This window comes from Cervus canadensis, chromosome X (assembly GCF_019320065.1).
Source record: "Cervus canadensis isolate Bull #8, Minnesota chromosome X, ASM1932006v1, whole genome shotgun sequence".
Lineage (NCBI taxonomy): Eukaryota > Metazoa > Chordata > Mammalia > Artiodactyla > Cervidae > Cervus > Cervus canadensis.
Window position 1 is genome coordinate 37886685 of NC_057419.1, and position 123691 is coordinate 38010375.

The 123691-nt window shown below is 41.9% G+C and overlaps 5 protein-coding genes, 2 non-coding genes and 1 pseudogene across 25 annotated transcripts; 3 read left to right on the forward strand and 5 right to left on the reverse strand.

Moving 5' to 3' along the window:
* Window positions 1-2002: 2002 nt before the first annotated feature.
* ZMYM3 (zinc finger MYM-type containing 3) lies at window positions 2003-17422 on the reverse strand. Of its 7 annotated transcripts, none has more exons than XM_043458222.1 (25): window positions 17313-17422; window positions 14832-15517; window positions 13830-13873; window positions 13436-13508; window positions 12702-12996; window positions 12290-12467; window positions 11716-11934; window positions 11276-11426; window positions 10937-11052; window positions 10685-10771; window positions 10407-10557; window positions 10022-10194; window positions 9656-9821; window positions 8875-8972; window positions 8629-8794; window positions 8242-8354; window positions 7924-8098; window positions 7593-7739; window positions 7031-7134; window positions 6387-6555; window positions 5960-6111; window positions 5266-5380; window positions 4476-4730; window positions 3584-3701; window positions 2003-3473 (listed from the first exon to the last, which is right to left on the reverse strand). In XM_043458222.1, the coding sequence occupies exons 2-25, from the start codon at window positions 15496-15498 to the stop codon at window positions 3281-3283; spliced, it is 4125 nt and encodes a 1374-aa protein (XP_043314157.1). In that variant the 5' UTR covers window positions 15499-15517; window positions 17313-17422; the 3' UTR covers window positions 2003-3280. The 7 variants fall into 7 exon arrangements, with proteins under 7 accessions (XP_043314157.1, XP_043314156.1, XP_043314161.1 ...); XM_043458221.1 differs by lacking the exon at window positions 17313-17422 and adding an exon at window positions 16895-16950; XM_043458226.1 differs by lacking the exon at window positions 17313-17422 and adding an exon at window positions 16714-16884 and having other exon boundaries at window positions 13436-13502.
* Window positions 17080-43900, forward strand: NONO (non-POU domain containing octamer binding). Of its 3 annotated transcripts, none has more exons than XM_043458255.1 (11): window positions 17080-17238; window positions 36183-36342; window positions 37337-37530; window positions 38777-39078; window positions 39859-39954; window positions 40153-40349; window positions 40686-40770; window positions 41202-41304; window positions 41817-41856; window positions 42083-42192; window positions 42876-43900. In XM_043458255.1, exons 2-11 carry the CDS (start codon window positions 36192-36194, stop codon window positions 43008-43010), a joined length of 1413 nt encoding a protein of 470 aa, XP_043314190.1. In that variant the 5' UTR covers window positions 17080-17238; window positions 36183-36191; the 3' UTR covers window positions 43011-43900. The 3 variants fall into 3 exon arrangements, with proteins under 3 accessions (XP_043314190.1, XP_043314188.1, XP_043314189.1); XM_043458253.1 differs by lacking the exon at window positions 17080-17238 and adding an exon at window positions 30886-31144; XM_043458254.1 differs by lacking the exon at window positions 17080-17238 and adding an exon at window positions 31002-31144 and having other exon boundaries at window positions 36172-36342.
* Window positions 43901-44190: 290 nt separating this feature from the next.
* Window positions 44191-83726, forward strand: ITGB1BP2 (integrin subunit beta 1 binding protein 2). Of its 8 annotated transcripts, none has more exons than XR_006267439.1 (13): window positions 44191-44590; window positions 44829-44878; window positions 44967-45023; window positions 45101-45246; window positions 45943-46037; window positions 46145-46203; window positions 46341-46411; window positions 46525-46624; window positions 46875-46988; window positions 47225-47287; window positions 53213-53251; window positions 83104-83219; window positions 83456-83726. XR_006267439.1 is itself a non-coding variant. In XM_043458267.1 (13 exons), exons 1-12 carry the CDS (start codon window positions 44527-44529, stop codon window positions 56606-56608), a joined length of 891 nt encoding a protein of 296 aa, XP_043314202.1. In that variant the 5' UTR covers window positions 44191-44526; the 3' UTR covers window positions 56609-56632; window positions 83456-83555. The 8 variants fall into 8 exon arrangements, 7 of the variants coding, with proteins under 7 accessions (XP_043314202.1, XP_043314200.1, XP_043314201.1 ...); XM_043458267.1 differs by lacking the exon at window positions 83104-83219 and adding an exon at window positions 56576-56632 and having other exon boundaries at window positions 83456-83555; XM_043458265.1 differs by lacking the exon at window positions 83104-83219.
* On the reverse strand, window positions 60865-63140 carry LOC122434650 (calcium-binding and coiled-coil domain-containing protein 2-like). The gene has a single exon (XM_043458256.1). The coding sequence runs from the start codon at window positions 63066-63068 to the stop codon at window positions 61716-61718; it is 1353 nt and encodes a 450-aa protein (XP_043314191.1). The 5' UTR covers window positions 63069-63140; the 3' UTR covers window positions 60865-61715.
* Window positions 83727-83834: 108 nt separating the features above from the next.
* Window positions 83835-83937, reverse strand: LOC122436140. The gene has a single exon (XR_006267908.1). It is a non-coding gene; the product is annotated as a U6 spliceosomal RNA (small nuclear RNA).
* Window positions 83938-85965: 2028 nt separating this feature from the next.
* Window positions 85966-86093, reverse strand: LOC122436203. The gene has a single exon (XR_006267960.1). It is a non-coding gene; the product is annotated as a small nucleolar RNA SNORA40 (small nucleolar RNA).
* A 3423-nt stretch (window positions 86094-89516) lies between these two features.
* Window positions 89517-89959, reverse strand: LOC122434661 (annotated as a pseudogene).
* A 16044-nt stretch (window positions 89960-106003) lies between these two features.
* On the forward strand, window positions 106004-114952 carry LOC122434658 (rho-related GTP-binding protein RhoG-like). 4 transcript variants are annotated; one of them, XM_043458285.1, is made up of 4 exons: window positions 106019-106153; window positions 106827-107053; window positions 110977-111077; window positions 111261-114952. In XM_043458285.1, the coding sequence occupies exons 3-4, from the start codon at window positions 111066-111068 to the stop codon at window positions 111849-111851; spliced, it is 603 nt and encodes a 200-aa protein (XP_043314220.1). In that variant the 5' UTR covers window positions 106019-106153; window positions 106827-107053; window positions 110977-111065; the 3' UTR covers window positions 111852-114952. The 4 variants fall into 4 exon arrangements, with proteins under 4 accessions (XP_043314219.1, XP_043314220.1, XP_043314221.1 ...); XM_043458286.1 differs by having other exon boundaries at window positions 106827-106922; XM_043458284.1 differs by lacking the exon at window positions 110977-111077 and having other exon boundaries at window positions 106004-106153; window positions 106827-106922.
* The last annotated feature ends 8739 nt before the right edge of the window (window positions 114953-123691 follow it).

Below are 123691 nucleotides of genomic sequence, written 5' to 3' on the forward strand. Positions count from 1 at the left end.
TCATAGAAGCAGAGTAAAATGGTAGTTTGCAGGGGCTAGGGTGTGGGGGAAAATTGAGAGATGTTGGCCAAAGGGTATATACTTCCAGTTCTAATATGAGTAAGTTCTGAGGATCTAATGTGTAGCATGGTGACTATAGTTAACAACACTGTATTATATACTAAAGAGTTACTATGAGAGATCTTAAAACTTCTCAGCACACATACACAAAAAAATGGTAAATAAATGACAGAAGTGTTGGCTAATGCAATGGTGGTAATCATTTTGCAATATACAAGTGTACCAAATCAACACTGTATACCTCAAACTTATGCAGTATTATATGTCAATTATATCTCAACAAAGCTAGAACAAAGTAAGACACTTTATCGCTCTTTTAAGCCTCAGACCCACATTTCCAACTGCCTAGTATATATAGTAGCATCTAGCATCATTATTGCTCTTTCATACCATTTTATCATCTGACCTTTGCAATAATTCTGTGAGCAAGTCAGGGCATTTTTAGGGGAGACTCAAAAGGTAGGCTTGCCCAAGTTTTAGTGGCGGAACTATGATTAAAACTCAAGTTTGGGTATTTTCTTTTATGCCATGTTGCACAGCCCACCACATGGATGTGTCAATGGAGTCTCAAACCAAATGTGATCAAAACCTCAACTTGTTACCAACCTCCTCCTACCCTAACTCCCCTGAAAAAAACCAACCAACCCCCAAGATAAAACAACAAAACCCTGCCTCTGTTTCCCAACTTGGTTAAAGGAGTGTCACTTTCACTGTTTCAGTCATCTTGGAGCCTGTGGAGGCCTGCTGGGAACAAGACTTCTAAAAGGACAAACATGTCTGGAAGGCTGTGATCCAAGGCCATTTTTTTTTTGCTTGCTATAAGCAGGGTGTCTGGAACCAGAAGGAGCACACAGCCCTTCTTAAAATTGAAAGTTTTTATGCTCAAGATGAAATCGAACTATATGTAGGCAAGAGATGTACTTACGTGTTGAAAGCAAAGAATAACAGCAACTCCTGGTGAAAAACCTAACAAAACCAGAGCAATCCGGGGAAATGTAATTCATCCTAATGAACAGCAGCAGGGCTTGTCAAATTCTGAAGCAAACTTCATGCCAAGGCCATTGGACACAGAATCTGTGTGAAGCTGTATTAAGTAAATAAAAGTGTGGATTTGTTCTGTTTTTAAAAAAAAGATGTCTCACTTTTCCAGTCATCAAGGCTAGAAACCTGAGTTTCATGCTTGATTCTTCCCTCTCTTCCATAGCCTACAGACTTGACCTTCAAAATGTCTGAAACTCATCTTGAATTCATCCTCTTTTTCTTCTCTGTCCCCATTGAGGCTCATAGAATTTTAGCTACAATCCTTTCACTGATGTCCTGGCCTTCTGATCTACCCCACCCCCGACCCTCCATATTGTCCTGGAGATCTCCTCCCTAAAGCAACACATCTGATCCCCTCACCCCCTCATTGGAAATCACAGCCTTTGATTGTGCTGGTCCCCAACCCCTCCTACTTACTGAGACCCGGCTCACCTGCCACCTCCCTCAGTGAGCTTGCACACAACCCCCCTGTAAACCTGAAATGAGTTCCTTATTCCTCTGCTCTCCCATAGCGCTAGGTATTGTATTTCATTCTGCTAGTTTCACAGCTAACTGTTCACTGTTCTCTCTCCCCTCTAGCCTGGGAACCTGCTGGGGATAGGATCCCAGTCTAGTTCATCTGTCTTCTCTGAAATGTATAATCTGAAACCAGGTCCTTAAACATAGTAGGTCCTTAATAGATAGCTGCTGCATAAATCTTTCTCTTGAGTGTTTGTAAACTTGTTATAACAAGGACCATATTCCTAGTGGATTCATTCAGTGAGATGGATAAACGTGATTCTCAGCCTGCAGTGGGACACCTCACTTTACACCTTGAGAGATCTGAAGTGGTCCAGCATTGCTCCACTATATCCTTCACCCCTCAAAACACTGCTCTCCCTCCCCAAGAGAAGGCAAAAGACAACTTTAACTCTTTATTTGAAACAAACAATTCCAGAGACAGAAGGTTAGTTGTGACAACAGCTTCTCACTACAACACAAGGTGGGCATGGCTCACTGAAGGGACAGGCCAGGTGCCTCAGAACAATATATACAATTTAAACAGTGGCTAAACTGGTGACAGTTATAAAAACACAAAAAGGAGGCTGGGGAACAGCAAAGCCAACAGGGAAAGAACTAGGTACCCCCTTTGCTGGACGCTAAGAGTTTTCTGCAACTACAGAGGCAAGATGGGGAAGAGAAAAGATGGAGGCAGTGGGGGCAGGACCCATGCCCACAGTTCTTCACCTATCCTTTGACCACAGATCCCATCCTGCATGACTCAGGGCCCCCACAGGCTTGGCCTGGTTCTTACAATGGGGGAAGAACAAGAGTGGGGAACCCAGCCCCAGCCCAAGTCAGAAGGTGGTTTTTGCCTTCAGAACTCTGTCCACTGAACTAAAGGGAGGCAGTTACAGAAAGCCGCTAAGCATGTTGACACCATGGCTCATGCCAACCTAAGATGGCAGAGAGAGACAAACACATAAACCAAGGGGACAGGCATCTTCTCCCCATACTTATGAGTCATTCTCTGCCTTTGAAGGAAAAAAATCATTTAGAAGATTTTTTAAATTGCAGCACCAAGGGTTGGTGCTTGCTGGGGTGGGGAAGAGGAACCAGGTAGTGAGGGGCTTCCAACCACCAATTACCTTGTGGGAGGGAAGAGTGCCTAAGCTCTGTGTTTTAGGTAAATGGTCTCCTCATTACTTTCATAGTTTCTTTCGTATCTTTCATACAAGACCCTTTAGTTTGTGCTCAGGGAAGAGTAGAGAAGTGAGTGGGCACAAGGTTGAGAAGGCAGCTGGGTTCTTCCCTTGGCAAAACCTAGGAACAAGGGCCTTGACCTATGTGGGATGGGTCAGGAAACCCAAAGCCAACAGGATCACCAGAGCTATGAACACTTTATTTACTCAGAGTTTGGCCCCAGGAGTTTACTCTGAAACATGAAGAAAATGGCCTAGCTGGTTTTTGCCCATCACTGGGAGTCTCTCAGTACAGAGGACTGGGGCCTTATGGTCGTCAAGTGGTTTGGGAGAAGGTAAAAGCCAGGGATTCCTAGGGAAGGCAGGGAATGGATGAGTAGAAAAGGGCAGTCAGGGCCCTTCAGAATGAGTAGCATCGGTTCCTGGGCCTGTCGCCCTGTGGGACGTGGCCGTGGGACAGACGTCATGTGGAAGATGGATACGGGAAGCATGTGGGCTCAGTCCAGGTCTTCCTCCCCAGGACGACCCAGCTCCTCATAAATCTCACGCACAGCCAGAATGCGATTGAGCATGCTCTCCAACATGCTGCGGTCCATGGGGATCACAGAATACCAGAGAGGTGACTCAGCGATGCAGGACCGCTCAGGTTGCAGGTAGAACACATCGTTGCGAGTCCGGAGGCTTTCAGGACTGCAATGGTGGGGTGGGAGGGGGCGCAGGTGGACAGAGATCAGTAACTGGGAGAAGTAGAGCCTGTGGGTCCCCAGGCTAATGCCATTTCTGCAAACCTGCCAACTCACCATTTTGAGAGATAGAATTCATAGAACTTGACGGGGCAGCGGAGGGGATTCATGCGGTTCTCACGCTGCTCTAAGATGGGGGCTTCGTCATCTCTCTTCCGTTTCCCAGGACCTGTGTCTGTGGAGGAGGCAAATGACCTGGACTCATTAAAAGTGCAGTCTCAATGAAGGATCTCCAAGAGCACAGTCCAGGGCACAGGTTGAAGGCCTCAGGACACAAAATGGTCTCATGGAGAAATAAAGGCACAAGAGTCAGTCAGTCTCTCTGCACCAACTCAACATTCTGCAGCGTGCTACTCTGAAGAGCGCCTTGGTTCTCACTGTTAGATACTCTCTATCATCTTCCCAAAGTTGATTTCCTAAAGAGGTGATCTCAGAAGTCAAATGGACAAACTGACAAAACAGACCCTACTGTAAAATTGGGGCTGCTTTCTGGGACAAACAGCGATGGCCCCAGCACCCCATACATTAGTCCTGATAGAGTCTCAGGTCCAAAAGGGACCTTGGGAACTGATCTCAGGGCCAGAATAGAAATCAAGGTACTGTGGCAGTTACGCCCAGCAGCAGAGCCATGGAAAGCCTGTCATTCACTCTTGTCAACTCCCCCTTCAGCCAAACACACCCAGCAGCTTCCCACCTGTTCACCACACCTCCTAAAAAGTAAATTGCCCTGAAATGAGGAAAGGCAGGAAACAGGCAACTGGGTGACCTATATGCAACAATCACTTCCCACCAGATTGAAGGACTGGCTGTTGTTCCTTTTTTCTGGAAACTCAGGAATGGAAGGATAGAGAAGCTAGAGATAATGAAGAAGGCCAACCTGGTGGCATGGTGGGGCAGGGAAGGGGAAAGCAGAGGGGGAGGAAAAGCAAAGGAGGGGGTAGCATCATACCTCGCCCTTTCCTCTGGCGGACAGGAGCATAGTAGCGAATGCTCACCACCTTGGTGGTGCCCCGAGGGGTGGTACACTTGCGGGACTGCCGCACCACATTGGTGAAGGAGAGCTGCATGTGTTCCTCTGCTGTCTGAAGCCCAAAAAACTTAGTGTTGAAGAACATGAGGGTGTTGAGAAGGACAAAGGGGGAGTAGACCCCCAGCTGCTTACACTCCCAGAGGTGCTCTTCCTCTACTCGGGAGAACACCGTATCTGCAAAGGCAAGGGGGAGAGGCTGTCAGGAGGAACTGGCTACCCACACCTATCCCCTTTGCTCCCACACATTCCACTCACAAGCACTGAGCACACCAGACTTGTTTGGTCACTAAAGGACCACCACATGTAAAACCCTGACACCTTGCTATACTGCACAGGAGGACTGGATTTGTTTGTTGACTTTTGGTGGGGTTTGGGGGGAATTTTTTTTTCATAGTTTCCACCTGCATTAGGAGCTTCACTCACGTAAACCTTCAGGAGTCCAACTTCTTTCTTTCTCCACTTACCACTCAAACCCTGGTCACTTTTTGGTCCCAGAGATAGCTCTTCAGACCTAAGTCTTGATCCCCTCCTCATGTTCAAGGACAGGGGCTCTGATTCCCTTAGCTCTAAATCCCAAGGAACCCAACTACACGCTCCTGTACTCAGGCCCTTTTGTGAAGAGTGGCAGACCTAAGAGTCCAGGGCTCGGAGTGGTACACTGGGAGAACAGAGCAAAGGGCAGAGGGGTTGCCAAGTCCCTGGCCCTTACTGTTAGGGAGGAGCGTGGGCTGCCAGGTACTCAGAGACTTGTTGAGTTCTTGAACAAAAGTTAGGTAGTAAAGGTCCGTGAAAATGTTCACCATTCGGTTATTTTCCAATAGGTACTGGAAAAAGAAAAACAGACACACATACAGCTAGACTCTGGGCCCTAGAGGAAAGACAATGATGCCAAAGGCCTCAGGTATGGCAACCTTGACAGTTAGGAGACCATAGGAAACAGTTGCTGGATTAAGTGATCCAGAGTGGTTTTCCCCAGGTAAACCTACAGCTCTCAGGTGCTGAGGCCCTGCTGGAGAAGAAAGTTTGGAACAGGTGTATCACAGCTGCTTCTTCACAACCCCAGACCCCCTTGTCAGCTAAGGCACATTTGACTTTTCCCCATGGAAACCAAACATTACCCCACCATTCAGGAGACCTCGATCTGCCCATCCCTCCCCTCCGAACATGGGTTTGAGGACGACAAAGCAACCCAGACAGCAATGAATATTGCTTCTTGGTCAACAGTCCTGGAATGCAGCTTTGATTTTGGAAGAGCATTGTCATTTCTTGTCCTGTCTGGAGTAGAAGATGCCTGCTCAAGGCAGGAGATGAGGTAAGGAACAGGAAGTGGGACAGAATCATTTCAGGTAGAACCCTGCCTACTGTGTTGAGTGATGACAAGTGAGGCAGCATGTTAGTGGTACCTGTTGGATGCCAAGACACAGATAGTAGATGCTATCAGGTTCATATCGTTCACCATTGGGTCGAGTGATTTCTCTCACAAACTGGGCCAAACCGTAGTTGAGTTCAGCAGCTGAACAGGCCAGAATATCCTCCTTGATACGCATAGGTTTGGCTGCAGAGATACACAGTGGAGGTGGCTGGCATTAAGACAGTTCCACATGGAGAATTTCCCTTAGCTCCATCATTAACCCCTTCATCCCTTAGTCACATCCAGCTCCAGAACAAATCCAACAATCACACAAAGAGCCTTCAGCCTTGAAACCTAGATGGCAGCTCCCCTTATTCTGCAACTCCTCCACATCTGCACAGGATGCCCTATGGACACCTTCAGCTGAATCACAGCCCTGCTCCCTCTCCCCTTCCCCTCCTCCTCCCCTGGTTACTTACGGCCAAAGCGCAGCTCATCACCCTTGCTAGTTTCTCCATTGGCATATTTTGACTGCACCCAGCACTTCCAAGCATTGACACCATAGGAATAGTTGAGTCCAGTACAACTAGGCTGGCTGCTCATGGAGTCCCGGGAACAGCTCTCTGAAAGCACCAGCCGCTTTTGACCCTGGAGAGGAAGAGAAAGGAGTGGGTAGCAGAGGTAAGGCCAGGAGCATTGTGGAAACAAGTCAGGACAGTGTTCACCACCAGGGCGGGGTGGGACCAATGTAAGAACACAGCAAGCTTCCACAGCACAGGACTCCAGGAACAGCTCTGATGAGCTCTGATGAACTGGGGAGAAACTAGAGTTTGGCTGTACCTTAATGCACACAGTCCCTGGAGAATGGAAAGGCAACCCTCTCCAGTATTCTTGCCTGGAGAATTCTATGGACAGAGGAGCCTGGTGGGCTATAGTCCAAGGTGTTGCAAAGAGTCGGACATGATTGAGTGACTAACACAACACAATGTGCACACTGGTAGAGAAAGGAGGCTAGGGAAGGGGAAACTAAGGCTTCTGATTTGGCTATGAAAGCCCCACCCCCACCCCACTGCCCTTTGTGCCTCTATCCCTCTTCTGTGGATATAGCAGCTCCAGTCCTCACCTTCCTCATGGTTCGGGGAAGGTCTTGTTCAGTAGACACGTCCTCAGGCCCTACCAGGCCACAATCAAAGAGGAAGTCCACACTGGGGTTAATGTCCAAAGGATCTAGAGGGGAAAGGAAGAAGAAATCGATTTTTTTTTTTTTTAGAAATCAATTTTTTAAGACCTAAACCCTGTAGTCCTCCCACCTCACTCCCACTACTTGTCCACTTGACTTGAGATGAGCCTCCCAGACATCTTCATTGTAGTCACAGGACAAAGCTATACACAAAGAACATGCTCACAGGCACGTACACACAAAATTCACAACACTGGGAACATTCCTAACACTACTGAATTATAAACTTAAACATGGTTAAGTTGGTAAATTTTATGTGTTTTATAACAACTACAAAAAGAAAAAAAAAACAAGACTCAAGTGTAGAAAACTGTCCTGGTATCTCTGGCACTGCTCTCTGTGAGAGTCTTCTGTTTAGGGTCATTCTTGGGGTCACAAGCAACACTTCTTTCCTGATGGTGCACATGCTACTATATGCAGTGGGCACGCCCTGAATCCTACTCACTCTTGGGGAAGTCTGCCTCCAAGTCTTGTCCAGGCTCATCCAACACATTGGCCATCTTGACGGCCATGGCCAGGACATCATCCCGAGCTGGCCCAAACAGGTCACAGTCTTCCAGAAGTCCCTCCGCACTCTGGTTGCTCACAAGATCTGGGTGGCAGGGAGGTTGGCTCAGCCTCTGCAGCTCCTCCTTGGCGCCCCCAAAAGGCTTTCAGGGGCTGATCCCAACCGTTCCCCCATTCCACCAGGCAATAAGATCACCATTCTCCACCCCCTTAGACAGACACAGACTGGTAGCACCCTGTCTCCCTCACCACCGCTACCCATGGCATACCACAAAGGTCAGATGAGGCCTTGTCCAACTCCTCGGCCTCTGCGATCATCTCTGCCATAGCCAGGATATCAGCCTCCAAGGGGTTAGACGGGATCTTCACCTTCAGCTCCTCAATGGTCTCCACAATCTTGTCTGTGCTCTCCAAGGTAGTGGGCAGGAACATGGGCACAGGCACCTGGAGGCATGAAGCCCAACTAAATGCCAAGAACCACACTAGCACATGAGATGGACAGCTAGCGAGAGGGAGGGAGTCGGGGTGGTGGCCTCCAGCCTGGAAAGGTGAAAGAGGCCCCCAGCAGGAAGGGCAGGAACACTCACCGGGATAGGCATTGTGAAAGGCACCGGCACTTTCTGGCAGTACAGATGCATAGGCACTGGCACAAAGATGGGCACTGGGATGGGCAGCACGATCACCTGTGGCTTCCACTCTTCTGTTGACAAGAAAAGGGTCTTCTCAGAGACCTTGACAGATGGGTCACATCCACCCCAGGACCTGATACTTGTTCATCACGCCCAAAAGCTCTAACATGTGCTCAGTATCACAAAGCTGCCCTTGAAACAAATGTTGACAGATGACCCTGGGATTCCAGGACAATATGCAGGACACTTCAGCCATCTAAGAAACTCCCTTGTCCAGCTCCCAGGCACAGGAGGAGGCCTAAGACCATGAAATACAACCTGTGGCGCCTTGGTACCCTTGCTCACCTGTCTGACTCCCTTTGGACTTCATCTCCACCTTGCAGGAGACCCCCCGATTCTGCATCAGTGGTTTACACATGGCAGCTTTGTTTTTGCGGGGTGCTGCTGGGGGTGGAGGCGGTGGTGGTGGAGGAGTGGGAGCAGCAGGGGCTGGTCGGGTCTTCACAGGGATCTGCAAACACAAAGGAACATGAGTACCACTGCTACGGTAACCCCTTGGAGACCATCTTCCCCCTTGGCTCTTGCCTTGACCTTGCCCAGATTTCCATTTTCCTCGAGGGTCTTTATGGTGTTGCTGTTCTCCACTTTGGTTTGAGCGGGTGTCTGGGGCTTTGCCTCAGAAGACTGACCTGTAGATCAAAACAAATGAATGCTCTCATCTGAGGCACTAGCTCTCTGTTTTCCTCACTCCTGCTCCAGGAGGGCTTTGTTAAGAGAATACCGAATGTGAACAGTAAGTCTAGAATTTTCCCTCCACTCCATCCCAGCTCTAATCTTTTCTAGGTCCCAGCAATAGTGGCCAAAAAGATTCTTTGCTCCTGGCTGCCAAGAAGGATTAAAAACATTGCTTCCCCAAAAACCCATAATTTGAGACCTTCCATTAAATGGCCATCAGGAGTTTAGTACCCCTGGAGTGTGGAGGGGCCATGGTGATATTCTAGAAATGACAATAGTCTTCATTCTCCCTAAAGGTGTTTATGTTGAGCTTGTGTTGACACTGCCTTCTCTCTGAAAATTAACCACAACCCCCATATGCCCCACTCTACCATGGCAGGTACCCATTCCTTACAATACATCCCTTATAGAAAATCAGTAGGATCTAACTCTCAGAACCCTTTTTTTAAAGCTCTCAGAACCTTTAAATGAGACTCCTCTAGTACCTGCACAGTTCAGAAGCTAAAAAACAGCACAGGAACAGGAGCTCTGGCCAGGGATGAGGTAAAAGCAGGAGAGGAAGAAGAAAGGTGCTGGGCCCAGGGTCAGAGGAGTCCAGGCCAGTTCTAACAGACTGTGCCCCCTGCCCAGGACTCACTGTTCAGGAGGCTTTCAGGCCCACTCTGGGTATCCAGGTTGGGTTGGTTCTGCTGGCTGTAGAAGCGCAGCAGACACTGTTGGTTGCAGAAATGACGGATCTGCCCACGCCAGTGGATGGTCTCCAGCAGCTTCCCCTGGCGCTTACAGGCATGGCACCGGGCAGCCTGAGGGTGTTGACAGGGTGGTCAGACCTGCCTCCCTAAAATGCGCTGGGTCCTTTGCCCTGGGATAAGCCATGCCACTCTATGGAAGCTGGGCTAGTCGGAACCCCCTCCCTGGACATGAACCCACAGCCTGATGGTGGCACAACAGCCCGTACTCCTTGCTGCCCTTTCCCTCCTTTGTGACATGCAGCGCCCCTTACCTTGCAGTACCACAGCAGGTACTTGCTCTTACAGTCCTCGCTGCAGAAGTCCCAGGTGCTGCCATCCAGCTGCTCGGTGACTCCGCGCTGGCAGGTCTGGGAGCAATAAGTACAAGTGATACAGCATAATCCCAGCTTCTTAGTGAAGTCCTGTTTGTATAGCAGCACACAGCCTGGAAAGGGGGCAACAGAGAAGAGTCCAGAGACATGAGATCTCCTTGTGGCCATGAGACCCAACTTTCTCAAGGCAGTGCACCTGAAACGTCAAACAGCCTCCAGAGTGTCCTGAGCAGAACGGACCACCCTGCAAGCCTGCCTTACTTAATCTGCCATTCTTCTCAGCTGCAAGGTACAGGACTCTCCGGCCCTTCCCCCGACTCCTTACCTTCGCTGCAGAAGCTCTTCTCCACCCCACTGAATCGGAGCTTCTCATGCAGGAGTTTCTCCTGCCGGCAATGCTCACACTGGGACACCACACCCCGGAGGCGCTTGAAGTCCTCACAGCAATCACGACAGCAGAACTGGAACACCTGGTCCTAGGATGGGGCACGGGGTGGGGGAACAGGGCTGTGACATCTGGACCCAGCGAGAGCCAAGTGAAAGGACCCCTTCAGACAGACATCCGGTCATGTAGCAAAATATGGGTGGGGGTGGGGATCTTACCTGCCAGTCCAAGACCTCAGGCTTGCCACTGAAGAGGCTGTGGCAGTAGTGACAGCTCAGGTGAATGCCCCCCTCAGGGCTCGTGCGCTGGAGGGAAGGAAGACAAATAAGGGAGGGGCAAGATGTGTGCAGTGGGCTGGTGGAGGGAGGGGAAGTCAGGCTTGCTCTTTGCTCTGCCCAGGCCTACCTACCCCAGATCTCATACCCTTTCTATTGCCACACCCATTATCCCTCGTCCAGGGTCTGGAGTACCTGGAACTTGGTCCAGCAGCTGGGGCTGCAGAATTGGTAGACTGTGCGATCAACCTTGTTGTAGTAACAGGGGTCAGAGAGGCTGCGGCGGCAGAAGCTGCAGGGTCGGGGAGGGCCTGGGGCACAGAGAGAAAAGGAGAGAGAAAGAAGGAGAGAAAGAGAGAAAGAGAGAGAGAACACATAGCAGGTGTAAGGCAGTGCAGAGAGAGATGGAATGGGAAATCCACGGGAGTGTGGTTGGGGCCGAAGTTGGGCAGCAGGGGTTACTATAGAAGAAGGGAGTATGGGAGGTAGAAGGAAGGCCAGCAGGGGTCTCAGAGAAGAGGGCTTTGCACCTACCAGTGAGCCCTGCCTGCTTCACTTTGTAAGAAGTGGTACAGCACAGGGAACAGAACAAGCTGGTCTTGCCATTACGGTCCACATGGGATAGCATCTCAAAGTTCTTACACAGGGTCTTGCACCAGACACATGGGTACACCCGTGTGTTTTTCTGTGAGGATGGGGAAGGAGAGGCTGAGGCTGGATTTGTCCCTTCACTTTTATTTTTTAAATTTTTAAAACATGAGATATTTCAGGCATACAAAAAGTATAGATGATGAGATAACAAACACCTGTGTGTCCACCAGCCAGCTTCAAAAATAAAACATAACAGATACAATTGAAACCCCCTTTATTTGTTTTATTTCTCCCAGCCCTCGACCCGTCAGGCACCTTTATTTCTCACCCAAGAACCGCACCCCCTTCCACAGCCCTCTAATGCACTACTCCCTCGGCCCCACCTTCTTGTATGCCCCCAAGCAGGTTGTGTTGCAGAACCGCTTTTGTTGGCCCTCGTGGAAGAGGAGCTCGGGGCCAGGGCTCCCAGTCTTGGTGTAGATGTAAGCCCCGCACTGGTCACAACAGTTGGTTTTCAGTCCCTTGTTGGCCCGGAATTTGGAGAAGCAAGAATCGCTGCAGAGCCGGTGCACCACGCTGCCATTGCTGACCTCATGCAGGACCTGCCACACACACACACACACACACCCTGAGCTGGGGCCTGGCCACCACCACCCACCCTGGTGCAAGGATGGCCCGCCCCACCTCACCCTAGACCTTTACAGCAGACAGCGGGCCCAGGGACCCCCCAACCTGCACATCAGGATGTCGACTTGATGCTGAGGTCTTGGGAGGCAAGGACGGCCAGCCGCACACAATCCTGGAGAAGCTCTAGCCTTGAATCCACTCCCTCACGATGGCTGCTCCCCCCTCCCCACATCCCTCATCCACAGGGCCTGGCCCCTGCAGCCCCAGGATTGCAGGGGCGGCTCAGGGCTGGCCAGGCTCTGCAAGTCAGCCCCCATCCAGCTTCCTCACCTCTCCAGTCTTCTGGCATATGCTGCAGCGAGTGGCATCAGCAGGATCCCCAGACTGGGGGATTGGGCGCTGCTGCTGGGCCTCATACAGGGAGAGACAGACGGATGTGCAGAACTCATGGAAGGAGCCTCCCGAACCAGTCTGCGCCACAACTGAGTCCTTGGTGTTCCAGATCTCCCTGGAGGTGGGGACAGGTTTGTACATTTAGTTGATACCACCCCCTCACTTCATGAGCCTCCACCTTACTCCTCTGGGATCAATGACCACAGAATCAAAAACATTCTCAGACACCCTTTCTATTAGTGAATTGCCTCTATCCCGTATGGTACTAGGGTCTTGCCAACAGAATCTCTCTCACCCTTTACTCCCAGCCTGATCCCTGCTCTCCCCACAGCCCCGGACTCTCACGTACTTCTTGCAGAAGGTGCAGGTCTTTTTGCCAGAGGGTTTCTTGGAGAAAGTGGTGAGACAGGATGAAGAGCAGAAGAGCTGCGGCAGCCCCTTGCGCTGGTAGGCCGTCTGGCCCTTCTGCAGCGGTGTCCGGCAGTGGGCACACGTCATCTTGGTGCCTACTGAAGAGCGCCCGGCCCTCTGTGCCACGCTTGAGCGTAGAGACATGCGAGGAGAGCGCCGGGGCCGGAATGGCACGAAGTCCTCATCGTTGGGGTCATCTACCATAGCATCAGAATCCTCATCTGACACTGGAACTGAGCGGGGGTGGGGTGGGGGGGTGCATGGGGAGAAAAGGCTAAGGGACCAGGCCTCCAGCCATCACCTGACCTGCAGGTAGTTGAGCTGATCCTGGGATTCCCCAATCCCTATGGTTCTTGGCTTTCCACTCTGCCCCTATTACACTGGAATCTCAAGCTACTGGGTGTCACCATCCCTTAATTACTCTGTAACGTCCTAGGAAGGGGAAGGTAGGGATCCAAGTGAGAAGATTCGGGGACAGGGATGGCAGAGCTGAAACAGGAAACTCCATTCTCACTGCTCTTGTTTTCAATTTCCCCCACTGCCCTGGGTTCCCATGCCAATCCAGGGCAGAGACAGGTGCTTCACATTCTGCATGGTGCGCAGCACCACAGGAGCTGGGAGATCCATGCCGGCTACATCCCACCCGGTCACACTTCTTCAAGCCCTACTCACTGCTCTCAGTGGAATCCACAACCTCAGGTTTTGGAGGCTCTACTCTTCTAACGCGCTCGCTTCTCTTCTGCACCTTGGAAACATGGGGAGGGAGGAAAGCTGACACCAGGGGCAGGCTAAAGGGCCAGCTGCACTAGTACAGGGTTTGGGGGGGTGTACAAAGATGGGAGGGGGAAGAGAGAGTAGGGACCCTGGACCCAGCCCTTAGGAGGAGGGGAGAAAAGGAGGCTGGACTTTCTCCTTAAGAAGCAATAGACACAAGTGCTCCCTCCCTCCTCCTAACTCTCCTCACACACACTCTCCACAGAACAACATCTGGGAGGGAAAATGAAGGGTCTGCCCTTCCCAGAGCTATAGGGGGAACCAGACTCCTTCCAGTCCCCTCCCCCCTCACCCTCTCAGGCGGCTTCTCACTCGCCTTCCCAGTCAGGCCATCTCCTGCAAAGGAAGCAGAAAGCAGCCTAATTCTTGAGCCTGCCCTCACCACCCCCTCCCTGGCTCAACCCCCGCCTCCATTCCTGGGGAAGAACTTACTCAAAACTGAAAGGGAAAACTCGCGTGCCTGTGGCTTCTTGAGGCCCCTCTCAGGGTTACCTCGAGCTATGCACTAAGTGGGGGGGGGGGGGGCTGCAGCTATTCTCCATGAAGAAACAATCCTACCTTCCCACCAGCTTTCTATCCCAATGGTTGGGAGTTAAGGAAATACAGGTAACATCCCTTTCAAGAATTTATAGTTTATCAACAAAAACAAATGCAACCACCCAAAGGTAGCAAGGGGAAAAGGAAGCAATAATGTATGGGGAGGTTCCCCTGGACTCAGGTAGTTATATAAGCCCTAAGACCCTGGTCACAACCTGGGAGAGGCACAGTGCTAGGTAGAACTGGGAAGAAATGTGAGCCTCTCAAGTCTCTGACTATCAGAGACACAATCCTAGGCCCTGCATGTCTACCATTCCTCTGAAAGCACTCTGCACTTGGCTCCAGAACCTAGCATCATTCATCAAACCCAGAAACCCCACTCTCATCTAGAACAAAACAGAAAGATCTTAGAACCAAGAAGCCTGGTGTCCTCCCCAAGTCCTGAAGTAAGGAGGACCCTGGTACCAAAAGACCACTGGGAGAAGAAAAAGGGACTCTCTCCCACAAAATCCAGTCTTCTCAACCCACCCCCTGAAACCTTGCCCCTATTTTTCCTCCAGAGCCACTGAGCTCCCCCTTCCCTACTTTCCTTCATCTTCTTCACCACACCCCTATTCCTCCTTTCCAAACCCCTAACTCCTCCATACACATCCCTACTCTTATGTCTCCACCCTCCACCCCCACTTCTTCCTCCAAACACACAGCCACCTCCTTACCATCCCCCAGCCTTGATTTTCCAGCTGATCAGGCAACCTACCTGGCAAGGAAGGGTGTGCAGGGGGGCTAGGGCTCCCAGGTTTGGTCTGAGAACTGTTGATTCCATCCCCCAGAGTCTCTCCCACTGAAGGGCTGGGGGGGCCATTTGGGCTCTGTGGTTGCCCTTGGGGAAGCTCCTCCTCCTGCCCAGGGGAGCCCCTTCTCCCTGTAGCTATGGAGGTGGTCTCCTCTTCTTCAATATGTGGGGATTGCAGAGTTATTGGAGAATCTGGAGCCAAAGGCTCTAGTAGCCCCTCAGGTGAAGAGGGATTTGCCCCAGACCCTGGGTCAGGTGGCACGACCTCAGGGGTCCTGCCCCCTGGTCCAGGGTCTAGGGTCTGATCGCTTGCATCCCATGCAAGGGTTCCCTCAGGACCATGGTCCACCTCTGGGGGAGAGGGGGCTTTATAGAGCAGCCCCCCCAGCCCCAGCAGCTCAGTGGCTCCATCCAGGACTCCAGGGTCTTTTTCCAGGCCAGCAGGGGTATCAAGCAGGTCCAGGGCTCCCGAGGATGGAGAAGGGCCAGGGGGGGCCCATCCTCGAGTTGGGGCAGTCTGAGATTCCAGTAGATCCTCTCCAAATTCCATGTCTACTGGAAGGTCTCCAGCCAAGGGCTTCTCTGGCAGGGTCAATGGGTCAAACGGACTGGGGAAATCACTGGGATCCATGAGGATGACTGGATATGGGCTGTAGATTAAGGGTAGAAAAGGGGGCAGAAGAGGTGGTCTTCGCCAGAATTCCTTCTTATATAGGCTCTGGGACACACCCCACCATCCACTTGGATTTCTCTTGAACCGCCCCCACCACTATCGACAAGCATTACCACAGGTTTTAGTGCGAATGACCACTCCTCCCCCCCAGCACAGCGCCCCCTGTGGGAAGAAGCGTTCCCCGCCTTGGCCCTGTACCCCCACCCTCCAGGCGCTCCACCCGCCCGCCTAGCCCCCGCCACCCCACTGCAACTCCCAGTTCCCCTCCCCCTTCACCTTTCACTCCCCCCCCAACTCCGGCTGAACGCCCCCTTAGAGTCTCCCAGGGCCGTAGCCACCAGGAGCCTTTCCCGCCCCCGCGGTCTCAGTTTCTATCTCCCCCCGCCTCTCTCTTAGAGCCCCCCAGTTCCCCAGTCTTTACCCACCCTGTCTGGCCCCACCCCCCCTCCCCGCGTTACATAGTCGTCCCTCAGCCCTCTCCTCGCCCCCCCAAACTGCCCTTCTTAACCCCTCCCCCCCAGTTACCTTTCAGGGTCGCCCACTTCCTCAAGCCCAGTCCCCCTTTCCTATTGCTCCCCTGGTCCTTCTTCTCCTGTTGCCCACCCCCCACCGCAGGCATTTACAGGAAGACATTTTGGAGCTACGGTCTCTCTTCAGACCCCCCTCCCGGCTACTGCGAGCTCCTGCCTGCAGGTTCGGTTCGGCTTAGTCAGGCCCGACCCCTACCTGCGGCAGGGTTAGTGTAACCGTTACAAGCCTAGAACTGCAGTCAGCGACGGCCCCGCGCTCCTTCTCCACCTCCCTCCCTAGCAGCCGGGACAGGGGTCGCGGCCCCTTTAAATGGCAGCGCCGCTCACGGAGCCCAGCGCTATGCACCAGGCGGGCGGGCGGCGTCAGCAACCAACCCCATTGGCTGGCTCAAGGAGGGGGCTCGCGAGACAGCGCCGGCCCCCGGCGCGAGACTCCCAGCCCAACGGACGCCTGGAAATTGCGGAGTGGAACGTCGGCACTGGAGATGGAGTTTGAGCCCCCGCCCGGGGCCCCGTTAGTTGAGGAAAAGCTAGCCTCCCGAGCTTGGAAGCCCGCCCCTGGGGAAGGAGGCACCCCCTTTTCCACCAAAGGGCCGAGTACACTAACCCACAAAAAACAAATCTACGCACCTGCTTCCCTTACCTGGCTCAAGAGTCTGGCCCCTCGTCAACACCCGTGCCCGCCCTACCTCCTGGAGCCCACTCTACCCGTGATCCCCTCCTCTCATTCAAATGGTTCCCGGTCCCCTCCCCCTCCTCGTGTCGCTCTCCGCTTCCCACTCGTGTTCAACCCCCCGGCGTCCGCCCCCCTCAACAGTCCCTACCTACGCCATGCAGCAGGCGCCTGCCAAGATTACCCTCCCCCCAACCCCACCTCTCCGGAGCCCGCCCCCTGGGCGAATGTTGGGGTAATGAGTGACAGCGGAGGGTGGGGGGAGGCAGGGACCCAGCCCTCACGTGCCCCTCCTCCTCTTGTCTGCAGCCTCGGGCCCTCCTAACCATTTTGAGACTCAGAGTTGTGGGGTGTCTTAAGCCTGGTCTCCAGCCACCCAGGGCGGGTTAAATGGCTCTGGCTCAGTGACAACGCCTATGCAGTAACCGTTACTGCCTGGTGACCCCAAAACCAGGTCCTGCAAAGACACTCCCCCACTCCTTCCACGGTCTTAGGGTAAGTTCTGGGATCTTCTCCCTGAGTCTTCCCCCAAGAGCCCCCTGAGTTATCTCTTCAGTAGTTTTCCTCACCGAGGCCGACAGATTTTCTTCCTCCTTTCTCTCTGTTTCTCCCTCCTTTCTGTCCTTGTCCCTCACCCCCCACCCCCACCGCGCGCACTCTCTCCCCCAGTCTCTTTTTTGTCTCTGTCTCTCTGTCTCTCTTAGGCACGAGCACGCACGCGCGCGCACACACACACACACAACACACACTCGCACACACACACACACACACACACACACACACACACAACACACACACACACACACACACACACACAACACACACTCCCCCTCCTGGAAGGTCCTTAGCATGTGGGTGTGGCTGGGGTTGAAGCTAGAGAAGTAGAGTAGGGGGAGGGGGTATTAGCACTAGGCCTACAGGCTTTAAAAAAAAAATGCGTGCCAGGATCCATTCCCAGCCCTCATTAGAGTTAGAGCACTTTACAATCCCCGCTCTCCACTTCCCCTCTCCGACCTCTAAGGGCTGGAGAGTATTTAGTATTCTGAGATACTAGAAGAGGCTCGGGCTGGAAGGGAGTCCCGACACATTTTTAGGTTTGGTGTCCAGTTCCTGCTCTGGCCTGCCTCTTTTCTCTGGGCCTTTCTTCCTTCCCACACTAAGCCTCTCCTAGCCTTGTAGTCCTCCGGAGTCTTATCCAGCCTTGCCGCATTCACTTTTTCAGAAACCTTATCCTTCCTGGCTCCCCTCATGGCCTTGAGGTTATCTTTGCTCTCTCCTATACACAGAGATAAAAGCAAGAATTTTCCCCTTTAGCTTTCCCAAACCCAGCTTTCTGTTTATCTTAACCAGTATACTGTGTAACCATCTCTCACTTTCTTCTTATTTCTCTGTCCCTGTATCTCCTTTTTGCTTTTCAGTTTGTTCCATCTCAGTTGGGCCACCTTGTTCTTTTGTATCGCCAGCCCTTCTCAACACATGCTTGGATCTTTGGCTGCTCTGGTTGTGATCCTTGTGCCTGGTTTCAAGTTGAGAGGAGACAATCTAAAGGGGGTTGATGGTGTATTCAGAGGTATTGTGTGTGGGTTCTGGAGACAGACCAGAACTCTAATCTCAACTCTGCCTTCTTTTTAGCCAGTTGCCTTTGGATACATCACTTGTTAAGTCAGTAGGTCTTATTTTTCTCATCTTTAAAACAGAGATAAGAAAACCATCCAAATCTACAATAGGGGACTGCTCAAATCAACTTTGGTTATATTCATACAATAAATGTAATCATTAACAAACACATTTTTGAAAAAACTAATGATGTGGAGCACAGAGGATTTTTAAGGCAGTGAAACTATTCTGCATGATTCTGTAATGGTGAATACATGTTTGTGACATGTTAGAACTCATAGAATGTACAACAAAAGTGAATTCTTACCTGAAGTGTGGGTTTTGAATGATATTAATGTGTCATCTTCTGCCACCCTTTTCTCCTTTTGCCTTTAATCTTTCCCAACATCAGGGTCTTTTCCAATGGGTGGCAGAGGATGAATGGTTAGATAGCATCACCGACTCAATGGACATGAACTTGATCAAACTCTAGGAGATAGTAGAGGACAGGAAAGCCTGGTGTGCTGCAGTTGATGGGGTGGCAAAGAGTTGGACACGACTTAGGAACTGAACAACAATAAATGCCTCAGTGTAGGTTCATCAGTTGCAACAGATGTACCACGCTGGTGGGGGATGTTGATAGTTAAGGGAGGCTGTGGAGCTGGGAGGCAGGGAGTATATGGGAACTCTGTACTTTAAGCTCTATTTTGCTGTAAACCTAAAACTACTCTAAAAATAGTCTATTAAAAAAAACAAATGACACATGAGAACACTTCTGATATTACATTTTTTACAAAAGGAGTTAAAATGTGATGCTAACTTTGTAGAAAAATTCTATATATAGGTGTGCTTAGAAAATTACTGCAAAGGGGTTCCCTGATGGCTCAGTGTTAAAGAATATGCCTGCCAATGCAGGAGCCACGGGTTCAATCCCTGATCCAAGAAGATCCCACCTGTTGCGGACCAACTAAGTCCTAAGCCCTAAGCCCGTGGGCCACAGCTGTTGAGCCTGTGCTCTAGAGCCCAGGAGCTGCAGCTACTGAGGCTTAAGTGCTGTAGAGCCCATGCTCTGCAACAACCAAAGCCACCAGAATGAGAAGTCCGAGCACTGCAACTAGAGAGTAGCCCCTGCTTGCCACAACTGGAGAAAAGCCCGAGCAGCAATGAAGACCCAGCCCAGCCAAAAATAAATAAATAAATACAATTATATAAAAAAGAAAATGACTGGAAAGAAATAGTGAATTTAATGATACCTCATATAGCAATGTTACTAAGATTAAGTGAGATGTACACTTGCCTGACATATAGCAGGTGTTTAATAGATACTTGTTATTATTATAAGAGGAATAGAGCTGATTTCATGAATGATTTGGGACTTCACACCCTGGAGCCTTCATGTTGTTAAAAAATATATATATATATATATATGTATATATACTTCTCTTTGAGTAAGCGAAGAGTGCCCATATTTAATAGGTTTGAGTATGTATTAGCCACAGATGAAAGGCTCTAACATAGAATGAGCTGATGGGGGACAATGGAGCAAGTGTTGAGTAAGACTGTGGCCTGCAATTCAACACTCATTTCAGCCTTGTTACAGTTATGGCATAGTACTGAGTTCTATTGCTTGTTATTCACCATTTATAAAGCACTCCTAAAGTTCTGATAAACACCATGACAGGTAAAAACTCAGTCCCTGTCTTCATGAGAGTTCTTTCATTTTAGTTATATATATACTTTTCTGATTATAAAAATATAAATGTTCACTGTAAAAATATTGAAAAGCATAGAAAGTTTGAAGAAGAAAGCAATGATCACTTTTATCCTACCCATCATACCTGGAGATACAATGACTCTTTTTGATGTATATCCTTCCAGTCCTTTGTTTTCTTTTTGCATATATATTTTTTCAAAGTAGGAATTATCTTGTACAGTGTGTTCTACAACATACTTGTAATAGCTGTAGATTATTCCATCATTTGCATGTGCCATGTTTTACTTAACTAACTACTGCTGGATGTCAAGCTTTTATTATTTTTTCATGACAGGCAAGGCTGCATATAACTTGAATACACAAATGGTGATACTTCCCTGGTGGCTCAGCTGGTAAAGAATCTGCCTGCAATTCGGGAGACCTGGGTTCTATCCCAGGTTGGGAAGATCCCCTGGAGAAGGGAATAGCTACCCACTCCAGTATTCTGGCCTGGAGAATTCCATGGACTGTTGCATGGGGTCGCAAAGAGTCAGACACGACTAAGCAACTTTCACTTTCACTTGGCAGCCATTTGATTAGAGTGATGTTCAGTCTTTAGAACTGACTCTGGAAACATATGGATTTTTATATAATGTTCTATACCATTCTAAAGTACCCTTGGGCTTCCCTGGTGGTGCAGACAGCAAAGAATCCGCCTGCAATGCAGAAGATGAGAGTTCAATTCCTGGGTTAGGAAGATCCCCTGGAGAAGGAAATAGAAACCCACTCCAGTATTCTTGCCTGGAGAATCCCATGGACAGAGAAGCCTGGTGGGCTACAATCCATGGGGTCGCAAAGAATCAGATATGACTGAGTGACTAAGCGCGTGCACATACACACATACACAAAGTACCCTGGAATGAAGAAAAGGAAATATGCATTTAGGTAGACAATGGGGAAATGCTAGACTGTGAGCTCCTCAACAATTGGGGCTGGTTCTTACTCATCTCTATCTCCAATCTCTAGCATAGTCCCTGGTATGTTTATTGGATGAATTGCTGGACAAATGAGTTCCAGAGAAAGGGGGGGAAGCCTCAGTGAACTCAAATTGCAGTAACATTTCTATAATATAAGGTTAATAAGGAAAGAAATAAGAGTGAAATAAGAGGGGAGAAAAGGCAGACAGTCAAAGATAAGGAATCTTCATCTTCTTTAAAAAGAAAAGTACTACTCAGCCATAAAAAAGAATGAAGTAATGCCGTTTGTAGCACCATGGATGGACCTGAAGATTATCATACTAAGTGAAGTAAGTTAGAAAAAGGCAAATACCATGTGATACCACTTATATGTTGAATCTAAAATATGATGCAAATGAACCTATGCAAACTCATAGACATAAAGAACAGACTTGTGGTTGCCAAGGGGAGAGAGCTGGAGAAGGGATGGAGTGGGAGTTTTGGGGTTAGTGGATACAAACTATTATAAACAACAAGGTCATACATATTGTATAGCACAGAGAACTATATTAAATATCCTGTGATAAACCATCATGGAAAAGAACATAAAAAATAGTGTATATTTATGTATAACTGAATCACTTTGCTGTAAGCAGAAATCAACACAAATTGTAAATCAACTATACTTCAATTTTAAAAAGTAAGCAGAGTCAATAACATTGCTTCATTGAAAATTAAGAAAAAAATATTGAGAGCAAAATTCTTTTTGTATTGTTAAGAAACTTTAAAAACACAAAATAAAATTATTTGAAGATTTTAGAAAAAGAAGAAGAATGAGAGAAATGTAGCAAAAGAGCACCTATTCCTCCTAATCAGAAAGTCCAATGGTGGCAGTCTGACTTAGTGTAAATTTGACTATACTCTTTTAAAATATTAATTAATTAATTAATTTTATATGTGGCTGCATTGGGTCTTCATTGCTGGGAGCAGGCTTTCTCTAGTTGCACCGAGTGTGGGCCACTCTCTAGTTGTGGTATGTGGGCTTCTCTTTGCAGTGACTTCTCTTGTTGCAGAGCATGGGCTCTGGAGCTTGAAGGCTTAATTGCCCCACAGCATGTCGTATCTTCCCAGACCAAGGATCAAACCCCTGTCCCCTGTATTGGCAGACAGATTCTTAACCACTGGACCATCAGGGAAGTCATACACTCCACTCTTTAACATTCACTCTGACCTGTCCAAACATCTCTCCCAGGTTAGGAAGCAACATGTCCTAATTTACTCCACAGAGGGTCAGCTGAATTTATAAGACACACACCCTCGGGTCTATATGGGTCCCAAGATCTCTACAGGACTTTCTGCTATGGTGCTGTCCCTTGAGAAATCAACTTAGGTTAATATTACTTCTTTGGGTCCAACTTATACTTTTTTTACAATAAGAGCTTTATTGAGATGGAATTTGTATACTATACAATTTGGCCATTTAAAATGTACAACTTAATGGATTTTAGTATATTCAGGGATATGTGCAACCATTAATAATCAGTCAATTTTACATTTTCATCATTTTAAAAAGAAATCTTATATCCTTTAGCTATCTTCCCCCATCTCTCCATTTCCCAAAGCCTTATCCAAGCACTGTTCTACTTTTTTTCTCCATAGACTCCCCTATTCTGAACATTTCATGTAAATGGAATCATATAAATATGTGGGCTTTTGTGACTGGCTTTTTTCACTTAGCATAATGGTTTCAAGATTCATCCATGTTGTAGCATGTATCAGAACTTCATTACTTTTTTATGACTGAATAATATTCCGTTGGATGGATATATCATATTTGTTTAACTGTTCATCAGTTGATGTACCTTTTGGCTATTATTAATAACGCTGCTATAAACATTCATTTTTACAAGCTTTTGTGTGAATAAATGTTTTCAGTTCTCTCAGGTAGAGTGCCATTTCTGGATCATATGGTAACTTTATGCTTAATTGTTTGAGGAACTGCCAAACTATCTTCCAAAGTAGCGGAACTATTTTATATTCTCAGCAGCAGAGTTCCAGTTTCTCTGCATTCTTGCTAACTCTTGTTATCTGATTAATCAAAGTTCATTTATTTAGATCTTCTTTAATTTCTTCCAACAATGTTTTGTAGCTTTTGAAGTATAAATTTTGCACTTCTTTGGTTAAATTTGTTCCCAGGCATTTTATTCTTTTTCATATTATTGTAAATAGGATTGTTTCTTATTTTCATTTTCAAATTGTTCATTGCAAGTGTATAGAAATACATTTGACATTTGATCTTGTATCCTGCAACCCTGCTGAACTTGTTTATTATTTTAATCATTTTTTAGTGGATTCCGTATGATTCTCTGTATATAAGATCATGTCATCTCCAAGTAGAGAAAGTTTTACTTTTTCCTTTCCATTTTGTATACCTTTTATTTCTTTTTCTTGCCAATTATCCTGGCTAGAACCTCTAGTACAATGTTGAATACAGGTGGCGTCCACTTATAGTTCTTAAGACAGAGTCTTGTAGACTTTTTGATAGCAGCCATTCTGACCGGCCTGAGATGGTCCCTCACTGTGTTTTTTTTTTTTTTTTTAAGTTTTATTTATTTATTTATTTTCTTTACAATATTGTATTGGTTTTGCCATACATTGACATGAATCCACCATGGGTGTACATGTGTTCCCCATCCTGAACCCCCCTCCCACCTCCCTCCCCATCCCATCCCTCTGGGTCATCCCAGTGCACCAGCCCCGAGCACCCTGTCTCATGCATCGAACCTGGACTGGCGATTCGTTTCACATATGATAACTTACATGTTTCAGTGCCATTCTCCCATATCATCCCCCCCTTGCCCTCTCCTACAGAGTCCAAAAGACTGTTCTATACATCTGTGTCTCTTTTGCTGTCTCGCATACAGGGTTATCATTACCATCTTTCTAAATTTCATATATATGCATTAGTATACTGTATTGGTGTTTTTATTTCTGGCTTACTTCACTCTGTATGATAGGCTCCAGTTTCACCCACCTCATTAGAACTGATTCAAATGTATTCTTTTTAATGGCTGAGTAATATTCCATTGTGTATATGTACCACAGCTTTCTTATCCATTCATCTGCTGATGGACATCTAGGTTGTTTCCATGTCCTGGCTATTGTAAACAGTGCTGTGATGAACATTGGGGTACACGTGTCTCTTTCAATTCTGGTGTCCTCGGTGTGTATGCCCAGCAGCAGGATTGCTGGGTCATATGGCAGTTCTATTTCCAGGTTTTTAAGGAATCTCCACACTGTTCTCCATAGTGGCTGTGCTAGTTTGCATTCCCACCGACAGTGTAAGAGGATTCCCTTTTCTCCACACCCTCTCCAGCATTTATTGCTTGTAGACTTTTGGATAGCACCCATTCTGACTGGTGTGAAATGGTACCTCATTGTGGTTTTGATTTACATTTATCTGATAATGAGTGATGTTGAGCATGTTTTATGTGTTTGTTAGCCATCTGTATGTCTTCTTTGGAGAAATGCCTGTTTAGTTCTTTGGCCCACTTTTTGATTGGGTCATTTATTTTTCTGGAATTGAGCTGCAGGAGCTGCTTGTATATTTTTGAGATTAATTCTTTGTCAGTTGCTTCGTTTGCTATTATTTTCTTCCATTCTGAAGGCCGTCTTTTCACCTTGCTTATAGTTTCCTTCATTGTGCAAAAACTTTTAAGTTTAACTAGGTCCCATTTGTTTATTTTTGCTTTTATTTCCATTGCTCTGGGAGGTGGGTCATAGAGGATCCTGCTCTGATTTACGTCAGAGAGTGTTTTGCCTATGTTTTCCTCTAGGAGTTTTATAGTTTCTAGTCTTACATTTAGATCTTTAATCCATTTTGAGTTTATTTTTGTGTATGGTGTTAGAAAGTGTTCTAGTTTCATTCTTTTACAAGTGGTTGACCAGTTTTCCCAGCACCACTTGTTGAAGAACTTGTCTTTTCTCCGTTGTATATTCTTGTCTCCTTTGTCAAAGATAAGGTGTCTATAGGATTTATCTTTGGGCTTTCCATTTTGTTCCATTGATCTGTATTCCTGTCTTTGTGCCAGTACCATACTCTCTTGATGACTGTTGCTTTGTAGTATAGCCTGAAGTCAGGCAGGTTGATTCCTCGAGTTCCATTCTTCTTTCTCAAGATTGCTTTGGCTATTAGGGTTTTTTTTTTTTTTTTGTATTTCCATACACATTGTGAAATTATTTGTTCTAGTTCTCTGAAAAATACCGTTGATTGCTTGATAGGGATTGCATTGAATCTATAGATTACTTTGGGTAGTATACTCATTTTCACTATACTGATTCTTGGAAAAAGGAACCCTCTTACACTGTTGGTGGGAATGCAAACTAGTACAGCCACTATGGAGAACAGTGTGGAGATTCCTTAAAAACCTGGAAATAGAACTGCCATATGACCCAGCAATCCCACTACAGGGCATACACACTGAGGAAACCAGATCTGAAAGAGACACGTGTACCCCAATGTTCATCACAGCACTGTTTACAATAGCCAGGACATGGAAGCAATCTAGGTGTCCATCAGCAGATGAATGGATAAGAAAGCTGTGGTACATATACACAATGGAATATTACTCAGCCATTAAAAAGAATTCATTTGAATCAGTTCTAATGAGATGGATGAAACTGGAGCCTATTATACAGAGTGAAGTTAAGTCAGAAAGAAAAACACCAGTACAGTATATTAACGCATATATGTGGAATTTAGAAAGATGGTAATGATGACCCTACATGCAAGACAGCAAAAGAGACACAGATGTAAAGAACAGTCTTTTGGACTCTGTGGGAGAAGGCGAGGGTGGGATGATTTGAGATTATAGCATTGAAACATGTATATTACCATATGTGAAATAGATCACCAGTCCAGGTTCGATGCATGAGACAGGGTGCTCGGGGCTGGTGCACTGGGATGACCTTGAGGGATGGGATGGGGAGGGAGGTGGGAGGGAGGGTCAGGATGGGGGACACATGTACACCCATGGCTGAGTCATGTGAATGTATGGCAAAAACCACCACAATATTGTAAAGTAATTAGCCTTCAATTAAAAAAAAAAGACAGAATCTTGCACACTGGACCATTCACTTTTTTCTTTTTGCCTGCACCATGTGGCATGTGGGATCTTAGTTTCTTGATCAGGGATGGAACCCATGGCTCCTGAATTGGAAGTGGAATCTTAACCACTGGACTGCCAGGGAAGTACCACCTTTTTTTTTTTTTTAAATTGATGTTACCTGTTTATTTAGTTACTTGGTAATTTGTGGAGGACAGATCATCCTTAGTACTGAAAAACCCTATATTACTATGTTCGGTGTGCGTGCTAAGTTGCTTCAGGTGTGTCCAACTCTGTGCAACTCCACTAGGACTGTAGCCCACCTCGCTCCTCTATCCATGGGATTCTCCAGGCAAGAATACTGGAGTGGGTTGCCATGCCCTCCTCCAGGGGGTCTTCCTGACCCAGGGATCGAACACGTGCCTCGTGCATCTCCTGCATTGGCTGGCGGGTTCTTTACCACTAGCGCCATTATTATGTTCAGTACCTTGAAAATATTCAAGTATTATGTGATTGATAATGATAATTAGGAAAAAATGGACTTCTCAGAGCCTTGCTTTGACCCTTTTCCTCTGTTGCTTTGTTGGCTCTTCTCATTTTAAATTCACCTTGACCAAAACTGCACTCATTGACTTTCCCTCTGCTTCCCCTGGTTCCTCTCCTGGTTAGTGGCACAACCAGACAATCAGGCACCCAAACCAGAAACCTGCAAATCATTCTAGTCTTCTACTCCTTACCTTCTTAATTGATTACATTTCCTTGATCCTACCTTCTAATTGTTTAGATTTGGTTTCCTCTTCTCTATCCCTACAAACACTTCGTTCAGTCCTTCCCCATCTTTCACCTGGAATTATGATTGTATTCTAGCTGGTGTTCTGATCTCCTAGCTTGTCTCTCCCAATCTTTACTACACACTGTTGCCAGAGTGACTGTGGTAGCTGAATAATGCCCCCCAAATATATCCATGTCCTAATTCATGGAGCCTGTGTATATTACCTTATTTGGCAAAAAAGTAGGACTTTGCAGATGTGATTAAGTTAAGGATCTTAAGATGAAGAGTATTCCAGGTGATCCCTAAATGTAATGACAAGTGTGCTTATATGAGAGAGGCAGAGGAAGATTTGACATATAAAGAAGAAGAAAAGGCCCTGTGACCAGGGAGGGAGAAATTGGAGCCATGCAGCCACAAACCAAGGAATACCAACAGCCACCAGAAGCTGGATGAGACAAGAAACACTCCTAGAGCTTCCTGAGTGATCCTGGCCCTGCTGGCACCTTGATTTCATCCCACTTATACTGATTCCAGACTGCTGGATTCCAGAACTGTGAGAGAATAAATTCCTGTTAAGTCACCAAGTTTGTGGTAATTTTTTACAGCAACCTCAGTACATTAATACAGTAATCTTTCTGAAGTTCAGACCTATCATATATGGAAAAAATTATTGTCTTTGTCTCTCAGTCTCTTTGTCTCTCTCTGTCTCTGTCTCTCTCTATATGTGTGTGTGTGCATGTATCTGTGATAGCCTGGAAGAAAATCTACCAAAATGCTAACAGTTGTTTCTTTTTCAAAATTATTTATTTATGGTTGTGCTGGATCTTTGTTGCTGTGTGTGGGCTTTTCTCTAGTTGCGGTGAATGGGGCTACTCTTTGTTTTGGTGTGCTGGCTACTCATTGCGGTGGCCTCTCTTGGCACAGGCTCTAGGTGCACGGGCTTCAGTAGTTGCAGCAGGTGGGCTCAATAGTTGTGCATGTGGTCTCTAGGGTGCATGGGTTTCAGAAGTTGTGGTGCATGGGCTTAGTTGCTCCGTGGCATGTGGGATCTTCCCAGACCAGGGATCGAACCCGTGTCCCCTGCATTGGCATGTGGATTCTTATCCACTGTACCACCAGGGAAGTCCAACAGCTGTTTCTGCATAGTGAATTTTGATGATGTTTATGTGTGTGTGTTTAGTCGCTTCAGTTGTGTCCAATTCTTTGTGACCCCATAGACTGTAGCCTGCCAGGCTCCTCTGTCCATGGGATTCTCCAGGCAAGAATACTGGAATGGGTTGCTATTTCCTTCTCCAGGGGATCTTCCCGACTCCGGGATTGAACCTGTGTCTCTTAGGTCTTCTGCATTGGTGGGCAGGTTCTTTACCACTAGCACCACCTGGGAGGCCCATGGATGGTGTTTATATTTATGTGTATTTTTGAATGTTTCCTTCAATAAGCATTTATTACTTTTAAAATAAGAATAAAGACATGTTATTTTTACAAAACCCTTAAATCTCTCCATCACCTACAGATTAAAGTAAAAAATTCTAAGCACGGCACAGGCTCTTAATTATTTGTCTTCCCTGGTGGCTGAGACGGTAAAGAGTCTGCCTGCAATGCAGGAGACCTGGGTTTGATCCCTGGGTCGGGAAGATCCCCTGGAGAAGGGAATGGCTACCCACTCCAGTATTCTTGCCTGGAAAATCCCATGGACAGAGGAGCCTGGTGGGCTGCAGTCCATGGGGTCACAAAGAGTCAGACATGACTGAGCTCCATCATCTACAGATTCAAGTAAAAAATTCTAAGTATGGCACAGGCCCTTAATTATTTAGCCTATATCCATCTCTTCAGTCGAATTTCCAATCATTCAGTCTCCCCACTTCTCTTCAGTCATGACAAATTACTTAAAACATAGGTCATTCTGTCTCTGAACCTTTGTACACTGGTGTCTCTGACGTCAACCTCTTAGTTAAGACAATTCAAAGGTGCTCTTTTCTGAGAAGCCATTCCTGATCCACTCAAGTAGAGCTGTGTTACCTTTACCTTTTCAGTTCAGTTCAATCGCTCAGTCCTGTCTGACTCTTTGTGACCTTTACCTTTAGCATGATACTGTTATTTCATTTGCCTACAGTATTGTTTACATTAACATTTCTCTGCTTATGTTGTGATTGCCTTAAGAAGATACACAAAAGTACAAGTTTTCTTTTGTTATTTTATTTGGTTTTCCAATGGTGTAAACAGCTATCGTAATTAACAAAGTTTGTTAAAATGTTATTGAATCCATAGCTTTTTTTAACTTTGTTTTTCACTCAACATATACTAAAAACAGTCATGCCAGAGTCTGTAAAATATTTGATGTTAAAAGTTCTTATAGATCTTTATGCATTTATATGGAAAGATAGCTAAAGTATTTTTAAAATGAGAAAGCCATAGCTCAGAAAAGTATATGTAGCTTAATCCTTCATGTATAAAAAGGTAGAAACTTTTCTCTTTGACCAGGACAGTATAAATATAGAAAATAGAAATGTAAGAATGCAGTCATAATTGTAACCACTGGGATGAACAGGAGAGACTTTTCTATTTTCACTCCTGGGTATTTGTTTTCGTTTTCTGTAAGCAGGAAAAATGCCTTTTTCAGGGTAGAGGTATTAATTCGTTTTTCATTATAAAGGTGTTGCCTGCATGCCAAGTTCCTTTAGTCATGTCCAACGTTTTTCAACCCTGTGGACCATAGCCCACCAGGCTCTTCTGTCCATGGCATTCTCTAGGCAAGAATACTGGAGTGGGTTTGCCATGCCTTCCTCCAGGGGATCTTCCCAACCCAGGGGTCGAAGCCCAGTCTCTTGTGTCTCCTGCATTGGCAGGTGGGTTCTTTACCACTAGCGCCACCCGGGAAGCCCAGTAGAGGTATTATTTATTCTCAAAAAGTTTGGTAATTATTGGTATTGATATGTCCAATATGGTAGCCACTAGCCGTGTGTGACTACTTGAATTTTAGCTAATTAAAATGAAGTGGAATTAACAATTCAGTTCCTCACACACACTCCTATTTCAAGTTCTCAATGACCACATATGGCCAGTAGGTACTCCCATATTGAATAGAGCAGAAATAGAACATTTCTGTCATTGCAGAAGGTTCTAGATAATGCAGATTTAGATCACTGTGTCCCCACATAAGGTGGCGCCAGTGGGAACCCCTGAAACCCTGAGTGTGAGTTAGTGGAATTAACTACAAAGACCTATCAGGTGAGCAGTTGTAGTCCTTGATTAGCCACAGGGCTAGCTAGGCATTATTGAAAAATGAAGGTGATTACCTAATTGGCATCCTTTGGAATACAGAAATCCGTCTGATCTGGAGGCCTAAAATGTATCCATGGCAATGATGACACCTGTTGATTCTCTCTGTAAAGCACGGTAACAATAATGATGTTTGGACTGCTGGGTTCCCTGGTTACCATGGAAATAAGAGTGCTGGTTACAATTCTGTGTAATTACGCAGAGACTGAAGTATCGATCTCCCCTCCTCTCCTCAATCTCTTTCTTTAACCATAACCATAGTGATGACTGTTTCAGCTGGGCTGCATGAGTCCACCTGGCAGCAGGAGAAGCAACTAGAAAATCTGATTAAGTAAGAAGTGTCAGAGTGTAAGTTTTAATGAGGAAGTGTGAAAAAAGAAACATGGCGGGGCATTTTTTCAGTAGAAAAAAGCTAGATCTACTACACTGAATACAATGACATTGTTACTCTAGCTGTTTGCACAGGCGCAGTGCAGGAATTCTCAGAGCACGCCTACGCGCCCATTATCTCCCCTTCTCTTTCCCTCTCTTTCCACTTTCCTCTCTCTCTCTCTCTCTCCCTTTTTCCCCTTCTCCTCTGCCCCTCCCATCACTTGGTCTTTTGGTCTTTCCATTACTTAGTTGACGTCTCTCCTTCCGACCCTCCACTCCCTACCCGTTTATCCCCCTCCCCCCTTCCTTTTCCGCCTCTAGCGGACGCAACTTGCGCAAGCGCACTGGGTACAAAGCCTCGCTCTTTGTCCCCATCTGTCGTTCACACGAACTCCAGTCTTTCACATTCAGTAGCCAATAAGATCGAAGAAATGGTGGAAAACCGATTCCACCTCTGGAGATAAATGTTGATTGGCATGTCAGACAACCAATAGGGAACGCCACTTTGTACCCCTTGGGAGGCACCGATCTCCGCCGTCTCGTTTCCGGCGGTCGCGCGCTCTTTTCTCGGGACGGTAAAGGCCGTGTAGCGTCGCCGTTACTCTGAGGAGAAAACAGTCGGTAGAGGGTGAGTATGGGGTCGACTTAGTTCTTGTTCGAGAGAAGGGTAGGATTTCTAGCGACAATCGGTGAAGGAAGAGATGAGGGCGAGGCTGCGTTTGGAGGAAGGTGGGCCGTTCGTTCCGCGGCCCCTTGAGGCCTTGCCTCGGCGGCCACACGGTCTTATCCCACCCGCGGGGGCCCATCGCTCTCCCTTGGTCTCGCCTTCTGCTTTAACCTGGTTCCCGTTTCCCTTCCCTTGTCGTTTTTTTGTGCAACACATCTTGGAAGCTGAATCTTGTCAGTAAGTTCCCCAGTCGTTGAGCCGCCCTGGGCCTGAGGGTGTGGGGTCTATTATCCGAGAGCCCTGAAGTCGCGGCTGCAGGAGGAGGCGCTTTGTCGGGCGCTCCTCCTCTCGACCTCGTGAGGCCGTTAGTTCCGGAGGAGAAAGGGGGCCCCCTCCCCTACCCCAGCTCTGCTTCTTTGTCAGAACTCTCAGCTGGGAAGTTCATCTGCTAGTCCAGCCCTTGCTATTTTCCTAGGCAGGTTCTTGAAGATTTTTTTTGTCCTGTTGCCTGTCTACTCGATCTATTTATGACATCACTTTTTTAAAATGAAAATGAATTTTATGGCTTTCCTATCGGGTATTTTACATTTGGAAAAACTATTGTCGTAAGCTGCCGCTTTGTGTTCTTAACAGAAGTCGAGGTTAAAGAGGACTGGGAGGCACTTTGTTATCTCCAAAGTTGAGGTAGGGGTAGGGTTGTCAGAGAAAATACAGGACACCCCGTTAGATTTGAATTTTACGTAAACAACAATTTTTTTACTATACGTGGAATGGGACACTAAAAATCATTTATTTTTCAAAATCTGAAATTCAGATTTAATTGTAATGTGTTTTTATTTGATACATCTGGCCACTCTAATTGGGGGGTGGGGTCCTGGCTAGATTTATATTGTGTCTTTGTCTATGTTCCTTGTTACTAAATGAAAGGTCCTAAGAGATTTTTAGAAAAGGACCTTACCTTGCCAGTGCCTGCTGCAGCTTTCAGGCTGGTCCACATCCAGGCAGCCATCTCCATCTGGCAGATTTTTACCAGATTTCCCCCTACACAGTTTCCACTTAAAAGTTGGTCCTTTTCCTGAAAATTAAGGGGACATTTTATTTAGGTTACAGATATGTGGTGTAGTGTGTGGTCTTAAACAACATTTGTGCAGTTGTGTTGCAAATAGCCCCAGTTTTTCTAACAGCATTATGTATTTGCTCTCAAGAAAGTCCATCAGGGTTAGTCTTTGGGGCAAATAAGTAGACATAACTCCTTACTGTTGATCTTTATGATTTATTCCCTTCTCAGAGGCCCCAGTGGCTAGGGGCAGTGAATTTATTACCCAAATATCTGCACATATTTCCAAATTATATTGATGGTCATCATCAGAAGTACATTAAAGGGACAAATGCTTACTGAATACTTGCTACTTTGTGGGCACTGTTTTAGGTGATTTATACAGTATTATTTTGTGTTCACTGTTGAATGCCTTCTTGGGAAATAAACTGAAGGGAAAGAGTATAAAGATTGGCATTATGGAGACATTTACTCGACACAAAGGTAGGCAGTTTGGTTGTAAAAATAATTTTTGCTAGACTCCAGAAGAGCAAGGGAAGAATGTAATTGATGACATTTGTCTAACTGGAGCACCACATATGTAGAAATAGGGGTGGTGATTGCCAGCAGGAACAAGTAGCTGTTATGTCCATTATCTGGTTTGGTCAAAATAACCAGCCCTGTGAGATAGATGTTACCCCCATCTTACAGGTGAGGAAACTAAGACTCAGAGGTTAGGTGACATTTTAGTAAGTGTTTTGAATTCTAAAGTCTAAAATCAAGGTGAGTTCGATTACTCAGTTTGTACCATAGCAGTGAACATGAGCTTTAGAGTTCAACAGACCTGAGTTTTACTCCATGCTTCATCACATTTGTGTGACCTTGGATGTGCATCAGTTTTCTTATTCAGAAGATAGTTACGAGTATTAAATGAGATAATATAGTCTTAGCACAGTGTCTGACATTCAGTGATCAGTAAATATCTGGTATTAACATCTTAACTACCACATTACACTTTCTAAAATAAAAAATAACTTCCGTTGAAGTAATTCTGAATAGTTTAAAACATCCCTATGATCAAAGAGATAATTTCTACTAAGAAATTGTAAAATGGCCTTTTTGAATGGAGTGGTGAGGTTTGGTTAGGATGTAAATATAGAGTTTTTAATAATTCAGTTTTGAGTGGATCTCTGTAAGGATTTCTATTAACATATAGCATTGTGGGTTCCTGAATGGGATGCAAGGTATTGAGGCTGGGGCCACTGACTCTTAAAGGCCGGAGATTAAAAAAAAGGGAGAGACTCTTTGGATTCTAGCCAGAGGTAAGAAGAAATAGTTGGAGAAATGGCTGTGAAAATAATTCAAGTTTCTGCTATAGGCTTTTGGGGTCAGGAACACGGGTGTTTAATATGTAGGACTCATATGGGAAAACGTCTGATGCTAATGCCCACCTTACTTATCCCCAGCTCTATTTTTATGTTTTAATTTCTTGTATGTTTAAATTCTCTCTCTTTTTTTAAGGTATCAAATTTGCTCTGAAACTGCTGCACGTATTCACAGTATTTAAAATCGTTAAACTGTAAACTGTGTGGCAAGAGTCACAAAGGCATTTAATAAGAATTTATCCTACGGAGATTATTTATTGCAGCATTATAATAGGAAAAAGCTGAAAACAGCCTAAATGTCTCATACGGAGTAGTTTAGTAAATTAGTGTACATCCAGCTGGACTTTATGTAACCGTTAAAAATTATAATTAAGTTGACACTAGGAATGAGAAAAGGGTGAATATAAAACAGTGCATTTATGGTTGCAGTTTTGAAATGACAGTGTATGTTTTTAAAGGTAAAGAAATGAAAATGGAAATTGGGGAGGAATGTCTGCTCATGGAAGTGCCCCAAGACTTAGCTGAGAGCATTGGTTTGTAATAGTGACAAATTACAAGTAACCTAAGTGTCCCGGCACTATAAGGGCTTGGTTGACAGCAGAATACAGAGTCCATTAATAAATGTAGAAGATTTAGTGACATGGAGTATACCATTTAGAGTACATACAAATATGTAAATCAGTGACTGAAAGGGTATATCAAATTGCCAACAGTGACTTTTTCAGTGGTCAGTCTTTGGGTTTTTGTTTTATTAAGTTTTCTATGTTAAAGATGTAGTTTGTACTTTACTAATGAAAAAGAAAAGACTGATGAAATTATATAAATGAGAACTCAAGTTTTGGCTTGAATGTCAAATTTCTAGTGAAGCTAAACTCACAACTCTATTTAAAATTGCAGATCTTCCCCTTCCACTTCCCCCCCCACTCAACTTTTATTTTCTCCTAGCACTAAACCTCTTAAGTATTACATAATTTAATTATTATGTGTATTTTCTCTCACTGGAAGGTTATCACTGCTGAAGGCAAGACTTCATTGATTCATCCCAGGCACCTAGAATAGTGTCTAACAAATAAGCATTTGGTGAATATTTGGTGAATTAATGTAAAAAATTAGTCAAAAAGAAAAAGTCATTTTTATCATTTTGTTACCAGAAAGCCAGTTACAGTGAATATTTCATGAATGTAGTTTTTAAATCTTAAAATTATATTCTTAGAGTAAATTATTAGAAGTAGAATTCCTGAGCTAAGGAATATGAACATCTTGATACCTCATGTTACCTGTTGTCTTATAAAAGAACTTTATACAGAACTTAACTGCATTGATATTTTCAGTTTTGGTAGGATATGATAGAAAAAATATATCAGTGTTAAGAAAGTTTTATACACATAAGTGTCTTGTATATTCCTCATCCAGAATCAACAGTTAGCAAGCCTTTGTCACATTTTTTTAATCTGAGGAATATAATTTATTCTAAGGGAATCATATGATGTTAATAATACAGTTTTCAGGGAAAAGATCATTTTCTGCATCTTTCTTTCAGTTAAATCTGGCTGGAGGGTCTTGTGTTTAGGGTAAAAGATTCAGGATTGATTTTTGCCCTTTAATTTACTGGAAAACTGCCTTTGGATAAGGGAGATGGCCCTCAGCTGATCCATTAGGAAATTTCCATCTTAAAACCCTCAACTTTTGTATTCAGCCTGGATTATACCAGGAATTTTCATTTTAATCTTATGGGTTTTTTGGCCATGCTGTGGCTTACAGGATCTCAATTCCCCAGTCACGGATTGAATCCCAGCCACATCAGTGGCTTGGAATCCTAACCACTAGGCAACCAGGGAACTTCCTTATGTTGGTTTTTAAATGACAAAATTTAAGATTTTATGATTGTATATGTTTGTATTTGATGCTTTTATTACTTTGATAGTCATTTATTTTTCTGTTGTGATTAAATAATAACAATATATGCTAGTACAGAACTAGTATTTTCACATGTTTATTCATCTTCATAGCTACCTTGAGAGGTAAGTGTTTTTATTATTCCTTTTATAACAACTTAAGAAACTGGTTCAAAAGTAATTTACTAGTAAGTGTTAGGACCATGTTTCAAATGTAAGTATGTCTAAGTCTATACAGCTCATACTTTTCCTGCTGTTCATTCCACAGTATCAACTGTAGGCTAGGGCTGCAAGGTGCCAGAGAAGAACAAGACTTACTAGTCCTTGAGATAATGAGAATCTATTTCAATCATTGTATTTTTAAAGTGTGCTTTAATATTATGATAGGGCCATTTTTTAGGGAGTAGATTATTTTGGGAAAGTCACTTCAATGCATATAGTTATTGAACTGGAAGGTTCCTCAAGTCATTCTATTGCAAGCTGTTCTTATTTAGTACTTGTCTAGTTTCTGTGTGCAATATAACTGCTAGTGCTGGTGGTTTTAGATGCTTGAATTGTACTCCTTCACCATACCTGTTTGAAATAGTACCATAGGTGATTAATTGGCATGTAAGTCACCAGGAAACTAGTGACTGAGTATGTTCTTAGCACTGAATGTGTCTGACATTCCAGTTTATTTTTAGGGTACAAAGATGCAGAGCAATAAAACTTTTAACTTGGAGAAACAAAACCACACTCCAAGGAAGCATCATCAACATCACCATCAGCAGCACCACCAGCAGCAACAGCAGCAGCCACCACCTCCGCCAATGCCTGCAAATGGGCAGCAAGCCAGCAGCCAGAGTAAGTACATGCTAGGTAATGAAGTAGAAATAGGTTTTCTTTTGGGAATAGTTTCTTGATTTTTAGATTAGACTCTTGGGATTATAAAGGAATGGGCTTTTGTGGCACACCTTTGTTGTTCTTTTCCCTATTTACCTCAATACTTAGGATAGAAAAAGGCTGATGCTCTGAAATAAGGAGCAGATATGTAGGATAGCAGTTGAATACAGGTTGCTTCGCTGCATTGGCACATCGTTTTGCTAAACAGATGACTGCATGTTTTACCTGAGAGCTTGGTTCTTACTATGGTAATCATTGTATGACTAGTAGGTAGAGAAAATATAAAGAAGATTTTTAAGACTTAATGGAGAAGAAATCTGATACTGAGTATTATACTTTTAGCCTGGGGCCTCTGCCTCCCTAGTTTTAATCAGGGTAAAAGATCTTTAAAGGTATGTTCTCATCCATTCAGCTAACTTTGAGCACCTCTTGTATGCGTCTAAAAGTACAAACAACCTCATCTTCCTTATTTCCAAAAATTCCTACAAAGAATACTCTTTCCTAACTAATTTCTTTTTATTACATTACCCCAAGCCTGAAAGAATGAGAACTGTTAAGGTTATGAAGATTGATGTGGGATTGGGAAATGGGACAGGTGGGTTTTTTTTTTTGTAATTATATTTTAAATGTAAAAATCCAATCACTCCTTGACTTGCTTGGTTTTCTCTTTGACAGTAGCTCTTGTATTGTCTTTCTGTCTCTGAGTTAGTCTAGGTTGGCTCCTGGACCATAGTAGAGCTGTTGAGAAGTCCTCCCTCCTTCCCTCCACCCCCAGATCTCTGCATACTGCTTTCACATTCTAAGTGATAAGTGGTTAGTGGATAGATTCCATTGGGAAATGGTGTTGACTTCTCTACAGCAATTATGTTTCTTATCTAGCAGCAGTTGTAACTCTTTGAGGATATGACTGTAAATCTCTCCCCAATCTTTTAAGTGACTATGTTTCTTCTCTCAGATGAAGGCTTGACTATTGACCTGAAGAATTTTAGGAAACCAGGAGAGAAGACCTTCACCCAGCGTAGCCGGCTCTTTGTGGGCAATCTTCCTCCTGACATCACTGAGGAGGAAATGAGGAAACTGTTTGAGAAATATGGGAAGGCAGGCGAAGTCTTCATTCATAAGGATAAGGGCTTTGGCTTTATCCGCTTGGTAAGCAGCTGTGGTCTTTTAGAGTATGCTCTAAAAAGTGGTGAAGCTGGGAAATGATGGATATGGAAAATTAGGCAATAGAAATAATTCTCAGATGATGATTGTAAAAGCTTATAGTTGGTAGAACAGGACAAAATGCAGATTTTATTTTTCTTGATAGGTTTTTGTTTCAAGACAACATAGGTTTATTTGCCTAGGACTCTGGGGCTTAAGTATCCCCTTTGGAACTTTTTTTAATTGGGAAATTTCAAGCATATAGAAGTGGAGAGACTAGTACAGTGAACCTGCACATACTTGTTACCCAGCTTCAATAACTATCAAGTCATAGTTAATCTTGTTTTTTCTGTACCTTTCCCATTACTGTCCCCTGGAAATACTTTTAGTAAGTTAAGATTTTTCCCTGAAAAAATGGAAAAAGACTTTTGGTAATGATGAAGATTTATATAATTTATTTCCAAAGCCCTTATGCATGTATTATCTCACTTAAGAGTCTTCAAAACCTTGAGGGGACAGTTTTATATCTATTTTTTTTGTATCTACTTTGAAAGAAAAATTTTAATTGCTAAAATCCACATAATATAACATTTATCATAACCATTTTTAAGTGTAGATGTCTGATTTGATTTAGGAAATGTGTTTAAGTGCATGGGGGAAACCTTTTTGGGCATTATCTATCTCCATAAATGAGGAACATAATGTGCTAGTGAGATCTACCACTAACTCAAAACTATATGGGCAAGTCATTTTTTCTGGGGTTCAGGTTCCTCTTTAAGAATGTGGAGGGGAGGGTCCCTTGATAGGTGTGTGGTTCTAAAGAGGCTTCTTCAAGGGTGTAGTGATTCTGATTACTCTGGTACATAACTAGCTAAAACTAAAATAATTCTGACTTCTGTATTGTAAGGGTAGGTTTTATGCTGGTCGTTGTCCAGATTTAACACTTAAAAGAATAGCCTGTGATACTGATGACCATGTAAGTGATATTAACTCTAGAATTTCCAATTGATTTATTACAAGGCCATCAGAGCAATTAGGTTAACCAAAGAATTATCTGAAACACACGAATCTGTTCTTCCAGTTCTGTCCATTTTTTTTGTATGCTTGTTGCCAAGGGTTTTAGGGGTTTTGGTTTTTTGGGGTTTTTTTTTGGAGACACAGAGGTATTGAGCTATGGTACTTTAGACTCTTGATGGCTGTGTAGGTGGTCATTGTTCAGCTGTTGAGTTATTCTGACTTCTCTGCTTCCTAGGAAACACGAACCCTAGCGGAGATTGCCAAAGTAGAACTCGACAACATGCCACTCCGTGGAAAGCAGCTGCGTGTGCGCTTTGCCTGCCATAGTGCATCCCTTACAGTCCGAAACCTTCCTCAGTATGTGTCCAATGAACTGCTGGAGGAAGCCTTTTCTGTGTTCGGCCAGGTGGAGAGGGCTGTAGTCATTGTGGATGATCGAGGCAGGCCCTCAGGAAAGGGCATTGTTGAATTCTCAGGGAAGCCAGCTGCTCGGAAAGCTCTGGACAGATGCAGTGAAGGCTCCTTCCTGCTAACCACGTGAGTGAGGGGTCATTTTCAGAAACATACCTTAAATGCTACTTCCTTCTGTGGTCTGGGGAGTCAGCCTCTAAGAACCATGTTCTTGTGTTCATTTAGAAGACTTTAGATACAATCCAGCTCTCTGGTAGGGTTTTCAGTGTAATCTTAAATTAATGGAAATGGTATGAGGATTAAAAGTACACATTTTCAGTAAGTTGTCATTTAGTCAGTGTTAAATCTCCCCTTACTTTGAAGTTTTAGAACTCGTAAATTGTTTTGTGCATGCAACATCTCTCTTAGTATTTATTCCAAGTCATTATCTTGAGTTCTGAGTTTGCTTGCTCAGTCAGTTGTATCTGACATTTTTGTGAACTCATAGACCGTAGCCCACCAGGCTCCCCTGTCTGTGTAATTTCCCAGGCAAGAATACTGGAGTGGGCTGCTGTTTCCTTTCCAGGGGATCTTCCCGACCCAGGGCTCAAGCCTGTGGCCCCTGCAGCATCTCTAGCATTGCAGGCAAATGATGGCTGCAATGGGGCAGCCCCGCACTTAAGTACTCTACCTACTTAAAGGCTGTGTTCAGAGATCTGAACCCTGACCCCATCCTGTCAACCCCATATTCCGCATAGTTCCGTTTATAGGACTTGGTTACTTGGGACTAGGTGTAAAAGCACCTTCAGAAGTATGTTTAATTGTTTAGTGCTGACCATTAATTATTTCATTGTGCCACTGACTTATGTAGAGAGGGAAGCCTAATGAAGGTTATAATTTGACTAACACTGAGTGTTGTTCTTCCAGATTTCCTCGACCTGTGACTGTGGAGCCCATGGACCAGTTAGATGATGAAGAGGGACTCCCAGAGAAGCTGGTTATAAAGAACCAGCAATTTCACAAGTATGTGATCCTGATAGATTTCCTGTTAGTTGTTTGCCTATTTATTCTTAAGGAAGCTTGTAATGGGCTGTGTAAAAGAGGCAAGTCTTTGCTGTATGTGTTCAGTGGCAGCCCTTGTCTTGGCCCTTGGGAGGAATGTAGTGTTTAGTTGGGAGAATCTTGGACAGAGTTTTAGTAACCCAGAAATCTTGTCAATAGAGAGCGAGAACAGCCACCCAGATTTGCACAGCCTGGGTCTTTTGAGTATGAGTATGCCATGCGCTGGAAGGCACTTATTGAGATGGAAAAGCAGCAGCAGGACCAAGTGGACCGAAACATCAAGGAAGCTCGTGAGAAGCTGGAGATGGAGATGGAGGCTGCTCGCCATGAGCACCAGGTCATGCTAATGAGGCAGGGTGAGTATCTACCTAAGTCTTAAAACTAGAAGGACAAAATAACTTCAGGAGTTTCTTTGTATCAGTCAGTAGAGAAAGGCCTAAACTTCAACTTTTATTCTCTGAAATATTTTGTTGATCTTGGTAGGCAAATGAGCTTGGAGATGTGGCAGAGGATACTGGATTCTGTGGAGAAGGAATTAATAGGTTTGACTTCATTTTTGGAATCTGGATACCTCGGATGGCCACTCAGGGATTAAATATCCCCTTTGCTTTCTGGATCTTTATTTGTGGAAAATCAATGGGCCTATATGAGGAGGGTGGAGAATACTCTGAATCAGTCTGTTGTTTTTCTAGATTTGATGAGGCGTCAAGAAGAACTTCGGAGGATGGAAGAGCTGCACAATCAAGAAGTGCAAAAACGAAAGCAGCTGGAGCTCAGGTAACTTTTTTTTTCCTCTAACCCTTTTTCTCCAATAACTCTAGAAGGTAATGTCTCACTCCTGCTTCTTACCACCATGCTACCTCATGCGTTTGTAAATATGTTGGCAAATATTTCCTGGCTGCTTCTCAAGTTCTCCCTTTAGGTAGATGTTCTGACTGCCCGTGGTTCTGTGAATTCTTGGGACTGCACTAAAGAGGAAAGCAGCTGAGTGACTGCTCTCAGGAGGCTGGCTCCTTTGGGAAAGAACTTTTTCCCCTAAAGGACACATCTGGGTTGTTTTAGGGCTGGGCCCACTTAACAGTTTCCTGGAGAGCTAAGGTAGTTTTCAGTGGGCTCTTGGATCTCCTTGGCTGAGTCCCCTATTAAGATAGATAATCTGTTCAAGTTCTGGAATGCCTGTGCTTAAATATCTTGGTGACTCTGTGTAGGCAGGAGGAGGAGCGCAGGCGCCGTGAGGAAGAGATGCGGCGGCAACAAGAAGAAATGATGCGACGGCAGCAGGAAGGATTCAAGGGAACCTTCCCTGATGCGGTATATCTCTCATGTGCCCATGATACGACAAACTCAGCAGTAGGATTAGAAAACACAATAGGCTATGACCAATTTTTCCATTCTGTGACACTTTTAGAAAGAAGCAGTCATAGGAAGGAAAGGTAAGGTTTGAAGAGGAGCTCTTTTTGCCTCACAGGCAGTTTAGGATGAAAAGCTGGGGCTGGTGTATGCTATTTAATCTCAGTGACTGCAGGATCAGATAGATTCAGTCCTGTAGCAGCCTTGCCTGGTCTTTTGATGTCCTCAGCAGTTGTTGTACAGGTTGAAGCCCTGAAAGAAATCATGTGTCTCTCCTTTCATCTCAATTTGTTCCTAATAGGAAACTCTGACTTGTGTCCTAGTAGCTCTAAACTTGAATTCATTGTACAACTACAGTGAGTTAGTTCAAGGAGCTGTTGTAGGTGTTCTTTAGTATGTGGTCCTTAGTGGATTGTGGTAGAATGAATGCAGTGCCGTCTTGGACTGTCTTGAGTGTTTTTTTTGTTTTTCAGAGAGAGCAAGAGATACGGATGGGTCAGATGGCTATGGGAGGTAAGGACTTACGAGATTAATGGTACAGATTTCTTTTTTTTGTCTCATCTCTGGTGAACTATGTAGCTTCTCCTACCTAGTCCAAATTTAAGGGGCTTGACATTTCTGGAAGCAAATTTTGGCAGGAGGGTAACATGTCTTAGCCCAGAAGTCTTGAATTGTTTCCTTTGGCATAGATAAAGAAGGTCAATGTCTGTCTCCTTTACTGATCACTACTCTGCTTTAGGTGCTATGGGCATAAACAACAGAGGCGCCATGCCCCCTGCTCCTGTGCCAGCTGGTACCCCAGCTCCTCCAGGACCGGCCACTATGATGCCAGATGGGACCTTGGGATTGGTAAACTGCAGAGCTTTATGGTGATAGGAGGAAGGACTTTGCCTTCATGGTCCTTGGGCCTGCTACAGTTTTGCTACAGATTAAATAGTATTTAGGATCACTGTTATCTATAAAATGTTAACCTCAAGCTCTTTGAGTTTTGTGCAAACCCAATCTTAAATTATATTTTATCCTCTGACTGGCTAGTTTTGACTGACATTTTTTGCTACCCTGGGTAAATAGGTTCCTTTTTGGAGGGAAGGCAACAAAGGTTAGGCATTATCATATAAAATACATGTGAGTCCAAAAGCTTTATGGCTCATTCAATCCTGAGGTGGTTTAGTTGTAGTGTCAAAATGTTTACTTTGAATAGGGTTAAGTTTGCTGAAGAGTGATGGCCTGCCCTTGTCCATGTACCTAGTTAAGGAAAAAGGACTTGGCTAACATTTATCCAGCCCAGGAATTTAGTATGTAGTGTTGCTTAGCCTGTAGGAATCGGGATAAAAAGTTAAAGAAGATGGTTGGGTGGAACTGGCAGCAACTTCCTTTTTAGGGTTATCCACTATAGTTCTAAATAGACTTAGTCTCCCCTACCATCAGGAACCTTGAATGTTGAGTGGAAATGGCCTCCAGGCGAGGGACTATGGATGGGTGGGAAGCTCGGGCACAGGTTCTATTATAACATCGTTCTCTTTCTCTTTAAGACCCCACCAACAACTGAACGCTTTGGCCAAGCTGCTACAATGGAAGGAATTGGGGCAATTGGTGGAACCCCTCCTGCATTCAACCGTGCAGCTCCTGGAGCTGAATTTGCTCCAAACAAACGTCGTCGATACTAATAAAATTGCAGTGTCTAGTTTCCCAAAACCCTTAAAAGAAAGACCCTTTTTGGACTAGCCGAATTCTACTCTGGAAAAGTGTTAGGGATTCCTCCCAATAGTTTAGGTCTTCCCTGCCTGTAGTACTCTAGGGAGTATGTTGGAGGCAGAGGGTAAGGGAGGGGCAATATTTAACAAATCAGTTCTATGTGGTATATCCTTTCACTAATCAATTCTGTGTGGTGCATTCCTAAAATCTCATGTGATTGTTGAGAGCCTGTGAGGGTCAGGGAGCCATGGCAAAATGGATCCAGTTAGAGCCCCCATTAATCTTAATCATTCCACTCTTTGTCCACCCTGTTCTATTTGCTTTCTTGTTCTTACACCCCCCCCCCACCCCAGAGATCCTGCCACATATACCACAAAAACCGAACATCCCCCAATGACCTTGGCCCCACTGTTCCATTCACTCCCAGGTGGGAATTCAGGCACATGTCCACAGAGGTCACAGACAACATACATACGGTTCTGTTATATCCCATATATTACCCTTTCATGTCCCAAGGAAGACATTTTCTCTTAGAGATTTTCATTTAGTATATCTTTAAAAAATCTTGTGTTAAACTTGCCTCCATCTTTTTCTTGGGTAAGGACAACCCAGAAATGGCCCTTTTGTGTCTATGATGTTGCCATTCACAGCTTTTCTTGATAGGCCTAGTACAATCTTGAGAACAGGGTTGCTGTATGCTGAATGTCAGACAGTAGCTCTTAGCTTTGCCTATCTTAGGTAGTTATGCTGTGCATTTTTTATTGGTGTACCATGTTTGATTTGTCCCTAATACCTTTGAAGTTTTTCTGAGAAATGAATTAATGCAACATCAACTTATTAAAATGCATTTTAAGCCTTTTAATTTTCTGTGCTGTTTTTGAAGGGGGGAGGAAGGGGAGTTCTGTCTCAGATGAGTGCAAGGCTATAAGAATAATCCTTTATGACCTTTTGCTTAAAATATTAATCATCTAGGCAAACATGGGGAGGGTAGATGTATACTATGGTCAAAGTGGTTGAAAATCCCGTGCTTTTGGTGGTACACAGAAGTAATGAGGATGGGAGGAAAGCTGCTGCTTTGAAAGAGAATGAGCTAGAGGAATTGGGGTACCTTCACCAAACTGGGAGGGGGCTTAAAATTGGTTATTTCTTTCTGAGCAGGTGCTGGTATGTAAGAGGCTTGAAATTGGCATGGTGAATCTAAAACAAGTCTCAGCAGTGGTTAGCTGACCTCACCCAGGTTCCGAGCCCTACTCTGCCTGATAACTTTTTTCTTAAGCCTCAGAGCTGAAATGTTCCTGAGTTCTTTCCTATTGGCTGGGAAGACCAATTGAAGTTCCCTTGCCCATGTTAGGAGGTGTACGCCTCCTGAACTAAAGATAGAAACAGCTGGCCCTTCCAGGCAGCTAAAAGCCTCCAGACTAAGAGGTGTTCCCCACTCGGCAGCCAGACTCCCTGAAATACCCTTTCAGTAATTTTACCAACGCCTCCATGTCTCTACTCTGCCATAACAAAGGCTGTGGGCAGCATTTTGACCCCCAAACCAACCTTCCTGGTGAGTAATCCTGACCTTGCCAGGAGCTCTGTGGGTGCTAAGGGAGTTGTCAGCTGTAGGCAGTCCGTTAAAGGAACAGAAATTTAGTGTGTACCTGTCTTAGTTTAATTGGTCTGCATGTTCTTCAGTCTTTACTGATATTCTTTTTTTTATATACCATATGAAAAGATTGTAAGGATATAAACCTGGAAAAGTAAGAATTCCTTTCCTTCCTTGATCTTGTTACTGGTATCCACAGATTCCTGTTGCCATCACCCTGGGGTCCCAATCTTCCATGACGCACTTAAGGTGAGGAATAGTCAAGGGGGGAATAGCAAGAGCATTTTGCAAAAGAAACAGCCAGGAATCTAAGCTGAGCTGGGTCTCTTGTTATCAGGGTTGGTCCTGCTGCCGGAAGCGAACTGTAGATTTCTCTGAGTTCCTAAACATCAAGGTAAATTCTTTACTTTCGGGGATTCTGCCCCTAATAGAAGGATTCCGTCCCTAATCTTCTTTCCGTATCTATACTAGGGCTGTACTGTGGGACCACACTGTGCTGAGAAGCTCCCTGAGGTCCCTCAACCTGAGGGCCCTGGTACAAGCAGTTCACTTCAGGAGCAAAGACCTCCGAATGTGATTCCAAAGTCAGCAGAGACTTTGCGTCGGGAGAGGCCCAAGTAAAGAGGAGGTCCCTGGGTTTTTCGTACATTCATGGAGCTTCCTAGGAGTGATTAATGGGTCATTGAGGTTTGGGAACTAGAGACTAGAGATAGGAGGAGACCCAAGTGTCAGGGCTTGGTGTATATTTTGTACCTTAGGGGAAATTTGTGTCCAGAAATAATGTCCTTTGCTTTTAAGATGGTATGGGGTGATGGGGTAGGTATTTTGAATCAACAGAGTAACTATAGCCTCTCACAAATACATACTTAGTTATAATATAAGGGTGATTGTTGAATGAATTGGGTTTTTTTCTTTTTGGAAAAGAGTTTTATATATTAAGAAAAGAATGTAGTAGTATTGGCAGCCAGGAGGCTGCCGAGAAGAATGAATAAATTTTGTGGAAATAATATGAGCAACAGAAGAAAGTCTATAGTTAATTAGATGAAGAAAAGGGAATAATGCAGCTGTATAGAAAAATATGGATTTAGAGCAACTGAGTAGATTGGCAAGAGAAGCCCTGGGGAATTCCCCAGGGTTCAAGGATTTGGCATATCCACAGAGAAGAAAATTGGCAATGGGATTGCTATCCATCTTCTCTAACTCTGCCCTACTTTCACCAGACTTCTTCAATTCTATTACCACTGGTGGGAAGGTTGGCACTGTTGGTCATAGTTAGTGGGTCCGGACTAAATCACCCCACCCATACCCCCTAGGTCAGAGTTGCCTCCAAAGTTGCTTCCACTAAATATATCCCAAGCCCTGGAAATGGCACTGGAACAGAAGGAATTAGACCAAGAACCTGGAGCAGGTAAGTGGGTCCTTAGTAGGACAGGTTTCACAGGCTGGAATTTAGTGAAAGTGGCAGTTGGGTGGAAGAAATGAATAGGGTTCCTGACTCTTGTTTTCTTTGTCCAGGAGTTGACAGTAGCCTGATCCGGATTGGAGCCAGCTGCCAGAACCCAGGATGTGATGCTGTGAGTGAGAGTTTGTGGAGGACTCAAGCATGTGTTTGAGAGACGTGATGCCTGAGGGATGGCTGGGTATAGATGTGAGGCTGCATACATTTTTAAATGATCTGATTCTTTTCCTGATTCTCCTTTATCTGTCTTAGGTATACCAAGGCCTAGAGAGTGATGCTACTCCATGTACCTACCACCCTGGAGCACCTCAATTCCATGAGGGGTGATGGAGGGGACTGGGTGGGCTGTGAGACAGGATTTTCCCAATGTTGACCTTAAGATGGAGTGCTTGTGGGGAGGGGAAAGGAGATGAAGTGAATTCTATTCCTACCTCAGGGTGAAATCTTGGAGCTGTTGTGGCATCCAGACCCTGGATTTTGGGGCGTTCCTGGCACAGCCAGGATGCAGAGTTGGTAGACATGATTGGGGGAAGCAGGTAAGTCCCGACTTTACTGAACTCTTGATTAGAACCCAGTTCCCAAATAATTTCTCCTCCCTGTACCTCATGGCCAAGCTCTATCTTCTCCCTTTTGCATGGACCAAATGAGATTTCTGCTCCCAGCGGTTTTGCAATATGAGGTCATGTTAATCTTTCTGACACTCTCTGTTTCTTTTCCACATACACCATGAGAACGCCCCTTGGGATAAGAGTTCATTCTTACCATCCACATTTCACATCTTTTTAGCTGCCAGCATCTTGCCGTCATGATTGGCATCAGACAGATTCCTTAGTAGTGGTGACTGTATATGGCCAGATTCCACTTCCTGCATTCAACTGGGTGAAGGCCAGTCAAACTGAGGTGAGGAATGTCTGATGCTGGATGGGAGGCCAGTGAATTGGGTGATATTATCATCTTACAGGCTGAGTCGTCATACGCAGTTAACATGTAGGCTCCATAGTCCTCTGGTAGAGCTGTAAGGTCAGGGTTATCTGACTGGCCTGTGGATGTAGGGAATACACCACTGGCCTGCTTCTGTGTCATAATAACGTGTTCTGACCTGGGATTGTTCCTACCCTGTAATTCTTTTCTCTCAGCTTCATGTCCACATTGTCTTTGATGGTAACCGTGTGTTCCAAGCACAGATGAAGCTCTGGGGGGTAAGTGAAGAGAAAGGGGCACAAGAGGGGGAGGCAGATGGGGTAAAAAGAAGGGCCGGACTGGAATGAATAGAGGGTGTCTTGAGGGACAAAGTTGTAGTGGGAAAGTGGAGGTTTTCTCTTCATTTGCTTTGATATTCTCTCTCTCTCTCCCTCTTCTCCCTATTTTCTCCCCTTCCCCCCAACTCCCTTTCTTTCCTCTTTCTCTCTCTCCCTTACTTAATCCTTCCCTATATTTTCCCCCATCTTGCATTTTTTATTTTTCTCCCTGTCATTCACCACCACCCTGCCCTGACCCCAATCCCTTTGGTTTCCTCATTTTCTCTTCTGTGTTCCTCTATCTTTCCCTCCTCCTCAGGTCATAGACGTGGAGCAGAGCTCTGTCTCCTTGATGCCATCTCGGGTTGAAATTTCCCTGGTCAAGGCTGACCCAGGATCCTGGGCCCAGCTGGAGCACCCCGATGCACTGGCTGAGAAGGCTAAGGCAGAGGTTGGGTTAGAGATGGATGAGGAAGAGTCTGAGGATTCAGATGATAACTTGAGCTGGACAGAGGAGGAGGAAGAGGAGGAAGCAATGGGGGAATAGTGACACCAGACAGTCAAGTGTCTAGATAGGACCTCAGTGACTCCCTTAGGATTTCAGAGACCAGGGTATGGTTGGCCATGGAGTGTCACTGAGCAGCAGGAGGCAGAAGGAGGGGAGAACAAAAGTGTCCAAACCATGCTGTTTTTTCCCTTAAATAAATCTTGTATTCTGCAGTTTCACATAGTGTCGTTCTCTCACCTCACTATCTAAGATTGCATTCATTCCCTCCAGCTTCTGTGTATGTGTGTAACGCACATGTGTGAATACAAGCACATGCAATCAATTCTTCACAACCACCAAGTATTTACTGAGTACTTACTACGTGCCCAGTTACATGTTAGGTGGTTTACAGGTATCTGAGAAGCAGTAGACTTATTCATTTCTCTTAGGAAAATTGTAGTGTGGTTGACAAGTCAAGGCTAATCCACATGAGATAATAATAAATATTATCAAGTAGTTTAACTGAGTGCTAAATTGTGCAGTACAATTTTAAAAGCTATAGGAGTTGAGAGAATGGAGTGATTAATGTGGACTGTAGTAGAAAGGGAAAACACCATGGAACAAGTACATTTTTTACAACTTTAATTAAATATAGTACACATCCTATACAATTTACCCAGGTGTAAGTGTAAAATTCAGGGGTTTTTTTAGTATACTCAGAGTTGTGCAGCCACAATCAATTTTATTTTTATTTTTTGGCCACACTGCAGCATGTGGGATCTTAGTTCCCCAACTAGAGATCGAACCCATGCGTCTGCAGTAGAGCACAGAGTGTTAACCACTGGACCACCAGGGAAGTCCCGACCACAATCAGTTTTAAAAGTTTTTGCCATTCCCAAAAGAAACCCTATACCCATTAGCAGTCACTCCCAATTTCCCCCCAAACTGATAGCCCTAGGCAACCACTGATCTACTCTCTGCCTCTATGGATTTACCTATTCTGGATATTTCATACAATATGTGGTTTTTTGTGACAGACTTCTTTCACTTAGGATAATGTTTTCAAGGTTCATCCATGTTCATACAACATGATGCTCATCCGACATCAGTACTTTGTTCCTTTTAATGACCAAATGATATTTCATTGTGTGGATATAACACTTGTTTATCTCTTCATCACTTGAGGTATATTTGGATTGTTTCTACTTTTTGGCTATTATGAGTAATGCTCCTGTAATAATGCTCCCATGAGCATTCATGTTCAAGTTTTTATGTGGACCTATGTTTTCATTTCTCTTAGATATATATCAAGTATAATTGGAGTGTAATTTCTGGGTCAGATGATAACTTTTAACCTTTTGAGGAATTGCCAGACTGTTTTCCAAAGAGGCTGCACCATTTTATATTCCCATCAGCTGTGTATGAGGGTTCCAATTCTCTACATCCTAGATAGCACTTGTTACCTGTCTTTTAAATTACAGCCATCCTAGTGGGTGTGAAGTAGAATATCACTGTGGTTTTAATTTGCTTTTTCCTGATGGCTAATGATGCTGAGCATCTTTACATGTGCTTGTTGACCATTTTTGTATCTTATTTGGAGAAATGTCTAAACCAAACCTTTGCCCATTTGTTAATAGGGTTGTTTGTCTTTTTAGTGACGTTTTTAAAAAATATGTTCTAGAGACAAATCTCTTGTCAGAAACATGATTTATAAATATTTTCTCCCATTCCCTGTGTTGTCTTTCTACTTCCTTGGTGTCTTTTGATACACGAAAGTTGTAAATTCTTAGGAATTCTAATTTATCCATCTTTCCTTTGGTTGCTTATGTTTTTGATGTCATATCCTAGAAACCATTGCCTAATACATGGTCATAAAAATTCATTCCTGTGTTTTCTAAGAGTTTTATAGTTTCAGCTCTTTCATTTTGGTCTTTGATCCATCTTTTTAAAAATACTTATTTATTTGGCTGCACTTGGGATCTTCATTGTGTTATGTGGGATCTTCCATTGCAGCACACGAACTCTGGTTATGGCACGTGGGCTCCAGAGCACAGGGACTTCAGTAGTTGTGGCACATGGGCTTAGTTGCTCCACGCCATGTGGGATCTTAGTTCCCCCACTAGGGATCAAACCTGTGTCCCCTGCATTGCCAGGTGAATTCTTAAAAGTTTTTGTATGTGGTATGAGGTAGGGGTCCAACTTTATATTTTTACCTATAGCTATCCAGTTGTCCCAGCACTGTTTGTGGGAAAGACTATTCTGTCCCCACTGAATTGACCTGGCACCCTAGTTGAAAATCAATTAACCATAAATGTGAGGGTTAAGAGATATATTTTGAGTGGAAGTTTGAAGAATAAGAAATTTGGATGGCTATGGAAGAGTTGGGAGAGCCAGGCTTGGGTAGGAAGGTGTTCTATTTTACTTTTTATGTTTTATTATAAACTCCAAAAGCAATACATTGTCGTTGTAAAAGACAATGCAGAAATGTGTAGAGTAAGAAGTAAGAATTCTTTGGATTCTCTCCAAACTTAGTTCTTTTGTGGTTTGTAGCCACTGCTAACATATCAGAGGATTTTTTTTTTGGCCACTTGGCATGCAGGATCTTAGTTCCTTGACCAGGGATCCAACCTGTGCCCCCTGGAGTGAAACCATGGTGCCCTAACCACTGGACCACCAGGTAATTCCCTCAGAAGGTTTAAATGAGGGAACAAAAGAGTCAAGTGAAGTGTGGCTAGATTGGGAAGAGCCTAAAATTCTAGAGCAAGGATTTTGAATATGATTTTAAAAGAGAGTTAAAAAGGCATTATAGCCATTTTCTTTTTAAAAAATTTTATTCTATTTATTTGGTTGCACTGGGTCCTTGTTGCGGCATGCAGGATTTCTTTAGCTGCTGCATGCAGGGTTTCTCTAGTTGCAGCGAGCGGTGGCTACTCTTTATGGCAGTGCACCAACTTCTCGTTGTGGTGGCTTCTCTTGTTGTGGAGCACAGGCCCTAGGTGCATATGGCCTCAGTTGTTGTGGTGCACAGTCTTAGTTGCCCCATAGCATATGAAATCTTACCAGACCAGGGATCAAACCTGTGTCCCCTGCATTGGCAGCTGGATTTTTATCCACTGTACCACCAGGGAAGTTCAGCCTTTTCTTTTTAAATGTAGATTATTGGTTTTTTTTTTTTTTGGCTGCACCTCACGGCTTGTGGGATCTTAGTTCCCTGACCAGGGATTGAACCCAGAACCATGGCAGTGAAAGCACTAACCACTGGACCATCAGGGAATTCCCTTAAATGTAGATCTTAATTAGAGGAGTGATATCTCTTTTTTTGAGTCTCTCTTAAATCAGATTTACTCCTTCAACAGCGTGGCCAAGAATCTGGGATTTCAGATTCTTAGAAACATCAAACTAGGAAGCTTACCAAACCTCAGGTGATCTCAAGTATTTTTCATAGCACCCTTTTATCTCAGTTCAGATTCAAGGAACATAACGTTTCATTAGTAGCTAGGAGCAAGATGGGGGTGGGAGAATGGACATGGGCAGCAAAGGTGAGGGATTGCAGCATTGTGGCTGAGGATTTGGAAACTGAGGCAAGATTAGGGGATGTTAGAGAATGCATCAGGAAAGTTTCCTCTACCTTGCAGGAAAGTTTGAGCACAGATAAAGGGGTTTCCTGGACCTCCAGGTTATTCAATAATTCTGGCTTAGCTCTCTGCTCTCATTCAAGTGCAAATTAAGTTTTCCCCTTGAACTGAATCCTTCAGATCCTTTCTAACTAGGTGGCATGTGGGATCTTAGTTATCCAACCAGGGATCAACCTGTGCCTCCTGCTGTGGAAGCTTGGAGTCTTAACCACTCAACCACCAGGGAAGTTCACTTTTTTTTTTTTGGAAGTTTACTTTTTAAAAAAAAAAAGTTCTTTTAAAATAATTTTATTTATTTTTGTCTGCGCTGGGTCTTTGTTGCTATTCATGGGCTTTCTCTAGTTGTGGCAAGTGGAGGCTACTCTTCATTGCAGTATGTGGGCTTCTCATTGAGGTAGCTTCTTTTGTTGTACAGGCTCTAGGCACTTGGGCTTCAGTAGTTGTAGCACGTGGTCTCAGTAGCTGTGGCTCACGGGCTGTAGAACTCAGGCTCAGTGTTTGTGGTGCACAGGCTTAGTTGCTCTGAGGCATGTAGAATCTTCCTGGAGCAGGGATCGAAGCCTGCGTTGGCAGGCAAATTCTTATCCACTTGCGCCACCAGGGAAATCCCAGAAGTTTGTTGTTGTTCAGTTGCTGTCGGGTCCGACTCTTTGTGACCCTATGGACTGTAGCACGCCAGGCTTCCCTGTCCTTCACTATCTCCCAGAGTTTGCTCAAACTCATGTCCATTGAGTCTGTGATGCTCTCTAATCATCTTATCTCCCAGCAGTCTTGATTCCACCTTGTGATTCATCCAACCCGGCATTTTGAATACTCTGCATGTAAGTTAAGTACTCTGCATTTCGGTACTCTGCATGTAAGTTAAACAGAGTGACAGTATACAGCCTTGTCATATTCCTTTCTCACTTTTGAACCAGTCAGTTGTTCCATGTCCAGTTCTAACTGTTGCTTCTTGACCCGTGTATAAGTTTCTCAGGAAACAGGTTAAGTGGTCTAATATTCCCATCTAAGGATTTTCCATGGTTTGTTGTGATCCACACAGTCAAAGGCTTTGGCATAGTCAACGAAGCAAAAGTAGATGTTTTTCTGGAATTCTCTTGCTTTCTCTGTGATCCAGCAAATGCTGGCAATTTGATCTCTGGTTCCTCTGCCTTTTCTAAATCCAGCTTGAACGTCTGGAAGTTCTTGGTTCACGTACTGCTAAAGCCTAGCTTGAAGGAATTTGAGCATCACTTTCCTAGCATGTAAAATGAGCTCAAAGGTTTAATTTTTTTTTTTTAAAGTAGGAACACTTTATTATTATTTATTTATTTATTTTGGTTGCACTGGGTCTTTGTTTCTGTGAATGGACTTTCTCTAGGTTGCAGCAAGCAGGAACTACTCTTTATTGCAGTGCTTGGGCTTCTCATTGTGGTGGCTTCTCTTGTTGTGAAGCCCAGGCTCTAGGGGGTACAGGTTTCAGTAGTTGTGGCTCGTGGGCTTAGAAGTTGTGGTGCACAGGCTTAGTTGCTCTGCAGCATGTGGAATCTTCCTGGAGCAGGGATCAAACCCATGTCCTCTGTATCAGCATATGGATTCTTATCCACTGAGCCACCAGGGAAGTCCAAAAGTTTACTTTTAATGTCATTTTTCTGTGGGTGAAACATCAAAAGGGGCTTTAGAGGATGTATTTTTTTAAATTTAGAGATGTAAAATATATATAGAAGAGTATATAAAGTACACTAATCTTAAATGTACAACTTTTTTCTATCTTATCAAAATCAGGGGACCAGCAACTACTCAGAATTCCTGGAGAGGATGGAGGTGAGGAATCAAAAATTTCAAGTAACCCTTGTATATAAACTTTATATATAAAGCTTAAAATTTACAGCATTAATAAGGTAGTATAGTAGATCCTTTTACATAGCCCCAAACCCAAAATATGAGTTTCAAGCAGGTGTGTAACATTATTAACCACCACCACCACAATAACCATAGCTACCATTTCTGATACAAACTAACCTGCCAACCATTATACTAAGTGCTTTGCATGTATTATCTCATTTAATCATCTACTTCCCACCATCACATCTACATATTTATTCATAATAGCACACTCTCCCTGCCTCCTTTTATAGTTCTCATTTCTTTCCACTGTGCTTTGTATCGTATTCCCTCACACCTCTCTAGAAACCTTACACTATTATTTATCCTCTCTCTCCCCTGTTTGTTCAGCCTTTTCCTCTCTTTGGATATTTTTGTTGACATTTAAACATGTGCAAGTCTCCCCAGTCTTACAAAAACAATTTCCCTTGACTTCATATTCCTCTCCAGCTACTATTAATTCCTTTCTCTCCTTTGTAACCAAACTTCTTAAAATAACTACTCTTTTTCCAGTTCCTTCTTCCTAGTCCATTCACAACACACTTCAATATGTCTTCTAACTCCCTCAATCTGGGGTGATAAGGTTACCATTGGCCGGGCCACCAAGTCACTAAATCCAATGGATACTTTAGTCCCCATCTTACTTGAACTCTCAAGCAAAATTTGACATTAATGATGGTTTCTTTCTTGAAGTACATTTCATACATTGGCTTCTATGACCCATCACTCCTCTTGGTTGTCTTCCTACTTCTCTGGCCATTTCTTTCAGTCTCTTTTACAGGCTCCTCCTCTTCTTACTGGCCATTCAATGATGAAGTTCCTCAGGACTCAGTCCTAGGCTCGGTCTCTTCATTGTTGTTGTTCAGTTGCTAAGTTGTGTCCAACTCTTTGTGACTCCATGGACTATAGCACGCCAGGCTCCTCTGTTCTCCACCATCTCCTGGAGTTTGTTTAAATTCATCTCCATTGAGTCGGTGATGCTATCTAACCATCTCAACTTCTGCTGCCCCCTTCTCCTTTTACCTTGAATCTTTTCCAGCATCAGGATCTTTTCCAATGAGTTGGCTCTTTGCATCAGGTGGCCAAAGTTTTGGAGCTTTAGCATCAGTCCTTCCAATGAATATTCAGAGTTGATTTCCTTTAGAATTGACTGATTTGATCTCCTTGCAGCCCAAGGGACTCTCAAGAGTCTTCTTCAGCACCACAATTCGAAAACAATCAATTCTTTGCGTTCAGCCTCCTTTATGTTCCAACTCCCACATCTGTATAAGACTAATGGAAAAGCCATGACTTTGACTATATGAATCTTTGCCCGTAAAGTGATGTCTCTTCTTTTTAATATACTATCTAGGTCTCTTCATATATTGACATACATAACTCTCTTCTAGACACTCTCAATTATGCCCATGACTTCAAATACCACGCACATGCAAATGACTCATGCATTTTTCTCTATAGGCCATATCTTTTCTTTGAGGTCTAGATCTATGTGTTATAATAATAGTAGCTAATGCAGATTTAGATCAGTGTCTGACATACAGTGAAAAGTGAAAGTGAAGTCACTCAGTTGTGTCCGACTCTTTGCAACCCCATGGACTATAGCCTGCTAGGCTCCTCTGTCCATGGGATTCTCCAGGCAAGAATACTGGAGTGGGTTGCCATTTCCTTCTCCAGGGGATCTTCCCAACCCAGGGATCGAACCCGGGTCTCCCGCATCACAGGCAGATGCTTCATCCTCTGAGCCACCAGGGAAGCTCAAAGTACCTATTATTAGTACCACTACTATTCTTCTTTCTTTTCACCAAAAGCTTTTACCTTGGCCTATTGGGAAGGCCGAGGTGTTTCTTTTTTTTTTTCCCTTGGAGAAGAGGGACACATTTGCAATGTCCAATTTTATAATGTTTCAGTAAGGAGTCCAATTTTATAATGTTTCAGTAAGAAAATAGGATTCTTTTAGCTGCACCTCGTGACTTGTAGGATCTTAGTTGTCCAACTAGGGATTGAACCTGGACTCCTAAGCATGGACTACCAGGGAATTCCCAGAAAATAGAATTTTTCTTGACAGTTAGGTTTTGCTAGTCTATAAAGTGATAACATATTTACCATACAGTTGCATCAACTTCAGCATTATGTATGATTGTATTCACCTCCTGAGGGAGTAAACATCATATATAGAATGCCACTGTGTAGGGCACTTCTACCCACATTATTTTACTTAATCCCCACACCTGATCCCTGAGGGTTATTATCCCCGGTTTTTATAGATAAGGAAATCAAAGCTCAGAGAAGGACATAGCTTGCTTGAGGTCACATGGCTACTGATTAAAACCTCAGTCATGGTTCAAGAGTCATCTGAGAATATCCAAATATCTAAAATCCAATGAAAATCTTAGAAGAGGAGCTTGATATCACACCCCTCTAGCCTAACAGAGTCCCTTTGATAAGCCTCTCTGGGAACCAGCAAGGCACTTGGTTGTTCAGTAATATCTCACATTGATATAATGCTTTCCTAAACTAGGGATCCCCAGCCTTTGGGATCTAATGTCTAATGATCTGAGGTAGAGCTGATGTAATAATAATAGAAATAAAGTGCACAATAAATGTAATGTGTTTGAATAATCCTGAAACCATCCCCATACCCCCTGGTCCATGGAAAAATTGTCTTCCACGAAACCAGTCCCTCATGCCAAAAAGGTTGGGGACCAGTGTCCCAAACAACTTTTCACCTCTGATCACCTCATCTCTAACCTAAGTGGGACCCTTAGGTACTTTACCTGTCACTTCATCTGGATCAGTAATTCTCTCTCAGTTACACCAGATTCGGTGTTACTGATTCTGGGACCCCTGTTCACTGTCCCCTCTCTCTCTGCTCCCGAAGTCCCAGAACACTGCTACAGGGAGAACCAAGCAGGCCAGTATAAATTCTTGCTGTCCAGTTTCAACTTGACCCTTGCAGCTGCTCAGCAACCCTTTTATTTGTCTCATACATTCCCTGGCACTGTCCCCACAGAGGCTGTTCCAGACCTTCCTCTTCTCATGTTCCAGCTCCTCCTGTTCCACTCCTTCAGATTAGTACACACACTTTCATCAGATGCTTGATAATTCAATAACATTTTAAAAAGCATTTTAATGGAGAATGTAAAACATGTACAAAAGTAGACTGAATACTGTAATGAATCCCTTACTAAACACTCAGCTTCAACTTGTCTCAACTCTTGGGCACTCTCATTTCATCTGTTTCTTCTGTCCCATAATATTTTGCAGCAAATTCCAGATATGATGTCATTCCATACCTAAATATTTCATTATGTATCTTTAAAGGTAAGGATTCTTTTTTAAAAATCATAATTGTAGTATCATTAGCACACATAAAATAAACAAGAAGTATTTCCTTAATATCATTAAATATCAAGTCAGCATTTAAATTTCCAATAGTTTCATAAACGTCAAAAGAATTTTACGGCTTTTTTGGTTTGAATCAGTATCTAAATGAGATCGCACATTGTGACTGAATATATATTATATGTCACTTTTTTCCTTGCAACTTTTTGTTGAGGAAGTTGGATTGTTTTTCAGTAGAATTTCATAGTATGGGTTTTGCCAATTCCACCTCTGTTGTATAGGTTCTCTGTTGTATACATTGGTAAGATCTGTAATGTCTGTACAATGCATATTCTATATTCATTGTCCTATTTTCAGTGGTGTGGGGAAATTGTCTACGTGACCAAAGAAATGGAAGGTGTCTGGCCTAGAGAGTGACTCAGGAAGAAGCTAGGACCTCTTTAGCAGGAATGAAACAGATGGCTCAATAAATAGTAACAGAGGTCCAGGCAAGATAAGATGGGTAAGGGGCCATGCAGTGTCAGATTTCTACTCTGCTGGTATGTGGAGCAGGACAGTCAGGGAAGCAATGATCAGGCTGAAGTCAGAACTAGAAAAGGAGAGGTAGCTCTTGAGGCAGCAGCTGGGATTATTTCTCAGGGGATTACTCTTCTTGCTATACCCTGTTTTCTAAATATATCTTACTCATTTCCACTTCTGTGCCTTTGCCCCGGATGTTTCCTCTGCTTGGAATAGCATCTCCTTTCTCTCTACCCATCCAAATTCTACTTACCTTTAATGACCAGTGCAAGTTCCCTCTTCTCTGTACGTTAGCTTGTAGAGTCATAAAATATCTCTGAAAGGATAAACAAGAGATCAAGAACATTGATTGCTGTCCTGGGAAGGAAACTGGATGGCTAGAGGACAAGGCTGGAAGGGAGAAAGATATTACTGATTTGCTGCAGGAGGGACAGTTAATCTGATGAAAGTGTTTAATATGAAATCTGTAGAAGTAGAAGGAGGGAGATTGGAGTTTATAATTTGAGGAGAAAGAGGAAGGTCTGAAACAGCCTCTGTGGGGAGAGTGCCAGGGAACATATGAGACAAATAAAAGGGTTGCTGAGCAGCTGCAAGGGCCAAGTTGAAATTGGACAGCATGAATTTATATTGCTCTGCTTGGTTCTCCCTCTAGCAGTGTTCTGGGACTCTGGGAGCAGAAAGAGAGAGAGAGAGAACAGTAGAGGCAGGGGTCCTAGAGTCAGTAACACTGAATCTGGCGTAATTGGGAGATAATTACTGATCTGGATAAAGTGACAGGTAAAGTACCAGGGGGGTCCCACTTAGGTTAGAGATGAGGTGATCAGAGATGAAAAGTGATTTGGAAAAGTGTTGTATCAATATGAGACATCACTGATCAACTAAGGGCCTCGTTGGTTCGCACATAGGCTTGTCAAAGGGATGCTGCTAGACTAGAGTAGTGTGATTATCTTCTAAAATCGTCTTCTAAAATCCCAGTTGGGTTCTTAGATTTTAGATATTCTTAGACGACTCTTGGACAACTCTTAGCAATGACTGAAGTTTAAACATGTGGCAGTCATCACTGAAACTAGAACTTCTGCAAGATACATGATGGGAAGAGTAATTAAAAAAAACTTTATTGAGCCTTTACTATGATCTAAGTACTGTAATAAAATATGTGCATGTGTACATGCACACTTTATCTGTTATTTCTCTTTGTATATATTATATATACATATATCTCAAATGAGAATATATATTCTCTTTACTTCTCACAATAGTGTATAAAAAGCATTATTATTATTTTTTAATAGATGATGAAACGGCTTCAGGGAGGTTGCATAATTTTCTCTAAGTCACACATCTATCAAGTGTCAGAACTGGGACTCAAATCAAGGTTTGAGTACAAAGCCTGTGGTCTTTTGTTTCTAACACTACTTTCCAGCAAATACCTCCATCCATTAAATCAGTGTTATTTTGCCAATGACATCCATTATTAAAACTTAGATTCATTCTCACCAAAAAGAATTATAGACTGAATTGAAAGCTTTTGGTGAGTAAGAAGTTAATTGACTAGGGTGGAAGAAAGATTCTTAGAGACAGTGAAACCAATTGAAGATAGTTGCAGTAGTCCATGAAAGAAAGATGAGACCTCAAACTAAGTGGATGTGGTAGTAAGAATGGAGGAGAGAATAATGTATTTAAGAGATATGTCTTAGTCGATTCATGCTGCTATAACAAAGTACCATGGATTAGGTGGTTTATAAACAAATAAATTTATTTCTTACAGTTCTGGAGGCTGGAAGTGTGAGATCAGGGTACCAACATAGTCACGTTCTGGTGAGGGACCTCTACCAGGTAGAGAGGAAAGAGAGAAAGCAAGCTCTCTCATGACTTTTATAAGGGCACTAATCCCATTCATGATCTCTTCTAATCCTAGTTACCTCCCCAAAGCCCCATCTCCTAATACCATCACATTGGAGGGTAGGACTTTAATGTATGAATTTTAGAGGATACAAACACTGAGTCCACAACATCAGAAGGAGTGAAAGTAATATGGCCATTGCTAGTCTCTGTGTTCCTTAAACTTAATGCAACTCACTCCTTCCTCCGTGCCTCTGTACTACCTATTTCCCCTACCTGGAAGTCTTTCTCCAGGTCTTTGAATAGGTGATTCTTTCTTAACATTCACAGCTCAACTATCACCACTCATGATAGGGAAACAATTCATCATCTCAAAAATTAATAAATAAAGGGAGATAATCAACTATTTATCCTGCCTTTCCTGGATGAACTGGGTAGATGAAGGGACAAGTCTTTTTCCAAAGCCATTCCAATTAATAAAAAGAAATAAAATTAGAATATCACTGTTTTGCAATCCTTGATAAATAAGGAGCAAAGATAGTAGACATTATGTCTATCCTATAGTCATATGAAAGGGATGGAATCCGAGTTTGATCTAGTCTTTGGATCCTGGTGCCAATTTGCAGGAAATACATAGAAACCACATAATGCCTATGCAATTAGCAAAATGCAGAGTGAGAAGCTTCACAGGTCAAATTTGAGTTCTTCCACTAAAAAATAAAAAATCACACCTCTCAGTGAGGCCTTTCTTGACTATCTTCTCTAAGTTAGCACATACTCGCCAAGGTACTATCACATTACCCTGTTTGATTTTCCCCATGTCCTTTATCATCTGCTGAAGTTTCCTTACATGATAAGCAATATAGCATAATAGTTAAGAGGAAAAACTATTAATATAACATCAGGCTGCCTGGGTTGAAATCTTGACTACTTACTAGTTATGTGACCTTAAAGTACTTAAGAGCTATAGACCTCAGTTTCCCCAACTATAAAATGGGATTAATAACAGTGCCTATATCATAGGGTCATTAGGAATATTAAATGAGATAAGTCTATCTCATTTAATATCTACCTCATTGCTTATCATAGTACCTAGTACAGGATAAGCATTATAAATGCTAACAATATTGCATAATTATTTTTTTCTTGTACATTATTTCTCTCATTCACTAGCATATAAGTCTTTCTGTACTATATGCAGTGTCTAAAACTGCCTAGCGTATATATATATTATGTGCTTAATATATGTTTGTTGAATGAAGGACCTGAGTTAGGGTGATAAAGAAAGTAGAAAGGAGATATGTAAGATATTATTTAAAAAGAAGGAAAAAAAAAAAAACCTTGGGCTTGATTTTTTTCTGATAGAGAGGGAATGGTATAAGATAGTTATTCCAAGGCTTCAAACTTAAGTTAACAGGTAGGTTAGTGCTTTTAACAGAAACAGGAAAACTGGGAACTAGAATTAATATTATTTGAATATTCCAATAGTGAATTTTATTTTAGATATGAGCTTGAAATGGTGGCAAAGCATGTGAGTGGAAATGCAGTTAATTAGAAATGCAAAATTAAAGTTCATGAGAAAAATCAGCGTTGAAGATAGAGTTCAGTATCATCTGCATCAATATGACACAAACATTTAACTTACTAGTATGAGCTTCCTTCATCTTTAAAAAACAAAAAACATGCAGATGTGAGTAAAATGGAAAACACAGTATTTGAACTCTTAAATTGTTCTCAGAAGAAGTCACCATAGGAAATTTGGTGTGTATCCTTACAAACATTTTCTATACATTTATAAGCATATTGGCATACAACATGTAGAGACATAGTAAAAGTATGAGCGATACCTACATTTTTTTTTTTAATTACCAAAGTCCCTGAAGTAGAGGACTAGTTTATTTTTAGTATTAATGTGACTAACAATAGTTCTCATTATTTTGACTTATCCTTTTTCAAACTCACTTGCTTAGAAAGTTACAAACCCATACAGTTTCTACCAAGTCCCACTAACCATTAAGAAAGGACTTATAACAATAAAAGTTATGTGCACATGAAAAACCAGAGTAGAAAAATGTCATTCAGAGGTATAATACAAACAGAAAGAAGACTTTCTGTGATTTAAATAATGTTTCATGTCCATGATTCAGGAATGCTTCTATTGGGAGCTATGAAATCAAGGTGAGAAAACTTTGGTATCCAAATTGGATGTTTGGGTTCTCTGCCATGCCATTTTGGGCTAGGCCTGAGGAGGAGGAAGAAATTCTCAATTCCAGATCAGTCGCCAGTCCCAGGGTCAGGAGTGAGGACTAAGTACAAACATACTCAAGGTCTGACCTTGGACAACAGTGGGACAACCTGGGAAACTACTCGCTTGAGTCAGGCTGGCTGTGAAGAGCCAGGTCAGCTCTGTTGCAGGCAGGGCCTTTATGCTACAGACCCTCAGAAGACTAGGCATTTTAAGTGAGAGGCTGATATAGCTGGAGTTAGGTGACTTAAAAGGTTGTAACTCTCAAGGATGGAAGTAATAGCCCTTAACACTATTCTTCAGATAATTGACATGACTCCACCTATGGGGCAGTAGGACTAAGTAAATTCCTAATAACTGAGGTTAGGCAGGATCTTAGGTCATAACTCATAGAAGAAGCTATAGGTTCTACTGTATAAAATACATGTACAGTGTAGATCCAAGAGGCTGGGACACTTAGAGAGTGTGGCAGAATACATGGTCTTCAAAGATCTGCTTCTCTTTTGCTGAGAAGGTCTTGTCACATATTGGACAACTCAAACTAGGGGTCTGCAGGTGCTGCTCCAAGGCCAAGTTGTGATCAAAAACATCATCAGGAAAGTCTGATTTGCAGGTGGGGCATTTCTTGATGGAGAGCAGGCTTGGGGCAGAACTTTCTTGGATACCAGAATATGGGTTTCCAAAGACAAGTCCTGGGTCTTGTCTTGTACCTCCTTGATTCGAAGTGGGCACTTGATATGACAAAGAGTCACAGTCCAGACCCATGTAACTCAGCAGTCTGCTGTTCTCTCTCTTCAAAAAATCATTTTCTTCTTCCATTTTCTCTTTCTCTCTCTGTAGAACATTATATATCATCTTGTTCTCACTCAGTCTTTTTGACAGGTCCATGTTCTGGTCCATTAACTCCTGTTGTTTCTTTGCTGCAGTAGTTTCTCTCTGCTTCATCTCCTCCACTGTCTGCTCAAGCTTCTTCTGGTGCTCCCTCTGCTCAGTTAAACTGAGAAAGAGCTGGCCATTTTCCTCTTGCAGGTGCTCCAGCTGCTCCGTCTTATCTTGAACTCCCTGAACAAGCTTCTCTATTTCTTTCCCTTGATTTGACAGCTGAGCCTGAAGCTGATCCACCCTGACTCCCATCTTCTCATTTTCTGAGGACATCTTCTGATTTTGTTCTTTCAGTTGAAGCAGCTCCATCTCCCAACAGTCCTTCTGTTCTTTCATTGTCTGTTCCAACTTCTTATTGATGCTTTTCAGGGTTTCCAGCTCCTCCTGCTTCTTTTGGAGCGTGGCCTGCATGTCTGAGTTTTGCTTCTGGAGGCTGACACAGCTGTCCTTCAGCTCCCGGTTTTCTTTGCAAAGCTCCTTGTTGTGCTGCTCAATTTCTTCCACCTCACCCTGAGTGGTAACAACCAGGGTGTCCTCTTCATTTTCTGGACGGAACTGGAAAGGGATACTTGCTCCCCGGACCACACCATCCTGATCCACATAGCAGAACTGGTAATACTCGTCATCCTTGGGCAGGTAATAAGCTTTGAACTGGACTTCCTGCTGTTTGGCTGATTCACTGTTTAGGTCGACGGGCAAAGTAACCCACATGAAGGTGTAGTACTCGCGGGTTGTCTTCCATCCAACTCTAAAGATGCCAATCCAATCCTTTCGATGGGGAATGAAATGTTGGGTGAGGGTGTAATAGCACGTGATGTCCCCCCCAGGGATGTAGAACTTCTCCACACTGTTAAAGATGACCTGAGAGAAATGACAGTGGTCCAGCAAGACAGCTGATGTGGGGGGATCTTCTACTGTCTCTTCCATGGTAGGGGTCCAGGGGCTGCAGCCAGCGGCAGCGCAACAGCAACAGGGCACAGACGGGGACAGAGGCGGGGCTAAAAAGATACCTACATTTTTAAGGAGAGGTTTAGTTTTTCTTTTTGGTCAATTTGGAATTACTCTATAAATATTTTTCTGTAGCTTAATTGTTAAGCATATCACTTTATTGTCCTTTAAAATATTTCCACATCAATATATATAGATCTGACATTCTTTTTTGTGCTGCATAGTATGGATATGTCATAATTTATTTAACTATTCTGCTATTGGTGAACACTTAAGTTGTTGACAGTTTTTTAATATTACAAATTATGCAGCAATTAAAATTGTTATACACATATCTTTGAATATTTATACTAATATTTTTTGAGGATAGATTCCTAGAAGTGGGATTGCTGGAAAGGAGGTATGAATATCCTTACACATTTGAAGTGTTAACATATACTGCTCAATTTCCCTTCACAAAGGCTGTTTCAGTTTACATGGCCACCCAGCAGTGTATGAGGTACCAGTTTCCCCAAAACCGTCTTCAATATTTTGTTATGAATTAAAATTTTTATCAACAAGTTATGCAAATAATGGTATCTCACTTTTATTTTGCATTTCTTCTGGTCTCAGGAAACAGTAAGCATTTTTTACTGAATATAGTAGTCCTCCTTATCCATGGTTTCACATCCCATGATTTTAGTTACCCTCAGTCAAATGTAGTCTGAAAACATTAAATGGACAGTTCTAGAAATAAGCAACTCATAAGTTTTTAAAAAATATTTTATTGAAGTATAGTTGATTTACAATGTTGTATTTAATTTCTACTGTATAGCAAAGTAACTCAGTTATGCATGTATATATATATATTCTCTTCATATTCTTTTCCATTATAATTTATCACAAGATGTTGAATATTGTTCTCTGTACTATACAGTATGACCTTATTGTTTATCCATCCTATATATAATAGTTTGCATCTGCTAATCTCAAACTCCTAGTCCTTCCCATCTCTATCCTCTCCCCCTTGGCAACCACAAGTCTGTTCTCAATATCTGTAAGTCAGCTTTTGTTTCATAGATTATGTTCATTTAGTATTTGTCTTTCTCTTTCTGGCTTACATTGCTTAGTATGATAATCTCTAGGTCCATCCATGTTACTGCAAGTGGCATTATTTCATTCTTTTTAATGGTTAATAGTCCATTGTATATACACATATACCACATCTTCTTTACCCGTTCATCTGTCGATGGGCATTTAGGTTGTTTCCAAGTCTTGACTATTGTGAATAGTGCTGCTACGAACATAAAGGTGCATGTATCTTTTCAAATTATAGTTTTGTCTGGGTATATGCCAACAGTGGGATTGTAGGATCATATGATAGTAGGTCTATTTTTAGTTTTTTGAGAAATATCCATATTGTTTTCTCTAGTGGCTATACAATTTACATTCCCACCAACCATGTAGGAGGCTTCCCTTTTCTCCACACACTCTTCAGCATTTATTACTAGTAGACTTTTTTACTGCACTGCGTGGCTTGCAGAATCTTAATTCCCCAACCAAGGGTCAGGCCTGGGACCTGACAGTGAAAGCGCTGAGTCCTAACCACTGGAATTCCGCCAGGGACTTAGACTTTTTATTTATTTATTTATTTATTTATTTATTTGGACTTAGACTTTTTAATGATGGCCATTCTGACTGGTGTGAGGTAGTACCTCATTGTAGTTTTGATTTGCATTTCTTGAATAATTAAGCGATGATGAACATCTGTTCGTGTGCCTATTGGCCATCTGTATGTTTTGTTTGGAGAAATGTCTGTTTCAATCTTCTGCCCATTTTTTGATTGGATTATTAGTTTTAAATTGAACACAGTTCTGAATAGCAAGATGAAATCTTCTGACATCCCACTCTAGGCTGTAAATCATGCCTTTGTCCAGCACGTCCATGCTGTATACACTACCCTCCTATTAATCACTTAGTAACCTCCTAGAAGTTATCAGATCAGCTGTCTCAGTGTCACAGTGCTTGTGTTCAAATAACCCTTATTTTATTTAGTAATGGCCTCAAAGTACAAGAGTAGATGCTGGCAATTCGGATATTCTCTTACTGTACCTAATTTATAAAGTAGAATTTATCATAGATACTAATACGTATAGGGAAAAAACAGTATATATAAGTTTTGGTACTATCTGTGGTTTCAGGCATCCCCTGGGGGTCTTAGAAAGTATCCCCTGCAATTAAGGGGGGATTACTGTTTTCAGGCACCAAATTTCTGTTAAACTCTGTTTCCAGCCCCATATGTCATGTCCATCCTCTACTGTACCTGGTGTCTTGGATCTTTGCAAAGTTTTCCTGGTGAAATGGCCCCTTCTTATCTGTATCCTCTGTAGAAGATCAAAATTTCTTCCCAGCTACTATTAATATTTCAGCTACAATTTCTCAGATGACATTCCTGCATCGAGAAAATCCCAAGAACTTTTTATCCTTTAAGGTTTGTACACATTTTGTATATTGTTTTGGTTTACTTTTAGTGGTGCCTCAGAAGAGATTTGAAATGCAATACTTGTCATAAACTAAATTCTCACACATAACCGCTTCTCTATTCAGTTCCATTGATATATTTGTCTATTCTTGAACTATTTCACAACTTTATATAATAATTTGATATTTGGTAGGCAAGGCTTCCCTCACTTCTATCTTTTAAAAGCTTCTTGGCTCTTTTTATATGTTCTTGCAGATGAACTTCAGAACCAACTTGTTTAGTACTCTTATCCCTGTCCTCGCAAATCCCAATGAGATTGTTATAGAAATTTACACTTAGTTGAAAAGTTTTTAAATAATGAGACTTCTCATTCAGGAATATTGTACATCTATCTGTTTGTCAGATATTCATACTTATAGCCTTCAGTAATATTTTGTAATTTTATTCATGTCAGTATTTTGTATGTTTCTTATTAGGTTTATTCCTATCATTTTTTTCACTGCTGTGAATGAGATCTTTCCCCCATTGCATTTTCTAATTGGATATTGTTTTTATAGAGAAAAGTTATTGATTTAAAACTTAAACTCTTTTTCTATTTAATTTTAATAGTATCTCAGTTCATTCTCTTATATTGTCTGTATATCATATATAAACAAGGACATTTTATGATTCTTCCTTTACAGCATTTTAACTTTTGTCTTCATGCTTTGGCTAGAACCTGCAGAGCAACATTCAGTAATAGTTGAGAAAACAGGTGAATATTCTTGATTTTGTTCTGACTTTAAGGTGAATGCCACTAGTATTTCACTATTATGATGATTGCAGTTGTTTTCCTCTTTTTTTTAATTTAAAAAATTTTATTTATGGCTGTGCTGGGTCTTCATTGCTGTGCAGGCTTTTCTCTAGTTGTAGTGAGCAGGGACTACTGTCTAGTTGTGGTGCACAGGCTTCTCATTGTGGTGGCTTCTCTTGTTGCAGAGCACAGGCTCTAGGGCACATGGGCTTCAGAAATTGTAGCACAGGCTCAGTAGTTGTGACGCATAGGCTTAGTTGATCTGCAGCATGTGGGATCTTCCCAGACCAGGGATTGAACCCAGGTCTTCTGCCTTAGCAGGTGGATTCTTTATCACTGAGCCACCAGGGAAGCCTTGCAGTTGTTTTCTATATTCTCTTTCTTTGGCTGCACTGGGTCTTAGTTGCACCATGTGGGATCTTCAGTCTTCATTGCAGCATGCAGGGTCTTTAGTTGTGGCATGCGAACTCTCAGTTGCAGCCTGTGAGATCTAGTTTCCTGACTAGGGATTGAACCCAGGCCCCCTGCATTGGGAGCTCGAAGTCTTAGCCATTGGACCACCAGGGAAGTCCCTGTGTCTCTTATTTCTTCTTTGCAAATAAATCACCTGTACCATTTTTCCAGATTCTGCATATAAGTGATATTATGCAATATTTGTTTTTCTCTTTCTGACTTACTTCATTCTATATGACAGTCTCATTTGTTTTTTCAATATTGAGCTGTGTGAACTGTTTATATATTTGGAGATTAATCCCTTGTCAGTTGTTTCATTTGCAAATATTTTCTCCCATTCTGAGGGTTGTCTTTTCCTCTTGTTTATAGTTTCCTCTGCTGTGCAAAACCTTTTAAGTTTAATTAGGTCCCATTTGTTTATTTTTGTTTTTATTTCCATTAATCTAAGAGGTGGGTCAGAGAGAATCTTGCTTCAATTTATGTCAAAGGGTATGCTGTCTGTATTTTCCTTTAAGAGTTTTATATTGCCCAGCCTTACATTTAGGTCTTTAATCCATTTTGAGCTTATTTTTATATATAATGTTAGAGAGTGTTGTGATTTCATTATTTTACATGTAGCTGTCCAGGAGGACCCTGGTGATCCAAGCTCCCAGTGCAGGGGTCCCAGGTTCAATCCCTGATCAGGGAATTAGATCCCACATGCCCCAAGTAAGAGTTCACATGCTGCAACTAAGAGTTTTCATGCTGCAGGTAAAAAAGAGATCCTCACATGCCACAGCTGCAAGATCCTGCAAGTGGTTTAGTCACTCAGTCGTGTCTTACTCTTTGCAATCCCACAGACTGTAGCCCACCAGGCTTCTCTGTCCATGGGATTCTCCAGTCAAGAATACTGGAGTGGATTGCTGTTCCCTTTTCCAGAGAATCTTCCCGATCCAGGGATGGAACCCTGGTCCTCCTGCATTGCAGGCAGATTCTTTACCACTTGAACTACAGGAAAGTCCTGAAGATTCTGCATGCTGCAACTAAAAGATCCTGTGTGCTGCAATGGAAACTGAATATAGGGCATGCCACAACTAAGACCCAACACAGCCAAATAAACAAACATATAGCTGTCCAGTTTCCCCAGTACCGCTTATTGAAGAGACTGTATTTTCTCCATTGTATATTCTTGCCTCCTTTGTCATAGATTAGGTGACCATAGGTGTGTGGGTTTATCTCTGGGCTTTCTATCCTTCCATTGATCTATATTTCTGTGTTCTGTGCCAGTATCATACTGTCTTGATTACTGTAACTTTGTAGTATAGTCTGAAGTTGGGGTGGTGCCTGATTCCTCCAGCTCCATTTTTCTTCCTCAAGATTGTTTTGGTTCTCATGGCCAATTTTGTTTCATCTATATTTTGCTAGCTCCTGCTTCCCTGCCCACGTAAGAATATTCTGAAGCAAATATCAGATATCATATTATTTCATCTCATCCATAAATATTTTGCTATGTATTTCTAAGACATAAGAACTTGACATCATAAGAACATGACAACAAAACCAGCACCTCTAAAAAATTCTTATATTCATCAAGTATACAGTCATTGTTCAAATTTTCCTGATTGTCTCATAAATGTTTGTGTGTTTATTTTTAGTTTGTTTGAATCATGATCCAAGCACAGGTTATATGCTGCAATTGGTTGATATGTTTCTTTTTTTAAAAAATGTTTATTTATTTATTTATTTTGGGCTACATTGAATCTTAGTTGTGGCATGAGGGATCTTTTGTTGCACTGCTCAGGCTCTTCATTGTGACTTGCAGGCTTCTCTCAAGTTGTGGGGTATGGGCTCAGTAGTTGCAATGCACAGGCTCTCTAGTTGTGGCACACTGGCTCAGTAGTTGTGGCATGGGGGCTTACTTGCCCCACAGCATGTGGGAATCTTAGTTCCCTGACCAGGGATCAAACCCATGTCCCCTGTAGTGGAAGGCAGATTCTTCACCACTGGACTACCAGGGAAGTCCCTGTTTCTTTAGTGTCTTAATCCATAGGTGCCCGTTCCTTCTCCCACCATTTTTTTTAACTCCCATGGGATTTATTAGTTGAAGAAACTGAGTGATTTGTCTCATAGCACTTTCCATAAGATACATTTTAGTAATTGTATCCCTGTGGTGATATTTTCCTATTCCTTATATTTCCTAAATACCTAGGAGAGCTAGAGACGTGATTAGATTTACATTTGCGTTCTATTTTTTACTCTATTGAGGGACAAGAGTATGTCATAGGTAGTATTGTATACTATAAGTAGACACAAATTCTCTTGTTCCTTTTACAATCTTTTTGATGTTCTGAAGTTTCATTAAAAATGTCCAAGTGGAGATTCCTTTCTTTGTTTTCTTTTTCCTGTTTGGGATTCCTGAGTTTTAAGGTTGGCATTTAAAAAAATCCATTCTCAGCTATTTCCCTTCAAATATTGCTGTTCTACTGTTTTCCCTATTCTTGGGCTGAACTCCAATTAGACAACACCTGTAAGCATAGGGCTTTTAAAACGTTGTTGCCCACCAGGGATTAGATGACTTCAGAGCAAGAGTCTGCTGCAGCAGTTACCCACTAGAGTTGTAGTTATTCATTGTTTCCTCTGCTTTACTGCCAATGTACCATATATGTATATATGGACAGAGATATACATTTTTGTGTATGAATACATCTATGAAACAACCCCCAGCTCAAAACAGAACATTTCCAGCACTACAGAGGCTAGCTCCTCGTGACCTCAGTCATTATCCAGTTCCAAGATTAACCGCTTTCTGACTTCTATAGTCATAGATTAGTTTTGCCTATATTTGAATTTCATATACATGGAATCATACTGAGTATGAACTCTTTTGAATCTGACTTCTTTCAGCATTGTCTGTGAGCTTCATCTATTTTCAAAGTATCAACAGTTTGTTCTTCAGAATTCCCTAATTGTCCAGTGGTTAAGATTCTAGGCTTTCACTACCAGAGGCCTGGGTTCGATTCCTGGTCAGGGAACTAAGATCCCTGCAAGCCATGCAGTGCTGCCAATAACAATAATAATAATAATTTGTCCTTTTTCATTGCTATGTAGAATTCTTTCTTAAAATTAACTTCTGCTGTGATGACCTAGAAGGACGGGATGGGGGGAGGGGAAGGAGGCTCAAGAGAGAGGGGATTATATGTATAATTATGGCTGACTCATGTTGTTGTATGGCAGAAACCAACACAACATTATAAAGCAACTTTCCTCCAATAAAAAAATTAACTTTCATTTTGTGGATATATCATAACATAGATAACAAATCCTCTGTTGATGGATATATAAATGGTTTTCACCTTGGTACAAACACTACTGCAGTACATATGTTTATTCATGCACCTTTGCCAATATGTATATCAATAGGATAAAATCCTAGATGTGTAGGTGCTAGGTAAAATATTCTGTGCATTATTAATTTTAATAGATTTTGCCAGATTGTTTTCCAAAGAGGATGTATTAATTTATAAATCCATCAGCAGTATATATGAGTCTGATTCTCATCACCCTTGCTAACTATTAACAATTTATAAATTGAAGTATAGTTGATTTATAATATTATATTAGTTTCAGGTGTATAACATAATGATTCAAAATTTTTATAGATTATATAGCATTTAAAATTATTATAGGGACTTCCCTGCTGGTCCAGTGGCTAAAAACTCATGCTTCCGGGTTTGATCCCTGGTCGAGGAACTAGATCCCACATGCCACAACTGAGGGTTTGCATGCTGCAACTAAAGATCCTGCTTGCCACAATGAAGATTGGAGATTCTGTGTGCTACAACTAAGACCTAGCAGAGCCAAAAAAATAAATAAGCAGAACTTGAAAAAATTAAATTATTATAAAATATTGGCTATATTCCCTATGTTGTATAGTATATCCTTGTAGCTTATTTATTTATTTGTGGCTGCACTGGGTCTTCATTGCTGCGTGTGGGCTTTCTCTAGTTGCAGCAAGCTGAGGCTACTCTCTAGTTCTGGTGTGCAGGCTTCTCATTGCAGTAACTTCTTTTGTTGTGGAGCACAGGCTCTAGGGCATGCAGGCTTCAATAGTTGTGGCACACAGGCTTAGTTGCCTGGCTGCATGTGGTATCTTCCTAGACCAGGGATCTGACTCATGTCCCCTCCACTGGCAGGTGGGTTCTTAACCACTGGACCACCATGGAAGTCTACGTAGCTTATTTATTTTATACATAATTTTATATTTTATTTTTTATTTTTTTTCTTCCATAATTTTATATTTTAGACTTCACATATAAGTGGCAACATAAATTATTTTCTCTGTCTTATTTCACTAAGCATAATACCTGCCAGGTCCATCCATGTTGTTGTAAATGGCAAAATTTCATTCTTTAACACATCTTCTTTATCCATTCATTTGTTAATGTACACTTACTTTGCTTCTATATCATGGCTATTGTAAATAATGCTGCTATGAAGAGACTTAAATTGAAGAAAGTAGGGAAAACCACTAGACCATTCAGGTATGGCCTAAATCAAATGCCTTATGATTATACAGTGGGAGTGAGAAATAGATTCAAGGGATTAGATCTGATAGACAGAGTGCCTGAAGAACTATGGATGGGGGTTCATGACACTGTACAGGAGGCAGGGATCAAGACCATCCCTAAGAAAAAGAAATGCAAAAAGGCAAAATGGTTGTCTGAGGAGGCCTTACAAATAGCTGTGAAAAGAAGAGAAGCAAAAAAAAAAAAGAGAGAGAATCAAAAGGCAAAGGAGAGAAGGAAAGATATACCCGTTTGAATGCAGAGTTCCAGTAAGAAAGCCTTCCTCAGTGATCAATGCAAAGAAATAGAGGAAAACAATAGAATGGGAAAGACTAGAGATCTCTTCAAGAAAATCAGAGATACCAAGGCAACATTTCATGCAAAGATGGGCACAATAAAGGACAGAAATGGTATGAACCTAACAGAAGCAGAAGATAATAAGAAGAGGTGGCAAGAATACACAGAAGACCTACACAAAAAAGATCTTCATGACCCAGATAACCACGATGGTATGATCACTAATCTAGAGCCAGACATCCTGGAGTGCGAAGTCAAGTGGGCCTTAGGAAACATCACTACAAACAAAGCTAGTGGAGGTGATGAAATTCCAGTGGAGCTATTTCAAATCCTAAAAGATGATGCTGTGAAAGTTCTGCACTCAACATTCCAGCAAATTTGGAAAACAGCATTAGCCACAGGACTGGAAAAGGTCAGTTTTCATTCTAATCCCAAAGAAGGGCAATGCTAAAGAATGCTCAAACTACCACACAATTGGACTCATCTCACGCTGGTAAAGTAATGCTCAAAATTCTCCAAGCCAGGCTTCAACAGTATGTGAACTCTGAACTTCCAGATGTTCAAACTGGATTTAGAAAAGGCAGAGGAACCAGAGATCAAATTGCCAACATCCGTTGGATCATTGAAAAGCAAGAGGGTTCCAGAAAAACATCTACTTCTGCTTTATTGACTATGCCAAAGCCTTTGACTGTGTGGATCCCAATAAACTGTGGAACATTCTGAAAGAGATGGGAATACAAGACCAACTGACCTGCCTCTTGAGAAATCTGTATGCAGGTCAGGAAGCAACAGTTAGAACTGGACATGGAACAACAGACTGGTTCCAAATATGGAAAGGAGTATGTCAAGGCTGTATATTGTCACCCTTCTATGCAGAGTACATCATGAGATGTACTGGGCTGGATGAAGCATAAGCTGGAATCAAGATTGCTGGGAGAAATATCAATAACCTCAGATATGCAGATGACACCACCCTTATGGCAGAAAGTGAAGAAGAACCAAAGAGCCTCTTGATGAAAGTGAAAGAGGAGAGTGAAAAAGTTGTCTTAAAACTCAACATTCAGAAAACTAAGATCATGGCATCTGGTCCCATCACTTCATGACAAATAGATGGGGAAACAGTGGCAGACTTTTTGGGGGGGGGGGCTCCAAAATCACTGCAGATGGTGACTGCAGCCATGAAATTAAAAAACCCTTGCTCCTTGGAAGAAAAGCTATTACCAACTTAGACAGCATATTAAAAAGCAGAGACATTACTTTGCCAACAAAGGTCCGCTTGTCAAGGCTATGGTTTTTCCAGTAGTCATGTATGGATGTGAGAATTGGACTATAAAGAAAGCTGATCAAAAAATAAAAATAAAAAAGAAGAAGAAGAAAATTGAGTGCTGAAGAATTGATACTTTTGAACTGTAGTGTTGGAGAAGACTTTTTTTTTCCATTTATTTTTATTAGTTGGAGGCTAATTACTTTACAATATTGTAGTGGGTTTTGTCATACATTGACATGAATCAGCCATGGATTTACAAGTATTCCCCATCCCGATCCCCCCTCCCACCTCCCTGGAGAAGACTCTTGAAAGTCCCTTGGACTGCAAAGAGATCCAACCAGTCCACCCTAAAGGAGATCAGTCCTGAATATTCACTGGAAGGACTGGTGCTGAAGCTGAAGCTCCAATACTTTGGCCACCTGATGCGAAGAGCTGGCTCATTGGAAAAGATCCTGATGCTGGGAAAGATTGAAGGCAGGAGGAGAAGGGGATGACAGAAGATGAGATGGTTGTATGGCATCACCGACTCAATGGACATAAGTTTGAGTAAACTCCAGGAGTTGGTGATGGACAGGGAGGCCTGGCGTGCTGCAGTACATGGGGTCGCAAAGAGTCAGACACACTGAGCAACTGAACTGAACTGATGAACTTTGGGGTACATCTATGTTTTAAAATTAGTGTTTTCATTTTCTTTGGATATATGCCCAAGTGTGGAATTGCTGGATCATATGGTAATTCTGTTTTCAGTTTTTTTGTAGAATCTCCATGCTGTTTTCCACTGTGGCTGCACCAATTTACATTCCCACTAACAGTGTACTAGGGTTCCCTTTTCTCCATATCCTCACCAACACTTGTTATTTGTTGTCTCTGATGATAGCCATTCTTACAGGTGTGAGGTGATATCTCATTGTGGTTTTGATTTGCATTTCTCTGATGACTAGCAGTGTTGAGCATCTGTTGACCATCTGTGTGTCTTCTTTGGAATAATATTTATTTAGATCTTCTGCCCACTTTTAAATCAGTTTTTTTTATATTGAGCTGTATGTAGTATTTATATATTTTGAATATTAACCCCTAGTCAGTCATATAATTTGCAAATATTTTTTCCCCATTCAGTAGGCTGCCTTTCCATTTTCATGATCATTTTTTTTTCTTTGTATTCAGTTTATTTGATTTGAAAAGTACCTAACTTCATGCAAACCTGTTATATATATATATATATATATACACATACACACACACACACACACACACACACACACACATACACACATATATGTGTGTGTGTGTGTTAGTTGCTCAGTCATGTCCAACTTTGCAACCCCCTACGCTTTAGCCTGCCAGGCTTTTCTTTTTTTTTTTTCAATTTTTATTTATTTATTTATTTATTTATTTTAGAGAAGAATGCATAGTTATGCTTTTAATAATCACTTAATGAAACAGAAAAATTATAGTTATTAGCAGAACTGAGACAAGAACCAACTTTTTTCAGCTCCTAATACATGATCATTTCTTTGTTGAGCAAAAGCTTTTACATTTAATGAGGTCCCATTTGCTTATTTTTGCTTTTGTTTCCTTTGCCTTAATTGACAGATCCAAAGAAATATTGCTGTGATTTATGTCAAAGAGAGTTCTTCTGCCTGTGCTCTGTTTTAGGAGTTTTAAAGTTTATTTTTGTTTATGGTATTATCAGTTCAGTTTAGTTCAGTTGCTCAGTCGTGACCCCATGAACTCCATGAACCACAGCACGGCAGGCCTTCTTGTTCATCACCAACTCTCAGAGTCCACCCAAACCCATGTCCATTGAGTCAGTGATGCCATCCAACTATCTTATCCTCTGTCGTCCCCTTCTCCTCATGCCCTCAGTCTTTCCCAGCATCAGGTCTTTTCCAATGAGTCAGCTCTTCACATCAGGTGGCCAAAGTATTGGAGTTTCAGCTTCAACATCAGTCCTTCCAATGAACACCCAGGACTGATCTCCTTTAGGGTGGACTGGTTGGATCTCCTTGCAGTCCAAGGGACTCTCAAGAGTCTTCTCCAAGACCAGTTCAAAAGCATTCATTCTTTGGTGCTCAGCTTTCTTTGTAGGTATTATAGAATGTTCTAATTTCATTTTTTACATGTAGCTGTGCAACTTTCCTGGTACCATTTACTGAAGAGACTGTCTTTTTTCCATTGTAATTAATTGACCTAAGTGTGTGGTTTTATTTATTTATTCCATTCCATTGATTTATGTGTCTGTTTTTGTGGCAGTACCATACTACTTTGATTGTTATAGCTTTGTAGTATAGTCTGAAGTCAGAGAGCATCATTCTTGAGTTCTGTTCTTCTTTCTCAAAATTGTTTTGGTTACTTGGGATCTTCTGTGTTTCCATGCAAATTTTAAAATTATATGTTCTAGTTCTGTGAAAAATACTATGGATATTTTGTTAGGGATTGCATTGAATCTGTATGTCACCTTGGGTAGTATTTTAACTACTAAGTCTTCCAATCCATTAACACAGTATATCTACCTGTTTGTGTCATCTTTAATTTCTTTCACCAGTATCTTATAGTTTTCTGAGTACCAGTCTTTTATGTCCTTAGTTAGGTTTATTCCTAAGTATGTCATTCCTTTTGATGTGATTGTAAATGAAATTGTTTCCTTAATTTCTCTTTCTGGTAGTTTATTGTTAGTGTATAGAAATGCAATAGATTTCTGTGTATTAATTTGTATCCTGCACTTTACCAAATGATGAGCTCTACTGTTTTTTTGGTGGTGTCTTTAGAATTTTCGATGTATAGTATCAGGTAGTCTGCAAAAAAATGACAGTTTTCTTTCCCTTCCAATTTGGATGCCTTTTATTTCTTCTTCTTGTCCAATTGCTGTGGATAAGACTTCCAATATTATGCTGAATAAAAGTGGCAAGAGTGGGCATCCTCGTCTTGTTCCTGATTTTAGAGGAAATGCTTTCTGCATTTAACTGTTGAGTATGATGTTAGGTGTGGGCTCACCATATGTGGCCTTTATTATGTTGAGGTATGTTCCCTCTATGGGCTTCACAGGTGGCACAGTGGTAAAGATCTGCCTGCCAATGCAAGAGACGCAGGTTTGATCCCTGGGTCAGGAAGACCCACTGGAATAGGAAATGGCAAGCCACTCCAGTATTCCTGTCTGGAAAATTCCATGGACAGAGGAGCCTGGTGGGCTACAGTCCATGGGGTTGTAAAGAGCCAGACATGACTGAGTGACTGAGCACACATGCACACATGTTCCGTTTATACCCATTTTGTTTTTTACTCTTTGGCTATGCTGCGTGGCTTGTGGGATCTTAATTCCCCCACCAAGTATTGAACCTGGGCCCTTGGCAGTGAAATCACAGAGTCCTAACTTCTGGACTGCCAGGGAATTCCCTTTTTTTCTATACCACTTTTGTGGAGAGTTTTTTAATCATAGATGAATACTGAATTTTGTCAAAAGCTTTTTCTGCATCTATTGAGATGATCATAAGATTTTCATTCTTCAGGTTTTTTTTTTTTTGCTTTTTATTTTTTTTATTTATTTATTTTTTCATTTATTTTTATTACATTCTTCAGTTTTTTAATGTGATGTATGACATTGATTAATTTGTAGATACTGAACCATTCTCACATACCTGGGATAAATCCCACTTGATCATGGTGTATGATTGTCTAATGTATTGTTGGATTTGGTTAGCTAATATTTTGTTGAGGATATTTGCATCTAAGTTCATCAATGATAATTGGCCTATAGTTTTCTTTTTTTGTGATATCCTTGTCTGGTTTTGGTATCAAGGTGATGTTGGCCTCATAGAAAGTTCCAAAGTGTTCCTTCCACTGCAAATTTTTGGAATAGCTTGAGAAAGATAGGTGTTAACTCAACTTTAAATGTTTGTTTGGTAGAATTCCCCTGTGAAGCCATCTGGTCTTGGTCTTTTGTTTGTTGGGGGATTTTTTATTATTATCACTGATTCAGTTTCATTACTGGCAATTAGTCTGTTCATATTTTCTGTTTCTTCTTGGTTCGGTCTTGGGAGATCGTGCATTTCTAGGAATGTGTCCATTTCTTCTAGGTTGTCCATTTAATTGGCATATAGTTGTTTGTAGTAGTCTCTTATGATCCCTTTAATTTCTGTGGTACCAGTTGTACTTTCTTTTTCATTTCTGATTTTATTGATTAGGACCCTTTTGTTTTTTTTTTTTAATGTTTATTTATTTTTGACTGTGCTGGGTTTTCATTGCTGCACAGGCTTTTCTCTAGTTGTAGCAAGAGGGGGCTACTCTCTAGTTGAGGTGCACAGGCTTCTTATTGTGGTGGCTTCTTATTGTGGATTACAGGCTCCACAATTATTGTGGTGGCTTCTTATTGTGACTTACTTCTTATAGTGGTGTACAGGCTCTAGGGCTCATGGGCTTCAGTGGTTGTGGCTCACAGGCTCCAGAGCACAGGCTCAATAGTTGTGTCACATGGGCTTAATTGCTGTGTGACATGTGGGATCTTCCCAGATCAGTGATTGAGCCTGAGTCTCCTGCATTGGCACGTGGATTCTTTACCACTGAGCCACCAGGGAAGCCCCTCGTTTCTTTTTTTTTCCTTGATGAGTCTGGCTAAATGTTTATTGATTTCATTTATCTTTTCAAAGAATTAACTTTTAGTTTCATTGATATTTTCCATTGTTTTTTTAGTCACTATTTCATTTATTTCTCTCTGATTTCTTTCCTTCTACTAACTTTGGCTTTTGTTTGTTGTTCTTTCTCTAGTTCCTTTAGGTGTAAGATTTGTTTATTTGATATTTTTCTTGTTTCTTGAGGTAAGCTTGTATCACTGTATTTATTTATTTATTTGGCTACACTAGGCCTTAGTTGCAGCATGTGAGATCTTCAGTTTCAACATACAGAATCTTTAGTTGTAGCATATGGGCCCTAGTTCCCTGACCAGGGATCAAACTGGGGCTCCCTGCATTGGGATCAAGGAGTCTTATCCACTGGACCACCAGAGAAGTCCCTTGTATCACTATAAACTTCCATCTTAGAACTGCTTTTGCTGTGTCGCATAGATTTTGGATCATTATGTTTTCATTTTCTTTTGTCTCCAGGTATTTTTAGAATTTTCTTCTTGATTTCTTTATTGATCCTTTGGTTTGTTTAGTTTCCATGTATTTGTGGGGTTTTTTTTGCAGTTTTATTTTCTTGTAGTTAATTTCTAGTCTCATAGTATTGTGGCTGGAAAAGATACGATACTTGATGTGATACTAGTTTTCTTAAATGTACTGAAACTTAGTTTTATCGCTTAGCATTTGATCTCTTCTGGCGAGCATTCCATGTGCACTAGAAAAGAGTGTGTATTCCATTGTTATTGGATGGAATGTACTATATTTATCTATTAAGTCCATTTGGACTAATGTTTTATATAAGACCAGAGTTTCCTTGCTTATTTTTCATCTAGATTATCTGTCCATTTTTGGAAATGGGGTGTTAAAATCACCTAGTATGATTGTGTTGCTGTTCAGTTTCTCCCTTTATGTCTGTTAATATTTTCTGTATGTATTTAGGTGCTCTTATGTTGGGTGCATGTATACTTACTATTGTTATATCTTCTTTTTGTGAGGAAGCTTTGCCACAGCATGCAAGATGTTAGTTTCCATGACCAAGGATCAAACCTGTGCCCCATACAGTGGAAGCACAGAGTCTTAACCACTGGACCGTCAGGGAAGTCACTGTTATATCTTCTTGAATTGATCCCTTAATCATTATGTAATACCCTTCTTTGTCTCTTGTTACAGTCTTTGTTTTGATATATTTACACTACCATGTATAAAATAGATAAGTAGTGAGAACTTATTGTATAGCACAGAGGACTCTACTCAGTACTCTGTGGTGACAAAGAGGATGTATTATACGTACAGCTGACTCACTGTGCTCTATAGCAGAAACTAACAACATTGTAAAGCAACTAAATTCCAATAAATGTTTTAATAACCTATAAAATAAAGTCTATTTTTTCTGATATAAGTATTGCTACCCCAGTTTTCTTTTGATTTCCATTTGCATGAATACCTTTTTCCATACCCTCACTTTCAGTCTGTGTGTGTCTTTGGATCTGAAGTGTGTCTCTTGTAGGCAGCATATATTTGGGTTTTGTCTTTGTATCCATTCATTCACTCCATGTCTTTTAATTGGAGCATTTAGTGCATTTCCATTTAGTGCATTCCCCATTATTGATGGATACATACCTATTGCCATTTGGTTAATTACTTAGGGGTCATTTTTGTAATTTTTTTGATCGTCTCTTATTCTTTTGTTCTATTCTCTTGTAATTTGATGACTGTCTTTAGTGTTAGTTTGGATTCCTTTCTCTTTGTGTATGTGTTTCTACTGTAAGTTTTTAGTTTGTGGTTATCATCAGGGGTGTGTGTGTGTGCGTGTCTGTATGTGTATAAAATCAATGTATATATACATATATGTGATTAAGCTGCTAATCTCTTAATTTCAAAGGCATTTTAACAGCCCTGCATTTTTACTTGCCTCACCCCATGATTACTGTTTTTGACATCATATTTTACATCTTTTCATCTTATGTAGCCTTTAACGACTTACTGAATATATATATGATTTTAGTGCTTTTATTTTAAAACTTCCCTACTAGCTTTGTACATGGATGATTTACTACCTTTACTGTATATTTGCCTTTATCAGTAAGCTTTTTCCTTTAGTAATTTTCATGTTTATAGCTGTGGCCTTTTCTTTTTCACTTCCCTTTAATGTTTCTTATAAAGCTGGCTTGGTGGTGCTGAACTCATTTTTTTGCCTGTCTGTAATACTTTTGATTTCTCCATCAAATCTGAATGAAAGCCTTGCTGGGTAGAGCATTCTTGATTGTAGGTTTTTCCTTTACTTCACTTCATATGAATTGTGCCCCTTCCTTCTCACCTGAAAAGTCTCTGCTGAAGTTAGCTGATAGCTTTATGGGAATTCCTTTGTATGGTATGTATTGCTTTTCCCTTGCTGCTTTTTATATTCTCTTTATCTTTAATTTTTGCCCTTTTAATTACAGTGTGTCTTGGTATGGTCCTCCTTGAATTGATCCTGTTTAGGACTCTGTACTTCCTGGACCTGGATATCTGGATATCCAGGATAGGGAAGTTTTGAGTTACTATGTCTTCAAATAAATTCTCTGTCCGTTTCTCTCTCTTCTCCCCCTGGGATCCCTGTAATGTGTATGTTCCAGGATGTTGTTTCAGAGGTCTCTTAAACTGTCCTCTTTTCTTTTTATTCTTTTTTCTGTTTTACTTTGGTGATTTCCATTGCTCTGTATGCCAGCTTGCTGATCCATTCCTTTGTATCATTTAGTGTACTTTTAATTCCTTTTAGTGTAGTTTTCATTTCACTTATTGTATTCTTTGTCTGTTTGGTTGTTCTTTATATATTCTAAGTCTTTGTTTAAAACTTCTAACTTCTCAGTCTGTTCATCTCTTCTTATCCTGAGTTCTTTGATCATGTTTACAATCATTACTTTGACCTCTTAATTGGGTAGATTGTCTATCTTCACTTCACCTAGTTCTTCTGGAGTTTTATCTTGTTCCTTCATTTGGAACATGTTCCTCTGTCACCTCATTCTGCCTAATTTGCTGTTTTTATTTCTGTGTATCTGGTAGCTTGTTATGTTTCTCAACCTTGGAGAAGTAGCCTTCTGTAGGAGACATCTTATGTGTCCCAGCAGCACACTTCCCTGTTGTCACCAGAGCTATATGCTCTAGAAGTGGTTCCTTCTGTTATGGTGGGTTGACTACTGTGGGTGGTCTCATAGGTGTGGCTCACCTCTGGTTTGGTTGGTTTTCAGACCCTGCATTATATAGAGGCTACTAGCTGCTGGTCAGCAGGGTCAGGTCACAAATCCTGGCTGAAGGATCCAGGTTATGGGGGGGGGGGTGGTCCTAGGCTAGTGCTTGCTCACTGGTAGGCAGAATCAGTTTCTAGGATGGATTTCCTGGATCTAGTTTCAGCCTTCTGAATGGGGCTGGTTCCTGACATGCCTGGCTGCAGGTTCCCGGGTATTCCATTGCTGGTACTAGCCCACTGGTAAATAGGGCTAGGTGGCTGGCTGAGGAGTCCAAGGCATCTCAGTGCTGGTATTGGCCTGCTGATAGGTGTGGCTAGGGCCCAGGTGGTCCCAAGGCTATTGCCAGCTCATTGGTGTGCAGAGCCAGGTCTTGGTATCTCTGGCTTCAGGGCCCTATGCATCCCGAAGCTGGTTTCAGCCCACTGGTGTATGGGGCTGGATCCCAAGGCTGCTGGCTAAGGAGCCCAGGGTGTCCCAGGGCTGCTCTCTGCCTGCTGATGTTTTGGCTGGGTCCTGAGAAGGCAGGCTGTGGGGCTGTGGTGATCCTGGGGCCAGTGTCTATCCATTAGTTGGCGGGGTTGGAGTCCAGGAGATCTCACCAGTGGTGCCCACTTACCAATGGGTGAAGCTGGGTCCTGGCGCTAGTGCCAGTCCACTTGTGGGTAGAACCATGTCCTGGGGTCTCTGGCTGCAGGGCCGAGGGGTCCCAGAGCTGATTTCTGGTCACTGGTGGTTGAGACCAGTTCTTGACATGGCTGCAGGGTCTGGGTTGTCCTCAAGCTTGTGTCAGCCCACTGGTGATTGAGGATGGATCCTGGTGGCTGACGGGCTCAAGATGTCTCAGAGCCGATGTTGGCCTGCTGGTGGGTGAGGGCATAGCCCAGTAGGTTCCAGGGCTAGTGCCAGCCTGCTGGTGGGTGGGCTGGGTCCTGCCATGGCAGGTTGTGGTGCTACAGTGGTCCTTGGGCAGGTGTCTGCCCACTGGTGGGTGAGGCTGGTTCCAAGGCTAGAGCTTGCTCACGGGTGAGTGAGTCCAGGTCACAGGGTGTCCTGAGGCTGGTGTCTGCCCACTGGTGGACAGAGCTGAGTCCTGGGGGTCTCTGGCTGCAGGGCTTTGGGGGTCCTGGGTCTAGTGCCTGTGCTCTGGTGTATAGGACTGGGTCCTGGGCCCTCTGTGGACAGGGCCATGTCCAGAGGCAGCTGTGGGTTCAGAGGGTTTTAAGACCACCTACCTGCTGGTGTGTGTGGCTGTTCCTGCCTGACTAGTTGCTTGGCCTGAAGCATCCCAATATGGGTGCCTACAGGCTGGTGGGCAGGAGTGGGGCAGCATCCCAAGGCTAATAAACTAGAAGCAGGATTCCAAAATGGTGCTTGCCAGCCCCAGTGTCTACGTCTCCAGGATGAGACATATGTCTATGTCCCGTTGGCCTCTTGCCTCCCTGGAAGGCTCTCCAAGATCAACAGATGGGGCTGACCTGAACTTCTTTCAAATTACTGCTTCAGCCCTGGGTCCTGGAGCGTGTGAGATTTTGTATGCCTTTTAAGACTGAAGTCTCTATTTCACATAACCCTCCGGCTCCCCTGATAGTAAGCCCCACTGGCCTTCAAAGCCAAACATTCTGGGGGATCATCTTCCTGATGTTGGACATTTGGACTGGGGAGCCCAGTGTGGGGCTCAGACCCCTCGCTTCTTGGGGAGAGCCTCTGCAATTGTAATTATTCTCCCATCTATAGGTTGCCCACTCTGGGGTATGGGTCTCGACTATACTGTGACTCTGGTCCTCCTACTCATCTCATTGTGGTTCCTACTACTTTAGCTGTAGGAGATCTTTTCTGCTAGACTCTGGTCTTTCTCATCAACAGTTGCTCTCATCAAATAGTTGCGATTTTGGTGGTGCCATTGAGAGGAGGTAAGCTCAGAGTCTTCCTGCTCGGTGATTTTGACCAATAAAGAAACTAGTAAGAAATATTTTTATCTTTGACAATCTGACAGGTTAGAAACCTATAACTAATAATTTTTTTTTTACTAAAAATACATGCACATGGCAAAAAACAACACAAGCAATATAAAAGGATATACAATTGAAGTTATAACCCCTGTTCCCTCGGTTCCCTTTCCAGAGATGCCCACTGTCATTTTCTTGTTTATTCCTCCAGATATCTTTTATGCAAACCATACAAGTATATACATGGGGGTATATGTATGTGTGCACATGCATTTGAATATCTGTCTGTCTGATTTACTGATGAAAACATCTGAACATACTTATTTGCTCATGTGGGTTAGTATATTTTAGGAAAAATTCCTAGAGGTATGATTGTTGTATCAATGTATTATAGTGATTGATATTATTCCCAGCCCAGTATCCATGCCATGTCTTCACCATTGTTCAGCAGTCATAAAGTTTGAAGCGAGTGGAACTGATCTCACTCCCAGCTTCAAGAGTGGGTGCACCACCGTGTAACACGATCAAAGTAAGTCCATCCCCCATGCCTTGGTTATTGGTTCAGGCAAGCCAGGCCTTCACCTATCAATGCATACCACTGTCCTGTCAAAGGGAAAGTTCAGGAATGGTCCAGTGATACCAAGTCAATGAAATGGTAGAAGATATTTGTTGACATATTGGGAGGAAGAAGATTTATTTTCTTTTTTTTTTCCTTTGCTCTTGTGAGAGAGAATAAAAGTCAGCTTTGTCTCTTCTTTCGCACAGTATGGTGTAGCTGATGTGAAGAGTTCAAGTGCTGCAGCCCTTTTGCTACCAAGAACAGAGTCAAATTTACAATGGAGCTCACACTTGGGACGACTGAACTGACAGATGGTAGGAAATTAGGCCCTTGGTGATATTGTTGATCCACAGAAGCAAACCAATTTCCAAGCCCACTCATCCCCTGGAATTTGGAACCAATAGATCCTCTTTATTGTTTAAGACTACTGGAGTTGAGTTTTCTGTTACTTACAAATAAAAAAGCATATAAACTTTATTTTTTTCCTTTTTTAAAAAGGTTTTTATTGGAGTATAGTTGATTTACAATGCTGTGTTAGTTTCAGGTGTACAGCAAGATGATTCAGTTATACATATACATGTATTTAAAAATGTGGAACACTTCATGAATTTGTGTATCATCCTTGTGCAGGGGCTGTGCTAACCTCTATATTGTTCCAATTGTAGTAATGTGCTGTAGTAATGTAGTAAAGTGTGCCAAAGTGAGCACACTTTAAATTTTTTGATAAGTTGCCTTACAAAAGATATACCGATTTACAATCCAGCAACAAAATATGAGTGTTTCTCTACAGCCTTGACAAAATAATATATTATCAAACTATCTGATACTGCCATTTTTATAGGAAAAGAGTGATATCATAACAGTCTTTTTATCATGAGTAAGGTTAAACTTTTGTTAGTTTGTTTATGTTTTGGCCACTCTGCTCAGCATGTGGGATCTTAGTTCCCTGACCAGGGATTGAACCTGTGTCCCCTGCATGGAAGCATGGACTCCTAACCACTGGGCCACCAGAATTCCCTAAGCTTTCTAATATACTTAAAATTCACATATATTTCCTTTTTGTCTGCATGTGTGTGTGTATACTACTCATGTCCTTTGCCTAGTTTTCTATTTCTCTTTTCTTATTGCTTTGTAAAAGCTTTTTGTATCTGAAGTAAATCAGGTTCTTGTTATGTGGGTTGAAATGTACTTTCTGAATCTCTTCTTTGGCTTTTGATTTTCCTTTTCCATTAAAACTTTTTTTTGGCTGCACTGGGCCTTCATTGTTGCTTCTGGGCTCTTTCTGTTGCAACGCACAGGCTTCTCATTGCAGTGGCTTCTTTTGTTATAAAGTGCAGGCTCTAGGGCACTCAGGCATTAATAGTTGCAGCTCATGGGCTCTAAAGTGAGGGCTCAGTAGTTGTGACACATGGGCTTAGTTGCCATGCAGCATGTGGAATTCTCCTGGACCAGGGATTGAACCCGATCCCCTGCGTTGACAGGCAGATTTCCAACCACTGGACCACCAAGGATCTTTTTGCATTTTTTAAAAATTTTGTTTATTTATTTATTTTTGACTGTGTTGGGTCTTCCTTGCTGTGCAGGCCTTTCTCTAGTTTGTGAGCAGTGGCTACTCTCTAGTTATGGAATTCTCTTGTTGTGGATCTGGTGTATGCAGACTTCAGTAGCTGTGGCTCCTGGACTTGAGAACACAGGCTTAGTAGTTGTGGTGTATGAACTCAGTTGTTTGCTCCATGGCATGTGGGATCTTCCTGGACCAGGGATCGACCCCATGTCTCCTGCGTTGACAGGTGGATTCTTTACCATTCAGCCACCAGGGAAGCCCTTCTTTTTGCTTTTTTATGGCAAATATATATAACAAAATTTAGCGTTTTAAGCACACAATTCGTTGACATTAAGTATATTCACAATATTGTATAACCTTTACCACTATTTATTTCCAGAACTTTCTCATCCTAAAGAGAAACTCTGTTCCTATTAAATGATAATTCTCCATTGTCCCTTCCAACAGACCTGGTAAACTGTTCTAATTTCTGTCTGTATGAATTTGCCTATTGTAGGTAACTTATATGAGTGTAATTGTACAATATTTGAATTTTTCTCTTATTTCATTTAGCATGTTTTCTGCACAAAGGTTTCTTTTTATTCATAACATAGGCAAAGTTATTTAAGTCAATAAATTTTTAAGGATTTTCACACGTCCTGATTCTTTCCACTGCCAGTCACCATAGTTCCTCCAAAGTTGTCACCTTCAAGGCAGCCCTACAAAAAGTTCTGCTCAATCCACAGCTGTGATGCTTGCCACAGTTGTTTTAGTTGGGCCTCTCTGATCTTCAGTGGAGTGCACTTCAAAGTTTGCCACCTGTAATCTTTAAGATCCAATTTCCTCAAGCAGTTCACTATAGGTTCCTGTTTAGGGTCAGGAGATGGGATGTCTAGTTCTCTAAAAGCTTATCAAGTTCAAATGATATTAATTCCTATGTTATCACACCCTAGAACTTGACAGAGATCATTAGGATATGCCAATACCTTTGGAAAATCCAGACACTGTATTCCGAAGATAAAAGCCTAAAAAGAGGAGCCCATCTTCGTTTGTTTTATGTCAACATTAAAACTGAGTACTAGGATCAATACAGCTGGTAATTTAAAAGCTTATTTAACTTTATAGCCCTGGAAGCAATCTTTATGCTCATCAATACACACCCATTTTATGGATCATGTTCCTTCTTATCTGTATCAAAACTCATACTGAACAATGAGTTGTGGGTTGCAAAAGAGGACTTACTTTTGCACTTGTCTGTTAAGTCTTTGTCCACAAATTAAACAAAAACAAACACAAGTGCTATCATTTAGCATGTTTTCAAGATTCATATTTATTGTAACATATATTAGAATGTTATTCCTTTTTATGGCTGAATAATATTCCATTCCATGTATATACCAAATTTTATTTATTCATTCATCTGTTGATGGACACTTGAGTCATTTCTCAGTTCATTTCAGTGGCTCAGTCATATCCGACGCTTTGCGACCCCATAGACTGCAGCATGCCAAGCTTCCCTGTGATCACCAACTCCTAGAGCTTACTCAAACTCATGTCCATTGAGTCAGTGATGCCATTGAAAGATTGTTGCTGAACAATAAGATGCCAGGATTCTTGGCCTCCGGAGGAGACGAATTCAATCCGGGGCCAGAGACGAGGCTGGATCACTCAGAGCTTTTGTGTAATAAAGTTTTATTAAAGTATAAAGGAGATAGAGAAAGCTTCTGACATAGTCATCAGAAGGGGGCAGAAAGAGTACCCCCTGCTAGTCTTCAGCTGTATGTTATATAGTCACTTGCAGTCTATTAATGAAAAGAAAGGAATGTCTTAAAATTTAGAATGACACCAGATAATTCATCCCAGGCCATAAAACAATTGACTTGAATCTTGTAGAAGGGCAGATTACCACGCAAATAGTTTCATTTACATAGATTAGGGGAACAATATCTGAGTATAACATACTGGTTTGTCAAGTAGGTTGAGCCATTTGGCGGAACCAACTTGAAGACAGAGTCTGGGGTACATTAACATAGCTTAAGACAAACATTTCTATAAGAAAAAATGTATTGGTTAACTCAAGGTTTTGAGAATAGTTAGCTTCAGGTGAAACCAGGTGTCATAGCAACACAGCATTTTAAGTGAAACCTCCTTTTAAATTTGTATAGAGAAGGAAAAAATAGATCTATAGTTTGTTTCTTCCTGCCGCTTAAGAGAGATAAAAATGTCTGGCACTTGCAGCCTATTTCTTCCGTTTGGAGACCCCTGGCCTTCCTGCCTGTTACCCTCTCACCATCCAACTGCCTGTCTGAGGTTATTGATGTTTCTCCAGGCAATCTTGATTCCAGCTTGTGCTTCATCCAGCCTGGCATTTCGCATGATGGACTCTATATAAGGTAAATAAGCCAGGTGGGAATATACAGCCTTGACGTACTCCTTTCCATATTTGGAACCAGTCTGTTGTTCCATGTCCAGCTCTAACTGTTGCTTCCTGACCTGCATATGCTGCACTCAATATGCTAGCAAATTTGGAAAACTCAGCAGTGGCCACAGGACTAGAAAAAGTCAGTTTTCATTCCAATCCCTAAGAAAGGCAATGCCAAAGAATGCTCAAACTACCACACAATTGCACTCATCTCACATGCTAGTAATGCTCAAAATTCTCCAAGCCAGGCTTCAACAGAACGTTGAACCATGAACTTCCAGATGTTCAAGCTGGTTTTAGAAAAGGCAGAGGAACCAGAGATCAAATTACCAACATCTGTTAGATTATCAAAAAAGCAAGATAGTTCCAGAAAAACATCCATTTCTGCTTTATTGACTATGCCAAAGCCTTTGACTGTTTGGATCACAATGAACTGGAAAATTCCTAAAGAGATGGGAATACCAGACCACCTGACCTACCTCTTGAGAAATTTGTATGCAGGTCAGGAAGCAACAGTTAGAACTGGACATGGAACAACAGACTGGTTCCAAATAGGGAAAGAGGTATGTCAAGGCTGTATATTGTCACCCTGATTATTTAACTTACATGCAGAGTACATCATGAGAAACGCTGGGCTGGATGAAGCACAAGCTGGAATCAAGATTGCTGGGAGAAATATCAATAACCTCAAATATGCAGATGACACCACCCTTATGGCAGAAAGTGAAGAACTAAAGAGCCTCTTGATGAAAGTGAAAAAGGAGAGTGAAAAAGTTGTCTTAAAACTCAGCGTTCAGAAAACTAAGATCATGGCATCTGGTCCCATCATTTCATGGCAAATAGTTGGGGAAACAGTGGCAGACTTTATTTTTTTTGGCTCCACAATCACTGCAGATGGTGACTGCAGTCATGAAATTAAAAGGCGCTTGCTCCTTGGAAGGAAAGTGATGACCAACCTAGACATCATTTTAGAAAGCAGAGACATTACTTTGCCAACAAAGGTCCGTCTACTAAAGGCTATGGTTTTTGCAGTAGTCACGTATGGATGTGAGAATTGGACTATAAAGAAAGCTGAACGATGAAGAACTGATGCTTTTGAACTGTGGTGTTGGAGAAGACTCGAGAGTCCCTTGGACTGCAAGGAGATCAAACCAGTCAATCCTAAAAGAAATTAGTCCTGAATATTCATTGGAAGGACTGATGTTGAAGCTGAAGCTCCAATACTTTGGCTACCTGATGCGAAGAACTGACTCATTTGAAAAAACACTGATGCTGGAAAAGATTGAAAGTGGGAGGAGAAGGGGATGACAGAAGATGAGATGGTTGGATGGCATCACTGACTCAATGGACATGAGTTTGGGTAAACTCTGGGAGTTTCTGATGGACAGGGAAGCCTGGCATGCTGCAGTCCATGGGGTCACAAAGCGTTGGACATGACTGAGCGACTGAACTGAACTGAATACTTAGGAGTGAAGTTTTTGTATCATGTGGTATTTCTATATTTAAATTTCTGAGACCCTACCAAACTATTTTCCACAGCAGCTACAAGCATTTTACATTTCCATCAGCAATGTACAAAAGTTCCAATTTCCTTTTTAAAAAACTTATACAATTTATTTAAACTTTAAAAAGTTTATGCATTCCTCCCAACCCCTGCCCCCCACTTCTTAAAACCCCTCTTTGCCTCTTGCCACCATCAGTCTGATCTCTGTATTTCTAAGCTTGGGGATTTTTGTTGTTATTATTTTCAGATTACACACATAGGTAAGATCATACTCTATATGTCTTTCTCTGTCCTACTTGTTTCACTTCCCTCTAGGTCCATCCATGTTGTTGCAGATTTCAAGATATCATTCTTTTATGGCTGAAATATATATATATATATATATATATAATTTGTTTATCACTTCATCTATCAGTGGATAGTTACATTGTTTCCATATCTTGGTTATTGTAAATAATGGTGCAGTGAACATGGGGGTGTATATATCTTTTCAAATTAGTGTTTTTGTTTTCTTTGGATAAATACCCAGAAGTAGATAGGACTTCCCTGACTGTCCAGTGATTGAGACCGTGCTTCCAATGCAGGGGTCTCTGATTTGATCACTGGTTGGGGAACTAAGATCCCACATGCCAAGCAGTGCAGCAGGAAAATAAAATTAAATAAATAAAAATTAAAATACCCAGAAGTGGAACTGCTGGATCATATAGTAGTCCTATTTTTAATTTTTTGAGTAACCTCTATACTGTTTTTCCATAGTGGTTGCATCAATTTACGTTCCTACCAACAGTGCACAAGGGTTCTATTTTTTCCACGTCTTTGCCAACACTTGTTATTACTTGTTTTTTGTTTGATTGTAATAGTCTTTTTTTTTAAGTAAAAAAATCTCAAATTTTTATTGTCTTCATAATAAAATATGAAGCTCAAAACTGGACCACTTGGCCCTTTTTCTTCTTTTCTCCTCCTAGCTCAAAATGCTTGTATCTCTTAATAGCCAACATTCTCTTAGATCTGCAGTTGGGCTCAATGCATTCAATCCCGAATACAATCTACATTGTAGTTTTAGCCTTTTCCTGGAAAATCGGCTTAGTCTGCCCACCATAGTCACTCTGCTTCCTGTCATAACGCCGCTTTCCCTGGGCATACATAGAATCCTTGCCCTTCTTGTACTGTGTCACTTTGTGAGGTTGGTACTTGCCATACTTCTAACAGAAAGTCCAACGGACTTTGGAAATGTTCACCATGTTTGCAAGAGCGTTATCAGAGAAAAGAGACCTGGCCAGAAAAGAAGTATATCCATGATAGTCACTTTAACAAGTGTGAGGTGATATCTATCCCACTGTGGTTTTGAATTGCATCCATGATGATTACTGATGTTGAGCATTTTTTCATGTACCTGTTGGCCACCTTTTGTCTTCTTTGGAAAAATATCTTATTCAGACCTTTTGCCCATTTTTAATGAGACTTTTTTTTTGCTGTTGACTTGTATGTGTTCTTTGTATTAAATATTTTTCAGATATATGACTTGTAATTATTTTCTTTCTTTTTAATTGAAGTTAATTGGTTTACAATGTGGTATTAGTTTCAGCTATACAACAATGTGAATCAGCTATATGTATACATATATCCCCTCCCTCCTGTAATTATTTTCCTCATTCAATAGGATGCCTTTTTATTTTGTTGATGGTTTATTTTGCTGTGCACACGATTTTTAGCTTGATGTAGTCTCACTTGTTGCTTTTGCCTTTGTGGCTTTTGTCTTTGCTATCAGACTAAAAAAAATCATCATCATCAAAACCGATGTTAAGGAGATCTACCTCCTATATTTCCCACCTATATTTTCTTCTAGATGTTTTATAGTTTTAGGTCTTACATTTAAGTCTTTAACCATTTTGAGTTAATTTTTGTGTATGATATAATATAGTGGTCCAGTTTCAAGTGTGAATGTCCAAATTCCCCAACACCATTTATTGAAGAGACTGGTACTTTCTTCATAGTACATTCTTTGTTCCTTTGTCATAAATTAATTGACTAGAGTGCTAGTCGATTTCTTAGTCAAGTTAAGTTCTAATCTAGTTTCTTAGTCTCGTTAATTTCTTCACATCCTCACCAACACTTGTTATTTTTCATTTTTAGTCATAGCCACCTCTAATAGTATGAAGTTGTATCACATTGTGATTTTGATTTGCATTTCCCTAAGGAAAGTTATGACCAACCTAGGTAGCATATTAAAAAGCAGAGACATTACTTTGCCAACAAAGGTCCGTCTAGTCAAGGCTATGGTTTTTCCAGTGATCATGTATGGATGTGAGAGTTGGACTGTGAAGAAAGCTGAGTGCCGAAAAATTGATGCTTTTGAACTGTGGTGTTGGAGAAGACTCTTGAGAGTCCCTTGGACTGCAAGGAGATCCAACCAGTCCATCCTAAAGGAGATCAATCCTGGGTGTTCATTGGAAGGACTGATGCTGAAGCTGAAACTCCAATACATTGGCCACCTCATGTGAAGAGCTGACTCATTGGAAAAGACCCTGATGCTGGGAGGGATTGGGGGCAGGAGGAGAAGGGGACGACAGAGGATGAGATGGCTGGATGGCATCACCGACGCGATGGACATGAGTTTGAGTGAACTCCGGGAGTTGGTGATGGATAGGGAGGCCTGGCATGCTGCGATTCATGGGGCTGCAAAGAGTTGGACATGACTAAGCGACTGAACTGAACTGAATGACTAATTATGTGTTGTACATCTTTTTGTATGTTTATTGGCCATTATTATACCTTCTTTGAAAAAAAATCCCTTTGCCCATCTTTGAATTTGGTTGTTTTATTATTTTTCAAGACCATTTTGACTATTCAGGGTCCCTTCAGATTCCAAATTAATTTTAGGATGGATTTTTCTATTTCTGCAAAAAATTACATTGGAATTTTGATCAGGATTGCACTGAATCTTTAGATCACTTTTTCCCCTACAATGTGTGAAGTGAAAGTCGCTCAGTCATGTCTGACTCTTTGTGACCCCATGGACTATACAGTCCATGGAATTCTCCAGGCCAGAATACTGGAGTGGGTAGCCTTTCCCTTTTCCAGGGGATCTTTCCAACCCAGGGATTGAACCCAGGTCTCCCACATTGCAGGCAGATTCTTTACCACCTGAGCCACCAGAGAAACCCTTGGGTATGTGTATGTGTGTATAAAATTTGAGATGATCATGTGATTTTAATCCTTTATTATGTTAATATCATGTATCACATTGATTGATTTGCATATACTGAACCATCCCTGCATCCCAGGGCTAAATCTTACTTGGTTGTTGTATATGATCTCTTTAATGTGCTGTCAAAATAAGTATGCTAGTATTTTGTTGGGAATTTTTACATCTGTGTACATCAGGGATGTTGGCCTGTAGTTTTCTTTTCTTGTGGTGTCTTTGTCTGGCTTTGGTTTCAGGGTAATAGGCCATAGAGTGAATTCTGAAGTATTTCCTCTTCAATTTTTTGGGAAAAGTCTGAGAAGAATTGGTGTTGCTTCTTTTTTAAATGTTTGGTTGAATTCACCAGTGAAACCATTGTAATCCTGAGTGTTTCTTTGTTGGGAAGTCTTCAATTACTAGTTAAATATCCTTACTAGATATAGGTCTTCTCAGATTTTCTATTTCTTTATGGGCCATTTTTGGTAATTTATGAAGGGGACATACTCATTTCCTCTACCCATGGACTACTGTATTTCAAATGTGTGAGTGTTTTTTCCACACCAAGAAATTATGCAGATCTCAGGGGACACCAACTAGGTGTTCTATGATTTAACTCAATTCTGACACTATCTACCAAGAGATAGCATCAGATCCTACAAGTTAAGTGTTGAGTCCCACAAGTGTGCTCCCACTTCAGATGCCAATTGCAAGTCCAGGTTGTCATTTGTGTTTCTGACTGAGCAGCTACATATCGGAGGTTCCAAACACCCCCTTTTTGTGTTTTGTAACTTGCTAGAATGGCCCACAGAACTTAGTAAAACAGTTTACTTACTAGATTATTGGTTTGTTATCAAAGGCTAAAACTCAGAAACAGCCAGATGTAAGAGATACATAAAGTTATGAGGGAAGGAGTGTAGAGCTTCCATGACTTCCCTGGGTGTGACACCGTCTTAGTACCTCCACATGTCCACCAACCTAGAAGCTCTCCAAATTCCTTTGGTTAGGATATTTATGGAGGTGCATGTTTGATATGCATGTTTGATTGAATCATTGGCCATTGGTGATTCCATTGATTTCCAGCCCCTCTCCCTTGAAAGTCAGGGGATGGGACTGGAAGTTCTAATCATCTAATCACATGGTCATTTCCCTGGGTGTCATCTCCCATCCTGAGGATATCCAGAAGTCCCCAGCCAGCCAACAGTCATCTGGTTTATAGTCTTGTTCAAGTCTTCTACTTCTGCACTGATTTGTCTGGTTACTTGGCTGATCAAATTGTCCTGTTCCTTTTTCCCCTCCAGTTTTAGTTCTTATTTCTAGTCAATGAGTAATAACTCCTGTATTCAAAACACCTAAACTTATACTTTTTCTGTCTGAAACAATAATTATTTTGTACCTATTGTTCTCCCTTCATATTTTTCCCCACCTCTAATGTTTCCGTAAAATTATTTCAAATTTTGGTTTTAGGATTATTAAAATTCTTGGCTAAATTATACCTCTTTTATTTTGGATACAATATTTATTTGGATACAATATTTATATTGTAGGAATCCTTAATGATTATGGTCAGAGCCATATTATCAGAAAATATTTAATTGTTATTTACTTTTTGAATATTTACATAGTTTAAAAATTTCAAAAGTTTCAAGAGGATATACAGTTTAAAAATCGCCTTGTCACTCTTGTCCCCAAGCCAGACAGTTTCTCCTTCTAAGAAACAACTAAAGTCTCCAGTTTCTTTTTCACTTTTGCTACACTGCATAGCATGTGAGAATCTTAGTTCCCCAACAAGGGATCAAACCCACATGCTAAACTGGAAGGACAGAGTCTTAACCACTCACCAACAGGGAAGTCCCTAAAGTTATCAGTGTCTTGAGTATCTTTTCAGAGATATTCTGTGATATATAACCAAAAATTGATAGTCTTTCTTTTAATTTTTTTCTTATCAAAATGATAGCATACCATCCACATGTTCTGCATCTTGTTTTTGTCTTAACACTATATCTTGCAGGTCATTCCAAACTCTCCTTTTTAAACCTTTTACTGTGGAAATTTTCAAGCACATACAAAGGAGAGAGAATGGTATAATAAGTCCCCATGTACCTATCACCCAATTCAATAATAATGAACTCTGTTATTATTGCCTTATTTAGCCCTCTCATTTATTACTATTAATATTATTATTAGGAAAATTTTGCTGTAGTATTTAAAGCATATTCTAGACATCTTCCTACACACTTCACTTTTAAATATTTTGGTTTATATATATCTTTAGAAGGCAAAGACTTAAAAAATATAACTACAATAACATTATTACACTCAATAGAATGTATAATTTCCCAATTTCATCTAATGCCTAGTCTGCATTTAGTTTTCCCTTAGCAGCTCTAAAATGTTTTATTTTGCAGTTGCCAACCTTCAGGTATTTTTATTGACAATTTCAGAAGCTCTGCAAAGAACAATGCAAAGAAATAAAGGAAAACAATAGAATGGGAAAGACTAAAGATCTCTTCAAGAAAGTTAAAAATACCAGAAATGGTATGGACCTAACAGAAGCAGAAGATATAAAGAAGAGGTGGCAAGAATACACAGAACTATACAAAAAAAAAAAAAACAGCTTAATGACCCAGATAACCACAGTGGTGTGATCATTCAACTAGAGCCAGACATCCTGGAGTGCAAAGTCAAGTGGGCCTTAAGAAGCATCACTATGAACAAAGCTAGTGGAGGTGATGGAATTCCAGTTGAGCTATTTCAAATCCTAAAAGATGATGCTGTGTAAGTGCTGCACTCAATATGCCAGCAAATTTGGAAAACTCAGCAGTGGCCACAGGACTGGAAAAGGTCAGTTTTCATTCCAATCCCAAAGAAAAGCAATGCCAAAGAATGTTCATACTATCACACAATTGTACTCATTTCACATGCTAGCAAGGTCATGCCCAAAATCATCCAAACTAGGCTTCAACAGTACATGAACTGAGAATTTCCAAATATACGTGGTAGATTTAGAAAAGATAGAGGAACCAGAGATCAAATTGCCAACATCCATTGGATCATAGAAAAAGCCAGGGAATTCCAGAAAATCATCTACTTCTACTTCATTGACTACGCTAAAGCCTTTGACTCTGTGGATCACAACCAACTGTGGAAAATTCTTAAAGAGATGGCAATACCAGACCACCTGACCTACCTCCTGCGAAACCTGTATGCAGGTGAAGGAGCAGCATTTAGAACCAGACATGGAACAACTGACTGGTTACAAATTGGGAAAGGAGTACGTCAAGGCTGTATAGTGTCACCCTGCTTATTTAACTTATATGCAGAGTACATTGTGAGAAATGCTGGGCAGGATGAAGCACAAGCTGGAATCAAGATTGCCAGGAGAAATAACAACCTCAGATATGCAGATGACGCCACCCTTATGGCAGAAAGCAAAGAGGAACTAAAAAGCCTCTTGATAAGGTTAAAGAGGAGAGTGACAAAGCTGGCTTAAAATTCAACATTCAAAAAACGAAGAACGCAGAATCTGGTCCCATCACTTCATGGCAGACATGTGGGGAAAAAACAGAAAAAGTGACTTTATTTTCTTGGGCTCCAAAATCAGTGCAGATGGTGACTGCAGCCATGAAATTAAAAGCTACTTGCTCCTTGGAAGAAAAGCTATGACAAACCTAGACAGTGTATTAAAAAGCAAAGACATTATTTTGCCACTAAAGGCCTGTAGTCAAAGCTATGGTTTTTCCAGTAGTCATGTATGGATGTGAGATTTGGACCATAAAAGGGCTGAGCACCAAAGAATTGATGCTTTTGAACTGTGGTGTTGGGGAAGACTCTTGAGAGTCCTTTGGACTGCAAGGAGATCAAACCAGTCAATCCTAAAGGAAATCAGTCCCGAATATTCATTGGAAGGACTCATGTTGAAGCCGAAGCTCCAGTACTTTGGCCACCTGATGGGAAGAGCCAACTCATTGGAAAAGTCCTTGATGCTGGGAAAGTTTGAAGGCAAGAGGAGAAGGGGGCGACGGGATGAGATGATTGGATGGCGTCACTGACTCAACAAACATGAGTTTGAGCAAGCTCCAGGAGATGGTGGACAGAGAAGCCTGGCGTACTACAGTCCATGGGATCGCAAAGAGTAGGACACAACAACAACGGAAGCTCTGCCACTGCTGCTCCCTGTTTTCGTTAAGCTCTTTTTCCTATTTGACACTGTTGCGTATATTTCTTATAACGTTTAAAGCTATTCTCCATGTTCTGTTCTAAGTCCTTTTTATTGGCTCCTGTACTTCCTTTTACCTGCACCCTTGAGGCCCAATGTTGAACTCTCTTCTCTTTTTCTCTACCTTTCCTTCTTTCATGTAACTAATCTATATTATTGTTTCAACGATCACCTTTGCTTGAAACTTATCAGTCAGTCAGTCAGTTGAGTCACTCAGTCATGTCCGACTCTTTGCAACCCCATGGACTGCAGCACACCAGGCATCCCTGTCCATTACCAACTCCCAGAGATTACTCAAACTCATGTCCATTGAGTCAGTGATACCATCCAACCATCTCTTCCTCTGTCATCCCCTTCTCCTGCCTTCAATCTTTCCCAGCATCAGGGTCTGTTCAAATGAGTCAGTTCTTTGCATCAGGTGCCAAAGTATTGGAGTTTCAGCTTCAACATCAGTCCTTCCAATGAATACTCAGGACTGATTTCCTTTAGGATTGACTGGTTTGATCTGCTTGCAGTCCAAAGGACTCTCAAGAGTCTTCTCCAACACCACAGTTCAAAAGCATCAATTCTTTGGCACTCAGAGCTCTTTATGGTCCAACTCTCATATCCATTCATGACTACTCGAAAAACCATAGCTTTGACTAGATGGACCTTTGTCAGCAAAGTGATGGCTCTGCTTTTAAATATGCCGTCTAGGTTGGTCATAGCTTTTCTTTCACGGAGCAAGCAGCTTTTCATTTCATGGCTGCAGTTACCATCCATAGTGATTTTGGAGCCCAAGAAGATAAAGTCTGTCACTGTTTCCATTGTTTCCTCACCTATTTGCCATGAAGTGATGGGACCAGATGCCATGATCTTTGTTTTTTGAATGTTGAATTTTAAGCCAGCTTTGTCATTCTCCTTTTTCACCTTCATCAAGAGCCTCTTTAGTTTCTCTTTGCTTTCTGCCATAAGGATGGTGTCATCTGCATATCTGAGGTTGTTGATACTTCTCCTGGCTATCTTGATTCCAGCTTGTGCTTCATCCTGCCCAGCATTTCTCACAATGTACTCTGCATATAAGTTAAATAAGCAGGGTGACACTATACGGCCTTGATGTACTCCTTTCCCAATTTGTAACCAGTCAGTTGTTCCATGTCTGGTTCTAAATGCTGCTTTTTGACCTGCATACAGGCTTCTCAGGAGGTAGGTCAGGTGGTCTGGTATTGCCATCTCTTTAAGAATTTTCCACAGTTGGTTGTGATCCACAGAGTCAAAGGCTTTAGCGTAGTCAATGAAGTAGAAGTAGATGATTTTCTGGAATTCCCTGGCTTTTTCTATGATCCAATGGATGTTGGCAATTTGATCTCTGGGTCCTCTATCTTTTCTAAATCCAGCTTTTACATCTGGAAGTTCTAGGTTCACATACTGTTAAAACCTAGCTCAAAGGATTTTGAGCATGATATTTCTAGCATGTGAAATGAGTACAATTGTGTGGTAGTTTGAACATTCTTTGGCATTTCTCTTCTTTGGGATTGGAATGAAAACCGACCTTTTCCCGTCCTGTAGCCACTGCCATTCCAAATTTGCTGGCATATTGAGTGCAGCAGTTTAGTATCATCATCTTTCAGAATTTGAATTAGCTCAGCTGGAATTCCATCACCTCCACTAGCTTTGTTCATAATGATGGTTCCTAACGCCTCGGAAGCATCAAGGGTAGTGATGCTTGACTTGACACTCCAGGATGTCTGGCTATAGGTGAGTGATCACACCATCATGGTTATCTGGGTCATTAAGCTCTTTTTTGGGTAGTTCTTCTGTGTATTCTTGCCACCTCTTCTTTATATCTTCTGCTTCTGTTCAGTCCATGCCATTTCTGTCCTTTATTGTTCCCACATTTGCATGAAATGTTCCCTTGGTATATTTGACTTTCTTGAAAAGATGTCTAGTCTTTCCCATTCTGTTGTTTTCCTCTACTTCTTTGTATTATTCACTTTAGAACACTTTTTATCTCTCCTTGCTATTGTTTGGAGCTCTGCATTCAGATGGGTATATCTTTCCTTTCCTCCTTTGCCTCTTGCTTCTTTTCTTTTCTCAGCTATTTGTAAGGCCTCCTCAGACAACCATTTTGCTTTTTTGCATTCTTTTTCTTGGAGATGTTTTTGATCACTGCTTCTTGTACAATGTTATGAACCTCTGTCCATAGTTTTTCAGGTACACTATCACATCTAATCCCTTGAATCGAAAAGATTTGAACATGTACTATACAGGAAAGCTATATCAATAGCAATTAAGTAAATGAAAGCTGTTCAAATCATTGGGCATCAGGGAAATACAAGTGGAAACCCCCATGAAATACCACTATATATACCCACCTGAACTGCTAAATTAAAAAGACAATAGAGGACTTCCCTGGTTATCCCGTGGCTAAGAATCCACTTGCCAATGTAAGGGATACTGGTTTGATCCCTGGTCTGGAAAGATCCCATATGCTGTGAAGCCACTAAGCCCGTGTGCCAGTTACTGAGCCAGTGCTCTAGAGCCTGTGAGCTGCAACTACTGAGCTCGTGTGCCTAAAGCCTGTGCTCTGCAACAAGAAAAACCACTGCAATGAGCAGCCTGGACACCAAATGGATGAGTAGCCCCTGCTCGCTGCAATTAGAGAAAACCCACATGCAGCGAGGAAGACCTACCATAGCCACCCCCCCAAAAAAATATTTTTTTAAAAAAAGACAATAAGAGCTTCCCTGGTAGTCCAGTTGCTAAGATGTCACATTCCCAATGCAGGGGGCCTGGTTTCAATAGCTGGAACCCAAATGCCACAACTAAGAGTTCATATGCTGCAACTGAGGCTCCCACATGCTGCAATGAAGAATGAAGATCCCAAGTGTCGAAAGTATGACCCAGCACAATCAAATAAATAAATAAAGACTTAAGACAAGACTAAGTGATGGTGAAGGTGTGGAGTCACTGAGACTGTCATACATTAGCATTTTAAATGGTAAAACCACTTTGGTGTGCTATTTGATAGTTTCTCAAGATGTTAAATATTCAAAGTTAAACATACACCTACCCAATGACCCAATAATTCCACTCTTAGGTATCCCTCTAGAGAAGTGAAAATATATGTTTAAAAACAGACTGATGAACGAAATGTCCAAGCACTGAGGTATGGGGGGAAGTGATTCTGGCTTACACCTGAGTTAACTTGAATTTTATACACACAGCCTGTTTGTGGCCTATCAAGCATACATTGTAACTCTGCTTTAAGGATTAAAGAAAAGGACGCATTGACAAGAAGTAAAAAATGTCCATGTTAAAAATAAAGATTAAATTCCTCCCTTCCTTTCAAGATAAGACGTCCTTACTGGTGCTAAGGCCACTAAGGTGTGCATGCTGATCTGTTTTATTGGTTTGTTTTTGAAAGCCTTAAAAGAATGTATCCATGACTTGTTTGATGTTCTTTGCTCTGGCAAGATATAAAATTGTGCTGAAAACCATACTTATCTGGAGCAGTTCCTCAGATCTGAGAAGCTGTCTTCAGGGCTACAGTTCTCAGTTTGGCTCAAATAGAACTCTTTTCTATTCCTATTATTGCTTATTATTTTCGTCAGTAAGACTTATACACAAATATTCATAGCAGCTTTATCCATAATGGCCCCAAACTGGAAATAATTTGCATATCCTTGCTACTAAGCAATAAAAAGGAAGAAACTACTATTATGCTCCACAACATTAATAAATCTCAAAAATATGCTGAGCAAAAAAAGTGGACACAAAAGAGTAAATGCTTTATGATTCCATTTATATGAGGTTCTAGAAAAGTATAATTAATCTTTAGTGATAGCAAGCAGAACAGTGGTCGACTGGGGGTGGTAAGGATTGACTGCAAAGAGAGACAAAGGAACTATTTGGGGGTAATGGAAATGTTGTCTTGATTGTGATAGTAATTACATGGTGCATACATTTGTCAAAAGTCATCAAACTATAAACGTAAAATGAGCTTATTTAATGTCATATAAATTATACCTATATAAATCTGATTTAAAAAGAAAAAATATAATTTAGCAATAAAAAGGGATGAAGTATTAATACATGCTACATTGTGGATGAAACTCAAGAACATCATGCTAAGTGGAAGAAGCCAAAAACAAAAAGATAATATATTGTGTGATCCCATTCATGTGAATTGGTCAGGAAACACAACTTTAGAGACAAGTAAATCAGTGGTTGTTGCCTGGGGGTTGGGAGCAGGGAGTGACTGTTACTGGGCATTAGAGATATTTTGGGGTGATGGAAATATATTAAAATCAAATTGTGATGATAATAGCACAAAGTTTTAAATATACTAAAATTCATTTAATTGTACACTTAAAATGAGTGAATTTATGGTATGTAAATTATATTTCAATATAGCTGTTTTAAAAGATAATTGACCAGCAACCACACTCCTTGATATCTGTCCAACTGAGTTGAAAACTTATGTCTGCACAAAAACCTGCATTTAGATGTTTATATTGTTTTGTTCATAATTGCCAAATCTTGGAAGCAACAAAGATGTCCTTCGGTGAGAGAATGGATAAACTGTGATACATCCAGACAATGAAATATTCAGTTCAGTTCAGTTCAGTCGCTCAGTCGTGTCTAACTGTTTGCGACCCTATGAACTGCAGCATTCCAGGCCTCCCTGTCCATCACCAACTCCCGGAGTTTACTCAAACTCATGTCCATGGAGTCGGGGATGCCATCCAGCCATCTCATCCTCTGTTGTCCCCTTCTCCTCCTGCCCCCAATCCCTCCCAGCATCAGGGTCTTTTCCAATGAGTCAACTCTTCGCATGAGGTGGCCAAAGTATTGGAGTTTCAGCTTCAGCATCAGTCCTTCCAATGAACACCCAGTACTGATCTCCTTTAGGATGGACTGGTTGGATCTCCTTGCAGTCCAAGGGACTCTCAAGAGTCTTCTCCAACACCATAGTTCAAAAGCATCAATTTTTTGGCGCTCAGCTTTCTTCACAGTCCAACTCTCACATCCATACATGACCACTGGAAAAACCATAGCCTTGACTAGACGGACCTTTGTTGGCAAAGTAATGTCTCTGCTTTTTAATATGCTATCTAGGTTGGTAATAACTTTCCTTCCAAGGAGCAAGCGTCTTTTAATTTCATGGCTGCAATCACCATCTGCAGTGATTTTGGAGCCCCAAAAAATAAAGTCTGTCACTGTTTCCACTGTCTCCCATCTATTTCCCATGAGGTGATGGGACCAGATGCCATGATCTTAGTTTTCTGAATGTTAAGCTTTAAGCCAACTTTTTTACTCTCCTCTTTCACTTTCATCAAGAGGCTTTTTAGTTCCTCTTCACTTTCTGCCATAAGGGTGGTGTTATCTGCATATCTGAGGTTATTGATATTTCTCCCAGCAATCTTAATTCCAGCTTGTGCTTCTTCCAGCCCAGCGTTTCTCATGATGTACTTTGCATATAAGTTAAATAAGCAGCGTGACAATATACAGCCTTGACGTACTCCTTTTCCTATTTGGAACCAGTCTGTTCAGTTGCTCAGTCGTATCCCAACTCTTTGCAACCCCATGGACTGCAGCACACCAGGCTTCCCTGTCCTTCACCATCTCCCAGAGCTTGCTCAAACTCATGTCCATTGAGTCGGTGATGCCATCCAACCATCTCATCCTCTGTCTCCCCCTTCTCCTCCTGCCTTCCGTATTTCCCAGCATCAGGGTCTTTTCCAATGAATTTGCTCCTTGCATCAGGTGGCCAAAGTACCAGAGCTTCAGCATCAGTCTTTCCAATGAATATTCAGGGTTGATTTCCTTTAGGATAGACTGGTTTGAACTCCTTGCATTCCAACTGACTCTCAAGAGTCTTCTCCAATGCCACAGTTCAAAAGCATCAATTCTTTGGCGCTCAGCCTTGTTTATGGTCCAGCTTTCACATCCATACATCACGACTGGAAAAACCATAGGTTTGACTAGACAGACCTTTGTCAGCAGAGTAATGTCTCTGTTTTAATATGATGTCTAGGTTGGTTATAGCTTTTCTTCCAAGTCTTTTAATATTATTGCTTTTCTTCCCAGTTTTAATTTCATGGCTGCAGTCACCATCTGCAGTGATTTTGGAGCCCCCCCCCCCAAAATAAAGTCTGTCACTGTTTCCATTGTTTCCCCATCTATTTGAAGAGATGGGACTGGATTCAGTGATCTTCATTTTTTGAATGTTGAGTTTTAAGCCAACATTTTCACTCTCCTCTTTCACTTTTGTTTCAGAGGCTGTCATTTGTGTATCTAGGTTATTGATATTTCTCCCAACAATCTTGTTTCCAGCTTGTGCTTCATCCAGCCTGGCATTTCACATGATGTAATCTGCATATAAGGTAAATAAGCAAGGTGACACTATACAGCCTTGACGTACTCCTTTCCCAGTTTGGAACCAGTCTGTTGTTCCATGTCCGGTTCTAACTGTTGCTTCTTCACCAGCATAAAGGTTTTGCAGGAGGTAGGTCTGGTGGTCTGGTATTCCCATCTCCTGAAGAATTTTCCACAGTTGGTTGTGATCCACACAATCAAAGGCTTTAGCATAGACAGTGAAGCAGAGGTAGATCTTTTTCTGGAATTCTCTAGCTTTTTCTAGGATCCAACTGATTTTGGCAATTTGATCTCTGGTTTCTCTGCCTTTTCTAAATCCACCATGTATATCTGGAAGTTCTCAGTTCACGTACTGTTGGAGCTCTGCTTGAACAATTTTGAGAATTACTTTCCTAGCAGGTGAAATGAGTGCAATTGTGTGGTAGTTTGAACATTCTTTGGTATTGCCCTTCTTTGGGATTGGAATGAAAACCGACCTTTTCCAGTCTTGTGCCATTGTTGAGTTTTCCAAATTTGCTGTCATATTGAGTGCAGCACTTTCACAGCATCATCTTTTAGGATTTGAAATAGCTCAACTGGCATTCCATCACCTCCACTAGCTTTGTTCGTAGTGATGCTTCCTAAGGCCCCCTAGACTCCACACTCCAGGATGTCTGGTTCTAGGTCAGTGATCACACCATCATGGTTATCCGGATCATTAAGACCTTTTTTGTATAGTTTTTCTCTGTATTCTTGGCACCTCTTCTTTATATCTTCTGCTTCTGTTAGGTCTATACCGTTTCTGGCCTTTATTGTGCCCATCTTTGAATGAAATGTTCCCTTGGTGTCTCTAATTTTCTTGAAGAGATCTCTAATCTTTCCCATTCTATTGTTTTCCCCTATTTTTTTGCATTGTTCACTTAGAAAGGCTTTCTTATCTCTCCTTGCTATTCTTTGGAACTCTGCATTCAGATGGATGTATCTTTCCTTTTCTCCTTTGCCTCTTGCTTCTCTTCTTTCCTCAGCTATTTGTAAGGCCTCCTCAGACAACCATTTTGCTCTTTTATTTCTTTTTCTTGGGTATGGTTTTGATCACTGCCTCCTGTACAATGTTACAAACCTCCATCCATAGTTCTTCAAGCACTCTGTCTATCAGATCTAATCCCTTGAATCTATTTGTCACTTCCACTGTATAATTGTAAGGGATTTGATTTAGGTCATACTTGAATGGTCTAGTGGTTTTCCCTACTTTCTGCAATTTAAGTCTGAATCTAGCAATAAGGAGTTCATGATCTGAGCCACAGTCAGTTCCCAGTCTTGTTTCTGTTGACTGTATAGAGCTGCTTTATCTTCAGCTGCAAAGAATATGATCAATCTGATTTCAGTATTGATCATCTGGTGACATCCATGTGTATAGTCATCTCTTGTGTTGTTGGAAGAAGGTGTTTACTAGACCAGTGCATTCTCTCGACAAAACTCTGTTAACCTTTGCCGTGCTTCATTTTGTACTCCAAGACCAAACTTGCCTGTTACTCCAGGTATCTCTTGACATCCTACTTATTCATTCCAGTCCCCTATGATGAAAAGGACATCTTTTTTGGTGTTAGTTCTAGAAGATCTTGTAGGTCTTAATAGAACTGTTCAGCTTCTTTTGGCATGCCAATGTTTATCACAGCATTATTCACAATAGTCAAATTTGGAAATGACCCAAATGTCCATCAGTAGATAAATAGCAGCCAGAAAAGTTCAATCCATGGAGAGAGAAAGTAGATTATAGGATGACTTACAGGGGCTGTGGGAAGAGGGGAATGAGCAGCTATTGCTTAGTGGGTAGAGTTTCTGTTTGGGGTTGTTAGGTAGTTAGAATAGGAAAAAGGTGTCCAGAATGGCAGTGGCTAAAAGACAAGGAAGGGAAAAGCCTGGGAAAATAGAACAAAGGAAGGTCCAAGGACTGGAGTGAGGACCTCAGGTAAAACAAACAGCACTCCTGGCTAGCCCAATTTACATAGGGCAGGCCCAGGGGGAGGAGAAAAAACATATAAAAAGAGGAGCCAAAACTGGGCCGGGGGCCTCTCTTCTCTTGGAGTCTTTTGGGTAGGCATGCCCTCATGCCTTGAGGATGTATTTTTCCTTTACTTTAAATAAAACTGAGTTGTAACATGGAACTGTAACACTGGTCCATCCAAGGGTTGTATTGCTGGTCCGTCCATCACTTCAAATTTTTGTTGCGATGAGACAGAATGGAGGAAATTACAAACTCCCTGACATCGTGACAAAAAAGTTTCAGAAACAGACAATCCTGATGGTTGCACACATTGTGGATGTACCAAATGCCACTGGATTATACACTTTAAAGTGGCAAATTTTGTGTTATATATATTTACTACAATTTTTTAAAATTAATAGTGTAGTATATCAAAAGCTATCTAATTGTACAATTTAAATTGAATGAGGAAACAGACAGAACAGGCTCCATCTTGAGAGCAGGACTCCATCTTGGGCCAGACTATGGACTTTGAGCTATATGCCCAGTATCTATGGAAATGACATACCAATGGAAAACCAGACCCCCTGGATGAAGGAGCCTCAGGACTTGTACCTAGATACTCTGTCACCTAAAATAATATACTAATTATCTCTGTAACAGAGCAAAGTCATAAATCCCATTATGCTTATCAGTGTATGACCACAGGCCTATTGATAAATGTTCACTGTTTAACTATCTAGGCTTATGACACATGAATCATGGGTTAACTTTGATCATATCTCTCTTTTACCTTGTCCAGACTAGTTTCAAGGAATTTGGGGAGGTGGGTTTGAGCACATACACTTAAGGTATATAAGGTTTTCACAAAAACTGGTCAGGGTCCTTGGCTAAGAGGATATTCTGCCTTGGGCCCCACGGTGTAATTAACTGCACTCCACTATCTGCATTGTCCTTCTGAGTGAGTTTGTTTCCCAGAATGCGTGGCTACAAAAAAATGAGTGAGCTGTATGGTATGTGATTTTTTTTTTTTATAATATACAGAGAATTTTCTTTTATTTTCAAATGATTCTGACTACCTTTTCTCATGATTCTTTAACTAATAAAAATAATTGGGAAAAAATAAAAATAAAAAATAAATAAAAAAAGAAAAAACAATGTTATGTGAATTTATATCTCAATAAAGCTGTTAAAAAAAGACTCCATAGTTTATGATTTCATTTATATAAAACTCTAGAAAATACAAACTTATATATGGTGACAGCTGCCTTAATTCACTACCACATTTTCTTTTGCTGCTTCCATTTTTCCTAACACTTTTTCAATTCCCTGATTGCCTCTTTATGTTAATATTTGTCTTGAGAAAACACGGGTCTGCGGAGGAGGAAGTGGTCTCATTTTGCCACAGGAAATGTGAAACTTGGGGACTTCTGAACCGAGGAACTGGTATTGGGTTCCACACCCCAATGATCCTTGACTACCCAAAAGTGTAGTTTAAAAGCTAGTGGCTCGCAGACCACGCGGCGGGCGCTAGAACTCCATTTCCCAGGAGGTCTTGGGGCACAGGGTAGCGACTGCGCCTGACGACACGGGTGGGACTTGGTCGCTGCCGGAATGAAGCCGGGCTCCCTCCTTGTTCGCTCAGCCTTGAGAAACCTGGGAGGCTATGTGAGCTGCGGTTGAACGGCGCAGGAGGACGACCGCTTTGCCAGGTAATCCTTATCGAGAACCACCCGCTAGGCGGGCCCCTTGTTCGCTGTTTTCTCATTGAGTCTCCCCATCCCCAGGACGGTTGGTTGCCTTAGTATGTGATCCACTTCCTTGGATGGAAGGGATTTGAGAATGGGATGAATTGTATATATTCGGGGGAGATTGAGCCTGCTCTTCCTATTGCGTTAGGCACTTATCTGTCCCAGGATCACGAGTCCAACCGAAGTTCCAGAAGCAAGTACCCCTGGTGGAAAGGCTCCGAAGGAAGTGCCGAGCGGGCTTGTGGTAGCTATGGATGGGTCACTACAATTGCCTCTCTGGTTTAAGTTTCCAGGCACGGGATAGTCTCCCCTGGCTCCGAGTTGGGGAGTGTTCACATGGCTTCCTTCCTCCCCGAGATTCTCGAAGTTGTCTTTGACTGGACTTGAACCAAAAGAATCAGTCTTAAATGTGAAAAAGCTTCCTGGACTTAGATAACTAAGTTGCAGAAAGTAGTAAATAAAAAGGAGAGTCTTCTGAATTGTTTTGTTTCAGAAAGTTGCAGAGTGATTTAAAGTGGATTAGACTTCTGGAAAGGGTGAGACTTAGGGGAGAATGTGCTAGAAATAGTAACACTTTGAACTGCGTTCTTGTCCTGATTGTTACTGTGTCTTTTATATTGTGTGCCTAACCTAGGAGAAAATTGACTGCTGAGCAGTGTACATCTGAAGAAGGATGCTTTGTCAGATGAGATTGGAAGATTTAGAAGAAACTATAATTCCAAGGTTAAAAGTGAGTGCCTTCTCAGATGTTGATCTCTGCAAATTGAGGCCACTTCCAGTTTCCAATCTTAGAGGCATACTTAATGATCTCTGAACTGAGCTGGTATCTACTTCACATTGCTACTATGAAACTTAAATAAGGTATGTGGAAGTATTTTACACAATGCCTATAACAGGCTTTGTTTTAAACTTCCTCTTGCTTCCTCATACCAACTATTTCCTCTGGGCCATGCATTACTGTGTATTATTGTTTACCTTTTTATAAAAGTCCTACCTTTACCATAAAACTATAAGCTTCTATTATCATTTGTTGTTTTTAACCCTTTTTTGAGTCCCTTCTAGCAGTACATTGTGCATAGTAGTACCGGGGAGAGTAGGTGGATAGTGGTGGTGATGAGAGGAAAGCTATGGGTCATCTGTAAGGAGAAAGCATTGTGCTGGATCCTGGAGCTGAAAGAAACAAGCTTTTCTCCTAACAGTGATAAACAGAATATTTGCCTCCTAGCCTTCTCTCAGAGCTCCCAGCCCTTTAAAAAGTATTGTTTTTATTTTCAGTATTTTCAACCATTTTAAACTGTACATTAACTGTATGCACATTTTTGTGCAACAGATCTTTAAAATTTTTTCATCCTGAAAAATTGAAACTCTATACCCCTTAAACAGCTCCTCATTTCCCCTTCCCCCAGCCCCTGGCAACTACTATTCTACTTTCTGTTTCTATGAGTTTGGCTATTCTAGATACTTCATATAAGTGAAATCATGCAATATTTGGCTTTTTATGACTTGGCTTATTTCACTTAGCTTAATGTCCTCAAGGTTCATCCATGTTGTAGTGTATGAAAAGATTTCCTTTTTCTTTTGAAGGCTGATCTATCTATCTATCTATATGTGTGTGTGTGGTGTATATAGATAGATAGATAGATAGATATTTCTTTATATGTTATCCATCGATGGACATTTAGGTTGCTTCCACCTCTTGGCTATTGTGAATAATGATGCAATGAACATGGATGTGAAATTATCTTTTTGAGATCCTATCTTCAGTTCTCTTGGATTATATTTTTTAGTATTATTTTTAAACTTGTTGACTATGGAGAAGTTCAAATATACACACAAGTAGAGAAAATCGTATAATGAATATGTGGGCTGGATAAATGAATCAGCTGTACAAAGCACCTCCCTCCTTTTGCTGAACCCCTCCCTTTCATTGAGAGTCTGCTCCAGGTGATTATGTTTTGTTTTGTTCAGACCTGCGATATTCTAGGTACATTTCATCATCTAGGCCCACCATCGGTGTGACTTGAGTGCCTATCTGCAGATCATTTTATTATAGATACCAGGAATACTGGTAGATGTAAACTAGTAGAAAAGAGTGTAGTTAACTTTTCCCAGTTATAGAGATGAGGAGCTAAACTTAGGGTGCAAAGTGGTCTTTGTGCCTGAGAGTTTTGCTCTGGTTCAGTAGCACTGCCCCCCCCCCCCCATCAGATGCACTATTGTCCTTAAAGCAGTTACTCTGAATGGTACCTAGAGGAGGCTGAGAAGATGAGTCACACAGGCAGTAATTGCTATCAGAGGAAAAAGAAATTAATCCAAACTGGGAAAGCCAAGGAAGGTTATTTTCAAGGAATGCGATGGTGACTTTGCCCTATTTCCATTGTTGTTGTTCAGTTGCTAAGTGTCCAACTCTTCACGACCCCATGGACTGCAGCACGCCAGGCTTCCCTGTCCTTCACTGTCTCCTAGAGTTTGCTCAAATTCATGTCCATTGAGTCAGTGATGCTATCCAACCATCTCATCTTTTGTTGTCCCCTTTTTTGCCTTCAATCTTTCCCAGCATCAAGGCCTTTTCTAATGAGTTTGCTCTTCACATCAGGTGGCCAGATTATTTCCATTGACTTTGTATGTTTGATCCTCATGTCTATTCCTAGATGGAAAAAGACAGAGCTGATGATCAGTGAATACTCTGGGATGGTTGCCTACTAGACTCTGGACTTTTAGCTGTGGGACCTGTGCCAAGGAAAGGAAGACTTCTAGGGGGAATGCCTCACTGGTCAGAATTGGCTGTGTGAGCAAGCAGAAAGCCATTCCTAGTGGGCCTGTGCAAAGCATACTGAGAGGGCTAACTTTTCTTTAAGGGAAAGTGAAGTCACTCAGTTGTGTCTGACTCTTTGCGACCCCATGAACTGTAGCCTACCAGGCTCCTCTGTCCATGGGATTTTCCAGGCAAGAGTATTGGAGTAGGTTGCTATTTCCTTCTCCAGGGGATCTTCCCGACTCAGGGATCGAACCCGGGTCTCCTGCATTGCAGGCAGATGCTTTACCCTCTAAACCATCAGGGAATCTAACTTTTCTTTACCTTGACCCAAAATGAAGTGTTTGGTTTGGTTTGGTTTTTGGCTATGATATGGGCCTAAAAAGACAACAGGATGGAGGATATATCTATTCCTCTAAGTTCCCAAGGTGAGAAACTGATTCTCAATTTTTTTTTCTGTAATCAAATACATATGATAATGTATCCCCTTTCCTCCATGTTCTGATACTTGAAGTTAATGCTATGAGGATCAGGTCTGAAATTAGGGCAGTAGTTAAGAAGCTAAAAAAATGGAGTGCTGTGGGGGCACTGACACAGCAGGACATTGACTGGATATTAATATGGGGGTATAAACATGGATGTGTGCATGCTAAGTTGCTTCAGTCATGTCTGACTCTTTGCAACCCTACGGACTGTTGCCCGCCAGCTTCTTCTGTCCATGAGATTTTCTAGGCAAGAATACTGGAGGGCTTGTTATGCCCTCCTCCAGGGTATATTCCCAACCCAGGGGTCGATCCATATTTCCTGTGTCTCCTGCATTGGCAGGCGGGTTCATTAACACTAGCACTACCTGGGAACATGGGAGCTCATAGTAAACATGTTCCTTGGAGATCATCTGTGTTTCATCATTAACTCGCAAATACTCGATTCATGAAGAAATGGACAAGAATATAGTGGTGTTATGAACTGTAGTTTTACTCAGATAAGGACAGAAGGGATGAGACAGAAGGGTTTGTCTAGCGTTGTAATCACATTATATAACTTTTGCCTTCCCCAGCAGAATAGTAATTTTTGCGAAGTCATAGTAGCTTCTAACACTTTAATGAGTACTTCCTATGTGGCAGGCACTAATGAGTACAGCACATGCATTCTTTCATTTAAGCTTCAGGTTAAAAACTTGCCCAAGTTCACAGAGCTTAGGAAGAGAGAGGACTGGTTTTTGACTCCAGGTGATCTGACTTCAGAGTCTGCACTCTTAGCCACTTCTCTCTATGGCTGAATCTGACTGGCCTACTTTTCTCTCCAGTATTTTGATGCCACTATGGTTTTTGCAGTAGTCATGTACAGATGTGAGAGTTGGACCACAAAGAAGGCTGAGCGCTAAAGAATTAGTGCTTTTGAATTGTGGTGCTGGAGAAGACTCTTGAGGGTCCCTTGGACTGTAAAGAGATCAAACCTGTCAGTCCTAAAGGAAATCAACCCTGAATTTTCATTGGAAGGACCGATGCTGAAGCTCTAATACTTTGGCCACCTTATGCGAAGAGCTGACTCACTGGAAAAGATCCTGATGCTGGGAAAGATTGAAGGTGGGAGGAGAAAGGGGTAACAGAGGATGAAATGGTTAGATATCATTGATGGACATGAGTTTGAGCAAACTCCTGGAGATGGTGAAGGATAGGGAAGCCTGGCGAGCTGCAGTCCATGGGGTCGCAAAGAGTCAGACATGCTGAGCGACTGAACAATAACAAACAACAGTTTTTCAGGAACAGAGTGTATCTTTGCTGAGTCTAGTCACAGATCTGAAGTGAGAGCTGTCTTTCCTTTTGTTTCAACCTTGGGAATCTTCTTTCTGCACTGATTTTAAAAAATTAGTTAACATTTATTTAGTACCTATAATATTTTAGTAGCTTTGATACAGTGTATGTGAGAACTTATGACAATACTGTAACCTTTGTATATAATAGTTTTTAATCTTGTGGGGCTCACAGTCCTTTTTGAGTCTGATGACAGCTTTGGATCTTCTTTCCAGAAAAATTTACCTATGCACATACACATAATATTGTGCACAACTGCAGAGGTGGCTTCTAGAATCCTCTGAAGCCTATCTTCTAGCAGGCCATGGACTCCATGGTAAGAACTCTTGCCCCATACAACCTTTCCCAGCTTCTATGGTGTTAGGAGGCCAGGTAGTGGGGGTGGAGGGGGGAGGGTCTTATCTCCTTTCTTTCTTCTCAGGGAGAAATATTTATATAGCTTAGGCTCCCTAGATTAACCAAATTCTATGAACATTCTTTCCTTCTCTCTTATACATAGGACTCCAAGGGAAGAATGCAGACGATCAAATGTGTGGTTGTGGGAGATGGGGCTGTAGGTAAAACCTGCCTCCTCATCAGTTATACAACAAATGCCTTTCCTGAGGAGTATATCCCCACTGTCTTTGACAACTATAGTGCCCAGACATCTGTGGATGGCCAGATCGTCATCCTGAACCTGTGGGACACAGCAGGCCAAGAAGAATATGACCGACTGCGAACACTCTCCTACCCCCAGACCAATATCTTCGTCATTTGCTTTTCCATTGGCAACCCATCTTCTTATGCCAATGTGAGGCATAAATGGTACCCCGAGGTCTCCCATCATTGCCCCAACGTACCTGTTTTGCTGGTAGGCACCAAGAGGGACCTGCGGAGTGACCTTGAGACAGTTAAGAAGCTAAAGGAACAGAGCCTAGTGCCCACAACTCCTCAGCAAGGCACTTCCCTGGCTAAGCAGGTGGGGGCTGTGAAGTATCTGGAATGTTCAGCCTTGATGCAAGATGGGGTCCGTGAGGTATTTTTGGAAGCCATCCGGGCTGTGCTTTACCCTGCCACAAAGAAGAACACCAAGAAGTGTGTCCTCCTATAGCTTTTGGGATGTTGCCTGGGGACTGCACCCACAGAGAAAAAGGGGAAATTCCTTTGATAGCATTTAACATTGCCAGCATAAGCCACTTATCTCTTCTCCTGGAAACCCTAGGCTCCAGGTTATTTGGTTTTTGGAGGAATGAAGAGAGGCTAGTTTGTACTTGGCTGCTTTGAAATTCAGTCTGAACCTTTTAGAGAAAGTTTGAGAGTGAGAGAGTGTGTCTCTCCTGTCGAAGTGATGAGAGGAGACGTCACCAGATGTTCTTTTTGGCACTGGCCAGGCCACAACTAAGCAGATCAGCCTAGTACTGTTCTTTGTAGGCTTTTGCCTGACTGTTTGAAATCTAATTTCAGCTTTCCTGGATGTGTTTATCATTGAGCTAGTACCTCACAGATGGACAGGGTTCTCCAAGTTTTCAAATCATTGCCTGAGGCTTTCTGATAAACTAATTTTTGGAAACCATTTTAGGTGTGATTCCTGGGTATTCCCAGTGTTGACATGTTCTTTCCATTCTTGAGATGAGATGCTTTTGCAATAATGGTTAAGCACCATTTCTAGAGTTCTGTGAGATTGTAACAGATGTTTCTTAAAAGGGTTCTATGGGCCTCTGGCCTTTTGAGATGGCTCACGCTCCATCTGTGGAGTGTGTTTCTCTCTTAATAAATCTGCTTCTTACCTAAAACAAAAAGCGGTTCTGTGGTCAAATAAGGCAAGAATCATTGATTTAAATAATGCTAAATAGTTTCTTTTACTGCAGGAAGTTTTATAACTTTTAATAAGTATGCAATATTTCCCAAAGTTATTTCACTGAACTTTTTTTTTTTTTTTGGCCCCATGCAGCACCTATTAACATCTCTGGGAACACAGTTTCAGAGATGCTGGGTTACTGGGGACTGGGTATTCCAATGGTGGAGACTTAAAAAAGCATAATGTGGTCCTATTCTTTGTGATGTTTCCTTCTCCGTGCCTTTGAGAGGAATGTTTACCAGCCACGGCCGTGTTATTGATTCCTCTTCCAATCCTCAGGAGGTGGGTTTGGCACTTAGTCATAACAGTACATTGGCTGTGGGATCTGATGTTAAGATTTGCTTTCTGATTCTGCTAGCACTCTGGGCCCTGTGAAGTGAAAAACTGTGTCTCTGAGGCTTCTGTGTGGCCCTTTCTTCTCACATCACCTTTCCACTGTAAGGAAAGACCACTGAAGATTAACCCTCTAAATAAAACCAATGAAACAATCAAACAAGTAAGATGTCCTGCCAGTCCCTCTCAAGGGGTTCTGTGATTCCCTCTGAGATGTCTCTTCTGCTGTCATTCCTCTGAGTCATAAAGTCATTCCTCTTGAGTTATAAAGGCTACTCGGCTCTCTTCCTGTTCCTCCCTCCTCTGTATGTCTCCCTGTTTGTGTGTGTTCAGCCCTGTGTGCCTTTTGAGTTTGCTCTGAGAGTGTTGGAGTTTGTTGGGTTTCCAGGCCGAAGGGGCTGTCCTCACCCTTGTGGCAGTTTTGTTGACTTTCCTCAGTCTGCTCTGGGGTGAGATGAGTTGACTTCTGTATCCCCGTGGACCTGCTGCTCCTTCCCCCAGCTGTTCCCCCAGCTGTATTTTTGACCTTCTTCATTTGATATGGAAGGAAAATTTCTTTACCTGGCAGATAGTGGTCAGGAACTCCACCATGCACATGTCCTCTCATCCTGCCAGAATAGCATGGGATTTTTGAGAGTTTGGGAAATGGAGCTAAAAGGATCTCATACCTCCCCTTGGGGTGGGTGAAGTGCCTGTGCTTTGCTCTGTGATTGTCTTGCTGTTGCTCTTTGACAGGATATGATCAGAGTAACCTCAAGCTGACTGAACCTCCTGGATAGGGTTGCCAGATTAATTTTTTTAACCAATTTTTTAGTGTAAGCGTGTACCGTGCAATATCTGGGACATACTTAACACCAAAAAATTATTTTGTTTATCTGAGATTCAGAGTTAATGGGGCATCCTGTATTTTTATTTGCTAAATCTGTTAACCCTACTCTTTGAGAATCTGGAACCTGGAGGTCAAGCAAATATCAAGTATTGATAGAAGATAAAAGGTTATTTAAATACTCTATTCTTCCTCCTTTTCTTCTGGTTTCCCTTTCCCCTCACAGTGGACTAAAGTGCTTTTTCTTTTTCCTTCATCACTGTACCCGCCACTTCATGCAATATTCCATTGGTGTGTATGTCTACAATGTTAATTGTCTGAAGCTGTGGAGGATCCAGGATGAATACTGTTGTCCAGCACTTCCCTTCTCAGTTCCAATGTACTGTATCTATTTTCCAGTATGCAACTCAGGGTCTCCTGAGGCTGGCAGGGATTCCGTATGAGCAGTGTGTTAACTGGAAGAGGGTGAGCGTGGCCCTCTTCAACTAAGGCTCAATAGCACTTTGGAAAGGGGGGCTATTACCATAATGTGGCTACTGTGGAGGTCAACTGGCTTCTGGGCGCTGTGCCCACTGCCCTTTTGTAAAGTCACTGGGTTTTTCCAAAGACAGTCAAATGGAAGTGTATTCCAGTCTCATGATGTTCTGATTGATGCCACTTTGGGTGCTCATAGGACTTCATGGTTGAAAGGGGCTAGAAACATGACTGTCACCTAGGTCTCTGGGAACATTCTATTTAGCTACTGAAATCTTTTAAGTTAGCTTTTAATAGTGCCTCCTGCTCCTCCTTTCCCTGTCAAATTCCCAAATGTAAGCCTGGGTTTGGTTTGGGCAAACTTGTGTTCTCTAATAAATGGAGGTGTGATCCACAAGTCTGAGTGAGTGGTCTTGTATAGTCTTTTTTTTTAAAGTCTTTATTTAATTTGTTACAACACTGTTTCTGTTTTATTTATTTTTTTATTTTTTGACTGCCAAGCATAAGGGATCTTAGCTCCCTGGCCAGGGATGGAACCTGCAGCTCCATGCATTGGAAGACGAAGTCTTAACCACTGTGCCAACAAGGAAGTCCCTGATTTAATAGTCTTAAGTATACACTGACATCTTGGTTTTTATATTTAATTTATATGAAGACTAACATGCTAATATCACTTTTAAATTTTTCATAAGGAATGCTAATAAACTTTTTTCTGATTTTACTGGGTCTGTTGCTTTCTAAAAATCCAAGCAATTCCTCACCGCCACCCCTTGTCTTGTGTATGTGTTAATTGTTATCTTGTCCAACTCTGCAACCTCAGGGACTGAAGCCCACCAGGCTCCTCTGTCCATGGAATTCTCCAGGCAAGAATACTGGAATGGGTTGCCATGCCCTCCTCCAGGGTATCTTCCCAACCCAGGGATCGAACCCAGGTCTCCTGCTGTGGCAGGCAGATTCTTTACCATCTGAGCCACCAGGGAAAGTGAGTGGTTTTTAAATGCTTTTCAGCTTGCAAAGGATGAAATAACTATAATTGTCATATTGCACATGGCACCTATGTGTAACTGTACTTATTTTTCTACATCACATAATCAGCGTAAGGAATTGTCTGTCCTGCTAACACTGATTCTCTAGTTCCTGCCCACCCCTCGCCTATTCATCTCCAGGATTTAGCTTCATATCCTGGTTTTCAATAGTGATGGACCAGTTAGTTCCCTGTTGGTGATTTTTCCCACTTATTACACTATATTCAGTAAACAATTATCAAGTTCCTATTATGTTACAGGCTTGACTGTGCTAGGGGCTAGGAAAGATTTTGAATTTAATATCTTTTGCCTCTTCCACTTATCTCAGGAAAATCTCCTCCTGTTTGTTTTAAAAATGAACTAAGGAATTCCCTGGTGGTCCAGTGGTTAAGACTGTGCTTTCACTACTGAGGGCACAGGTTCGATCCTTCCTCCTCCCCGCAAAAGACCTAATCTTGGCTGGCAACTGTAAATAATGCTGGTATACTAGTAAGTGCACAAGGAAGAGCAAAACCATGTTTTTTGTTTTTAAAAACCACTTTATTGAGGTATAATTTACATACTGTACAATTCACCCATTTTAAATGTACAATGTAACAATTTTGAGTAAATTTACTGAGTCATGCAGCCATTACCAAAATTCAGTTTGACAACATTTCCATCACTGCAAAGAGATCCCTCATGCGGTTAATCCCCTGTTCCCACCCCCAGTCCTTCATAAAAATGGAATCAAATATGTGGCCATTTGGAACTCTTCTTTCATTTACCAAAATGTTCTCAAGGTTCATTCATTTTGTAGCAAATATGGGTAGTCATTTCTTTTTATTACTGAATAATATTCTACTGTATGGGGTACACCATATTTTATCTACTCATAGTTGAGGGACATTTGGATTGTTTCTACCCTTTGGCTGTTACAAATAATGCTGCTGTGAACCTTCATGTAGGTTTTGTGTGTCCACTGTCTCAGGTATACACCTGGGAGTGGAATTGCTGGGTCATATAGTAAATTAATGCAAAACCACATTTTGAGTCAAGAATGGCATCTTTAATATTTATAGTAAGTGAAATCCCCTTCCACATTCTACAAGTCTCTACCTCATTGAACCTGCTTTTCCTTAAGCACAAGATTCAAGGGACTATATAAGATACATTAAAAAGCATTCCACTTTGCTTTTTTTGTCTTATTAGTTAGGCAATAGTATTCTATCAACTTTTCATTACCAAAATGCATTTCAGCTACATGCAGGTTTTGGCAGACTTGTCATCTGGTCTAGAAATGTAACTACTATTAAAATATTCCAGTCTCCTCCTGGGTTTGTTTTCTGTTTTCCTCTCTTGTTCTGACCCAGACCAACATTTGTCTCTGAGAAAGAAAAATTCCACAGAATATTCATACAATGAAGTAATAAGCAGACATAAAAAAACCAAGGAGGAATGCTACTAAGTGGCACAGTGTGGTTTCCAGACTATATTAGTAAGTGAAAAAAAAAGCAAGGTGAAAAGAATATATATAGTATGCTATCTTTTGTGTTTAATGACAACAAAAAAAGGAATAGATACACTCATTTGCATATATTTGCAGAAAGAAACACAGGAAGTATAAGTAGTGAATTATGCTGTATACCTGAAACTAATGTGTTAGTGTCGATTATACTTCAACTGAAAAAAAAAATAAACACAGGAAGGATAAACAAGAAATTAATGAAAATGGGTACTTACAGGGAGTGGATGGCAATGGGGCACAGGGCATGGGAGCAAGACTTGTCTGGAAATAGCTTTTCATATAGTTTTGACTTTGAGCCACACGAAAGTTTACATATTTTAAAAATAATGTATCATTTTTACTAAAAAGGATGATAAAAGCAAATCCTAAACTTGAATATAAATGGAAAAAAACTCCACAGAGGAAAAAAATGATTCATGTAATTTTAAAAAATTTCTTTCTTATTTCTGGCCAGGATGCAAGGCATGTGGGATCTTAGTTCCCTGACCAGGGATTGCACCTGCGCCCCCTGCAGTGGAAGCATGGAGTCTTAAACACTGGACTGCTAGGGAAGTCCCTGATTCACATAATTTTTTTTTTTTGATTCACGTAATTTTTAAACAGTACACTGTATATCCTTAATAGGATATAGTCTAAGGACAGAAGACTGCAAAGAACTAAGGAACTTTACTTAGGTTAATTGTTGGTAGTGGTGTTGGTCTTTTTTTTTGTTTTTGTTTTTGTTTTTTTGGTATTGGTCTTATAATTCTGAAGAGTATATATATATATATATTGGTGTTGGGGACCAGAGTTTTCATTGTAAGAGAAGCAAGATACAAATACGAAATGGGGGAAGACGAGGGGGCACCCTATGGTGTTAGATTTGAATTGAAGGTATTATTATAAAGTCATTCTTTTTTTTAAGCCCTCTCCACTGAAAGGGCCTAAAAGTGATGATGATCCAGTTTCTAAACACCATTCCCCACTAAAAGGAACCAGGGCTCCTTGGACAAATAACATACCAGGTCCGGGACAGGGAAGGCAGAGTGAGCCTGGAACATCTTGTGTCAAAAAGCAAGGAAGTGCTCAAAGACTAATGGAGTCATGCCAAAAGGACACAGGAGCCAGAGTGACAAATTTGGAACAGTTTGAGGATCAAAAAGGAAAATGATGGTGTTAGACTGTAACACATTAAAATAAAAATGCAAGAAAGGAGGTAAGAAAAGGGAAAGTTCTTCTTTACTGAGTAAGTCCGATTAATAAAGGTAGGAAGAATTAATAAATGTAGAAGGAAAAATCACCCTTTGGCACTCACACTCTGTTGAGTCCTGTCCCAGGCCACAGGTGTGAGGCCACCAAGGCCTCATCAGAGCCCAGAACCAAGGTCACCTCCAAAGCTGACTGAACCCCTTTGTAACCTTGCCAAGAGCCCCCTGATCATCACTAACAAGCTTCTTTACTCCCACTTAAGCAAAGATGCCCACGCCAGTAAATACTCTATAGTGTCCCAATCAATCACCTAACGTCAACCTTCTAGCAGGAATTTTGTCTTGAGGCTATCTGTACAAATTGGCTATTAACCTATGAAAAAACCATCAACTCTCCCTGGTCTGTCAGGAGGTCTGCCTGCTTCACTTGCAGTGCCCACTTTATCTCTGTTCTTTGTTCTTAATTAATTCACTCCCTTCTGAAATGCTCTGTGTCTGGAAATTCTTTTCCAACCCGTGCTTGGAGTGTCTCAACATCTGGTGGCCTGTACAGGGACTACTCTCCCCGTGAGAGAGCCCCCACTCTCCTTTCCTCTTTCCTTTTTCCTTGGGCCCTCTGCCAACAGGCAAGTGACTGTGGAAGCAATTAAGGAACTCTGCCAGTTACTCTCTGGTGTGTTCCAAAGGCTCCACTGCCCACAGTACCCCAGTAGCTACCACCCAAACGGGTGAGGGCTCTCTTTTCCTTTTTCCTCCTTCTCCCTTGAGCTGAGGACCAGGCCAATAAAACTGTGCAGGCACAGGTCAGGCACTTAAAAGCCACTAGAAAAGACTCCCATGGCAGGATAAGGGGGTCACGGAACAGACCAGGCTATCAGAGCATCTGCCCTCAGCAAGACAACTTCTATGCATCATGTCAGGCACATATTGGTTCAAGCAAAACACTGAGCCCATTCCCCAGGCCACCGCCTTCCTGGCAGGACTACAAGGTGGATTCCTCAGCCTGTCTTCCTTCTCTGTCGCTTTCACTTTTCCTCTCTCTGTCCGGATTAATTTACAGGAACCTAGGAGCAACCTCTGAATCATCCTAGAGAGTGCCTTCCATGTTTCAGAGAATTGCTAAAAGGTGAGTTACTGTTGGTTCTGGGAAACTCTTTTCTGTCCTTTCTGGCCCTAGTCACCATGTACATTTTCACACTGTTTGTGCCTAGGCTTGTTCCTAGCCACAGGGTTTTGTGCCACTCCGTGTCACATGTTCAGGGGTCACCTCTCACTACTGGACGCAACTGTTGGGACAGTTGGCCATTAGCCACACGGTGCCTTCTTGCACGCAGAGGGTTCACTGGGACATGTGGGACTCTTTCTGTGGCCAGTGAACTCTTGGTACCCCTATTCCAAGAATGGGCTCAGGTATGTCTCAAGAACCACCTTCAGACTCACCTCTGGGTTGTATTCTCAGGACCTGGAAAAAATTTGACCCTGAAAATCCTAAAAAAGAAAAGGCTCACATTCTTTTGCAAGAAAACTTGGAGCCAGTACAAATTGGGGAAGCAAGAAAAATGGCCTCTGAATGGCATGCTTAAATTAGAACATAATTCTCCACCTTGACCTCTTTTGCTGTTCCTTATGCTCAAACCTTTATGGCACTCAGTCAGAATCTGGACCTAAAGGATTCATGCCACATGTCTTTCTGTTGCTGCCCTATCCCCTTGTCCCCCTCTGTCTCTCCCTCTCCATCAGACCTCCTAGCTCAGGACTTTCTCCTATAATCAAAAGCCAAGAAAAAAACTCTCCTAACATTCTAAAGAATCCCCTTCTAACTCCTCCTATCTCTAGGGGTGGGGGCGGTGGGGGGAGGAGAAGAAAGTGGGAAAAGAACCAAGCTTCCCCTAATCCTTCCAGTTCTCTTACTCCTTCAGATTCTTCTGATCAAACTAAGACCCCACCTCCCCAGAGAAAAAAGTCCCTGCGGGGACACCATCTTATCAGTCAGTCTGCCCCTGTCATCAGAGCCAATTTGAGCACTCTAATTTAAATTTAGCTATGAAACTATGACTACGAAAAGGAGAGATGACATTTTTGACACTGGATTGCCATGATATTCTTTAGACCCAGGGGGGAAAAACTGGTTAAAATGAAATCTTTTTGAAATTATAAAACTGGTTCTTTTTGTACATGCAATTAATTAGGAAAAAGCCGGCTTATTAAAATACCTTTTTTTTTTTTTTTTTTAGAGCTCTGACCCTACCTGAGAAAACAGAAACATACCTAGGAAAAAAAACCGAGGTTAACACCTATCATGTCTTTGAGATACAGAGCCCACTCTGCCTGAGACTCCAGCTGTGAGCAAATTAGTAGAACTTCAAGCCAAGGCGAAAAAAAGGGCAAACAGACATTTTAAATCTGAAGTGAAAACTGTGAGATCTTGGTCCAGATTTATGTATGTCTCAGTGTGTGTCTTTATCTTTGACTAATACTGCTGAGGTTATTTTGTCAATGAGCTCTATTTAATTGGCCTAAAGACAAGTAAGTGCTTATAAATAATTCTAAATTCAAGAAAAATGAAACTAAATGAATTTCAGGTTCATGTGAACTGGGAAATATTCACTATTAAATTAATACCTGGTATTAACGTTTGTTAATCTGATTAACATAGACGTATCTTAAGAACTCACTGTGAAGAAACTTTAAGGAAAGAAAATGCAAATAACATAAGAGCTTTGGGTGATTTATGTTTACCAATCTACAGAATGACGATATAAAGGACAGTTCATGGTTGCTGAAGGAAAGTAGGATGTGTGTTTTTAATAAAATGGTATAAGGAATGGAATTTAATTCTATTAAGGGAAAATCAAGCAGGGCAAAGGCTAATAAGAGTTTTGCCAAAAGAACACACTGGTCATAGCAAACACCCTCTTCCAGCAACACAAGAGAAGACTCTACACATGGATATCACCAGATGTCAATACTGAAATCAGATTGATTATATTCTTTGCAGCCAAAGATGGAGAAGCTCTATACAGTCAGCAAAAACAAGACTGGGAGCTGACTGTGGCTCAGATCATGAACTCTTTATTGCCAAATTCAGACTTAATTGAAGAAAGTAGGGAAAACCACTAGACCATTCAGGTATGACCTAAATCAAATCCCTTGCAATTATACAGTGGAAGTGACAAATAGATTCAAGGGATTAGATCTGATAGAGTACCTGAAGAACTATGGGCGGAGGTTTGTGACACTGTACAGGAGGCAGGGATCAAGACCATCCCCAAGAAAAAGAAATGCAAAGGCAAAATTGTTGTCTGAGGAGGTCTTACAAATAGCTGAGAAAAGAGGAGAAGCTAAAGACAAAGGAGAAAAGGAAAGATATACCCATTTGAATGCAGAGTTCCAAAGAACAGCAAGCAGAGATAAGAAAGTCTTCCTCCGTGATCAATGCAAAGAAATAGAGGAAGACAATAGAATGGGAAAGACTAGGGAAATAGAATGGGAAAGAATAGGGAAAGACTAGAGATCTCTTCAAGAAAATTAGAGATACCAAGGGAACATTTCATGCAAAGATGGGCACAATAAAAGACAGGAATGGTATGGACCTAACAGAAGGAGAAGATATTAAGAGGAGGTGGCAAGAATACACAAAAGAACTATACAAAAAAGATCATCATGACCCAGATAATCAGGATGGTGTGATCAGTCACCTAGAGCCAGATATCCTGGAATGAAAAGTCAAGTGGGGCTTTGGAAGCATCACTGCAAACAAAGGTAGTGGAGGTGATGGAATTCCAGTTGAGCTATTTCAAGTCCTAAAAGATGATGCTGTGAAAGTGCTGCAGTCAACATTCCAGCAAATTTGGAAAATTTGGCAGTGGCCACAGGACTGGAAAAGGTCAGTTTTCATTCCAATCCCAAAGAAGGGCAATGCCAAAGAATGCTCAAACTACCACACAATTGCACTCATCTCACACGCTAGCAAAGTAATGCTCAAAATTCTCCAAGCCAGGCTTCAATAGAACGTGAACTGTGAACTTCCAGATGTTCAAACTGGTTTTAGAAAAGGCAGAGGAACCAGAGATCAAATTGCCAACATCTGTCGGATCATAGAAAAAGCAAGAGAGTTCCAGACAAATATCTACTTCTGCTTTATTGACTACGCCAAAGCCTTTGACTGTGTGGATCACCACAAACTGTGGAAAATTCTTAAAGAGATGGGAATACCAGACCACCTGACCTGCCTCCTGAGAAATCTGTATGAAGCTCAAGAAGCGACAGTTAAAACTGGACATGGAACAACAGACTTGTTCCATATCAGGAAAGGAATACGTCAAGGCTGTATATTGTCACCCTGCTTATTTAACTTATATGCAGAGTATATCATGAGAAATGCTGGACTGGATGAAGCACATGCTGGAATCAAGATTGCCGGGAGAAATACCAATAACCTCAGATATACAGATGACACCACCCTTATGGCAGAAAGCAAAGAAGAACTAAAGAGCCTCTTCATGAAAGTGAAAGAGGAGAGTGAAAAAGATGGCTTAAAACTCAACATTCAGAAAACTTAAGATCATGGCATCTGGTCCCATCACTTCATGGCAAATAAATGGGGAAACAATGGAAACAGTGACAGACTTTATTTTTTTGGGCTCCCAAATCACTGCAGATGGTGACTGCAGCCATGAAATTAAAAGACGCTTGCTCCCTGGAAGAAAAATCATGACTAACCTAGACAACATATTAAAAAGCAGAGACATTACTTTGCCAACAAAGGTCCACCTAGTCAAAGCTATGGTTTATCCAGTAGTCATGTATGGATGTGAGAGTTGGACTATAAAGAAAGCTGAGTGCCGAAGAATTGATGCTTTTGAACTGTGTTGTTGGAGAAGACTCTTGAGAGTCCCTTGGACAGCAAGGAGATCCAACCAGTCCATCCTAAAGGAAATCAGTCCTGAATATTCATTGGAAGGACTGATGCTGAAAACTGACTCATTTGAAAAGACCCTGATGTTGGGAAAGATTGAAGGTGGGAGAAGGGGACAACAAGAGGATGAGATGGTTTTATGGCATCACTGACTCAATGGACATGAGTTTGAGTAAACTCTGGGAGTTGATGGACAGAAAAGCCTGGCATGCTACAGTCCATGGTGTCAGAAGGAGTTGGACATGACTGAGCGAGTGACTGAACTGAACTGACTGAAGGGAAAATGAAGTAAGTCTGAACTTACTGGTGGCTGTTCTCTGAATGGGCAAATAAAGTGATGAATACAGAAAGTGAAAGAAAGTTTTGTGGGAAGTGGACTCCGGGAAGAGAGTTTTGTGCATGGTACAAGTTTCTTAAGACATTAAACTGCTTTTGAAATCTTTTATTGTTACTGTGGCTAAGTGAGTAACTATTGTTTCACAGTGAATATAAGTTGGTACCAAACTGGAGTTTGGTTTTCTCTCCCTGTTAAATGAATGAAGTTTTCTTAGAATGCTGCTTTTTGATAACAGACTATTTAACTTTCTTTGCCTTTAAGTGATTTATATTATTTTTTAAAATCTTTTGTTACTTTGGTAAACTGAGTATTATTTCACAGTGATCTGTGAAGACTATGGCACACATAGACAAAGCTCATTCCACTTCTACAAAAATTAATCCCTCATCTACTCCTAAATTAGGGAATTTAAAATGCATAAATAATGGCTGTAAATCAGGGTTATGGGAAATCCAAGACAGCCGCTTGGCTTTTCCTGGCCCCCTG

Coding starts and splice junctions, on each gene's coding strand:
- LOC122434658 (XM_043458284.1), top strand. CDS start 106,866: ATGCTTTGTCAGATGAGATTGGAAGATTTAGAAGAAACTATAATTCCA. Junction 106,923..111,260: donor CTATAATTCCAAGGTTAAAA/GTGAGTGCCTTC, acceptor TCTTATACATAG/GACTCCAAGGGAAGAATGCA.
- LOC122434650 (XM_043458256.1), bottom strand. CDS start 63,068: ATGGAAGAGACAGTAGAAGATCCCCCCACATCAGCTGTCTTGCTGGAC.
- ITGB1BP2 (XM_043458264.1), top strand. CDS start 44,527: ATGTCTCTACTCTGCCATAACAAAGGCTGTGGGCAGCATTTTGACCCC. Junction 44,879..44,966: donor TCTTCCATGACGCACTTAAG/GTGAGGAATAGT, acceptor TCTTGTTATCAG/GGTTGGTCCTGCTGCCGGAA. Junction 45,247..45,942: donor TTGCGTCGGGAGAGGCCCAA/GTAAAGAGGAGG, acceptor CATACCCCCTAG/GTCAGAGTTGCCTCCAAAGT.
- ZMYM3 (XM_043458222.1), bottom strand. CDS start 15,498: ATGGATCCCAGTGATTTCCCCAGTCCGTTTGACCCATTGACCCTGCCA. Junction 12,468..12,701: donor ACCTGCACCTTCTGCAAGAA/GTACGTGAGAGT, acceptor CCCCACCTCCAG/GGAGATCTGGAACACCAAGG. Junction 11,935..12,289: donor TATGCCAGAAGACTGGAGAG/GTGAGGAAGCTG, acceptor TGTGTGTGGCAG/GTCCTGCATGAGGTCAGCAA.
- NONO (XM_043458255.1), top strand. CDS start 36,192: ATGCAGAGCAATAAAACTTTTAACTTGGAGAAACAAAACCACACTCCA. Junction 39,955..40,152: donor AAGAACCAGCAATTTCACAA/GTATGTGATCCT, acceptor TCTTGTCAATAG/AGAGCGAGAACAGCCACCCA. Junction 40,350..40,685: donor GGTCATGCTAATGAGGCAGG/GTGAGTATCTAC, acceptor TTGTTTTTCTAG/ATTTGATGAGGCGTCAAGAA.